This window comes from Podarcis muralis, chromosome 9 (assembly GCF_964188315.1).
Source record: "Podarcis muralis chromosome 9, rPodMur119.hap1.1, whole genome shotgun sequence".
NCBI lineage: Eukaryota > Metazoa > Chordata > Lepidosauria > Squamata > Lacertidae > Podarcis > Podarcis muralis.
The window spans coordinates 66,767,442-66,911,620 of NC_135663.1; positions in this window are offsets into that span (position 1 = coordinate 66,767,442).

Sequence of the window (144,179 nt, forward strand, 5' to 3'; positions counted from 1 at the left end):
AGAATTTCAGCAAAAATCTGACTTTTGGCAATTCACTCAAAAATGATGCCAGAAGCTTGCAAATGCTCCCCTGAAAGGTTTGGCAGTCGAAACAGAACGCTTTTTATCGCAGGACAAGAAATCAGCCCTCAACAACTTAACCGGCGGAAAATATATTTTTTTGAAAAAAATCCCTAAGCCCCGGGGTCAGAATTTCAGCAAAAATCTGACTTTTGGCAATTCACTCAGAAATGATGCCAGAAGCTAGGAATTACTCCCCGGAAAGGTTTGGCAGTCGAAACAGAAGGCTTTATATCACAGGACAAGAAATCAGCCCTCAACAACTTAACCGGCGGAAAATATTTTTTTGAAAAAATCCTTAAGCCCCGGGGTCAGAATTTCAGCAAAAATCTGACTTTTGGCAATTCACTCAGAAATGATGCCAGAAGCTCGGAATTGCTCCCCGGAAAGGTTTTGCAGTCGAAACAGAAGGCTTTTTATCGCAGGACAAGAAATCAGCCCGCAACAACTTAACCGGCGGAAAATATTTTTTTGAAAAAATCCTTAAGCCCCGGGGTCAGAATTTCAGCAAAAATCTGACTTTTGGCAATTCACTCAGAAATGATGCCAGAAGCTAGGAATTGCTCCCCGGAAAGGTTTGGCAGTCGAAACAGAAGGCTTTTTATCACAGGACAAGAAATCAGCCCTCAACAACTTAACCGGCGGAAAATATTTTTTTGAAAAAATCCCTAAGCCCCGGGGTCAGAATTTCAGCAAAAATCTGACTTTTGGCCATTCACTCAAAAATGGTGTCAACCGGTTGCAAATGCTCCCCTGAAAGCGTTGTCAATGGAAACAGAAGGCTTTTTATCACAGGACAAGAAATCAGCCCTCAACAACTTAACCGGCGGAAAATATTTTTTTGAAAAAATCCCTAAGCCCCGGGGTCAGAATTTCAGCAAAAATCTGACTTTTGGCCATTCACTCAAAAATGGTGTCAACCGGTTGCAAATGCTCCCCTGAAAGCGTTGTCAATGGAAACAGAAGGCTTTTTATCACAGGACAAGAAATCAGCCCTCAACAACTTAACCGGCGGGGTCAGAATTTCAGCAAAAATCTGACTTCTGGCACTTCACTCAAAAATGGTGCCAACTGGTTGCAAATGCCCCCCTGAAAGTTTTGGCAGTCGAAACTGAAGGCTTTTTATCACAGGACAAGAAATCAGCCCTCAACAACTTAAACGGCGGAAAATATTTTTATGAAAAAATCCTTAAGCCCCGGGGTCACAATTTCAGCAAAAATGTGACTTTTGGCAATTCACTCAAAAATGATGCCAGAAGCTTGCAAATGCTCCCCTGAAAGGTTTAGCAGTCGAAACAGAAGGCTTTTTATCACAGGACAAGAAATCAGCCCTCAACAACTTAACCGGCAGAGAATATATTTTTGAAAAAATCCCTAAGCCCCGGGGTCACAATTTCAGCAAAAATCTGACTTTTGGCAATTCACTCAGAAATGATGCCAGAAGCTAGGAATTGCTCCCCGGAAAGGTTTGGCAGTCGAAACAGAAGGCTTTTTATCACAGGACAAGAAATCAGCCCTTAACAACTTAACCGGCAGAAAATATATTTTTGAAAAAATCCCTAAGCCCCGGGGTCAGAATTTCAGCAAAAATCTGTCTTTTGGCAATTCACTCAAAAATGATGCCAGAAGCTTGCAAATGCTCCCCTGAAAGGTTTGGCAGTCGAAACAGAACGCTTTTTATCGCAGGACAAGAAATCAGCCCTCAACAACTTAACCGGCGGAAAATATATTTTTTTGAAAAAAATCCCTAAGCCCCGGGGTCAGAATTTCAGCAAAAATCTGACTTTTGGCAATTCACTCAGAAATGATGCCAGAAGCTAGGAATTACTCCCCGGAAAGGTTTGGCAGTCGAAACAGAAGGCTTTATATCACAGGACAAGAAATCAGCCCTCAACAACTTAACCGGCGGAAAATATTTTTTTGAAAAAATCCTTAAGCCCCGGGGTCAGAATTTCAGCAAAAATCTGACTTTTGGCAATTCACTCAGAAATGATGCCAGAAGCTAGGAATTGCTCCCCGGAAAGGTTTGGCAGTCGAAACAGAAGGCTTTTTATCACAGGACAAGAAATCAGCCCTCAACAACTTAACCGGCGGAAAATATTTTTTTGAAAAAATCCTTAAGCCCCGGGGTCAGAATTTCAGCAAAAATCTGACTTTTGGCAATTCACTCAGAAATGATGCCAGGAGCTAGGAATTGCTCCGCGGAAAGGTTTGGCAGTCGAAACAGAAGGCTTTTTATCACAGGACAAGAAATCAGCCCTCAACAACTTAACCGGCGGAAAATATTTTTTTGGAAAAAATCCTTAAGCCCCGGGGTCAGAATTTCAGCAAAAATCTGACTTTTGGCAATTCACTCAAAAATGGTGTAAACCGGTTGCAAATGCTCCCCTGAAAGCGTTGTCAATGGAAACAGAAGGCTTTTTATCACAGGACAAGAAATCAGCCCTCAACAACTTAACCGGCAGAAAATATTTTTTTGAAAAAATCCCTAAGCCCCGGGGTCAGAATTTCAGCAAAAATCTGACTTTTGGCCATTCACTCAAAAATGGTGTCAACCGGTTGCAAATGCTCCCCTGAAAGCGTTGTCAATGGAAACAGAAGGCTTTTTATCACAGGACAAGAAATCAGCCCTCAGCAACTTAACCGGCGGGGTCAGAATTTCAGCAAAAATCTGACTTCTGGCAATTCACTCAAAAATGGTGCCAACCGGTTGCAAATGCTCCCCTGAAAGGTTTGGCAGTCGAAATAGACGGCTTTTTATCACAGGACAATAAATCAGCCCTCAACAACTTAAACGGCGGAAAATATATTTTTTTGAAAAAAATCCCTAAGCCCCGGGGTCAGAATTTCAGCAAAAATCTGACTTTTGGCAATTCACTCAGAAATGATGCCAGAAGCTAGGAATTACTCCCCGGAAAGGTTTGGCAGTCGAAACAGAAGGCTTTATATCACAGGACAAGAAATCAGCCCTCAACAACTGAACCGGCGGAAAATATTTTTTTGAAAAAATCCTTAAGCCCCGGGGTCAGAATTTCAGCAAAAATCTGACTTTTGGCAATTCACTCAGAAATGATGCCAGAAGCTAGGAATTGCTCCCCGGAAAGGTTTGGCAGTCGAAACAGAAGGCTTTATATCACAGGACAAGAAATCAGCCCTCAACAACTTAACCGGCGGAAAATATTTTTTTGAAAAAATCCCTAAGCCCCGGGGTCACAATTTCAGCAAAAATCTGACTTTTGGCAATTCACTCAGAAATTATGCCAGAAGCTTGCAAATGCTCCCCTGAAAGGTTTGGCAGTCGAAACAGAAGGCTTTTTATCGCAGGACAAGAAATCAGCCCTCAACAACTTAACGGGCAGAAAATATATTTTTGAAAAAATCCCTAAGCCCCGGGGTCAGAATTTCAGCAAAAATCTGACTTTTGGCAATTCACTCAAAAATGATGCCAGAAGCTTGCAAATGCTCCCCTGAAAGGTTTGGCAGCCGAAACAGAAGGCTTTATATCACAGGACAAGAAATCAGCCCTCAACAACTTAACCGGCGGAAAATATATTTTTGAAAAAATCCCTAAGCCCCGGGGTCAGAATTTCAGCAAAAATCTGACTTTTGGCAATTCACTCAGAAATGATGCCAGAAGCTAGGAATTGCTCCCCGGAAAGGTTTGGCAGTCGAAACAGAAGGCTTTTTATCACAGGACAAGAAATCAGCCCTCAACAACTTAACGGGCAGAAAATATTTTTTTGAAAAATTCCTTAAGCCCCGGGGTCAGAATTTCAGCAAAAATCTGACTTTTGGCAATTCACTCAGAAATGATGCCAGAAGCTAGGAATTGCTCCCCGGAAAGGTTTGGCAGTCGAAACAGAAGGCTTTATATCACAGGACAAGAAATCAGCCCTCAACAACTTAACCGGCGGAAAATATATTTTTGAAAAAATCCCTAAGCCCCGGGGTCACAATTTCAGCAAAAATCTGACTTTTGGCAATTCACTCAGAAATGATGCCAGAAGCTAGGAATTGCTCCCCGGAAAGGTTTGGCAGTCAAAACAGAAGGCTTTTTATCACAGGACAAGAAATCAGCCCTCAACAACTTAACGGGCAGAAAATATATTTTTGAAAAAATCCCTAAGCCCCGGGGTCAGAATTTCAGCAAAAATCTGACTTTTGGCAATTCACTCAAAAATGATGCCAGAAGCTTGCAAATGCTCCCCTGAAAGGTTTGGCAGCCGAAACAGAAGGCTTTATATCACAGGACAAGAAATCAGCCCTCAACAACTTAACCGGCGGAAAATATTTTTTTGAAAAAATCCCTAAGCCCCGGGGTCACAATTTCAGCAAAAATCTGACTTTTGGCAATTCACTCAGAAATGATGCCAGAAGCTAGGAATTGCTCCCCGGAAAGGTTTGGCAGTCGAAACAGAAGGCTTTTTATCACAGGACAAGAAATCAGCCCTCAACAACTTAACGGGCAGAAAATATATTTTTGAAAAAATCCCTAAGCCCCGGGGTCAGAATTTCAGCAAAAATCTGACTTTTGGCAATTCACTCAAAAATGATGCCAGAAGCTTGCAAATGCTCCCCTGAAAGGTTTGGCAGTCGAAACAGAAGGCTTTATATCACAGGACAAGAAATCAGCCCTCAACAACTTAACCGGCGGAAAATATATTTTTTTGAAAAAATCCCTAAGGCCCGGGGTCAGAATTTCAGCAAAAATCTGACTTTTGGCAATTCACTCAGAAATTATGCCAGAAGCTCGGAATTGCTCCCCGGAAAGGTTTGGCAGTCGAAACAGAACGCTTTTTATCGCAGGACAAGAAATCAGCCCTCAACAACTTAACCGGCGGAAAATATATTTTTTTGAAAAAAATCCCTAAGCCCCGGGGTCAGAATTTCAGCAAAAATCTGACTTTTGGCAATTCACTCAGAAATGATGCCAGAAGCTAGGAATTACTCCCCGGAAAGGTTTGGCAGTCGAAACAGAAGGCTTTATATCACAGGACAAGAAATCAGCCCTCAACAACTTAACCGGCGGAAAATATTTTTTTGAAAAAATCCTTAAGCCCCGGGGTCAGAATTTCAGCAAAAATCTGACTTTTGGCAATTCACTCAGAAATGATGCCAGGAGCTCGGAATTGCTCCCCGGAAAGGTTTGGCAGTCGAAACAGAAGGCTTTTTATCGCAGGAGAAGAAATCAGCCCTCAACAACTTAACCGGCGGAAAATATTTTTTTGAAAAAATCCTTAAGCCCCGGGGTCAGAATTTCAGCAAAAATCTGACTTTTGGCAATTCACTCAGAAATGATGCCAGAAGCTAGGAATTGCTCCCCGGAAAGGTTTGGCAGTCGAAACAGAAGGCTTTTTATCACAGGACAAGAAATCAGCCCTCAACAACTTAACCGGCGGAAAATATTTTTTTGAAAAAATCCTTAAGCCCCGGGGTCAGAATTTCAGCAAAAATCTGACTTTTGGCAATTCACTCAGAAATGATGCCAGAAGCTAGGAATTGCTCCCCGGAAAGGTTTGGCAGTCGAAATAGAAGGCTTTTTATCACAGGACAAGAAATCAGCCCTCAACAACTTAACCGGGGGAAAATATATTTTTGAAAAAATCCCTAAGCCCCGGGGTCAGAATTTTAGCAAAAATCTGACTTTTGGCAATTCACTCAAAAATGATGCCAGAAGCTTGCAAATGCTCCCCTGAAAGGTTTGGCAGTCGAAACAGAAGGCTTTTTATCACAGGACAAGAAATCAGCCCTCAACAACTTAACCGGCGGAAAATATTTTTTTGAAAAAATCCCTAAGCCCCGGGGTCAGAATTTCAGCAAAAATCTGACTTTTGGCCATTCACTCAAAAATGGTGTCAACCAGTTGCAAATGCTCCCCTGAAAGCGTTGTCAATGGAAACAGAAGGCTTTTTATCACAGGACAAGAAATCAGCCCTCAACAACTTAACCGGCGGAAAATATTTTTTTGAAAAAATCCCTAAGCCCCGGGTTCAGAATTTCAGCAAAAATCTGACTTTTGGCCATTCACTCAAAAATGGTGTCAACCGGTTGCAAATGCTCCCCTGAAAGCGTTGTCAATGGAAACAGAAGGCTTTTTATCACAGGACAAGAAATCAGCACTCAACAACTTAACCGGCGGGGTCAGAATTTCAGCAAAAATCTGACTTCTGGCACTTCACTCAAAAATGGTGCCAACCGGTTGCAAATGCCCCCCTGAAAGTTTTGGCAGTCGAAACTGAAGGCTTTTTATCACAGGACAAGAAATCAGCCCTCAACAACTTAAACGGCGGAAAATATTTTTATGAAAAAATCCTTAAGCCCCGGGGTCACAATTTCAGCAAAAATGTGACTTTTGGCAATTCACTCAAAAATGATGCCAGAAGCTTGCAAATGCTCCCCTGAAAGGTTTAGCAGTCGAAACAGAAGGCTTTTTATCACAGGACAAGAAATCAGCCCTCAACAACTTAACCGGCAGAAAATATATTTTTGAAAAAATCCCTAAGCCCCGGGGTCACAATTTCAGCAAAAATCTGACTTTTGGCAATTCACTCAGAAATGATGCCAGAAGCTAGGAATTGCTCCCCGGAAAGGTTTGGCAGTCGAAACAGAAGGCTTTATATCACAGGACAAGAAATCAGCCCTCAACAACTTAACCGGCGGAAAATATTTTTTTGAAAAAATCCTTAAGCCCCGGGGTCAGAATTTCAGCAAAAATCTGACTTTTGGCAATTCACTCAGAAATGATGCCAGAAGCTAGGAATTGCTCCCCGGAAAGGTTTGGCAGTCGAAACAGAAGGCTTTTTATCACAGGACAAGAAATCAGCCCTCAACAACTTAACCGGCGGAAAATATTTTTTTGAAAAAATCCTTAAACCCCGGGGTCAGAATTTCAGCAAAAATCTGACTTTTGGCAATTCACTCAGAAATGATGCCAGAAGCTAGGAATTGCTCCCCGGAAAGGTTTGGCAGTCGAAACAGAAGGCTTTTTATCACAGGACAAGAAATCAGCCCTCAACAACTTAACCGGCGGAAAATATTTTTTTGGAAAAAATCCTTAAGCCCCGGGGTCAGAATTTCAGCAAAAATCTGACTTTTGGCAATTCACTCAGAAATGATGCCAGAAGCTTGCAAATGCTCCCCTGAAAGGGTTGGCAGTCGAAATAGAAGGCTTTTTATCACAGGACAAGAAATCAGCCCTCAACAACTTAACCGGCAGAAAATATATTTTTGAAAAAATCCCTAAGCCCCGGGGTCACAATTTCAGCAAAAATCTGACTTTTGGCAATTCACTCAGAAATGATTCCAGAAGCTAGTAATTGCTCCCCGGAAAGGTTTGGCAGTCGAAACAGAAGGCTTTTTATCACAGGACAAGAAATCAGCCCTTAACAACTTAACCGGCAGAAAATATATTTTTGAAAAAATCCCTAAGCCCCGGGGTCAGAATTTCAGCAAAAATCTGACTTTTGGCAATTCACTCAAAAATGATGCCAGAAGCTTGCAAATGCTCCCCTGAAAGGTTTGGCAGTCGAAACAGAAGGCTTTATATCACAGGACAAGAAATCAGCCCTCAACAACTTAACCGGCGGAAAATATTTTTTTGAAAAAATCCTTAAGCCCCGGGGTCAGAATTTCAGCAAAAATCTGACTTTTGGCAATTCACTCAGAAATGATGCCAGAAGCTAGGAATTGCTCCCCGGAAAGGTTTGGCAGTCGAAACAGAAGGCTTTTTATCGCAGGACAAGAAATCAGCCCTCAACAACTTAACCGGCGGAAAATATATTTTTTTGAAAAAATCCCTAAGCCCCGGGGTCAGAATTTCAGCAAAAATCTGACTTTTGGCAATTCACTCAGAAATGATGCCAGAAGCTAGGAATTGCTCCCCGGAAAGGTTTGGCAGTCGAAACAGAAGGCTTTTTATCACAGGACAAGAAATCAGCCCTCAACAACTTAACCGGCGGAAAATATTTTTTTGAAAAAATCCTTAAGCCCCGGGGTCAGAATTTCAGCAAAAATCTGACTTTTGGCAATTCACTCAGAAATGATGCCAGAAGCTTGCAAATTCTCCCCTGAAAGGTTTGGCAGTCGAAACAGAAGGCTTTTTATCACAGGACAAGAAATCAGCCCTCAACAACTTAACCGGCGGAAAATATTTTTTTGAAAAAATCCTTAAGCCCCGGGGTCAGAATTTCAGCAAAAATCTGACTTTTGGCAATTCACTCAGAAATGATGCCAGAAGCTTGCAAATGCTCCCCTGAAAGGTTTGGCAGTCGAAACAGAAGGCTTTTTATCACAGGACAAGAAATCAGCCCTCAACAACTTAACCGGCAGAAAATATATTTTTGAAAAAATCCCTAAGCCCCGGGGTCACAATTTCAGCAAAAATCTGACTTTTGGCAATTCACTCAGAAATGATGCCAGAAGCTAGGAATTGCTCCCCGGAAAGGTTTGGCAGTCGAAACAGAAGGCTTTTTATCACAGGACAAGAAATCAGCCCTTAACAACTTAACCGGCAGAAAATATATTTTTGAAAAAATCCCTAAGCCCCGGGGTCAGAATTTCAGCAAAAATCTGACTTTTGGCAATTCACTCAAAAATGATGCCAGAAGCTTGCAAATGCTCCCCTGAAAGGTTTGGCAGTCGAAACAGAACGCTTTTTATCACAGGACAAGAAATCAGCCCTCAACAACTTAACCGGCGGAAAATATTTTTTTGAAAAAATCCCTAAGCCCCGGGGTCAGAATTTCAGCAAAAATCTGACTTTTGGCAATTCACTCAAAAATGGTGTAAACCGGTTGCAAATGCTCCCCTGAAAGCGTTGTCAATGGAAACAGAAGGCTTTTTATCACAGGACAAGAAATCAGCCCTCAACAACTTAACCGGCAGAAAATATTTTTTTGAAAAAATCCCTAAGCCCCGGGGTCAGAATTTCAGCAAAAATCTGACTTTTGGCCATTCACTCAAAAAAGGTGTCAACCGGTTGCAAATGCTCCCCTGAAAGCGTTGTCAATGGAAACAGAAGGCTTTTTATCACAGGACAAGAAATCAGCCCTCAACAACTTAACCGGCGGGGTCAGAATTTCAGCAAAAATCTGACTTCTGGCACTTCACTCAAAAATGGTGCCAACCGGTTGCAAATGCCCCCCTGAAAGTTTTGGCAGTCGAAACTGAAGGCTTTTTATCACAGGACAAGAAATCAGCCCTCAACAACTTAAACGGCGGAAAATATTTTTATGAAAAAATCCTTAAGCCCCGGGGTCACAATTTCAGCAAAAATGTGACTTTTGGCAATTCACTCAAAAATGATGCCAGAAGCTTGCAAATGCTCCCCTGAAAGGTTTAGCAGTCGAAACAGAAGGCTTTTTATCACAGGACAAGAAATCAGCCCTCAACAACTTAACCGGCAGAAAATATATTTTTGAAAAAATCCCTAAGCCCCGGGGTCACAATTTCAGCAAAAATCTGACTTTTGGCAATTCACTCAGAAATGATGCCAGAAGCTAGGAATTGCTCCCCGGAAAGGTTTGGCAGTCGAAACAGAAGGCTTTATATCACAGGACAAGAAATCAGCCCTCAACAACTTAACCGGCGGAAAATATTTTTTTGAAAAAATCCTTAAGCCCCGGGGTCAGAATTTCAGCAAAAATCTGACTTTTGGCAATTCACTCAGAAATGATGCCAGAAGCTAGGAATTGCTCCCCGGAAAGGTTTGGCAGTCGAAACAGAAGGCTTTTTATCACAGGACAAGAAATCAGCCCTCAACAACTTAACCGGCGGAAAATATTTTTTTGAAAAAATCCTTAAGCCCCGGGGTCAGAATTTCAGCAAAAATCTGACTTTTGGCAATTCACTCAGAAATGATGCCAGAAGCTAGGAATTGCTCCCCGGAAAGGTTTGGCAGTCGAAACAGAAGGCTTTTTATCACAGGACAAGAAATCAGCCCTCAACAACTTAACCGGCGGAAAATATTTTTTTGGAAAAAATCCTTAAGCCCCGGGGTCAGAATTTCAGCAAAAATCTGACTTTTGGCAATTCACTCAGAAATGATGCCAGAAGCTTGCAAATGCTCCCCTGAAAGGGTTGGCAGTCGAAATAGAAGGCTTTTTATCACAGGACAAGAAATCAGCCCTCAACAACTTAACCGGCAGAAAATATATTTTTGAAAAAATCCCTAAGCCCCGGGGTCACAATTTCAGCAAAAATCTGACTTTTGGCAATTCACTCAGAAATGATGCCAGAAGCTAGTAATTGCTCCCCGGAAAGGTTTGGCAGTCGAAACAGAAGGCTTTTTATCACAGGACAAGAAATCAGCCCTTAACAATTTAACCGGCAGAAAATATATTTTTGAAAAAATCCCTAAGCCCCGGGGTCAGAATTTCAGCAAAAATCTGACTTTTGGCAATTCACTCAAAAATGATGCCAGAAGCTTGCAAATGCTCCCCTGAAAGGTTTGGCAGTCGAAACAGAAGGCTTTATATCACAGGACAAGAAATCAGCCCTCAACAACTTAACCGGCGGAAAATATTTTTTTGAAAAAATCCTTAAGCCCCGGGGTCAGAATTTCAGCAAAAATCTGACTTTTGGCAATTCACTCAGAAATGATGCCAGAAGCTAGGAATTGCTCCCCGGAAAGGTTTGGCAGTCGAAACAGAAGGCTTTTTATCGCAGGACAAGAAATCAGCCCTCAACAACTTAACCGGCGGAAAATATATTTTTTTGAAAAAATCCCTAAGCCCCGGGGTCAGAATTTCAGCAAAAATCTGACTTTTGGCAATTCACTCAGAAATGATGCCAGAAGCTTGCAAATTCTCCCCTGAAAGGTTTGGCAGTCGAAACAGAAGGCTTTTTATCACAGGACAAGAAATCAGCCCTCAACAACTTAACCGGCGGAAAATATTTTTTTGAAAAAATCCTTAAGCCCCGGGGTCAGAATTTCAGCAAAAATCTGACTTTTGGCAATTCACTCAGAAATGATGCCAGAAGCTTGCAAATGCTCCCCTGAAAGGTTTGGCAGTCGAAACAGAAGGCTTTTTATCACAGGACAAGAAATCAGCCCTCAACAACTTAACCGGCAGAAAATATATTTTTGAAAAAATCCCTAAGCCCCGGGGTCACAATTTCAGCAAAAATCTGACTTTTGGCAATTCACTCAGAAATGATGCCAGAAGCTAGGAATTGCTCCCCGGAAAGGTTTGGCAGTCGAAACAGAAGGCTTTTTATCACAGGACAAGAAATCAGCCCTTAACAACTTAACCGGCAGAAAATATATTTTTGAAAAAATCCCTAAGCCCCGGGGTCAGAATTTCAGCAAAAATCTGACTTTTGGCAATTCACTCAAAAATGATGCCAGAAGCTTGCAAATGCTCCCCTGAAAGGTTTGGCAGTCGAAACAGAACGCTTTTTATCACAGGACAAGAAATCAGCCCTCAACAACTTAACCGGCGGAAAATATTTTTTTGAAAAAATCCCTAAGCCCCGGGGTCAGAATTTCAGCAAAAATCTGACTTTTGGCAATTCACTCAAAAATGGTGTAAACCGGTTGCAAATGCTCCCCTGAAAGCGTTGTCAATGGAAACAGAAGGCTTTTTATCACAGGACAAGAAATCAGCCCTCAACAACTTAACCGGCAGAAAATATTTTTTTGAAAAAATCCCTAAGCCCCGGGGTCAGAATTTCAGCAAAAATCTGACTTTTGGCCATTCACTCAAAAATGGTGTCAACCGGTTGCAAATGCTCCCCTGAAAGCGTTGTCAATGGAAACAGAAGGCTTTTTATCACAGGACAAGAAATCAGCCCTCAGCAACTTAACCGGCGGGATCAGAATTTCAGCAAAAATCTGACTTCTGGCAATTCACTCAAAAATGGTGCCAACCGGTTGCAAATGCTCCCCTGAAAGGTTTGGCAGTCGAAATAGACGGCTTTTTATCACAGGACAATAAATCAGCCCTCAACAACTTAAACGGCGGAAAATATTTTTATGAAAAAATCCTTAAGCCCCGGGGTCACAATTTCAGCAAAAATGTGACTTTTGGCAATTCACTCAAAAATGATGCCAGAAGCTTGCAAATGCTCCCCTGAAAGGTTTAGCAGTCGAAACAGAAGGCTTTTTATCACAGGACAAGAAATCAGCCCTCAACAACTTAACCGGCAGAAAATATATTTTTGAAAAAATCCCTAAGCCGCGGGGTCACAATTTCAGCAAAAATCTGACTTTTGGCAATTCACTCAGACATGATGCCAGAAGCTTGCAATTGCTCCCCTGAAAGGTTTGGCAGTCGAAACAGAACGCTTTTTATCGCAGGACAAGAAATCAGCCCTCAACAACTTAACCGGCGGAAAATATATTTTTTTGAAAAAAATCCCTAAGCCCCGGGGTCAGAATTTCAGCAAAAATCTGACTTTTGGCAATTCACTCAGACATGATGCCAGAAGCTAGGAATTACTCCCCGGAAAGGTTTGGCAGTCGAAACAGAAGGCTTTATATCACAGGACAAGAAATCAGCCCTCAACAACTGAACCGGCGGAAAATATTTTTTTGAAAAAATCCTTAAGCCCCGGGGTCAGAATTTCAGCAAAAATCTGACTTTTGGCAATTCACTCAGAAATGATGCCAGAAGCTAGGAATTGCTCCCCGGAAAGGTTTGGCAGTCGAAACAGAAGGCTTTATATCACAGGACAAGAAATCAGCCCTCAACAACTTAACCGGCGGAAAATATTTTTTTGAAAAAATCCCTAAGCCCCGGGGTCACAATTTCAGCAAAAATCTGACTTTTGGCAATTCACTCAGAAATTATGCCAGAAGCTTGCAAATGCTCCCCTGAAAGGTTTGGCAGTCGAAACAGAAGGCTTTTTATCGCAGGACAAGAAATCAGCCCTCAACAACTTAACCGGCGGAAAATATTTTTTTGAAAACTTCCTTAAGCCCCGGGGTCAGAATTTCAGCAAAAATCTGACTTTTGGCAATTCACTCAGAAATGATGCCAGAAGCTAGGAATTGCTCCCCGGAAAGGTTTCGCAGTCGAAACGGAAGTCTTTATATCACAGGACAAGAAATCAGCCCTCAACAACTTAACCGGCGGAAAATATATTTTTGAAAAAATCCCTAAGCCCCGGGGTCACAATTTCAGCAAAAATCTGACTTTTGGCAATTCACTCAGAAATGATGCCAGAAGCTAGGAATTGCTCCCCGGAAAGGTTTGGCAGTCAAAACAGAAGGCTTTTTATCACAGGACAAGAAATCAGCCCTCAACAACTTAACGGGCAGAAAATATATTTTTTTGAAAAAACCCCTAAGCCCCGGGGTCAGAATTTCAGCAAAAATCTGACTTTTGGCAATTCACTCAGAAATGATGCCAGAAGCTCGGAATTGCTCCCCGGAAAGGTTTGGCAGTCGAAACAGAAGGCTTTATATCACAGGACAAGAAATCAGCCCTCAACAACTTAACCGGCGGAAAATATTTTTTTGAAAAAATCCTTAAGCCCCGGGGTCAGAATTTCAGCAAAAATCTGACTTTTGGCAATTCACTCAGACATGATGCCAGAAGCTAGGAATTGCTCCCCGGAAAGGTTTGGCAGTCGAAAAAGAAGGCTTTATATCACAGGACAAGAAATCAGCCCTCAACAACTTAACCGGCGGAAAATATATTTTTGAAAAAATCCCTAAGCCCCGGGGTCAGAATTTCAGTAAAAATCTGACTTTTGGCAATTCACTCAGAAATGATGCCAGAAGCTTGCAAATGCTCCCCTGAAAGGTTTGGTAGTCGAAACAGAAGGCTTTTTATCGCAGGACAAGAAATGAGCCCTCAACAACTTAACCGGCGGAAAATATATTTTTGAAAAAATCCCTAAGCCCTGGGGTCACAATTTCAGCAAAAATCTGACTTTTGGAAATTCACTCAAAAATGATGCCAGAAGCTTGCAAATGCTCCCCTGAAAGGTTTGGCAGTCGAAACAGAAGGCTTTTTATCGCAGGACAAGAAATCAGCCCTCAACAACTTAACCGGAGGAAAATATTTTTTTGAAAAAATCCTTAAGCCCCGGGGTCAGAATTTCAGCAAAAATCTGACTTTTGGCAATTCACTCAGAAATGATGCCAGAAGCTAGGAATTGCTCCCCGGAAAGGTTTGGCAGTCGAAACAGAAGGCTTTTCATCACAGGACAAGAAATCAGCCCTCAACAACTTAAACGGGGGAAAATATATTTTTGAAAAAATCCCTAAGCCCCGGGGTCAGAATTTTAGCAAAAATCTGACTTTTGGCAATTCACTCAAAAATGATGCCAGAAGCTTGCAAATGCTCCCATGAAAGGTTTGGCAGTCGAAACAGAAGGCTTTTTATCACAGGACAAGAAATCAGCCCTCAACAACTTAACCGGCGGAAAATATATTTTTGAAAAAATCCCTAAGCCCCGGGGTCACAATTTCAGCAAAAATCTGACTTTTGGCAATTCACTCAGAAATGATGCCAGAAGCTAGGAATTGCTCCCCGGAAAGGTTTGGCAGTCGAAACAGAAGGCTTTATATCACAGGACAAGAAATCAGCCCTCAACAACTTAACCGGCGGGGTCATAATTTCAGCAAAAATCTGACTTCTGGCAATTCACTCAAACATGGTGCGAACCGGTTGCAAATGCTCCCCTGAAAGCGTTGTCAATGGAAACAGAAGGCTTTATATCACAGGACAAGAAATCAGCCCTCAACAACTTAACCGGCGGAAAATATATTTTTTTGAAAAAACCCCTAAGCCCCGGGGTCAGAATTTCAGCAAAAATCTGACTTTTGGCAATTCACTCAGAAATGATGCCAGAAGCTCGGAATTGCTCCCCGGAAAGGTTTGGCAGTCGAAACAGAAGGCTTTATATCACAGGACAAGAAATCAGCCCTCAACAACTTAACCGGCGGAAAATATATTTTTGAAAAAATCCTTAAGCCCCGGGGTCAGAATTTCAGCAAAAATCTGACTTTTGGCAATTCACTCAGAAATGATGCCAGAAGCTAGGAATTGCTCCCCGGAAAGGTTTGGCAGTCGAAACAGAAGGCTTTTTATCACAGGACAAGAAATCAGCCCTCAACAACTTAAACGGGGGAAAATATATTTTTGAAAAAATCCCTAAGCCCCGGGGTCAGAATTTTAGCAAAAATCTGACTTTTGGCAATTCACTCAAAAATGATGCCAGAAGCTTGCAAATGCTCCCATGAAAGGTTTGGCAGTCGAAACAGAAGGCTTTTTATCACAGGACAAGAAATCAGCCCTCAACAACTTAACCGGCGGAAAATATATTTTTGAAAAAATCCCTAAGCCCCGGGGTCACAATTTCAGCAAAAATCTGACTTTTGGCAATTCACTCAGAAATGATGCCAGAAGCTAGGAATTGCTCCCCGGAAAGGTTTGGCAGTCGAAACAGAAGGCTTTATATCACAGGACAAGAAATCAGCCCTCAACAACTTAACCGGCGGGGTCATAATTTCAGCAAAAATCTGACTTCTGGCAATTCACTCAAACATGGTGCGAACCGGTTGCAAATGCTCCCCTGAAAGCGTTGTCAATGGAAACAGAAGGCTTTATATCACAGGACAAGAAATCAGCCCTCAACAACTTAACCGGCGGAAAATATATTTTTTTGAAAAAACCCCTAAGCCCCGGGGTCAGAATTTCAGCAAAAATCTGACTTTTGGCAATTCACTCAGAAATGATGCCAGAAGCTCGGAATTGCTCCCCGGAAAGGTTTGGCAGTCGAAACAGAAGGCTTTATATCACAGGACAAGAAATCAGCCCTCAACAACTTAACCGGCGGAAAATATATTTTTGAAAAAATCCTTAAGCCCCGGGGTCAGAATTTCAGCAAAAATCTGACTTTTGGCAATTCACTCAGACATGATGCCAGAAGCTAGGAATTGCTCCCCGGAAAGGTTTGGCAGTCGAAAAAGAAGGCTTTATATCACAGGACAAGAAATCAGCCCTCAACAACTTAACCGGCGGAAAATATATTTTTGAAAAAATCCCTAAGCCCCGGGGTCAGAATTTCAGTAAAAATCTGACTTTTGGCAATTCACTCAAAAATGATGCCAGAAGCTTGCAAATGCTCCCCTGAAAGGTTTGGCAGCCGAAACAGAAGGCTTTATATCACAGGACAAGAAATCAGCCCTCTACAACTTAACCGGCGGAAAATATATTTTTGAAAAAATCCCTAAGCCCCGGGGTCAGAATTTCAGCAAAAATCTGACTTTTGGCAATTCACTCAGAAATGATGCCAGAAGCTAGGAATTGCTCCCCGGAAAGGTTTGGCAGTCGAAACAGAAGGCTTTATATCACAGGACAAGAAATCAGCCCTCAACAACTTAACCGGCGGAAAATATATTTTTTTGAAAAAATCCCTAAGCCCCGGGGTCAGAATTTCAGCAAAAATCTGACTTTTGGCAATTCACTCAGAAATGATGCCAGAAGCTCGGAATTGCTCCCCGAAAAGGTTTGGCAGTCGAAACAGAAGGCTTTATATCACAGGACAAGAAATCAGCCCTCAACAACTTAACCGGCGGAAAATATTTTTTTGAAAAAATCCTTAAGCCCCGGGGTCAGAATTTCAGCAAAAATCTGACTTTTGGCAATTCACTCAGACATGATGCCAGAAGCTAGGAATTGCTCCCCGGAAAGGTTTGGCAGTCGAAAAAGAAGGCTTTATATCACAGGACAAGAAATCAGCCCTCAACAACTTAACCGGCGGAAAATATATTTTTGAAAAAATCCCTAAGCCCCGGGGTCAGAATTTCAGTAAAAATCTGACTTTTGGCAATTCACTCAGAAATGATGCCAGAAGCTTGCAAATGCTCCCCTGAAAGGTTTGGTAGTCGAAACAGAAGGCTTTTTATCGCAGGACAAGAAATGAGCCCTCAACAACTTAACCGGCGGAAAATACATTTTTGAAAAAATCCTTAAGCCCCGGGGTCAGAATTTCAGCAAAAATCTGACTTTTGGCAATTCACTCAGAAATGATGCCAGAAGCTAGGAATTGCTCCCCGGAAAGGTTTGGCAGTCGAAACAGAAGGCTTTATATCACAGGACAAGAAATCAGCCCTCAACCACTTCACCGGCGGAAAATATATTTTTGAAAAAATCCCTAAGCCCTGGGGTCACAATTTCAGCAAAAATCTGACTTTTGGCAATTCACTCAAAAATGATGCCAGAAGCTTGCAAATGCTCCCCTGAAAGGTTTGGCAGTCGAAACAGAAGGCTTTTTATCGCAGGACAAGAAATCAGCCCTCTACAACTTAACCGGCGGAAAATATATTTTTGAAAAAATCCCTAAGCCCCGGGGTCAGAATTTCAGCAAAAATCTGACTTTTGGCAATTCACTCAGAAATGATGCCAGAAGCTAGGAATTGCTCCCCGGAAAGGTTTGGCAGTCGAAACAGAAGGCTTTATATCACAGGACAAGAAATCAGCCCTCAACAACTTAACCGGCGGAAAATATATTTTTTTGAAAAAATCCCTAAGCCCCGGGGTCAGAATTTCAGCAAAAATCTGACTTTTGGCAATTCACTCAGAAATGATGCCAGAAGCTCGGAATTGCTCCCCGAAAAGGTTTGGCAGTCGAAACAGAAGGCTTTATATCACAGGACAAGAAATCAGCCCTCAACAACTTAACCGGCGGAAAATATTTTTTTGAAAAAATCCTTAAGCCCCGGGGTCAGAATTTCAGCAAAAATCTGACTTTTGGCAATTCACTCAGACATGATGCCAGAAGCTAGGAATTGCTCCCCGGAAAGGTTTGGCAGTCGAAAAAGAAGGCTTTATATCACAGGACAAGAAATCAGCCCTCAACAACTTAACCGGCGGAAAATATATTTTTGAAAAAATCCCTAAGCCCCGGGGTCAGAATTTCAGTAAAAATCTGACTTTTGGCAATTCACTCAGAAATGATGCCAGAAGCTTGCAAATGCTCCCCTGAAAGGTTTGGTAGTCGAAACAGAAGGCTTTTTATCGCAGGACAAGAAATGAGCCCTCAACAACTTAACCGGCGGAAAATACATTTTTGAAAAAATCCTTAAGCCCCGGGGTCAGAATTTCAGCAAAAATCTGACTTTTGGCAATTCACTCAGAAATGATGCCAGAAGCTAGGAATTGCTCCCCGGAAAGGTTTGGCAGTCGAAACAGAAGGCTTTATATCACAGGACAAGAAATCAGCCCTCAACCACTTCACCGGCGGAAAATATATTTTTGAAAAAATCCCTAAGCCCTGGGGTCACAATTTCAGCAAAAATCTGACTTTTGGCAATTCACTCAAAAATGATGCCAGAAGCTTGCAAATGCTCCCCTGAAAGGTTTGGCAGTCGAAACAGAAGGCTTTTTATCGCAGGACAAGAAATCAGCCCTCAACAACTTAACCGGAGGAAAATATTTTTTTGAAAAAATCCTTAAGCCCCGGGGTCAGAATTTCAGCAAAAATCTGACTTTTGGCAATTCACTCAGAAATGATGCCAGAAGCTAGGAATTGCTCCCCGGAAAGGTTTGGCAGTCGAAACAGAAGGCTTTTTATCACAGGACAAGAAATCAGCCCTCAACAACTTAAACGGGGGAAAATATATTTTTGAAAAAATCCCTAAGCCCCGGGGTCAGAATTTTAGCAAAAATCTGACTTTTGGCAATTCACTCAAAAATGATGCCAGAAGATTGCAAATGCTCCCATGAAAGGTTTGGCAGTCGAATCAGAAGGCTTTTTATCACAGGACAAGAAATCAGCCCTCAACAACTTAACCGGCGGAAAATATATTTTTGAAAAAATCCCTAAGCCCCGGGGTCACAATTTCAGCAAAAATCTGACTTTTGGCAATTCACTCAGAAATGATGCCAGAAGCTAGGAATTGCTCCCCGGAAAGGTTTGGCAGTCGAAACAGAAGGCTTTATATCACAGGACAAGAAATCAGCCCTCAACAACTTAACCGGCGGGGTCATAATTTCAGCAAAAATCTGACTTCTGGCAATTCACTCAAACATGGTGCGAACCGGTTGCAAATGCTCCCCTGAAAGCGTTGTCAATGGAAACAGAAGGCTTTTTATCACAGGACAAGAAATCAGCCCTCAACAACTTAACCGGCGGAAAATATTTTTTTTTTGAAAAAATCCCTAAGCCCCGGGGTCAGAATTTCAGCAAAAATCTGACTTTTGGCAATTCACTCAGAAATGATGCCAGAAGCTAGGAATTGCTCCCCGGAAAGGTTTGGCAGTCGAAACAGAAGGCTTTATATCACAGGACAAGAAATCAGCCCTCAACAACTTAACCGGCGGAAAATATTTTTTTGAAAAAATCCCTAAGCCCCGGGGTCACAATTTCAGCAAAAATCTGACTTTTGGCAATTCACTCAGAAATGATGCCAGAAGCTTGCAAGTGCTCCCCTGAAAGGTTTGGTAGTCGAAACAGAAGGCTTTTTATCGCAGGACAAGAAATCAGCCCTCAACAACTTAACTGGCGGAAAATATATTTTTGAAAAAATCCTTAAGCCCCGGGGTCAGAATTTCAGCAAAAATCTGACTTTTTGCAATTCACTCAGAAATGATGCCAGAAGCTAGGAATTGATCCCCGGAAAGGTTTGGCAGTCGAAACAGAAGGCTTTATATCACAGGACAAGAAATCAGCCCTCAACCACTTCACCGGCGGAAAATATATTTTTGAAAAAATCCCTAAGCCCCGGGGTCACAATTTCAGCAAAAATCTGACTTTTGGCAATTCACTCAAAAATGATGCCAGAAGCTTGCAAATGCTCCCCTGAAAGGTTTGGCAGTCGAAACAGAAGGCTTTTTATCGCAGGACAAGAAATCAGCCCTCAACAACTTAACCGGCGGAAAATATTTTTTTGAAAAATTCCTTAAGCCCCGGGGTCAGAATTTCAGCAAAAATCTGACTTTTGGCAATTCACTCAGAAATGATGCCAGAAGCTAGGAATTGTTCCCCGGAAAGGTTTGGCAGTCGAAACAGAAGGCTTTATATCACAGGACAAGAAATCAGCCCTCAACAACTTAACCGGCGGAAAATATATTTTTGAAAAAATCCCTAAGCCCCGGGGTCACAATTTCAGCAAAAATCTGACTTTTGGCAATTCACTCAGAAATGATGCCAGAAGCTAGGAATTGCTCCCCGGAAAGGTTTGGCAGTCGAAACAGAAGGCTTTTTATCACAGGACAAGAAATCAGCCCTCAACAACTTAACGGGCAGAAAATATATGTTTGAAAAAATCCCTAAGCCCCGGGGTCAGAATTTCAGCAAAAATCTTACTTTTAGCAATTCACTCAAAAATGATGCCAGAACCTTGCAAATGCTCCCCTGAAAGGTTTGGCAGTCGAAACAGAAGGCTTTATATCACAGGACAAGAAATCAGCCCTCAACAACTTAACCGGCGGAAAATATATTTTTTTGAAAAAATGCCTAAGCTCCGGGGTCAGAATTTCAGCAAAAATCTGACTTTTGGCAATTCACTCAGACATGATGCCAGAAGCTAGGAATTGCTCCCCGGAAAGGTTTGAGAGTCGAAAAAGAAGGCTTTATATCACAGGACAAGAAATCAGCCCTCAACAACTTAACCGGCGGAAAATATATTTTTGAAAAAATCCCTAAGCCCCGGGGTCAGAATTTTAGCAAAAATCTGACTTTTGGCAATTCACTCAAAAATGATGCCAGAAGCTTGCAAATGCTCCCATGAAAGGTTTGGCAGTCGAAACAGAAGGCTTTTTATCACAGGACAAGAAATCAGCCCTCAACAACTTAACCGGCGGAAAATATATTTTTGAAAAAATCCCTAAGCCCCGGGGTCACAATTTCAGCAAAAATCTGACTTTTGGCAATTCACTCAGAAATGATGCCAGAAGCTAGGAATTGCTCCCCGGAAAGGTTTGGCAGTCGAAACAGAAGGCTTTATATCACAGGACAAGAAATCAGCCCTCAACAACTTAACCGGCGGGGTCATAATTTCAGCAAAAATCTGACTTCTGGCAATTCACTCAAACATGGTGCGAACCGGTTGCAAATGCTCCCCTGAAAGCGTTGTCAATGGAAACAGAAGGCTTTTTATCACAGGACAAGAAATCAGTCCTCAACAACTTAACCGGCGGAAAATATTTTTTTGAAAAAATCCTTAAGCCCCGGGGTCAGAATTTCAGCAAAAATCTGACTTTTGGCAATTCACTCAGACATGATGCCAGAAGCTAGGAATTGCTCCCCGGAAAGGTTTGGCAGTCGAAAAAGAAGGCTTTATATCACAGGACAAGAAATCAGCCCTCAACAACTTAACCGGCGGAAAATATATTTTTGAAAAAATCCCTAAGCCCCGGGGTCAGAATTTCAGTAAAAATCTGACTTTTGGCAATTCACTCAGAAATGATGCCAGAAGCTTGCAAATGCTCCCCTGAAAGGTTTGGTAGTCGAAACAGAAGGCTTTTTATCGCAGGACAAGAAATGAGCCCTCAACAACTTAACCGGCGGAAAATACATTTTTGAAAAAATCCTTAAGCCCCGGGGTCAGAATTTCAGCAAAAATCTGACTTTTGGCAATTCACTCAGAAATGATGCCAGAAGCTAGGAATTGCTCCCCGGAAAGGTTTGGCAGTCGAAACAGAAGGCTTTATATCACAGGACAAGAAATCAGCCCTCAACCACTTCACCGGCGGAAAATATATTTTTGAAAAAATCCCTAAGCCCTGGGGTCACAATTTCAGCAAAAATCTGACTTTTGGCAATTCACTCAAAAATGATGCCAGAAGCTTGCAAATGCTCCCCTGAAAGGTTTGGCAGTCGAAACAGAAGGCTTTTTATCGCAGGACAAGAAATCAGCCCTCAACAACTTAACCGGAGGAAAATATTTTTTTGAAAAAATCCTTAAGCCCCGGGGTCAGAATTTCAGCAAAAATCTGACTTTTGGCAATTCACTCAGAAATGATGCCAGAAGCTAGGAATTGCTCCCCGGAAAGGTTTGGCAGTCGAAACAGAAGGCTTTTTATCACAGGACAAGAAATCAGCCCTCAACAACTTAAACGGGGGAAAATATATTTTTGAAAAAATCCCTAAGCCCCGGGGTCAGAATTTTAGCAAAAATCTGACTTTTGGCAATTCACTCAAAAATGATGCCAGAAGCTTGCAAATGCTCCCATGAAAGGTTTGGCAGTCGAATCAGAAGGCTTTTTATCACAGGACAAGAAATCAGCCCTCAACAACTTAACCGGCGGAAAATATATTTTTGAAAAAATCCCTAAGCCCCGGGGTCACAATTTCAGCAAAAATCTGACTTTTGGCAATTCACTCAGAAATGATGCCAGAAGCTAGGAATTGCTCCCCGGAAAGGTTTGGCAGTCGAAACAGAAGGCTTTATATCACAGGACAAGAAATCAGCCCTCAACAACTTAACCGGCGGGGTCATAATTTCAGCAAAAATCTGACTTCTGGCAATTCACTCAAACATGTTGCGAACCGGTTGCAAATGCTCCCCTGAAAGCGTTGTCAATGGAAACAGAAGGCTTTTTATCACAGGACAAGAAATCAGCCCTCAACAACTTAACCGGCGGAAAATATTTTTTTTTGAAAAAATCCCTAAGCCCCGGGGTCAGAATTTCAGCAAAAATCTGACTTTTGGCAATTCACTCAGAAATGATGCCAGAAGCTAGGAATTGCTCCCCGGAAAGGTTTGGCAGTCGAAACAGAAGGCTTTATATCACAGGACAAGAAATCAGCCCTCAACAACTTAACCGGCGGAAAATATTTTTTTGAAAAAATCCCTAAGCCCCGGGGTCACAATTTCAGCAAAAATCTGACTTTTGGCAATTCACTCAGAAATGATGCCAGAAGCTTGCAAGTGCTCCCCTGAAAGGTTTGGTAGTCGAAACAGAAGGCTTTTTATCGCAGGACAAGAAATCAGCCCTCAACAACTTAACTGGCGTAAAATATATTTTTGAAAAAATCCTTAAGCCCCGGGGTCAGAATTTCAGCAAAAATCTGACTTTTTGCAATTCACTCAGAAATGATGCCAGAAGCTAGGAATTGATCCCCGGAAAGGTTTGGCAGTCGAAACAGAAGGCTTTATATCACAGGACAAGAAATCAGCCCTCAACCACTTCACCGGCGGAAAATATATTTTTGAAAAAATCCCTAAGCCCCGGGGTCACAATTTCAGCAAAAATCTGACTTTTGGCAATTCACTCAAAAATGATGCCAGAAGCTTGCAAATGCTCCCCTGAAAGGTTTGGCAGTCGAAACAGAAGGCTTTTTATCGCAGGACAAGAAATCAGCCCTCAACAACTTAACCGGCGGAAAATATTTTTTTGAAAAATTCCTTAAGCCCCGGGGTCAGAATTTCAGCAAAAATCTGACTTTTGGCAATTCACTCAGAAATGATGCCAGAAGCTAGGAATTGTTCCCCGGAAAGGTTTGGCAGTCGAAACAGAAGGCTTTATATCACAGGACAAGAAATCAGCCCTCAACAACTTAACCGGCGGAAAATATATTTTTGAAAAAATCCCTAAGCCCCGGGGTCACAATTTCAGCAAAAATCTGACTTTTGGCAATTCACTCAGAAATGATGCCAGAAGCTAGGAATTGCTCCCCGGAAAGGTTTGGCAGTCGAAACAGAAGGCTTTTTATCACAGGACAAGAAATCAGCCCTCAACAACTTAACGGGCAGAAAATATATTTTTGAAAAAATCCCTAAGCCCCGGGGTCAGAATTTCAGCAAAAATCTGACTTTTGGCAATTCACTCAAAAATGATGCCAGAACCTTGCAAATGCTCCCCTGAAAGGTTTGGCAGTCGAAACAGAAGGCTTTATATCACAGGACAAGAAATCAGCCCTCAACAACTTAACCGGCGGAAAATATATTTTTTTGAAAAAATCCCTAAGCTCCGGGGTCAGAATTTCAGCAAAAATCTGACTTTTGGCAATTCACTCAGAAATGATGCCAGAAGCTCGGAATTGCTCCCCGGAAAGGTTTGGCAGTCGAAACAGAAGGCTTTTTATCACAGGACAAGAAATCAGCCCTCAACAACTTAACCGGCGGAAAATATTTTTTTGAAAATATCCCTAAGCCCGGGGGACAGAATTTCAGCAAAAATCTGACTTTTGGCAATTCACTCAAAAATGATGCCAGAAGCTTGCAAGTGCTCCCCTGAAAGGTTTGGTAGTCGAAACAGAAGGCTTTTTATCACAGGACAAGAAATCAGCCCTCAACAACTTAACCGGCGGAAAATATTTTTTTGAAAAAATCCTTAAGCCCCGGGGTCAGAATTTCAGCAAAAATCTGACTTTTGGCAATTCACTCAGACATGATGCCAGAAGCTAGGAATTGCTCCCCGGAAAGGTTTGAGAGTCGAAAAAGAAGGCTTTATATCACAGGACAAGAAATCAGCCCTCAACAACTTAACCGGCGGAAAATATATTTTTGAAAAAATCCCTAAGCCCCGGGGTCAGAATTTTAGCAAAAATCTGACTTTTGGCAATTCACTCAAAAATGATGCCAGAAGCTTGCAAATGCTCCCATGAAAGGTTTGGCAGTCGAAACAGAAGGCTTTTTATCACAGGACAAGAAATCAGCCCTCAACAACTTAACCGGCGGAAAATATATTTTTGAAAAAATCCCTAAGCCCCGGGGTCACAATTTCAGCAAAAATCTGACTTTTGGCAATTCACTCAGAAATGATGCCAGAAGCTAGGAATTGCTCCCCGGAAAGGTTTGGCAGTCGAAACAGAAGGCTTTATATCACAGGACAAGAAATCAGCCCTCAACAACTTAACCGGCGGGGTAATAATTTCAGCAAAAATCTGACTTCTGGCAATTCACTCAAACATGGTGCGAACCGGTTGCAAATGCTCCCCTGAAAGCGTTGTCAATGGAAACAGAAGGCTTTTTATCACAGGACAAGAAATCAGCCCTCAACAACTTAACCGGCGGAAAATATTTTTTTTTAAAAAAATCCCTAAGCCCCGGGGTCAGAATTTCAGCAAAAATCTGACTTTTGGCAATTCACTCAGAAATGATGCCAGAAGCTAGGAATTGCTCCCCGGAAAGGTTTGGCAGTCGAAATAGAAGGCTTTATATCACAGGACAAGAAATCAGCCCTCAACAACTTAACCGGCGGAAAATATTTTTTTGAAAAAATCCCTAAGCCCCGGGGTCACAATTTCAGCAAAAATCTGACTTTTGGCAATTCACTCAGAAATGATGCCAGAAGCTTGCAAGTGCTCCCCTGAAAGGTTTGGTAGTCGAAACAGAAGGCTTTTTATCGCAGGACAAGAAATCAGCCCTCAACAACTTAACTGGCGGAAAATATATTTTTGAAAAAATCCTTAAGCCCCGGGGTCAGAATTTCAGCAAAAATCTGACTTTTTGCAATTCACTCAGAAATGATGCCAGAAGCTAGGAATTGCTCCCCGGAAAGGTTTGGCAGTCGAAACAGAAGGCTTTATATCACAGGACAAGAAATCAGCCCTCAACCACTTCACCGGCTGTGGTGGGATGATGAGCTGCTTGTGCGTAAAATGCAAGTCCCTCAGAGTTTGATCAGGTTTTCAAACCTCTGCCTGTGACGGAGCCCCTCCGGCATGGCTGCGTCAATCGCTAGTAGAATCCGAAAGTGGTTGCTTTCGGAAACGTTTCCAACATAAAAGCTCTTTCACGGAAACACGTCTTCTGGACTCTCTGCGTGACAGTTTCCGGCGAGGCGTGGGTGTCCCTATAGGAGGTCCTGAGACCTCTCCACTGTTTTCGCTGGAAACGTCTCTGAGCCACCCCTCCGACTCACTTTCCCTGGAAGTTCCTGCTCGCCCCCTACTGGTTCCCTCTTCAGCTGCTCCGTCTCTTTCAACCTGAGGGAGCCTTTGCACCTCCTGTCCTTCCGATGGCAGTTCCCTGACATCCACCTCCCCTCCAGGGCCCCCTTCACCCCCTCCCGTCTCCTCCCCTCCGGGCTGGGAGGAAGTAAAACCCCTGAAAGAACCTTCCTCATCGTCCGAAGTTTCGAACACTTCCCTCCACCTACTACTGTCCCTCGTCTCTCGATACTCCTCGTCTTCGGAGTCTATTCCCTCTTCCAACTCCGACTCCGTGAATCCTTCCATTTCCTGTTCCTCGTCGGTGGTGCCGAAGTACTCCCTCCTAAACCTTTCTACCGGCTGTGGTTTCCTAGGGAATCTTTGGTGGAACGTTTCTGTTAAAACCTCGTCATTGACCTCCCCTGCAGTCACCCAGGTGTTTTCTGACTCCGGTTCCCCTTCCCACGCCACCAAATACTCTACCTGATTTCCCTTCCACCTGGAATCGAGGATTTCCGCTACATGGTTGCTGCGTTCCCTCTCTTCCAAGGCTGGTCCCCTGACGTGCTCCCCTTCACGTCCCCCCCTGTATGGTGACAGTAACGACCTGTGGAACACTGGGTGCAATTTCATGTGGTTGGGTAACCGGAGTTTGAAAGCCACCGGGTTGACCTGCTGAATGACCTCAAAGGGTCCCAATCTTCTGGGCCTCAATTTCTTACAACCCCCTTTGAACGGCAACCCTTGGGTTGACAGCCACACTTGATCCCCCACCCTTATGGTTTCACCTTCCCTTCTGTTCTTGTCTGCCTGCTTCTTATATTGTGCCTTGGCCCTTTCTAAGTTGAGCTGGAGCTGATGATGGATCGCTTCCATCTCTTCTACAAAATGTTCAGCCGCTGGAACGCTCCATCTCTCCCCTCCCTCCCCTGGAAATGCCCTGGGGTGACACCCGTAATTAGCCAAAAAGGGGCTCATCCCTGTGGACACATTCTCCGCATTATTGTAGGCAAATTCTGCCAGCGCCAACTTTTCGACCCAATCGTTCTCTCTGTCATTGACATAACACCTCAGATATTGTTGAAGAATGCCATTTGCTCTTTCCGCCTGCCCGTTGGTTTCAGGGTGCCGGGCCGTTGAAAAATTGACTTCCACGTGCAGCAAGCTCATGAGCTTCCTCCAGAACCTGGAAGTAAATTGTTTGCCGCGGTCCGAGATCACCCTCAAGGGAGCCCCGTGCAACCTAAAGATGTGTTCTACAAACAACTTCGCTGTTTCTTCCGCTGTGACTGCATGTGAGCATGCTACAAAGTGGCACATCTTTGTTAACAGGTCTACTACTACCATGATGGCTGTTTTCCCCTTGGACTTCGGCAGATCCGTCATAAAATCTATTGATACCGCTTCCCAAGGCCGTTCTGGTGTGGGTAATGGTTCTAATAACCCTGCCGGCGCCCGTCTTTCCCCTTTGGCTCGCTGACATTGGTCACACCCTCTTACATACTCCCTTACATCTTCCCTCACCTTGGGCCACCAGAATTCCCTGGTAACCAACCACATGGTCTTGTGTTGCCCAAAATGTCCCGCCGTGGGGCTATCGTGCAACTGCTTGAGTACTCTCCCCCTCAATTCACCTTCGGGTATATACAGTGCCCCTTTGTAATACAATGCCCCATTTCTTTCCTCAAAACCTTCGGGGCTCTCGCCCTCCCCCCTGAGTCCTCTGAGCTTATCCTGGGCATATTCATCATTTTCCGTTTCCTCTACCAGTTCTCGTTGCCCCACCAGCGCCGCCCCACACACCCAGCGGTCCTCAGGGATGACATGTCTCTCTTCAATCGCCCCCTCCCCCTCCCAATACTCTGGTTTGCGTGAGAGAGCGTCCGCCCTGACGTTTTCTGGACCTGGCACATAACAAATTTCAAAGTTGAATTTAGAGAATTCCTGTGCCCATCTCACTTGTCGTTGGTTGAGCACTCGAGCTGTTCTCCAATACTCTAAATTCTTGTGGTCGGTGCACACTTGCACCTTTTGTTGTGCCCCAATTAATAAATGTCTCCACCTCCGGAACGCTTCGTGAATGGCAAGTAGTTCCCTGTCATACACCGTGTAGTTCCTCTCGGATTTATTCAGCTTCCGCGAGAAGAAGGCACACGGTCTCCACTCTGACATACTCCTCCCCGGTTGAAGAAGTACCGCCCCTACCGCCCGGTCGGACGCATCGGTTTCCACTCTCATGGGTTTTCGTAAATCCACATGCAGAAGTTGTTCTTCCGAGGCGAAAGCCCTTTTCAGTTCTTCAAATGCTCGCTCCGCCTCCGCCGTCCAAACAAATTTCTTCTTGCTGCTGAGGCAGTCGGTGATGGGCGCCGTCAAGTGGGCAAAGTTCTTGATGAACTTCCGATAAAAGTTCCCAAACCCCAAGAATCTTTGCACATCCTTCTTGGTCTTCGGTGTCTTCCATTCCAGTACCGCTTGGACCTTGCCTGGATCCATGGCCAATCCCTTGTCTGACAAGCGGTACCCCAGGAATTCCACCTCCTTGGTATGAAACTGGCACTTCTCCAGTTTCACCCACAGCTGGTTGGCTTGCAGCCTGCCCAACACTTCTCGAACGTCCCTCACATGCTGCTCCTCATCCTCCGAATACACCAACACGTCGTCTAAAAAGGCCACACAGTTCTTGTAGAGCAAAGGCCCCAGAACGTGGTTAATAAACGCTTGAAAGCACGCGGAGCCTCCTTGTAGACCGAAGGGCATAACGAGGTATTCAAAGGCTCCCAAAGGGGTGAACATGGTGGTCTTCCATTCATCTCCCCTCCTTATGCGTATCAGATTGTACGCCCCCCGCAGGTCCAGCTTTGTAAAAATCTTTCCCTTCCTTACCCTGGTCAAAATGTCATCAATTCGGGGCATAGGGAAAGCCAGGGGTTCCGACACTGCATTCAAGGCCCTGAAGTCACACACAAGTCTCGGCTTATCTGTGTTTTTTTTGTCCACAAAAAACACTGGGCTGCCCCCCACCGCTCGGGACTCTCTGATGAAACCTCGCTTCAGGTTTTTGTCAATGAACTCCCTCAGCTCCTGCATCTCCCTGTCGGACATGGCGTACAGCTTGCCCACTGGGAGTTGGGCCCCAGGGAGTAGGTTGATTTGACAGTCAAAGGGTCTATGCGGCGGCAGTTTGTCTGCTTCCCTTTCGCTGAATACGTTGCTCAGATCTGCGTATTGCGGGGGCACCTTCCCTCTGCCCATTACTTCCATCCCGGCTAGGGTGACTTTGTCTCCGCCCTGAACCTTCCCCTGCTTGCAGTGTTCTAGGCAATGCGCTGACCCAAAGGAGACCACCCTCTGATGCCAGCCCACTAGCGGATCGTGTAGCGCCAGCCAGCTCATCCCCAAGATGATGGGAGCTCCTCCCAAGGTGGCCACATTAAACGCTATCCGTTCGGTGTGCCTTGCCACCCTCATTATCATCGGGACAGTCTGTTGGCTAACTTCTCCTCCCAACAGCTCTCTGCCATCAATCGTGGTCACCTGCAAGGGATTACTTAAAGGGATGGTCTGTATCTGGTGCTCAGCTGCAAACTCCTTACTCATAAAATTACAGGAGCTGCCTGAATCCAAAAGCGCCTTGACCTGTAGGGGGTGTCCATTTGGCAGCTCTAGTGACACTTCTATCACTAAAGCAGGTCTGGGTGGTTCTGGCGTGGGCACTTTCACTGCTCTTTGGCCTGGCTGCTGTGCCCCGACGGTGGCAGCCAGGCGTTGGCTTTTACTTGCTCCTTGTTTTCCTCCTCCCTTTCCCCCACAGCTCCTGCCATCCCTTGCCATTCCTTTCTTTGTGGGCAGACTCTGGCAAAGTGCCCTGGCTGTTGGCAGAGATAACATTTCTTGGCGCTCTTTCCCTCCTTCTTCCGCCCTTCACTGGGATTTGAAACTGCGCGCGCCCGCGCTGTTCCAACTTCCATCGGCTCTGCCGGCGGGAAAGGTGGCTCTGGAATGTCCGGAATGCGCAGTTCCCTCCAACGTTCTCCTTTCCCTTCCCGCCTTTCCAAAGCTCTCGCTTCCTGGCGCGCTCCTATGGCCAGCGCGGATTTGGTCAGCTGGTCCATAGACTCCGCCCTTGGCCCCCGGGAAAGTTCATCTTTAACGGCCGAAGAAAGCCCCTCTTCAAAAAGCATTTGGATGGGTTCCGCCGATAGGTCCCACCCCAATTTATGAATCAGCATAGTAAACTCAGTCCAGTACTCACGAACAGATCGGCTCCCCTGTTTGCAAGCCATTAACTGCCTTCGTACCACCCCCTGCTCAATGTCACTGGAAAACATCAGGTCCATGGCACGAAAAAACTTCCTCGTGTCCTTTAGTATCTCATTATTCACTGCCATCAGGGGTCGAACCCAATCCTTCGCCCCCCCTTCGAGATGGCCAATTACAAAAGCCACTCGCGATTCCTCGTCGGGGAAGTCATCATACTGCAGGTTGAGAGCGTATTGCATCTCAGTTCTAAAGGCATGATAGTTTCTGGGATCTCCCCCGAATTTCTGCACCAATCCTGGCACCTTTCTGGCTATCGAGGTGGTTTTCTCCTTTCCCTTTTCTGCATCCTGAGCCCTCCTCTCCTCAAGCCTCGCCGTTTGCATGGCCAGCTGGATCTCCAACGCCCTGTACCTTTCTTCCAGGCTTGGACCTCCTCCAGCTGCTCCTGCTCCTCCGGTTCCGGCTGGGTCGCTCATGATGCCGCTGCTTGCACAAGCTGGCTTTCAGTGACTTTCGGATTGCTGTGGTGGGATGATGAGCTGCTTGTGCGTAAAATGCAAGTCCCTCAGAGTTTGATCAGGTTTTCAAACCTCTGCCTGTGACGGAGCCCCTCCGGCATGGCTGCGTCAATCGCTAGTAGAATCCGAAAGTGGTTGCTTTCGGAAACGTTTCCAACATAAAAGCTCTTTCACGGAAACACGTCTTCTGGACTCTCTGCGTGACAGTTTCCGGCGAGGCGTGGGTGTCCCTATAGGAGGTCCTGAGACCTCTCCACTGTTTTCGCTGGAAACGTCTCTGAGCCACCCCTCCGACTCACTTTCCCTGGAAGTTCCTGCTCGCCCCCTACTGGTTCCCTCTTCAGCTGCTCCGTCTCTTTCAACCTGAGGGAGCCTTTGCACCTCCTGTCCTTCCGATGGCAGTTCCCTGACACCGGCGGAAAATATATTTTTGAAAAAATCCCTAAGCCCCGGGGTCACAATTTCAGCAAAAATCTGACTTTTGGCAATTCACTCAAAAATGATGCCAGAAGCTTGCAAATGCTCCCATGAAAGGTTTGGCAGTCGAAACAGAAGGCTTTTTATCGCAGGACAAGAAATCAGCCCTCAACAACTTAACCGGCGGAAAATATTTTTTTGAAAAATTCCTTAAGCCCCGGGGTCAGAATTTCAGCAAAAATCTGACTTTTGGCAATTCACTCAGAAATGATGCCAGAAGCTAGGAATTGTTCCCCGGAAAGGTTTGGCAGTCGAAACAGAAGGCTTTATATCACAGGACAAGAAATCAGCCCTCAACAACTTAACCGGCGGAAAATATATTTTTGAAAAAATCCCTAAGCCCCGGGGTCAGAATTTTAGCAAAAATCTGACTTTTGGCAATTCACTCAAAAATGATGCCAGAAGCTTGCAAATGCTCCCATGAAAGGTTTGGCAGTCGAAACAGAAGGCTTTTTATCACAGGACAAGAAATCAGCCCTCAACAACTTAACCGGCGGAAAATATATTTTTGAAAAAATCCCTAAGCCCCGGGGTCACAATTTCAGCAAAAATCTGACTTTTGGCAATTCACTCAGAAATGATGCCAGAAGCTAGGAATTGCTCCCCGGAAAGGTTTGGCAGTCGAAACAGAAGGCTTTATATCACAGGACAAGAAATCAGCCCTCAACAACTTAACCGGCGGGGTCATAATTTCAGCAAAAATCTGACTTCTGGCAATTCACTCAAACATGGTGCGAACCGGTTGCAAATGCTCCCCTGAAAGCGTTGTCAATGGAAACAGAAGGCTTTTTATCACAGGACAAGAAATCAGCCCTCAACAACTTAACCGGCGGAAAATATTTTTTTGAAAAAATCCCTAAGCCCCGGGGTCACAATTTCAGCAAAAATCTGACTTTTGGCAATTCACTCAGAAATGATGCCAGAAGCTTGCAAGTGCTCCCCTGAAAGGTTTGGTAGTCGAAACAGAAGGCTTTTTATCGCAGGACAAGAAATCAGCCCTCAACAACTTAACTGGCGGAAAATATATTTTTGAAAAAATCCTTAAGCCCCGGGGTCAGAATTTCAGCAAAAATCTGACTTTTTGCAATTCACTCAGAAATGATGCCAGAAGCTAGGAATTGCTCCCCGGAAAGGTTTGGCAGTCGAAACAGAAGGCTTTATATCACAGGACAAGAAATCAGCCCTCAACCACTTCACCGGCGGAAAATATATTTTTGAAAAAATCCCTAAGCCCCGGGGTCACAATTTCAGCAAAAATCTGACTTTTGGCAATTCACTCAAAAATGATGCCAGAAGCTTGCAAATGCTCCCCTGAAAGGTTTGGCAGTCGAAACAGAAGGCTTTTTATCGCAGGACAAGAAATCAGCCCTCAACAACTTAACCGGCGGAAAATATTTTTTTGAAAAATTCCTTAAGCCCCGGGGTCAGAATTTCAGCAAAAATCTGACTTTTGGCAATTCACTCAGAAATGATGCCAGAAGCTAGGAATTGTTCCCCGGAAAGGTTTGGCAGTCGAAACAGAAGGCTTTATATCACAGGACAAGAAATCAGCCCTCAACAACTTAACCGGCGGAAAATATATTTTTGAAAAAATCCCTAAGCCCCGGGGTCACAATTTCAGCAAAAATCTGACTTTTGGCAATTCACTCAGAAATGATGCCAAAAGCTAGGAATTGCTCCCCGGAAAGGTTTGGCAGTCGAAACAGAAGGCTTTTTATCACAGGACAAGAAATCAGCCCTCAACAACTTAACGGGCAGAAAATATATTTTTGAAAAAATCCCTAAGCCCCGGGGTCAGAATTTCAGCAAAAATCTGACTTTTGGCAATTCACTCAAAAATGATGCCAGAACCTTGCAAATGCTCCCCTGAAAGGTTTGGCAGTCGAAACAGAAGGCTTTATATCACAGGACAAGAAATCAGCCCTCAACAACTTAACCGGCGGAAAATATATTTTTTTGAAAAAATCCCTAAGCTCCGGGGTCAGAATTTCAGTAAAAATCTGACTTTTGGCAATTCACTCAGAAATGATGCCAGAAGCTAGGAATTGCTCCCCGGAAAGGTTTGAGAGTCGAAAAAGAAGGCTTTATATCACAGGACAAGAAATCAGCCCTCAACAACTTAACCGGCGGAAAATATATTTTTGAAAAAATCTCTAAGCCCCGGGGTCAGAATTTCAGCAAAAATCTGACTTTTGGCAATTCACTCAGAAATGATGCCAGAAGCTTGCAAGTGCTCCCCTGAAAGGTTTGGTAGTCGAAACAGAAGGCTTTTTATCGCAGGACAAGAAATCAGCCCTCAACAACTTAACTGGCGGAAAATATATTTTTGAAAAAATCCTTAAGCCCCGGGGTCAGAATTTCAGCAAAAATCTGACTTTTTGCAATTCACTCAGAAATGATGCCAGAAGCTAGGAATTGCTCCCCGGAAAGGTTTGGCAGTCGAAACAGAAGGCTTTATATCACAGGACAAGAAATCAGCCCTCAACAACTTAACCGGCGGGGTCATAATTTCAGGAAAAATCTGACTTCTGGCAATTCACTCAAACATGGTGCGAACCGGTTGCAAATGCTCCCCTGAAAGCGTTGTCAATGGAAACAGAAGGCTTTTTATCACAGGACAAGAAATCAGCCCTCAACAAGTTAACCGGCGGAAAATATATTTTTTTGAAAAAATCCCTAAGCTCCGGGGTCAGAATTTCAGCAAAAATCTGACTTTTGGCAATTCACTCAGAAATGATGCCAGAAGCTCGGAATTGCTCCCCGGAAAGGTTTGGCAGTCGAAACAGAAGGCTTTATATCACAGGACAAGAAATCAGCCCTCAACAACTTAACCGGCGGAAAATATTTTTTTGAAAAAATCCTTAAGCCCCGGGGTCAGAATTTCAGCAAAAATCTGACTTTTGGCAATTCACTCAGACATGATGCCAGAAGCTAGGAATTGCTTCCCGGAAAGGTTCGAGAGTCGAAAAAGAAGGCTTTATATCACAGGACAAGAAATCAGCCCTCAACAACTTAACCGGCGGAAAATATATTTTTGAAAAAATCTCTAAGCCCCGGGGTCAGAATTTCAGCAAAAATCTGACTTTTGGCAATTCACTCAGAAATGATGCCAGAAGCTTGCAAGTGCTCCCCTGAAAGGTTTGGTAGTCGAAACAGAAGGCTTTTTATCGCAGGACAAGAAATCAGCCCTCAACAACTTAACTGGCGGAAAATATATTTTTGAAAAAATCCTTAAGCCCCGGGCTCAGAATTTCAGCAAAAATCTGACTTTTTGCAATTCACTCAGAAATGATGCCAGAAGCTAGGAATTGCTCCCCGGAAAGGTTTGGCAGTCGAAACAGAAGGCTTTTTATCGCAGGACAAGAAATCAGCCCTCAACAACTTAACTGGCGGAAAATATATTTTTGAAAAAATCCTTAAGCCCCGGGGTCAGAATTTCAGCAAAAATCTGACTTTTTGCAATTCACTCAGAAATGATGCCAGAAGCTAGGAATTGCTCCCCGGAAAGGTTTGGCAGTCGAAACAGAAGGCTTTATATCACAGGACAAGAAATCAGCCCTCAACCACTTCACCGGCGGAAAATATATTTTTGAAAAAATCCCTAAGCCCCGGGGTCACAATTTCAGCAAAAATCTGACTTTTGGCAATTCACTCAAAAATGATGCCAGAAGCTTGCAAATGCTCCCCTGAAAGGTTTGGCAGTCGAAACAGAAGGCTTTTTATCGCAGGACAAGAAATCAGCCCTCAACAACTTAACCGGCGGAAAATATTTTTTTGAAAAATTCCTTAAGCCCCGGGGTCAGAATTTCAGCAAAAATCTGACTTTTGGCAATTCACTCAGAAATGATGCCAGAAGCTAGGAATTGTTCCCCGGAAAGGTTTGGCAGTCGAAACAGAAGGCTTTATATCACAGGACAAGAAATCAGCCCTCAACAACTTAACTGGCGGAAAATATATTTTTGAAAAAATCCTTAAGCCCCGGGGTCAGAATTTCAGCAAAAATCTGACTTTTTGCAATTCACTCAGAAATGATGCCAGAAGCTAGGAATTGCTCCCCGGAAAGGTTTGGCAGTCGAAACAGAAGGCTTTATATCACAGGACAAGAAATCAGCCCTCAACAACTTAACCGGCGGGGTCATAATTTCAGGAAAAATCTGACTTCTGGCAATTCACTCAAACATGGTGCGAACCGGTTGCAAATGCTCCCCTGAAAGCGTTGTCAATGGAAACAGAAGGCTTTTTATCACAGGACAAGAAATCAGCCCTCAACAAGTTAACCGGCGGAAAATATATTTTTTTGAAAAAATCCCTAAGCTCCGGGGTCAGAATTTCAGCAAAAATCTGACTTTTGGCAATTCACTCAGAAATGATGCCAGAAGCTCGGAATTGCTCCCCGGAAAGGTTTGGCAGTCGAAACAGAAGGCTTTATATCACAGGACAAGAAATCAGCCCTCAACAACTTAACCGGCGGAAAATATTTTTTTGAAAAAATCCTTAAGCCCCGGGGTCAGAATTTCAGCAAAAATCTGACTTTTGGCAATTCACTCAGACATGATGCCAGAAGCTAGGAATTGCTTCCCGGAAAGGTTCGAGAGTCGAAAAAGAAGGCTTTATATCACAGGACAAGAAATCAGCCCTCAACAACTTAACCGGCGGAAAATATATTTTTGAAAAAATCTCTAAGCCCCGGGGTCAGAATTTCAGCAAAAATCTGACTTTTGGCAATTCACTCAGAAATGATGCCAGAAGCTTGCAAGTGCTCCCCTGAAAGGTTTGGTAGTCGAAACAGAAGGCTTTTTATCGCAGGACAAGAAATCAGCCCTCAACAACTTAACTGGCGGAAAATATATTTTTGAAAAAATCCTTAAGCCCCGGGCTCAGAATTTCAGCAAAAATCTGACTTTTTGCAATTCACTCAGAAATGATGCCAGAAGCTAGGAATTGCTCCCCGGAAAGGTTTGGCAGTCGAAACAGAAGGCTTTTTATCGCAGGACAAGAAATCAGCCCTCAACAACTTAACTGGCGGAAAATATATTTTTGAAAAAATCCTTAAGCCCCGGGGTCAGAATTTCAGCAAAAATCTGACTTTTTGCAATTCACTCAGAAATGATGCCAGAAGCTAGGAATTGCTCCCCGGAAAGGTTTGGCAGTCGAAACAGAAGGCTTTATATCACAGGACAAGAAATCAGCCCTCAACCACTTCACCGGCGGAAAATATATTTTTGAAAAAATCCCTAAGCCCCGGGGTCACAATTTCAGCAAAAATCTGACTTTTGGCAATTCACTCAAAAATGATGCCAGAAGCTTGCAAATGCTCCCCTGAAAGGTTTGGCAGTCGAAACAGAAGGCTTTTTATCGCAGGACAAGAAATCAGCCCTCAACAACTTAACCGGCGGAAAATATTTTTTTGAAAAATTCCTTAAGCCCCGGGGTCAGAATTTCAGCAAAAATCTGACTTTTGGCAATTCACTCAGAAATGATGCCAGAAGCTAGGAATTGTTCCCCGGAAAGGTTTGGCAGTCGAAACAGAAGGCTTTATATCACAGGACAAGAAATCAGCCCTCAACAACTTAACCGGCGGAAAATATATTTTTGAAAAAATCCCTAAGCCCCGGGGTCACAATTTCAGCAAAAATCTGACTTTTGGCAATTCACTCAGAAATGATGCCAGAAGCTAGGAATGGCTCCCCGGAAAGGTTTGGCAGTCGAAACAGAAGGCTTTTTATCACAGGACAAGAAATCAGCCCTCAACAACTTAACGGGCAGAAAATATATTTTTGAAAAAATCCCTAAGCCCCGGGGTCAGAATTTCAGCAAAAATCTGACTTTTGGCAATTCACTCAAAAATGATGCCAGAACCTTGCAAATGCTCCCCTGAAAGGTTTGGCAGTCGAAACAGAAGGCTTTATATCACAGGACAAGAAATCAGCCCTCAACAACTTAACCGGCGGAAAATATATTTTTTTGAAAAAATCCCTAAGCTCCGGGGTCAGAATTTCAGCAAAAATCTGACTTTTGGCAATTCACTCAGAAATGATGCCAGAAGCTCGGAATTGCTCCCCGGAAAGGTTTGGCAGTCGAAACAGAAGGCTTTTTATCACAGGACAAGAAATCAGCCCTCAACAACTTAACCGGCGGAAAATATTTTTTTGAAAATATCCCTAAGCCCGGGGGTCAGAATTTCAGCAAAAATCTGACTTTTGGCAATTCACTCAAAAATGATGCCAGAAGCTTGCAAGTGCTCCCCTGAAAGGTTTGGTAGTCGAAACAGAAGGCTTTTTATCACAGGACAAGAAATCAGCCCTCAACAACTTAACCGGCGGAAAATATTTTTTTGAAAAAATCCTTCAGCCCCGGGGTCAGAATTTCAGCAAAAATCTGACTTTTGGCAATTCACTCAGACATGATGTCAGAAGCTAGGAATTGCTCCCCGGAAAGGTTTGAGAGTCGAAAAAGAAGGCTTTATATCACAGGACAAGAAATCAGCCCTCAACAACTTAACCGGCGGAAAATATATTTTTGAAAAAATCTCTAAGCCCCGGGGTCAGAATTTCAGCAAAAATCTGACTTTTGGCAATTCACTCAGAAATGATGCCAGAAGCTTGCAAGTGCTCCCCTGAAAGGTTTGGTAGTCGAAACAGAAGGCTTTTTATCGCAGGACAAGAAATCAGCCCTCAACAACTTAACTGGCGGAAAATATATTTTTGAAAAAATCCTTAAGCCCCGGGGTCAGAATTTCAGCAAAAATCTGACTTTTTGCAATTCACTCAGAAATGATGCCAGAAGCTAGGAATTGCTCCCCGGAAAGGTTTGGCAGTCGAAACAGAAGGCTTTATATCACAGGACAAGAAATCAGCCCTCAACCACTTCACCGGCGGAAAATATATTTTTGAAAAAATCCCTAAGCCCCGGGGTCACAATTTCAGCAAAAATCTGACTTTTGGCAATTCACTCAAAAATGATGCCAGAAGCTTGCAAATGCTCCCCTGAAAGGTTTGGCAGTCGAAACAGAAGGCTTTTTATCGCAGGACAAGAAATCAGCCCTCAACAACTTAACCGGCGGAAAATATTTTTTTGAAAAATTCCTTAAGCCCCGGGGTCAGAATTTCAGCAAAAATCTGACTTTTGGCAATTCACTCAGAAATGATGCCAGAAGCTAGAAATTGTTCCCCGGAAAGGTTTGGCAGTCGAAACAGAAGGCTTTATATCACAGGACAAGAAATCAGCCCTCAACAACTTAACCGGCGGAAAATATATTTTTGAAAAAATCCCTAAGCCCCGGGGTCACAATTTCAGCAAAAATCTGACTTTTGGCAATTCACTCAGAAATGATGCCAGAAGCTAGGAATTGCTCCCCGGAAAGGTTTGGCAGTCGAAACAGAAGGCTTTTTATCACAGGACAAGAAATCAGCCCTCAACAACTTAACGGGCAGAAAATATATTTTTGAAAAAATCCCTAAGCCCCGGGGTCAGAATTTCAGCAAAAATCTGACTTTTGGCAATTCACTCAAAAATGATGCCAGAACCTTGCAAATGCTCCCCTGAAAGGTTTGGCAGTCGAAACAGAATGCTTTTTATCGCAGGACAAGAAATCAGCCCTCAACAACTTAACTGGCGGAAAATATATTTTTGAAAAAATCCTTAAGCCCCGGGGTCAGAATTTCAGCAAAAATCTGACTTTTTGCAATTCACTCAGAAATGATGCCAGAAGCTAGGAATTGCTCCCCGGAAAGGTTTGGCAGTCGAAACAGAAGGCTTTATATCACAGGACAAGAAATCAGCCCTCAACCACTTCACCGGCGGAAAATATATTTTTGAAAAAATCCCTAAGCCCCGGGGTCACAATTTCAGCAAAAATCTGACTTTTGGCAATTCACTCAAAAATGATGCCAGAAGCTTGCAAATGCTCCCCTGAAAGGTTTGGCAGTCGAAACAGAAGGCTTTTTATCACAGGACAAGAAATCAGCCCTCAACAACTTAACCGGCGGAAAATATTTTTTTGAAAAAATCCTTAAGCCCCGGGGTCAGAATTTCAGCAAAAATCTGACTTTTGGCAATTCACTCAGAAATGATGCCAGAAGCTTGCAAATGCTCCCCTGAAAGGTTTGGCAGTCGAAACAGAAGGCTTTTTATCACAGGACAAGAAATCAGCCCTCAACAACTTAACCGGCGGAAAATATATTTTTGAAAAAATCCCTAAGCCCCGGGGTCACAATTTCAGTAAAAATCTGACTTTTGGCAATTCACTCAAAAATGATGCCAGAAGTTTGCAAATGCTCCCCTGAAAGGTTTGGCAGTCGAAACAGAAGGCTTTTAATCGCAGGACAAGAAATCAGCCCTCAACAACTTAACCGGTGGAAAATATTTTTTTGAAAAAATCCTTAAGCCCCGGGGTCAGAATTTCAGCAAAAATCTGACTTTTGGCAATTCACTCAAAAATGATGCCAAAGCTTGCAAATGCTCCACTGAAAGGTTTGACCGTCGACATTGAAAGCTTTTTATCACAGGGAGCATTTCCAAGCTTCTGGAATCATTTCTGAGGAATTGCCAAAAGTCAGATTTTCCCTGAAATTCTGATCCCGGGGCTTAAGGATTTTTTTCAAGAAAATATTTTCCGCCGGATAAGTTGTTGAGGGCTGATTTCTTCTCCTGTGATATAAAGCCTTCTTTTTCGACTGCCAAACCTTTCAGGGGAGCATTTGCAAGCTTCTGGCATCATTTTTGAGTGAATTGCCAAAAGTAAGATTTTTGCTGAAATTCTGACCCCGGGGCTTAGGGATTTTTTCAAAAATGTATTTTCCGCCGGTTAAGTTGTTGAGGGCTGATTTCTTGTCCTGTGATAAAAAGCCTTCTGTTTCGACTGTCAAACCTTTCCGGGGAGCAATTCCTAGCTTCTGGCATCATTTTTGAGTGAATTGCCAAAAGTCAGATTTTTGCTGAAATTCTGACCCCGGGGCTTATTCACTCAGAAATGATTCCAGAAGCTCGGAAATGCACCCCTGAAAGGTTTGGCAGTCGAAACTGAAGGCTTTTTATCACAGGACAAGAAATCAGCCCTCAACAACTTAACCGGCGGAAAATATTTTTTTGAAAAAATCCTTAAGCCCCGGGGTCACAATTTCAGCAAAAATCTGACTTTTGGCAATTCACTCAGAAATGATGCCAGAAGCTAGGAATTGCTCCCCGGAAAGGTTTGGCAGTCGAAACAGAAGGCTTTTTATCACAGGACAAGAAATCAGCCCTCAACAACTTAAACGGGGGAAAATATATTTTTGAAAAAATCCCTAAGCCCCGGGGTCAGAATTTTAGCAAAAATCTAACTTTTGGCAATTCACTCAAAAATGATGCCAGAAGCTTGCAAATGCTCCCCTGAATGGTTTGGCAGTAGAAACAGAAGGCTTTTTATCACAGGACAAGAAATCAGCCCTCAACAACTTAACCGGCGGAAAATATATTTTTGAAAAAATCCCTAAGCCCCGTGGTCACAATTTCAGCAAAAATCTGACTTTTGGCAATTCACTCAGAAATGATGCCAGAAGCTAGGAATTGCTCCCCGGAAAGGTTTGGCAGTCGAAACAGAAGGCTTTTTATCACAGGACAAGAAATCAGCCCTCAACAACTTAACCGGCGGAAAATATTTTTTTGAAAAAATCCTTAAGCCCCGGGGTCAGAATTTCAGCAAAAATCTGAATTTTGGCAATTCACTCAGACATGATGCCAGAAGCTAGGAATTGCTCCCCGGAAAGGTTTGGCAGTCGAAAAAGAAGGCTTTATATCACAGGAGAAGAAATCAGTCCTCAACCACTTCACCGGCGAAAAATATATTTTTGAAAAAATCCCTAAGCCACAATTTAGGTCACAATTTCAGCAAAAATCTGACTTTTGGCAATTCACTCAAAAATGATGCCAGAAGCTTGCAAATGCTCCCCTGAAAGGTTTGGCAGTCGAAACAGAAGGCTTTATATCACAGGACAAGAAATCAGCCCTCAACAACTTAACCGGCGGAAAATATTTTTTTGAAAAAATCATTAAGCCCCGGGGTCACAATTTCAGCAAAAATCTGACTTTTGGCAATTCACTCAGAAATGATGCCAGAAGCTTGCAAATGCTCCCCTGAAAGGTTTGGCAGTCGAAACAGAAGGCTTTTTATCGCAGGACAAGAAATCAGCCCTCAACAACTTAACCGGCGGAAAATATATTTTTTTGAAAAAATCCCTAAGCCCCGGGGTCAGAATTTCAGCAAAAATCTGACTTTTGGCAATTCACTCAGAAATGATGCCAGAAGCTAGGAATTGCTCCCCTGAAAGGTTTGGCAGTCGAAACAGAAGGCTTTTTATCGCAGGACAAGAAATCAGCCCTCAACAACTTAACCGGCGGAAAATATATTTTTTTGAAAAAATCCCTAAGCCCCGGGGTCAGAATTTCAGCAAAAATCTGACTTTTGGCAATTCACTCAGAAATGATGCCAGAAGCTAGGAATTGCTCCCCGGAAAGGTTTGGCAGTCGAAACAGAAGGCTTTTTATCACAGGACAAGAAATCAGCCCTCAACAACTTAACGGGCAGAAAATATATTTTTGAAAAAATCCCTAAGCCCCGGGGTCAGAATTTCAGCAAAAATCTGACTTTTGGCAATTCACTCAAAAATGATGCCAGAAGCTTGCAAATGCTCCCCTGAAAGGTTTGGCAGTCGAAACAGAAGGCTTTATATCACAGGACAAGAAATCAGCCCTCAACAACTTAACCGGCGGAAAATATATTTTTTTGAAAAAATCCCTAAGCTCCGGGGTCAGAATTTCAGCAAAAATCTGACTTTTGGCAATTCACTCAGAAATGATGCCAGAAGCTCGCAATTGCTCCCCGGAAAGGTTTGGCAGTCGAAACAGAAGGCTTTATATCACAGGACAAGAAATCAGCCCTCAACAACTTAACCGGCGGAAAATATTTTTTTGAAAAAATCCTTAAGCCCCGGGGTCAGAATTTCAGCAAAAATCTGACTTTTGGCAATTCACTCAGACATGATGCCAGAAGCTAGGAATTGCTCCCCGGAAAGGTTTGGCAGTCGAAAAAGAAGGCTTTATATCACAGGAGAAGAAATCAGCCCTCAACAACTTAACCGGCGGAAAATATATTTTGGAAAAAAACCCTAAGCCCCGGGGTCAGAATTTCAGCAAAAATCTGACTTTTGGCAATTCACTCAAAGATGATGCCAGAAGCTTGCAAATGCTCCCCTGAAAGGTTTGGTAGTCGAAACAGAAGGCTTTTTATCGCAGGACAAGAAATCAGCCCTCAACAACTTAACCGGCGGAAAATATATTTTTGAAAAAATCCTTAAGCCCCGGGGTCAGAATTTCAGCAAAAATCTGACTTTTGGCAATTCACTCAGAAATGATGCCAGAAGCTAGGAATTGCTCCCCGGAAAGGTTTGGCAGTCGAAACAGAAGGCTTTATATCACAGGACAAGAAATCAGCCCTCAACCACTTCACCGGCGGAAAATATATTTTTGAAAAAATCCCTAAGCCCCGGGGTCACAATTTCAGCAAAAATCTGACTTTTGGCAATTCACTCAAAAATGATGCCAGAAGCTTGCAAATGCTCCCCTGAAAGGTTTGGCAGTCGAAACAGAAGGCTTTTTATCGCAGGTCAAGAAATCAGCCCTCAACAACTTAACCGGAGGAAAATATTTTTTTGAAAAAATCCTTAAGCCCCGGGGTCAGAATTTCAGCAAAAATCTGACTTTTGGCAATTCACTCAGAAATGATGCCAGAAGCTTGCAAATGCTCCCCTGAATGGTTTGGCAGTCGAAACAGAAGGCTTTTTATCACAGGACAAGAAATCAGCCCTCAACAACTTAACCGGCGGAAAATATTTTTTTGAAAATATCCCTAAGCCCGGGGGTCAGAATTTCAGCAAAAATCTGACTTTTGGCAATTCACTCAGAAATGATGCCAGAAGCTAGGAATTGCTCCCCGGAAAGGTTTGGCAGTCGAAACAGAAGGCTTTATATCACAGGACAAGAAATCAGCCCTCAACAACTGAACCGGCGGGGTCATAATTTCAGCAAAAATCTGACTTCTGGCAATTCACTCAAACATGGTGCGATCCGGTTGCAAATGCTCCCCTGAAAGCGTTGTCAATGGAAACAGAAGGCTTTTTATCACAGGACAAGAAATCAGCCCTCAACAACTTAACCGGCGGAAAATATATTTTTTTTAAAAAATCCCTAAGCCCCGGGGTCAGAATTTCAGCAAAAATCTGACTTTTGGCAATTCACTCAGAAATGATGCCAGAAGCTAGGAATTGCTCCCCGGAAAGGTTTGGCAGTCGAAACAGAAGGCTTTATATCACAGGACAAGAAATCAGCCCTCAACAACTTAACCGGTGGAAAATATTTTTTTGAAAAAATCTTTAAGCCCCGGGGTCACAATTTCAGCAAAAATCTGACTTTTGGCAATCCACTCAGAAATGATGCCAGAAGCTTGCAAATGCTCCCCTGAAAGGTTTGGCAGTCGAAACAGAAGGCTTTTTATCGCAGGACAAGAAATCAGCCCTCAACAACTTAACCGGCGGAAAATATATTTTTTTGAAAAAATCCCTAAGCCCCGGGGTCAGAATTTCAGCAAAAATCTGACTTTTGGCAATTCACTCAGAAATGATGCCAGAAGCTAGGAATTGCTCCCCGGAAAGGTTTGGCAGTCGAAACAGAAGGCTTTATATCACAGGACAAGAAATCAGCCCTCAACAACTTAACCGGCGGAAAATATATTTTTTTGAAAAAATCCCTAAGCTCCGGGGTCAGAATTTCAGCAAAAATCTGACTTTTGGCAATTCACTCAGAAATGATGCCAGAAGCTCGGAATTGCTCCCCGGAAAGGTTTGGCAGTCGAAACAGAAGGCTTTATATCACAGGACAAGAAATCAGCCCTCAACAACTTAACCGGCGGAAAATATTTTTTTGAAAAAATCCCTAAGCCCCGGGGTCACAATTTCAGCAAAAATCTGACTTTTGGCAATTCACTCAAAAATGATGCCAGAAGCTTGCAAATGCTCCCCTGAAAGGTTTGGCAGTCGAAACAGAAGGCTTTTTATCGCAGGACAAGAAATCAGCCCTCAACAACTTAACCGGAGGAAAATATTTTTTTGAAAAAATCCTTAAGCCCCGGGGTCAGAATTTCAGCAAAAATCTGACTTTTGGCAATTCACTCAGAAATGATGCCAGAAGCTAGGAATTGCTCCCCGGAAAGGTTTGGCAGTCGAAACAGAAGGCTTTTTATCACAGGACAAGAAATCAGCCCTCAACAACTTAACCGGCGGAAAATATTTTTTTGAAAAAATCCTTAAGCCCCGGGGTCACAATTTCGGCAAAAATCTGAATTTTGGCAATTCACTCAGACATGATGCCAGAAGCTAGGAATTGCTCCCCGGAAAGGTTTGGTAGTCGAAAAAGAAGGCTTTATATCACAGGAGAAGAAATCAGCCCTCAACCACTTCACCGGCGGAAAATATATTTTTGAAAAAATCCCTAAGCCCCGGGGTCACAATTTCAGCAAAAATCTGACTTTTGGCAATTCACTCAAAAATGATGCCAGAAGCTTGCAAATGCTCCCCTGAAAGGTTTGGCAGTCGAAACAGAAGTCTTTTTATCGCAGGACAAGAAATCAGCCCTCAACAACTTAACCGGAGGAAAATATTTTTTTGAAAAAATCCTTAAGCCCCGGGGTCAGAATTTCGGCAAAAATCTGACTTTTGGCAATTCACTCAGAAATGATGCCAGAAGCTAGGAATTGCTCCCCGGAAAGGTTTGGCAGTCGAAACAGAAGGCTTTATATCACAGGACAAGAAATCAGCCCTCAACCACTTCACCGGCGGAAAATATATTTTTGAAAAAATCCCTAAGCCCCGGGGTCACAATTTCAGCAAAAATCTGACTTTTGGCAATTCACTCAAAAATGATGCCAGAAGCTTGCAAATGCTCCCCTGAAAGGTTTGGCAGTCGAAACAGAAGGCTTTTTATCGCAGGTCAAGAAATCAGCCCTCAACAACTTAACCGGAGGAAAATATTTTTTTGAAAAAATCCTTAAGCCCCGGGGTCAGAATTTCAGCAAAAATCTGACTTTTGGCAATTCACTCAGAAATGATGCCAGAAGCTTGCAAATGCTCCCCTGAATGGTTTGGCAGTCGAAACAGAAGGCTTTTTATCACAGGACAAGAAATCAGCCCTCAACAACTTAACCGGCGGAAAATATTTTTTTGAAAATATCCCTAAGCCCGGGGGTCAGAATTTCAGCAAAAATCTGACTTTTGGCAATTCACTCAGAAATGATGCCAGAAGCTAGGAATTGCTCCCCGGAAAGGTTTGGCAGTCGAAACAGAAGGCTTTATATCACAGGACAAGAAATCAGCCCTCAACAACTGAACCGGCGGGGTCATAATTTCAGCAAAAATCTGACTTCTGGCAATTCACTCAAACATGGTGCGATCCGGTTGCAAATGCTCCCCTGAAAGCGTTGTCAATGGAAACAGAAGGCTTTTTATCACAGGACAAGAAATCAGCCCTCAACAACTTAACCGGCGGAAAATATATTTTTTTTAAAAAATCCCTAAGCCCCGGGGTCAGAATTTCAGCAAAAATCTGACTTTTGGCAATTCACTCAGAAATGATGCCAGAAGCTAGGAATTGCTCCCCGGAAAGGTTTGGCAGTCGAAACAGAAGGCTTTATATCACAGGACAAGAAATCAGCCCTCAACAACTTAACCGGTGGAAAATATTTTTTTGAAAAAATCTTTAAGCCCCGGGGTCACAATTTCAGCAAAAATCTGACTTTTGGCAATCCACTCAGAAATGATGCCAGAAGCTTGCAAATGCTCCCCTGAAAGGTTTGGCAGTCGAAACAGAAGGCTTTTTATCGCAGGACAAGAAATCAGCCCTCAACAACTTAACCGGCGGAAAATATATTTTTTTGAAAAAATCCCTAAGCCCCGGGGTCAGAATTTCAGCAAAAATCTGACTTTTGGCAATTCACTCAGAAATGATGCCAGAAGCTAGGAATTGCTCCCCGGAAAGGTTTGGCAGTCGAAACAGAAGGCTTTATATCACAGGACAAGAAATCAGCCCTCAACAACTTAACCGGCGGAAAATATATTTTTTTGAAAAAATCCCTAAGCTCCGGGGTCAGAATTTCAGCAAAAATCTGACTTTTGGCAATTCACTCAGAAATGATGCCAGAAGCTCGGAATTGCTCCCCGGAAAGGTTTGGCAGTCGAAACAGAAGGCTTTATATCACAGGACAAGAAATCAGCCCTCAACAACTTAACCGGCGGAAAATATTTTTTTGAAAAAATCCCTAAGCCCCGGGGTCACAATTTCAGCAAAAATCTGACTTTTGGCAATTCACTCAAAAATGATGCCAGAAGCTTGCAAATGCTCCCCTGAAAGGTTTGGCAGTCGAAACAGAAGGCTTTTTATCGCAGGACAAGAAATCAGCCCTCAACAACTTAACCGGAGGAAAATATTTTTTTGAAAAAATCCTTAAGCCCCGGGGTCAGAATTTCAGCAAAAATCTGACTTTTGGCAATTCACTCAGAAATGATGCCAGAAGCTAGGAATTGCTCCCCGGAAAGGTTTGGCAGTCGAAACAGAAGGCTTTTTATCACAGGACAAGAAATCAGCCCTCAACAACTTAACCGGCGGAAAATATTTTTTTGAAAAAATCCTTAAGCCCCGGGGTCACAATTTCGGCAAAAATCTGAATTTTGGCAATTCACTCAGACATGATGCCAGAAGCTAGGAATTGCTCCCCGGAAAGGTTTGGTAGTCGAAAAAGAAGGCTTTATATCACAGGAGAAGAAATCAGCCCTCAACCACTTCACCGGCGGAAAATATATTTTTGAAAAAATCCCTAAGCCCCGGGGTCACAATTTCAGCAAAAATCTGACTTTTGGCAATTCACTCAAAAATGATGCCAGAAGCTTGCAAATGCTCCCCTGAAAGGTTTGGCAGTCGAAACAGAAGTCTTTTTATCGCAGGACAAGAAATCAGCCCTCAACAACTTAACCGGAGGAAAATATTTTTTTGAAAAAATCCTTAAGCCCCGGGGTCAGAATTTCGGCAAAAATCTGACTTTTGGCAATTCACTCAGAAATGATGCCAGAAGCTAGGAATTGCTCCCCGGAAAGGTTTGGCAGTCGAAACAGAAGGCTTTTTATCACAGGACAAGAAATCAGCCCTCAACAACTTAAACGGGGGAAAATATATTTTTGAAAAAATCCCTAAGCCCCGGGGTCAGAATTTTAGCAAAAATCTGACTTTTGGCAATTCACTCAAAAATGATGCCAGAAGCTTGCAAATGCTCCCCTGAATGGTTTGGCAGTCGAAACAGAAGGCTTTTTATCACAGGACAAGAAATCAGCCCTCAACAACTTAACCGGCGGAAAATATATTTTTGAAAAAATCCCTAAGCCCCGGGGTCACAATTTCAGCAAAAATCTGACTTTTGGCAATTCACTCAGAAATGATGCCAGAAGCTAGAAATTGCTCCCCGGAAAGGTTTGGCAGTCGAAACAGAAGGCTTTATATCACAGGACAAGAAATCAGCCCTCAACAACTGAACCGGCGGGGTCATAATTTCAGCAAAAATCTGACTTCTGGCAATTCACTCAAACATGGTGCGAACCGGTTGCAAATGCTCCCCTGAAAGCGTTGTCAATGGAAACAGAAGGCTTTTTATCACAGGACAAGAAATCAGCCCTCAACAATTTAACCGGCAGAAAATATATTTTTTTGAAAAAATCCCAAAGCCCCGGGGTCAGAATTTCAGCAAAAATCTGACTTTTGGCAATTCACTCAGAAATGATGCCAGAAGCTAGGAATTGCTCCCCGGAAAGGTTTGGCAGTCGAAACAGAAGGCTTTATATCACAGGACAAGAAATCAGCCCTCAACAACTTAACCGGCGGAAAATATTTTTTTGAAAAAATCTTTAAGCCCCGGGGTCACAATTTCAGCAAAAATCTGACTTTTGGCAATTCACTCAGAAATGATGCCAGAAGCTTGCAAATGCTCCCCTGAAAGGTTTGGCAGTCGAAACAGAAGGCTTTTTATCGCAGGACAAGAAATCAGCCCTCAACAACTTAACCGGCGGAAAATATATTTTTTTGAAAAAATCCCTAAGCCCCGGGGTCAGAATTTCAGCAAAAATCTGACTTTTGGCAATTCACTCAAAAATGATGCCAGAAGCTTGCAAATGCTCCCCTGAAAGGTTTGGCAGTCGAAACAGAAGACTTTATATCACAGGACAAGAAATCAGCCCTCAACAACTTAACCGGCGGAAAATATATTTTTTTGAAAAAATCCCTAAGCTCCGGGGTCAGAATTTCAGCAAAAATCTGACTTTTGGCAATTCACTCAGAAATGATGCCAGAAGCTCGGAATTGCTCCCCGGAAAGGTTTGGCAGTCGAAACAGAAGGCTTTATATCACAGGACAAGAAATCAGCCCTCAACAACTTAACCGGCGGAAAATATTTTTTTGAAAAAATCTTTAAGCCCCGGGGTCACAATTTCAGCAAAAATCTGACTTTTGGCAATTCACTCAGAAATGATGCCAGAAGCTTGCAAATGCTCCCCTGAAAGGTTTGGCAGTCGAAACAGAAGGCTTTTTATCGCAGGACAAGAAATCAGCCCTCAACAACTTAACCGGCGGAAAATATATTTTTTTGAAAAAATCCCTAAGCCCCGGGGTCAGAATTTCAGCAAAAATCTGACTTTTGGCAATTCACTCAGAAATGATGCCAGAAGCTAGGAATTGCTCCCCGGAAAGGTTTGGCAGTCGAAACAGAAGGCTTTTTATCACAGGACAAGAAATCAGCCCTCAACAACTTAACGGGCAGAAAATATATTTTTGAAAAAATCCCTAAGCCCCGGGGTCAGAATTTCAGCAAAAATCTGACTTTTGGCAATTCACTCAAAAATGATGCCAGAAGCTTGCAAATGCTCCCCTGAAAGGTTTGGCAGTCGAAACAGAAGACTTTATATCACAGGACAAGAAATCAGCCCTCAACAACTTAACCGGCGGAAAATATATTTTTTTGAAAAAATCCCTAAGCTCCGGGGTCAGAATTTCAGCAAAAATCTGACTTTTGGCAATTCACTCAGAAATGATGCCAGAAGCTCGGAATTGCTCCCCGGAAAGGTTTGGCAGTCGAAACAGAAGGCTTTATATCACAGGACAAGAAATCAGCCCTCAACAACTTAACCGGCGGAAAATATTTTTTTGAAAAAATCCTTAAGCCCCGGGGTCAGAATTTCAGCAAAAATCTGACTTTTGGCAATTCACTCAGAAATGATGCCAGAAGCTAGGAATTGCTCCCCGGAAAGGTTTGGCAGTCGAAACAGAAGGCTTTATATCACAGGACAAGAAATCAGCCCTCAACCACTTCACCGGCGGAAAATATATTTTTGAAAAAATCCCTAAGCCCCGGGGTCACAATTTCAGCAAAAATCTGACTTTTGGCAATTCACTCAAAAATGATGCCAGAAGCTTGCAAATGCTCCCCTGAAAGGTTTGGCAGTCGAAACAGAAGGCTTTTTATCGCAGGACAAGAAATCAGCCCTCAACAACTTAACCGGAGGAAAATATTTTTTTGAAAAAATCCTTAAGCCCCGGGGTCAGAATTTCAGCAAAAATCTGACTTTTGGCAATTCACTCAGAAATGATGCCAGAAGCTAGGAATTGCTCCCCGGAAAGGTTTGGCAGTCGAAACAGAAGGCTTTTTATCACAGGACAAGAAATCAGCCCTCAACAACTTAAACGGGGGAAAATATATTTTTGAAAAAATCCCTAAGCCCCGGGGTCAGAATTTTAGCAAAAATCTGACTTTTGGCAATTCACTCAAAAATGATGCCAGAAGCTTGCAAATGCTCCCCTGAATGGTTTGGCAGTCGAAACAGAAGGCTTTTTATCACAGGACAAGAAATCAGCCCTCAACAACTTAACCGGCGGAAAATATATTTTTGAAAAAATCCCTAAGCCCCGGGGTCACAATTTCAGCAAAAATCTGACTTTTGGCAATTCACTCAGAAATGATGCCAGAAGCTAGGAATTGCTCCCCGGAAAGGTTTGGCAGTTGAAACAGAAGGCTTTTTATCACAGGACAAGAAATCAGCCCTCAACAACTTAACCGGCGGAAAATATTTTTTTGAAAAAATCCTTAAGCCCCGGGGTCAGAATTTCAGCAAAAATCTGAATTTTGGCAATTCACTCAGACATGATGCCAGAAGCTAGGAATTGCTCCCCGGAAAGGTTTGGCAGTCGAAACAGAAGGCTTTATATCACAGGACAAGAAATCAGCCCTCAACAACTTAACCGGCGGAAAATATATTTTTTTGAAAAAATCCCTAAGCTCCGGGGTCAGAATTTCAGCAAAAATCTGACTTTTGGCAATTCACTCAGAAATGATGCCAGAAGCTCGCAATTGCTCCCCGGAAAGGTTTGGCAGTCGAAACAGAAGGCTTTATATCACAGGACAAGAAATCAGCCCTCAACAACTTAACCGGCGGAAAATATTTTTTTGAAAAAATCCTTAAGCCCCGGGGTCAGAATTTCAGCAAAAATCTGACTTTTGGCAATTCACTCAGACATGATGCCAGAAGCTAGGAATTGCTCCCCGGAAAGGTTTGGCAGTCGAAAAAGAAGGCTTTATATCACAGGAGAAGAAATCAGCCCTCAACAACTTAACCGGCGGAAAATATATTTTTGAAAAAATCCCTAAGCCCCGGGGTCAGAATTTCAGCAAAAATCTGACTTTTGGCAATTCACTCAAAGATGATGCCAGAAGCTTGCAAATGCTCCCCTGAAAGGTTTGGTAGTCGAAACAGAAGGCTTTTTATCGCAGGACAAGAAATCAGCCCTCAACAACTTAACCGGCGGAAAATATATTTTTGAAAAAATCCTTAAGCCCCGGGGTCAGAATTTCAGCAAAAATCTGACTTTTGGCAATTCACTCAGAAATGATGCCAGAAGCTAGGAATTGCTCCCCGGAAAGGTTTGGCAGTCGAAACAGAAGGCTTTATATCACAGGACAAGAAATCAGCCCTCAACCACTTCACCGGCGGAAAATATATTTTTGAAAAAATCCCTAAGCCCCGGGGTCACAATTTCAGCAAAAATCTGACTTTTGGCAATTCACTCAAAAATGATGCCAGAAGCTTGCAAATGCTCCCCTGAAAGGTTTGGCAGTCGAAACAGAAGGCTTTTTATCGCAGGTCAAGAAATCAGCCCTCAACAACTTAACCGGAGGAAAATATTTTTTTGAAAAAATCCTTAAGCCCCGGGGTCAGAATTTCAGCAAAAATCTGACTTTTGGCAATTCACTCAGAAATGATGCCAGAAGCTTGCAAATGCTCCCCTGAATGGTTTGGCAGTCGAAACAGAAGGCTTTTTATCACAGGACAAGAAATCAGCCCTCAACAACTTAACCGGCGGAAAATATTTTTTTGAAAATATCCCTAAGCCCGGGGGTCAGAATTTCAGCAAAAATCTGACTTTTGGCAATTCACTCAGAAATGATGCCAGAAGCTAGGAATTGCTCCCCGGAAAGGTTTGGCAGTCGAAACAGAAGGCTTTATATCACAGGACAAGAAATCAGCCCTCAACAACTGAACCGGCGGGGTCATAATTTCAGCAAAAATCTGACTTCTGGCAATTCACTCAAACATGGTGCGAACCGGTTGCAAATGCTCCCCTGAAAGCGTTGTCAATGGAAACAGAAGGCTTTTTATCACAGGACAAGAAATCAACCCTCAACAACTTAACCGGCGGAAAATATATTTTTTTAAAAAAATCCCTAAGCCCCGGGGTCAGAATTTCAGCAAAAATCTGACTTTTGGCAATTCACTCAGAAATGATGCCAGAAGCTAGGAATTGCTCCCCGGAAAGGTTTGGCAGTCGAAACAGAAGGCTTTATATCACAGGACAAGAAATCAGCCCTCAACAACTTAACCGGTGGAAAATATTTTTTTGAAAAAATCTTTAAGCCCCGGGGTCACAATTTCAGCAAAAATCTGACTTTTGGCAATCCACTCAGAAATGATGCCAGAAGCTTGCAAATGCTCCCCTGAAAGGTTTGGCAGTCGAAACAGAAGGCTTTTTATCGCAGGACAAGAAATCAGCCCTCAACAACTTAACCGGCGGAAAATATTTTTTTGAAAAAATCCTTAAGCCCCGGGGTCAGAATTTCAGCAAAAATCTGACTTTTGGCAATTCACTCAGAAATGATGCCAGAAGCTAGGAATTGCTCCCCGGAAAGGTTTGGCAGTCGAAACAGAAGGCTTTATATCACAGGACAAGAAATCAGCCCTCAACCACTTCACCGGCGGAAAATATATTTTTGAAAAAATCCCTAAGCCCCGGGGTCACAATTTCAGCAAAAATCTGACTTTTGGCAATTCACTCAAAAATGATGCCAGAAGCTTGCAAATGCTCCCCTGAAAGGTTTGGCAGTCGAAACAGAAGGCTTTTTATCGCAGGACAAGAAATCAGCCCTCAACAACTTAACCGGAGGAAAATATTTTTTTGAAAAAATCCTTAAGCCCCGGGGTCAGAATTTCAGCAAAAATCTGACTTTTGGCAATTCACTCAGAAATGATGCCAGAAGCTAGGAATTGCTCTCCGGAAAGGTTTGGCAGTCGAAACAGAAGGCTTTTTATCACAGGACAAGAAATCAGCCCTCAACAACTTAAACGGGGGAAAATATATTTTTGAAAAAATCCCTAAGCCCCGGGGTCAGAATTTTAGCAAAAATCTGACTTTTGGCAATTCACTCAAAAATGATGCCAGAAGCTTGCAAATGCTCCCCTGAATGGTTTGGCAGTCGAAACAGAAGGCTTTTTATCACAGGACAAGAAATCAGCCCTCAACAACTTAACCGGCGGAAAATATATTTTTGAAAAAATCCCTAAGCCCCGGGGTCACAATTTCAGCAAAAATCTGACTTTTGGCAATTCACTCAGAAATGATGCCAGAAGCTAGGAATTGCTCCCCGGAAAGGTTTGGCAGTCGAAACAGAAGGCTTTTTATCACAGGACAAGAAATCAGCCCTCAACAACTTAACCGGCGGAAAATATTTTTTTGAAAAAATCCTTAAGCCCCGGGGTCAGAATTTCAGCAAAAATCTGAATTTTGGCAATTCACTCAGACATGATGCCAGAAGCTAGGAATTGCTCCCCGGAAAGGTTTGGCAGTCGAAACAGAAGGCTTTATATCACAGGACAAGAAATCAGCCCTCAACAACTTAACCGGCGGAAAATATATTTTTTTGAAAAAATCCCTAAGCTCCGGGGTCAGAATTTCAGCAAAAATCTGACTTTTGGCAATTCACTCAGAAATGATGCCAGAAGCTCGCAATTGCTCCCCGGAAAGGTTTGGCAGTCGAAACAGAAGGCTTTATATCACAGGACAAGAAATCAGCCCTCAACAACTTAACCGGCGGAAAATATTTTTTTGAAAAAATCCTTAAGCCCCGGGGTCAGAATTTCAGCAAAAATCTGACTTTTGGCAATTCACTCAGACATGATGCCAGAAGCTAGGAATTGCTCCCCGGAAAGGTTTGGCAGTCGAAAAAGAAGGCTTTATATCACAGGAGAAGAAATCAGCCCTCAACAACTTAACCGGCGGAAAATATATTTTTGAAAAAATCCCTAAGCCCCGGGGTCAGAATTTCAGCAAAAATCTGACTTTTGGCAATTCACTCAAAGATGATGCCAGAAGCTTGCAAATGCTCCCCTGAAAGGTTTGGTAGTCGAAACAGAAGGCTTTTTATCGCAGGACAAGAAATCAGCCCTCAACAACTTAACCGGCGGAAAATATATTTTTGAAAAAATCCTTAAGCCCCGGGGTCAGAATTTCAGCAAAAATCTGACTTTTGGCAATTCACTCAGAAATGATGCCAGAAGCTAGGAATTGCTCCCCGGAAAGGTTTGGCAGTCGAAACAGAAGGCTTTATATCACAGGACAAGAAATCAGCCCTCAACCACTTCACCGGCGGAAAATATATTTTTGAAAAAATCCCTAAGCCCCGGGGTCACAATTTCAGCAAAAATCTGACTTTTGGCAATTCACTCAAAAATGATGCCAGAAGCTTGCAAATGCTCCCCTGAAAGGTTTGGCAGTCGAAACAGAAGGCTTTTTATCGCAGGTCAAGAAATCAGCCCTCAACAACTTAACCGGAGGAAAATATTTTTTTGAAAAAATCCTTAAGCCCCGGGGTCAGAATTTCAGCAAAAATCTGACTTTTGGCAATTCACTCAGAAATGATGCCAGAAGCTGGCAAATGCTCCCCTGAATGGTTTGGCAGTCGAAACAGAAGGCTTTTTATCACAGGACAAGAAATCAGCCCTCAACAACTTAACCGGCGGAAAATATTTTTTTGAAAATATCCCTAAGCCCGGGGGTCAGAATTTCAGCAAAAATCTGACTTTTGGCAATTCACTCAGAAATGATGCCAGAAGCTAGGAATTGCTCCCCGGAAAGGTTTGGCAGTCGAAACAGAAGGCTTTATATCACAGGACAAGAAATCAGCCCTCAACAACTGAACCGGCGGGGTCATAATTTCAGCAAAAATCTGACTTCTGGCAATTCACTCAAACATGGTGCGAACCGGTTGCAAATGCTCCCCTGAAAGCGTTGTCAATGGAAACAGAAGGCTTTTTATCACAGGACAAGAAATCAACCCTCAACAACTTAACCGGCGGAAAATATATTTTTTTTAAAAAATCCCTAAGCCCCGGGGTCAGAATTTCAGCAAAAATCTGACTTTTGGCAATTCACTCAGAAATGATGCCAGAAGCTAGGAATTGCTCCCCGGAAAGGTTTGGCAGTCGAAACAGAAGGCTTTATATCACAGGACAAGAAATCAGCCCTCAACAACTTAACCGGTGGAAAATATTTTTTTGAAAAAATCTTTAAGCCCCGGGGTCACAATTTCAGCAAAAATCTGACTTTTGGCAATCCACTCAGAAATGATGCCAGAAGCTTGCAAATGCTCCCCTGAAAGGTTTGGCAGTCGAAACAGAAGGCTTTTTATCGCAGGACAAGAAATCAGCCCTCAACAACTTAACCGGAGGAAAATATTTTTTTGAAAAAATCCTTAAGCCCCGGGGTCAGAATTTCAGCAAAAATCTGACTTTTGGCAATTCACTCAGAAATGATGCCAGAAGCTAGGAATTGCTCCCCGGAAAGGTTTGGCAGTCGAAACAGAAGGCTTTTTATCACAGGACAAGAAATCAGCCCTCAACAACTTAAACGGGGGAAAATATATTTTTGAAAAAATCCCTAAGCCCCGGGGTCAGAATTTTAGCAAAAATCTGACTTTTGGCAATTCACTCAAAAATGATGCCAGAAGCTTGCAAATGCTCCCCTGAATGGTTTGGCAGTCGAAACAGAAGGCTTTTTATCACAGGACAAGAAATCAGCCCTCAACAACTTAACCGGCGGAAAATATATTTTTGAAAAAATCCCTAAGCCCCGGGGTCACAATTTCAGCAAAAATCTGACTTTTGGCAATTCACTCAGAAATGATGCCAGAAGCTAGGAATTGCTCCCCGGAAAGGTTTGGCAGTCGAAACAGAAGGCTTTTTATCACAGGACAAGAAATCAGCCCTCAACAACTTAACCGGCGGAAAATATTTTTTTGAAAAAATCCTTAAGCCCCGGGGTCAGAATTTCAGCAAAAATCTGAATTTTGGCAATTCACTCAGACATGATGCCAGAAGCTAGGAATTGCTCCCCGGAAAGGTTTGGCAGTCGAAACAGAAGGCTTTATATCACAGGACAAGAAATCAGCCCTCAACAACTTAACCGGCGGAAAATATTTTTTTGAAAAAATCCTTAAGCCCCGGGGTCAGAATTTCAGCAAAAATCTGAATTTTGATAATTCACTCAGACATGATGCCAGAAGCTAGGAATTGCTCCCCGGAAAGGTTTGGTAGTCGAAAAAGAAGGCTTTATATCACAGGAGAAGAAATCAGCCCTCAACCACTTCACCGGCGGAAAATATATTTTTGAAAAAATCCCTAAGCCCCGGGGTCACAATTTCAGCAAAAATCTGACTTTTGGCAATTCACTCAAAAATGATGCCAGAAGCTTGCAAATGCTCCCCTGAAAGGTTTGGCAGTCGAAACAGAAGGCTTTTTATCGCAGGACAAGAAATCAGCCCTCAACAACTTAACCGGAGGAAAATATTTTTTTGAAAAAATCCTTAAGCCCCGGGGTCAGAATTTCAGCAAAAATCTGACTTTTGGCAATTCACTCAGAAATGATGCCAGAAGCTAGGAATTGCTCCCCGGAAAGGTTTGGCAGTCGAAACAGAAGGCTTTTTATCACAGGACAAGAAATCAGCCCTCAACAACTTAAATGGGGGAAAACATATTTTTGAAAAAATCCCTAAGCCCCGGGGTCAGAATTTTAGCAAAAATCTGACTTTTGGCAATTCACTCAAAAATGATGCCAGAAGCTTGCAAATGCTCCCCTGAATGGTTTGGCAGTCGAAACAGAAGGCTTTTTATCACAGGACAAGAAATCAGCCCTCAACAACTTAACCGGCGGAAAATATATTTTTGAAAAAATCCCTAAGCCCCGGGGTCACAATTTCAGCAAAAATCTGACTTTTGGCAATTCACTCAGAAATGATGCCAGAAGCTAGGAATTGCTCCCCGGAAAGGTTTGGCAGTCGAAAAAGAAGGCTTTATATCACAGGACAAGAAATCAGCCCTCAACAACTGAACCGGCGGGGTCATAATTTCAGCAAAAATCTGACTTCTGGCAATTCACTCAAACATGGTGCGAACCGGTTGCAAATGCTCCCCTGAAAGCGTTGTCAATGGAAACAGAAGGCTTTTTATCACAGGACAAGAAATCAGCCCTCAACAACTTAACCGGCGGAAAATATATTTTTTTGAAAAAATCCCTAAGCCCCGGGGTCAGAATTTCAGCAAAAATCTGACTTTTGGCAATTCACTCAGAAATGATGCCAGAAGCTAGGAATTGCTCCCCGGAAAGGTTTGGCAGTCGAAACAGAAGGCTTTATATCACAGGACAAGAAATCAGCCCTCAACAACTTAACCGGCGGAAAATATTTTTTTGAAAAAATCATTAAGCCCCGGGGTCACAATTTCAGCAAAAATCTGACTTTTGGCAATTCACTCAGAAATGATGCCAGAAGCTTGCAAATGCTCCCCTGAAAGGTTTGGCAGTCGAAACAGAAGGCTTTTTATCGCAGGACAAGAAATCAGCCCTCAACCACTTCACCGGCGAAAAATATATTTTTGAAAAAATCCCTAAGCCCCGGGGTCACAATTTCAGCAAAAATCTGACTTTTGGCAATTCACTCAGACATGATGCCAGAAGCTAGGAATTGCTCCCCGGAAAGGTTTGGCAGTCGAAAAAGAAGGCTTTTTATCGCAGGACAAGAAATCAGCCCTCAACAACTTAACCGGCGGAAAATATTTTTTTGAAAAAATCCTTAAGCCCCGGGGTCAGAATTTCAGCAAAAATCTGACTTTTGGCAATTCACTCAGACATGATGCCAGAAGCTAGGAATTGCTCCCCGGAAAGGTTTGGCAGTCGAAAAAGAAGGCTTTATATCACAGGAGAAGAAATCAGCCCTCAACAACTTAACCGGCGGAAAATATATTTTTGAAAAAATCCCTAAGCCCCGGGGTCAGAATTTCAGCAAAAATCTGACTTTTGGCAATTCACTCAGAAATGATGCCAGAAGCTTGCAAATGCTCCCCTGAACGGTTTGGTAGTCGAAACAGAAGGCTTTTTATCGCAGGACAAGAAATCAGCCCTCAACAACTTAACCGGCGGAAAATATATTTTTGAAAAAATCCTTAAGCCCCGGGGTCAGAATTTCAGCAAAAATCTGACTTTTGGCAATTCACTCAGAAATGATGCCAGAAGCTAGGAATTGCTCCCCGGAAAGGTTTGGCAGTCGAAACAGAAGGCTTTATATCACAGGACAAGAAATCAGCCCTCAACCACTTCACCGGCGATAAATATATTTTTGAAAAAATCCCTAAGCCCCGGGGTCACAATTTCAGCAAAAATCTGACTTTTGGCAATTCACTCAGAAATGATGCCAGAAGCTAGGAATTGCTCCCCGGAAAGGTTTGGCAGTCGAAACAGAAGGCTTTTTATCACAGGACAAGAAATCAGCCCTCAACAACTTAAACGGGGGAAAATATATTTTTGAAAAAATCCCTAAGCCCCGGGGTCAGAATTTTAGCAAAAATCTGACTTTTGGCAATTCACTCAAAAATGATGCCAGAAGCTTGCAAATGCTCCCCTGAATGGTTTGGCAGTCGAAACAGAAGGCTTTTTATCACAGGACAAGAAATCAGCCCTCAACAACTTAACCGGCGGAAAATATATTTTTGAAAAAATCCCTAAGCCCCGGGGTCACAATTTCAGCAAAAATCTGACTTTTGGCAATTCACTCAGAAATGATGCCAGAAGCTCGGAATTGCTCCCCGGAAAGGTTTGGTAGTCGAAAAAGAAGGCTTTATATCACAGGACAAGAAATCAGCCCTCAACAACTGAACCGGCGGGGTCATAATTTCAGCAAAAATCTGACTTCTGGCAATTCACTCAAACATGGTGCGAACCGGTTGCAAATGCTCCCCTGAAAGCGTTGTCAATGGAAACAGAAGGCTTTTTATCACAGGACAAGAAATCAGCACTCAACAACTTAACCGGCGGAAAATATTTTTTTTTGAAAAAATCCCTAAGCCCCGGGGTCAGAATTTCAGCAAAAATCTGACTTTTGGCAATTCACTCAGAAATGATGCCAGAAGCTAGGAATTGCTCCCCGGAAAGGTTTGGCAGTCGAAACAGAAGGCTTTATATCACAGGACAAGAAATCAGCCCTCAACAACTTAACCGGCGGAAAATATTTTTTTGAAAAAATCATTAAGCCCCGGGGTCACAATTTCAGCAAAAATCTGACTTTTGGCAATTCACTCAGAAATGATGCCAGAAGCTTGCAAATGCTCCCCTGAAAGGTTTGGCAGTCGAAACAGAAGGCTTTTTATCGCAGGACAAGAAATCAGCCCTCAACAACTTAACCGGCGGAAAATATATTTTTTTGAAAAAATCCCTAAGCCCCGGGGTCAGAATTTCAGCAAAAATCTGACTTTTGGCAATTCACTCAGAAATGATGCCAGAAGCTAGGAATTGCTCCCCGGAAAGGTTTGGCAGTCGAAACAGAAGGCTTTATATCACAGGACAAGAAATCAGCCCTCAACCACTTCACCGGCGGAAAATATATTTTTGAAAAAATCCCTAAGCCCCGGGGTCACAATTTCAGCAAAAATCTGACTTTTGGCAATTCACTCAGACATGATGCCAGAAGCTAGGAATTGCTCCCCGGAAAGGTTTGGCAGTCGAAAAAGAAGGCTTTTTATCGCAGGACAAGAAATCAGCCCTCAACAACTTAACCGGCGGAAAATATTTTTTTGAAAAAATCCTTAAGCCCCGGGGTCAGAATTTCAGCAAAAATCTGACTTTTGGCAATTCACTCAGACATGATGCCAGAAGCTAGGAATTGCTCCCCGGAAAGTTTTGGCAGTCGAAAAAGAAGGCTTTATATCACAGGAGAAGAAATCAGCCCTCAACAACTTAACCGGCGGAAAATATATTTTTGAAAAAATCCCTAAGCCCCGGGGTCAGAATTTCAGCAAAAATCTGACTTTTGGCAATTCACTCAGAAATGATGCCAGAAGCTTGCAAATGCTCCCCTGAAAGGTTTGGTAGTCGAAACAGAAGGCTTTTTTTCGCCGGACAAGAAATCAGCCCTCAACAACTTAACCGGCGGAAAATATATTTTTGAAAAAATCCTTAAGCCCCGGGGTCAGAATTTCAGCAAAAATCTGACTTTTGGCAATTCACTCAGAAATGATGCCAGAAGCTAGGAATTGCTCCCCGGAAAGGTTTGGCAGTCGAAACAGAAGGCTTTATATCACAGGACAAGAAATCAGCCCTCAACCACTTCACCGGCGGAAAATATATTTTTGAAAAAATCCCTAAGCCCCGGGGTCACAATTTCAGCAAAAATCTGACTTTTGGCAATTCACTCAGAAATGATGCCAGAAGCTAGGAATTGCTCCCCGGAAAGGTTTGGCAGTCGAAACAGAAGGCTTTTTATCACAGGACAAGAAATCAGCCCTCAACAACTTAAACGGGGGAAAATATATTTTTGAAAAAATCCCTAAGCCCCGGGGTCAGAATTTTAGCAAAAATCTGACTTTTGGCAATTCACTCAAAAATGATGCCAGAAGCTTGCAAATGCTCCCCTGAATGGTTTGGCAGTCGAAACAGAAGGCTTTTTATCACAGGACAAGAAATCAGCCCTCAACAACTTAACCGGCGGAAAATATATTTTTGAAAAAATCCCTAAGCCCCGGGGTCACAATTTCAGCAAAAATCTGACTTTTGGCAATTCACTCAGAAATGATGCCAGAAGCTAGGAATGGCTCCCCGGAAAGGTTTGGCAGTCGAAAAAGAAGGCTTTATATCACAGGACAAGAAATCAGCCCTCAACAACTGAACCGGCGGGGTCATAATTTCAGCAAAAATCTGACTTCTGGCAATTCACTCAAACATGGTGCGAACCGGTTGCAAATGCTCCCCTGAAAGCGTTGTCAATGGAAACAGAAGGCTTTTTATCACAGGACAAGAAATCAGCCCTCAACAACTTAACCGGCGGAAAATATATTTTTTTGAAAAAATCCCTAAGCCCCGGGGTCACAATTTCAGCAAAAATCTGACTTTTGGCAATTCACTCAGAAATGATGCCAGAAGCTAGGAATTGCTCCCCGGAAAGGTTTGGCAGTCGAAACAGAAGGCTTTATATCACAGGACAAGAAATCAGCCCTCAACAACTTAACCGGCGGAAAATATTTTTTTGAAAAAATCATTAAGCCCCGGGGTCACAATTTCAGCAAAAATCTGACTTTTGGCAATTCACTCAGAAATGATGCCAGAAGCTTGCAAATGCTCCCCTGAAAGGTTTGGCAGTCGAAACAGAAGGCTTTTTATCGCAGGACAAGAAATCAGCCCTCAACAACTTAACCGGCGGAAAATATATTTTTTTGAAAAAATCCCTAAGCCCCGGGGTCAGAATTTCAGCAAAAATCTGACTTTTGGCAATTCACTCAGAAATGATGCCAGAAGCTAGGAATTGCTCCCCGGAAAGGTTTGGCAGTCGAAACAGAAGGCTTTATATCACAGGACAAGAAATCAGCCCTCAACCACTTCACCGGCGGAAAATATATTTTTGAAAAAATCCCTAAGCCCCGGGGTCACAATTTCAGCAAAAATCTGACTTTTGGCAATTCACTCAGACATGATGCCAGAAGCTAGGAATTGCTCCCCGGAAAGGTTTGGCAGTCGAAAAAGAAGGCTTTTTATCGCAGGACAAGAAATCAGCCCTCAACAACTTAACCGGCGGAAAATATTTTTTTGAAAAAATCCTTAAGCCCCGGGGTCAGAATTTCAGCAAAAATCTGACTTTTGGCAATTCACTCAGACATGATGCCAGAAGCTAGGAGTTGCTCCCCGGAAAGGTTTGGCAGTCGAAAAAGAAGGCTTTATATCACAGGAGAAGAAATCAGCCCTCAACAACTTAACCGGCGGAAAATATATTTTTGAAAAAATCCCTAAGCCCCGGGGTCACAATTTCAGCAAAAATCTGACTTTTGGCGATTCACTCAAAAATGATGCCAGAAGCTTGCAAATGCTCCCCGGAAAGGTTTGGCAGTCGAAACAGAAGGCTTTATATCACAGGACAAGAAATCAGCCCTCAACCACTTCACCGGCGAAAAATATATTTTTGAAAAAATCCCTAAGCCCCGGGGTCACAATTTCAGCAAAAATCTGACTTTTGGCAATTCACTCAGACATGATGCCAGAAGCTAGGAATTGCTCCCCGGAAAGGTTTGGCAGTCGAAAAAGAAGGCTTTTTATCGCAGGACAAGAAATCAGCCCTCAACAACTTAACCGGCGGAAAATATTTTTTTGAAAAAATCCTTAAGCCCCGGGGTCAGAATTTCAGCAAAAATCTGACTTTTGGCAATTCACTCAGACATGATGCCAGAAGCTAGGAATTGCTCCCCGGAAAGGTTTGGCAGTCGAAAAAGAAGGCTTTATATCACAGGAGAAGAAATCAGCCCTCAACAACTTAACCGGCGGAAAATATATTTTTGAAAAAATCCCTAAGCCCCGGGGTCAGAATTTCAGCAAAAATCTGACTTTTGGCAATTCACTCAGAAATGATGCCAGAAGCTTGCAAATGCTCCCCTGAACGGTTTGGTAGTCGAAACAGAAGGCTTTTTATCGCAGGACAAGAAATCAGCCCTCAACAACTTAACCGGCGGAAAATATATTTTTGAAAAAATCCTTAAGCCCCGGGGTCAGAATTTCAGCAAAAATCTGACTTTTGGCAATTCACTCAGAAATGATGCCAGAAGCTAGGAATTGCTCCCCGGAAAGGTTTGGCAGTCGAAACAGAAGGCTTTATATCACAGGACAAGAAATCAGCCCTCAACCACTTCACCGGCGGAAAATATATTTTTGAAAAAATCCCTAAGCCCCGGGGTCACAATTTCAGCAAAAATCTGACTTTTGGCAATTCACTCAGAAATGATGCCAGAAGCTAGGAATTGCTCCCCGGAAAGGTTTGGCAGTCGAAACAGAAGGCTTTTTATCACAGGACAAGAAATCAGCCCTCAACAACTTAAACGGGGGAAAATATATTTTTGAAAAAATCCCTAAGCCCCGGGGTCAGAATTTTAGCAAAAATCTGACTTTTGGCAATTCACTCAAAAATGATGCCAGAAGCTTGCAAATGCTCCCCTGAATGGTTTGGCAGTCGAAACAGAAGGCTTTTTATCACAGGACAAGAAATCAGCCCTCAACAACTTAACCGGCGGAAAATATATTTTTGAAAAAATCCCTAAGCCCCGGGGTCACAATTTCAGCAAAAATCTGACTTTTGGCGATTCACTCAAAAATGATACCAGAAGCTTGCAAATGCTCCCCGGAAAGGTTTGGCAGTCGAAACAGAAGGCTTTATATCACAGGACAAGAAATCAGCCCTCAACAACTGAACCGGCGGGGTCATAATTTCAGCAAAAATCTGACTTCTGGCAATTCACTCAAACATGGTGCGAACCGGTTGCAAATGCTCCCCTGAAAGCGTTGTCAATGGAAACAGAAGGCTTTTTATCACAGGACAAGAAATCAGCCCTCAACAACTTAACCGGCGGAAAATATATTTTTTTGAAAAAATCCCTAAGCCCCGGGGTCAGAATTTCAGCAAAAATCTGACTTTTGGCAATTCACTCAGAAATGATGCCAGAAGCTTGCAAATGCTCCCCTGAAAGGTTTGGTAGTCGAAACAGAAGGCTTTTTATCGCATGACAAGAAATCAGCCCTCAACAACTTAACCGGCGGAAAATATATGTTTGAAAAAATCCTTAAGCCCCGAGGTCACAATTTCAGCAAAAATCTGACTTTTGGCAATTCACTCAGAAATGATGCCAGAAGCTAGGAATTGCTCCCCGGAAAGGTTTGGCAGTCGAAACAGAAGGCTTTATATCACAGGACAAGAAATCAGCCCTCAACCACTTCACCGGCGGAAAATATATTTTTGAAAAAATCCCTAAGCCCCGGGGTCACAATTTCAGCAAAAATCTGACTTTTGGCAATTCACTCAAAAATGATGCCAGAAGCTTGCAAATGCTCCCCTGAACGGTTTGGTAGTCGAAACAGAAGGCTTTTTATCGCAGGACAAGAAATCAGCCCTCAACAACTTAACCGGCGGAAAATATATTTTTGAAAAAATCCTTAAGCCCCGGGGTCAGAATTTCAGCAAAAATCTGACTTTTGGCAATTCACTCAGAAATGATGCCAGAAGCTAGGAATTGCTCCCCGGAAAGGTTTGGCAGTCGAAACAGAAGGCTTTATATCACAGGACAAGAAATCAGCCCTCAACCACTTCACCGGCGGAAAATATATTTTTGAAAAAATCCCTAAGCCCCGGGGTCACAATTTCAGCAAAAATCTGACTTTTGGCAATTCACTCAGAAATGATGCCAGAAGCTAGGAATTGCTGCCCGGAAAGGTTTGGCAGTCGAAACAGAAGGCTTTATATCACAGGACAAGAAATCAGCCCTCAACAACTGAACCGGCGGGGTCATAATTTCAGCAAAAATCTGACTTCTGGCAATACACTCAAACATGGTGCGAACCGGTGGCAAATGCTCCCCTGAAAGCGTTGTCAATGGAAACAGAAGGCTTTTTATCACAGGACAAGAAATCAGCCCTCAACAACTTAACCGGCGGAAAATATATTTTTTTGAAAAAATCCCTAAGCCCCGGGGTCAGAATTTCAGCAAAAATCTGACTTTTGGCAATTCACTCAGAAATGATGCCAGAAACTAGGAATTGCTCCCCGGAAAGGTTTGGCAGTCGAAACAGAAGGCTTTATATCACAGGACAAGAAATCAGCCCTCAACAACTTAACCGGCGGAAAATATTTTTTTGAAAAAATCTTTAAGCCCCGGGGTCACAATTTCAGCAAAAATCTGACTTTTGGCAATTCACTCAGAAATGATGCCAGAAGCTTGCAAATGCTCCCCTGAAAGGTTTGGCAGTCGAAACAGAAGGCTTTTTATCGCAGGACAAGAAATCAGCCGTCAACAACTTAACCGGCGGAAAATATATTTTTTTGAAAAAATCCCTAAGCCCCGGGGTCAGAATTTCAGCAAAAATCTGACTTTTGGCAATTCACTCAGAAATGATGCCAGAAGCTAGGAATTGCTCCCCGGAAAGGTTTGGCAGTCGAAACAGAAGGCTTTTTATCACAGGACAAGAAATCAGCCCTCAACAACTTAACGGGCAGAAAATATATTTTTGAAAAAATCCCTAAGCCCCGGGGTCAGAATTTCAGCAAAAATCTGACTTTTGGCAATTCACTCAAAAATGATGCCAGAAGCTTGCAAATGCTCCCCTGAAAGGTTTGGCAGTCGAAACAGAAGGCTTTATATCACAGGACAAGAAATCAGCCCTCAACAACTTAACCGGCGGAAAATATATTTTTTTGAAAAAATCCCTAAGCTCCGGGGTCAGAATTTCAGCAAAAATCTGACTTTTGGCAATTCACTCAGAAATGATGCCAGAAGCTCGGAATTGCTCCCCGGAAAGGTTTGGCAGTCGAAACAGAAGGCTTTATATCACAGGACAAGAAATCAGCCCTCAACAACTTAACCGGCGGAAAATATTTTTTTGAAAAAATCCTTAAGCCCCGGGGTCAGAATTTCAGCAAAAATCTGACTTTTGGCAATTCACTCAGAAATGATGCCAGAAGCTAGGAATTGCTCCCCGGAAAGGTTTGGCAGTCGAAACAGAGGGCTTTATATCACAGGACAAGAAATCAGCCCTCAACCACTTCACCGGCGGAAAATATATTTTTGAAAAAATCCCTAAGCCCCGGGGTCACAATTTCAGCAAAAATCTGACTTTTGGCAATTCACTCAAAAATGATGCCAGAAGCTTGCAAATGCTCCCCTGAAAGGTTTGGCAGTCGAAACAGAAGGCTTTTTATCGCAGGACAAGAAATCAGCCCTCAACAACTTAACCGGCGGAAAATATTTTTTTGAAAAAATCCTTAAGCCCCGGGGTCAGAATTTCAGCAAAAATCTGACTTTTGGCAATTCACTCAGAAATGATGCCAGAAGCTAGGAATTGCTCCCCGGAAAGGTTTGGCAGTCGAAACAGAAGGCTTTTTATCACAGGACAAGAAATCAGCCCTCAACAACTTAAACGGGGGAAAATATATTTTTGAAAAAATCCCTAAGCCCCGGGGTCAGAATTTTAGCAAAAATCTGACTTTTGGCAATTCACTCAAAAATGATGCCAGAAGCTTGCAAATGCTCCCCTGAAAGGTTTGGCAGTCGAAACAGAAGGCTTTTTATCACAGGACAAGAAATCAGCCCTCAACAACTTAACCGGCGGAAAAATATTTTTTTGAAAAAATCCCTAAGCCCCGGGGTCAGAATTTCAGCAAAAATCTGACTTTTGGCAATTCACTCAAAAATGATGCCAAAAGCTTGCAAATGCTCCACTGAAAGGTTTGGCAGTCGAAACAGAAGGCTTTTTATCACAGGACAAGAAATCAGCCCTCAACAACTTAACCGGCGGAAAATATTTTTTTGAAAAAATCCTTAAGCCCCGGGGTCAGAATTTCAGCAAAAATCTGACTTTTGGCAATTCACTCAAAAATGATGCCAGAAGCTTGCAAATGCTTTCCTGAAAGGTTTGGCAGTCGAAACAGAAGGCTTTTTATCACAGGACAAGAAATCAGCCCTCTAAAACTTAATAGGTGCAAAATATTTTTTTGAAAAAATCCCTAAGCCCCGGGGTCAGAATTTCAGCAAAAATCTGACTTTTGGCAATTCACTCAAAAATGATACCAGAAGCTTGCAAATGCTCCCCGGAAAGGTTTGGCAGTCGAAACAGAAGGCTTTATATCACAGGACAAGAAATCAGCCCTCAACCACTTCACCGGCGAAAAATATATTTTTGAAAAAATCCCTAAGCCCCGGGGTCACAATTTCAGCAAAAATCTGACTTTTGGCAATTCACTCAGACATGATGCCAGAAGCTAGGAATTGCTCCCCGGAAAGGTTTGGCAGTCGAAAAAGAAGGCTTTTTATCGCAGGACAAGAAATCAGCCCTCAACAACTTAACCGGCGGAAAATATTTTTTTGAAAAAATCCTTAAGCCCCGGGGTCAGAATTTCAGCAAAAATCTGACTTTTGGCAATTCACTCAGACATGATGCCAGAAGCTAGGAATTGCTCCCCGGAAAGGTTTGGCAGTCGAAAAAGAAGGCTTTATATCACAGGAGAAGAAATCAGCCCTCAACAACTTAACCGGCGGAAAATATATTTTTGAAAAAATCCCTAAGCCCCGGGGTCAGAATTTCAGCAAAAATCTGACTTTTGGCAATTCACTCAGAAATGATGCCAGAAGCTTGCAAATGCTCCCCTGAACGGTTTGGTAGTCGAAACAGAAGGCTTTTTATCGCAGGACAAGAAATCAGCCCTCAACAACTTAACCGGCGGAAAATATATTTTTGAAAAAATCCTTAAGCCCCGGGGTCAGAATTTCAGCAAAAATCTGACTTTTGGCAATTCACTCAGAAATGATGCCAGAAGCTAGGAATTGCTCCCCGGAAAGGTTTGGCAGTCGAAAAAGAAGGCTTTATATCACAGGACAAGAAATCAGCCCTCAACCACTTCACCGGCGGAAAATATATTTTTGAAAAAATCCCTAAGCCCCGGGGTCACAATTTCAGCAAAAATCTGACTTTTGGCAATTCACTCAGAAATGATGCCAGAAGCTAGGAATTGCTCCCCGGAAAGGTTTGGCAGTCGAAACAGAAGGCTTTTTATCACAGGACAAGAAATCAGCCCTCAACAACTTAAACGGGGGAAAATATATTTTTGAAAAAATCCCTAAGCCCCGGGGTCAGAATTTTAGCAAAAATCTGACTTTTGGCAATTCACTCAAAAATGATGCCAGAAGCTTGCAAATGCTCCCCTGAATGGTTTGGCAGTCGAAACAGAAGGCTTTTTATCACAGGACAAGAAATCAGCCCTCAACAACTTAACCGGCGGAAAATATATTTTTGAAAAAATCCCTAAGCCCCGGGGTCACAATTTCAGCAAAAATCTGACTTTTGGCAATTCACTCAGAAATGATGCCAGAAGCTAGGAATTGCTCCCCGGAAAGGTTTGGCAGTCGAAAAAGAAGGCTTTATATCACAGGACAAGAAATCAGCCCTCAACAACTGAACCGGCGGGGTCATAATTTCAGCAAAAATCTGACTTCTGGCAATTCACTCAAACATGGTGCGAACCGGTTGCAAATGCTCCCCTGAAAGCGTTGTCAATGGAAACAGAAGGCTTTTTATCACAGGACAAGAAATCAGCCCTCAACAACTTAACCGGCGGAAAATATATTTTTTTGAAAAAATCCCTAAGCCCCGGGGTCAGAATTTCAGCAAAAATCTGACTTTTGGCAATTCACTCAGAAATGATGCCAGAAGCTTGCAAATGCTCCCCTGAAAGGTTTGGTAGTCCAAACAGAAGGCTTTTTATCGCATGACAAGAAATCAGCCCTCAACAACTTAACCGGCGGAAAATATATGTTTGAAAAAATCCTTAAGCCCCGAGGTCACAATTTCAGCAAAAATCTGACTTTTGGCAATTCACTCAGAAATGATGCCAGAAGCTAGGAATTGCTCCCCGGAAAGGTTTGGCAGTCGAAACAGAAGGCTTTATATCACAGGACAAGAAATCAGCCCTCAACCACTTCACCGGCGGAAAATATATTTTTGAAAAAATCCCTAAGCCCCGGGGTCACAATTTCAGCAAAAATCTGACTTTTGGCAATTCACTCAAAAATGATGCCAGAAGCTTGCAAATGCTCCCCTGAACGGTTTGGTAGTCGAAACAGAAGGCTTTTTATCGCAGGACAAGAAATCAGCCCTCAACAACTTAACCGGCGGAAAATATATTTTTGAAAAAATCCTTAAGCCCCGGGGTCAGAATTTCAGCAAAAATCTGACTTTTGGCAATTCACTCAGAAATGATGCCAGAAGCTAGGAATTGCTCCCCGGAAAGGTTTGGCAGTCGAAACAGAAGGCTTTATATCACAGGACAAGAAATCAGCCCTCAACCACTTCACCGGCGGAAAATATATTTTTGAAAAAATCCCTAAGCCCCGGGGTCACAATTTCAGCAAAAATCTGACTTTTGGCAATTCACTCAGAAATGATGCCAGAAGCTAGGAATTGCTGCCCGGAAAGGTTTGGCAGTCGAAACAGAAGGCTTTATATCACAGGACAAGAAATCAGCCCTCAACAACTGAACCGGCGGGGTCATAATTTCAGCAAAAATCTGACTTCTGGCAATACACTCAAACATGGTGCGAACCGGTTGCAAATGCTCCCCTGAAAGCGTTGTCAATGGAAACAGAAGGCTTTTTATCACAGGACAAGAAATCAGCCCTCAACAACTTAACCGGCGGAAAATATATTTTTTTGAAAAAATCCCTAAGCCCCGGGGTCAGAATTTCAGCAAAAATCTGACTTTTGGCAATTCACTCAGAAATGATGCCAGAAACTAGGAATTGCTCCCCGGAAAGGTTTGGCAGTCGAAACAGAAGGCTTTATATCACAGGACAAGAAATCAGCCCTCAACAACTTAACCGGCGGAAAATATTTTTTTGAAAAAATCTTTAAGCCCCGGGGTCACAATTTCAGCAAAAATCTGACTTTTGGCAATTCACTCAGAAATGATGCCAGAAGCTTGCAAATGCTCCCCTGAAAGGTTTGGCAGTCGAAACAGAAGGCTTTTTATCGCAGGACAAGAAATCAGCCGTCAACAACTTAACCGGCGGAAAATATATTTTTTTGAAAAAATCCCTAAGCCCCGGGGTCAGAATTTCAGCAAAAATCTGACTTTTGGCAATTCACTCAGAAATGATGCCAGAAGCTAGGAATTGCTCCCCGGAAAGGTTTGGCAGTCGAAACAGAAGGCTTTTTATCACAGGACAAGAAATCAGCCCTCAACAACTTAACGGGCAGAAAATATATTTTTGAAAAAATCCCTAAGCCCCGGGGTCAGAATTTCAGCAAAAATCTGACTTTTGGCAATTCACTCAAAAATGATGCCAGAAGCTTGCAAATGCTCCCCTGAAAGGTTTGGCAGTCGAAACAGAAGGCTTTATATCACAGGACAAGAAATCAGCCCTCAACAACTTAACCGGCGGAAAATATATTTTTTTGAAAAAATCCCTAAGCTCCGGGGTCAGAATTTCAGCAAAAATCTGACTTTTGGCAATTCACTCAGAAATGATGCCAGAAGCTCGGAATTGCTCCCCGGAAAGGTTTGGCAGTCGAAACAGAAGGCTTTATATCACAGGACAAGAAATCAGCCCTCAACAACTTAACCGGCGGAAAATATTTTTTTGAAAAAATCCTTAAGCCCCGGGGTCAGAATTTCAGCAAAAATCTGACTTTTGGCAATTCACTCAGAAATGATGCCAGAAGCTAGGAATTGCTCCCCGGAAAGGTTTGGCAGTCGAAACAGAGGGCTTTATATCACAGGACAAGAAATCAGCCCTCAACCACTTCACCGGCGGAAAATATATTTTTGAAAAAATCCCTAAGCCCCGGGGTCACAATTTCAGCAAAAATCTGACTTTTGGCAATTCACTCAAAAATGATGCCAGAAGCTTGCAAATGCTCCCCTGAAAGGTTTGGCAGTCGAAACAGAAGGCTTTTTATCGCAGGACAAGAAATCAGCCCTCAACAACTTAACCGGCGGAAAATATTTTTTTGAAAAAATCCTTAAGCCCCGGGGTCAGAATTTCAGCAAAAATCTGACTTTTGGCAATTCACTCAGAAATGATGCCAGAAGCTAGGAATTGCTCCCCGGAAAGGTTTGGCAGTCGAAACAGAAGGCTTTTTATCACAGGACAAGAAATCAGCCCTCAACAACTTAAACGGGGGAAAATATATTTTTGAAAAAATCCCTAAGCCCCGGGGTCAGAATTTTAGCAAAAATCTGACTTTTGGCAATTCACTCAAAAATGATGCCAGAAGCTTGCAAATGCTCCCCTGAAAGGTTTGGCAGTCGAAACAGAAGGCTTTTTATCACAGGACAAGAAATCAGCCCTCAACAACTTAACCGGCGGAAAAATATTTTTTTGAAAAAATCCCTAAGCCCCGGGGTCAGAATTTCAGCAAAAATCTGACTTTTGGCAATTCACTCAAAAATGATGCCAAAAGCTTGCAAATGCTCCACTGAAAGGTTTGGCAGTCGAAACAGAAGGCTTTTTATCACAGGACAAGAAATCAGCCCTCAACAACTTAACCGGCGGAAAATATTTTTTTGAAAAAATCCTTAAGCCCCGGGGTCAGAATTTCAGCAAAAATCTGACTTTTGGCAATTCACTCAAAAATGATGCCAGAAGCTTGCAAATGCTTTCCTGAAAGGTTTGGCAGTCGAAACAGAAGGCTTTTTATCACAGGACAAGAAATCAGCCCTCTAAAACTTAATAGGTGCAAAATATTTTTTTGAAAAAATCCCTAAGCCCCGGGGTCAGAATTTCAGCAAAAATCTGACTTTTGGCAATTCACTCAAAAATGATACCAGAAGCTTGCAAATGCTCCCCTGAAAGGTTTGGCAGTCGAAACAGAAGGCTTTTTATCACAGGACAAGAAATCAGCCCTCAACAACTTAACAGGCGGAAAATATTTTTTTGAAAAAATCCCTAAGCCCCGGGGTCACAATTTCAGGAAAAATCTGACTTTTGGCAATTCACTCAGAAATGATGCCGGAAGCTTGCAAATGCTCCCCTGAAAGGTTTGGCAGTCGAAACAGAACGCTTTTTATCGCAGGACAAGAAATCAGCCCTCAACAACTTAACAGGCGAAAAATATTTTTTTGAAAAAATCCCTAAGCCCTGGGGTCAGAATTTCAGCAAAAATCTGACTTCTGGCAATTGACTTAAAAATTGTGCCAACCGGTTGCAAATGCTCCCCTGAAAGCGTTGTCAATGGAAACAGAAGGCTTTTTATCACAGGACAAGAAATCAGCCCTCAACAACTTAACCGGCGGAAAATATTTTTTTTTGAAAAAATCCCTAAGCCCCGGGGTCACAATTTCAGCAAAAATCTGACTTCTGGCAATTCACTCAAAAATGATGCCAGAAGCTTGCAAATGCTCCCCTGAAAGGTTTGGCAGTCAAAACAGAAGGCTTTTTATCACAGGACAAGAAATCAGCCCTCAACTACTTAACCGGGGGAAAATATATTTTTGAAAATATCCCTAAGCCCCGGGGTCAGAATTTCAGCAAAAATCTGACTTTTGGCAATTCACTCAAAAATGATGCCAGAAGCTTGCAAATGCTCCCCTGAAAGGTTTGGCAGTCGAAACAGAAGGCTTTTTATCACAGGACAAGAAATCAGCCCTCAACAATTTAACCGGCGGAAAATATATTTTTGAAAAAATCCCTAAGCCCCGGGGTCACAATTTCAGTATAAATCTGACTTTTGGCAATTCACTCAAAAATGATGCCAGAAGCTTGCAAATGCTCCCCTGAAAGGTTTGGCAGTCGAAACAGAAGGCTTTTAATCGCAGGACAAGAAATCAGCCCTCAACAACTTAACCGGCGGAAAATATTTTTTTGAAAAAATCCTTAAGCCCCGGGGTCAGAATTTCAGCAAAAATCTGACTTTGGGCAATTCACTCAAAAATGATGCCAGAAGCTTGCAAATGCTTTCCTGAAAGGTTTGGCAGTCGAAACAGAAGGCTTTTTATCACAGGACAAGAAATCAGCCCTCAACAACTTAACCGGCGGGGTCAGAATTTCAGCAAAAATCTGACTTCTGGCAATTCACTTAAAAATGGTGCCAACCGGTTGCAAATGCTCCCCTGAAAGCGTTGTCAATGGAAACAGAAGGCTTTTTATCACAGGACAAGAAATCAGCCCTCAACTTAACCGGCGGAAAATATTTTTTTTTGAAAAAATCCCTAAGCCCCGGGGTCACAATTTCAGCAAAAATCTGACTTTTGGCAATTCGCTCAAAAATGATGCCAGAAGCTTGCAAATGCTCCCCTGAAAGGTTTGACGATGGAAACAGAAGGCTTTTTATCACAGGACAAGAAATCAGCCCTCAACAACTTAACCGGCGGGGTCATAATTTCAGCAAAAATCTGACTTCTGGCAATTCACTCAAACATGGTGCGAACCGGTTGCAAATGCTCCCCTGAAAGCGTTGTCGATGGAAACAGAAGGCTTTTTATCACAGGACAAGAAATCAGCCCTCAACAACTTAACCGGCGGAAAATATATTTTTTTGAAAAAATCCCTAAGCCCCGGGGTCAGAATTTCAGCAAAAATCTGACTTTTGGCAATTCACTCAGAAATGATGCCAGAAGCTAGGAATTGCTCCCCGGAAAGGTTTGGCAGTCGAAACAGAAGGCTTTATATCACAGGACAAGAAATCAGCCCTCAACAACTTAACCGGCGGAAAATATTTTTTTGAAAAAATCATTAAGCCCCGGGGTCACAATTTCAGCAAAAATCTGACTTTTGGTAATTCACTCAGAAATGATGCCAGAAGCTAGGAATTGCTCCCCGGAAAGGTTTGGCAGTCGAAAAAGAAGGCTTTTTATCGCAGGACAAGAAATCAGCCCTCAACAACTTAACTGGCGGAAAATATTTTTTTGAAAAAATCCTTAAGCCCCGGGGTCAGAATTTCAGCAAAAATCTGACTTTTGGCAATTCACTCAGACATGATGCCAGAAGCTAGGAATTGCTCCCCGGAAAGGTTTGGCAGTCGAAAAAGAAGGCTTTATATCACAGGAGAAGAAATCAGCCCTCAACAACTTAACCGGCGGAAAATATATTTTTGAAAAAATCCCTAAGCCCCGGGGTCAGAATTTCAGCAAAAATCTGACTTTTGGCAATTCACTCAGAAATGATGCCAGAAGCTTGCAAATGCTCCCCTGAAAGGTTTGGTAGTCGAAACAGAAGGCTTTTTATCGCAGGACAAGAAATCAGCCCTCAACAACTTAACCGGCGGAAAATATATTTTTGAAAAAATCCTTAAGCCCCGGGGTCAGAATTTCAGCAAAAATCTGACTTTTGGCAATTCACTCAGAAATGATGCCAGAAGCTAGGAATTGCTCCCCGGAAAGGTTTGGCAGTCGAAACAGAAGGCTTTATATCACAGGACAAGAAATCAGCCCTCAACCACTTCACCGGCGGAAAATATATTTTTGAAAAAATCCCTAAGCCCCGGGGTCACAATTTCAGCAAAAATCTGACTTTTGGCAATTCACTCAGAAATGATGCCAGAAGCTAGGAATTGCTCCCCGGAAAGGTTTGGCAGTCGAAACAGAAGGCTTTTTATCACAGGACAAGAAATCAGCCCTCAACAACTTAAACGGGGGAAAATATATTTTTGAAAAAATCCCTAAGCCCCGGGGTCAGAATTTTAGCAAAAATCTGACTTTTGGCAATTCACTCAAAAATGATGCCAGAAGCTTGCAAATGCTCCCCTGAATGGTTTGGCAGTCGAAACAGAAGGCTTTTTATCACAGGACAAGAAATCAGCCCTCAACAACTTAACCGGCGGAAAATATATTTTTGAAAAAATCCCTAAGCCCCGGGGTCACAATTTCAGCAAAAATCTGACTTTTGGCAATTCACTCAGAAATGATGCCAGAAGCTAGGAATTGCTCCCCGGAAAGGTTTGGCAGTCGAAAAAGAAGGCTTTATATCACAGGACAAGAAATCAGCCCTCAACAACTGAACCGGCGGGGTCATAATTTCAGCAAAAATCTGACTTCTGGCAATTCACTCAAACATGGTGCGAACCGGTTGCAAATGATCCCCTGAAAGCGTTGTCAATGGAAACAGAAGGCTTTTTATCACAGGACAAGAAATCAGCCCTCAACAACTTAACCGGCGGAAAATATATTTTTTTGAAAAAATCCCTAAGCCCCGGGGTCAGAATTTCAGCAAAAATCTGACTTTTGGCAATTCACTCAGAAATGATGCCAGAAGCTTGCAAATGCTCCCCTGAAAGGTTTGGTAGTCGAAACAGAAGGCTTTTTATCGCAGGACAAGAAATCAGCCCTCAACAACTTAACCGGCGGAAAATATATGTTTGAAAAAATCCTTAAGCCCCGAGGTCACAATTTCAGCAAAAATCTGACTTTTGGCAATTCACTCAGAAATGATGCCAGAAGCTAGGAATTGCTCCCCGGAAAGGTTTGGCAGTCGAAACAGAAGGCTTTATATCACAGGACAAGAAATCAGCCCTCAACCACTTCACCGGCGGAAAATATATTTTTGAAAAAATCCCTAAGCCCCGGGGTCACAATTTCAGCAAAAATCTGACTTTTGGCAATTCACTCAAAAATGATGCCAGAAGCTTGCAAATGCTCCCCTGAACGGTTTGGTAGTCGAAACAGAAGGCTTTTTATCGCAGGACAAGAAATCAGCCCTCAACAACTTAACCGGCGGAAAATATATTTTTGAAAAAATCCTTAAGCCCCGGGGTCAGAATTTCAGCAAAAATCTGACTTTTGGCAATTCACTCAGAAATGATGCCAGAAGCTAGGAATTGCTCCCCGGAAAGGTTTGGCAGTCGAAACAGAAGGCATTATATCACAGGACAAGAAATCAGCCCTCAACCACTTCACCGGCGGAAAATATATTTTTGAAAAAATCCCTAAGCCCCGGGGTCACAATTTCAGCAAAAATCTGACTTTTGGCAATTCACTCAGAAATGATGCCAGAAGCTAGGAATTGCTCCCCGGAAAGGTTTGGCAGTCGAAACAGAAGGCTTTTTATCACAGGACAAGAAATCAGCCCTCAACAACTTAAACGGGGGAAAATATATTTTTGAAAAAATCCCTAAGCCCCGGGGTCAGAATTTTAGCAAAAATCTGACTTTTGGCAATTCACTCAAAAATGATGCCAGAAGCTTGCAAATGCTCCCCTGAATGGTTTGGCAGTCGAAACAGAAGGCTTTTTATCACAGGACAAGAAATCAGCCCTCAACAACTTAACCGGCGGAAAATATATTTTTGAAAAAATCCCTAAGCCCCGGGGTCACAATTTCAGCAAAAATCTGACTTTTGGCAATTCACTCAGAAATGATGCCAGAAGCTAGGAATTGCTCCCCGGAAAGGTTTGGCAGTCGAAAAAGAAGGCTTTATATCACAGGACAAGAAATCAGCCCTCAACCACTTCACCGGCGGAAAATATATTTTTGAAAAAATCCCTAAGCCCCGGGGTCACAATTTCAGCAAAAATCTGACTTTTGGCAATTCACTCAGAAATGATGCCAGAAGCTAGGAATTGCTCCCCGGAAAGGTTTGGCAGTCGAAACAGAAGGCTTTTTATCACAGGACAAGAAATCAGCCCTCAACAACTTAAACGGGGGAAAATATATTTTTGAAAAAATCCCTAAGCCCCGGGGTCAGAATTTTAGCAAAAATCTGACTTTTGGCAATTCACTCAAAAATGATGCCAGAAGCTTGCAAATGCTCCCCTGAATGGTTTGGCAGTCGAAACAGAAGGCTTTTTATCACAGGACAAGAAATCAGCCCTCAACAACTTAACCGGCGGAAAATATATTTTTGAAAAAATCCCTAAGCCCCGGGGTCACAATTTCAGCAAAAATCTGACTTTTGGCAATTCACTCAGAAATGATGCCAGAAGCTAGGAATTGCTCCCCGGAAAGGTTTGGCAGTCGAAAAAGAAGGCTTTATATCACAGGACAAGAAATCAGCCCTCAACAACTGAACCGGCGGGGTCATAATTTCAGCAAAAATCTGACTTCTGGCAATTCACTCAAACATGGTGCGAACCGGTTGCAAATGCTCCCCTGAAAGCGTTGTCAATGGAAACAGAAGGCTTTTTATCACAGGACAAGAAATCAGCCCTCAACAACTTAACCGGCGGAAAATATATTTTTTTGAAAAAATCCCTAAGCCCCGGGGTCAGAATTTCAGCAAAAATCTGACTTCTGGCAATTCACTCAAACATGGTGCGAACCGGTTGCAAATGCTCCCCTGAAAGCGTTGTCAATGGAAACAGAAGGCTTTTTATCACAGGACAAGAAATCAGCCCTCAACAACTTAACCGGCGGAAAATATTTTTTTGAAAAAATCCTTAAGCCCCGGGGTCAGAATTTCAGCAAAAATCTGACTTTTGGCAATTCACTCAGACATGATGCCAGAAGCTAGGAATTGCTCCCCGGAAAGGTTTGGCAGTCGAAAAAGAAGGCTTTATATCACAGGAGAAGAAATCAGCCCTCAACAACTTAACCGGCGGAAAATATATTTTTGAAAAAATCCCTAAGCCCCGGGGTCAGAATTTCAGCAAAAATCTGACTTTTGGCAATTCACTCAGAAATGATGCCAGAAGCTTGCAAATGCTCCCCTGAAAGGTTTGGTAGTCGAAACAGAAGGCTTTTTATCGCAGGACAAGAAATCAGCCCTCAACAACTTAACCGGCGGAAAATATATTTTTGAAAAAATCCTTAAGCCCCGGGGTCAGAATTTCAGCAAAAATCTGACTTTTGGCAATTCACTCAGAAATGATGCCAGAAGCTAGGAATTGCTCCCCGGAAAGGTTTGGCAGTCGAAAAAGAAGGCTTTATATCACAGGACAAGAAATCAGCCCTCAACAACTGAACCGGCGGGGTCATAATTTCAGCAAAAATCTGACTTCTGGCAATTCACTCAAACATGGTGCGAACCGGTTGCAAATGCTCCCCTGAAAGCGTTGTCAATGGAAACAGAAGGCTTTTTATCACAGGACAAGAAATCAGCCCTCAACAACTTAACCGGCGGAAAATATATTTTTTTGAAAAAATCCCTAAGCCCCGGGGTCAGAATTTCAGCAAAAATCTGACTTTTGGCAATTCACTCAGAAATGATGCCAGAAGCTAGGAATTGCTCCCCGGAAAGGTTTGGCAGTCGAAACAGAAGGCTTTATATCACAGGACAAGAAATCAGCCCTCAACAACTTAACCGGCGGAAAATATTTTTTTGAAAAAATCATTAAGCCCCGGGGTCACAATTTCAGCAAAAATCTGACTTTTGGCAATTCACTCAGAAATGATGCCAGAAGCTAGGAATTGCTCCCCGGAAAGGTTTGGCAGTCGAAAAAGAAGGCTTTTTATCGCAGGACAAGAAATCAGCCCTCAACAACTTAACCGGCGGAAAATATTTTTTTGAAAAAATCCTTAAGCCCCGGGGTCAGAATTTCAGCAAAAATCTGACTTTTGGCAATTCACTCAGACATGATGCCAGAAGCTAGGAATTGCTCCCCGGAAAGGTTTGGCAGTCGAAAAAGAAGGCTTTATATCACAGGAGAAGAAATCAGCCCTCAACAACTTAACCGGCGGAAAATATATTTTTGAAAAAATCCCTAAGCCCCGGGGTCAGAATTTCAGCAAAAATCTGACTTTTGGCAATTCACTCAGAAATGATGCCAGAAGCTTGCAAATGCTCCCCTGAAAGGTTTGGTAGTCGAAACAGAAGGCTTTTTATCACAGGAAAAGAAATCAGCCCTCAACAACTTAAACGGGGGAAAATATATTTTTGAAAAAATCCCTAAGCCCCGGGGTCAGAATTTTAGCAAAAATCTGACTTTTGGCAATTCACTCAAAAATGATGCCAGAAGCTTGCAAATGCTCCCCTGAATGGTTTGGCAGTCGAAACAGAAGGCTTTTTATCACAGGACAAGAAATCAGCCCTCAACAACTTAACCGGCGGAAAATATATTTTTGAAAAAATCCCTAAGCCCCGGGGTCACAATTTCAGCAAAAATCTGACTTTTGGCAATTCACTCAGAAATGATGCCAGAAGCTAGGAATTGCTCCCCGGAAAGGTTTGGCAGTCGAAAAAGAAGGCTTTATATCACAGGACAAGAAATCAGCCCTCAACAACTGAACCGGCGGGGTCATAATTTCAGCAAAAATCTGACTTCTGGCAATTCACTCAAACATGGTGCGAACCGGTTGCAAATGCTCCCCTGAAAGCGTTGTCAATGGAAACAGAAGGCTTTTTATCACAGGACAAGAAATCAGCCCTCAACAACTTAACCGGCGGAAAATATTTTTTTTTGAAAAAATCCCTAAGCCCCGGGGTCAGAATTTCAGCAAAAATCTGACTTTTGGCAATTCACTCAGAAATGATGCCAGAAGCTGGGAATTGCTCCCCGGAAAGGTTTGGCAGTCGAAACAGAAGGCTTTATATCACAGGACAAGAAATCAGCCCTCAACAACTTAACCGGCGGAAAATATTTTTTTGAAAAAATCATTAAGCCCCGGGGTCACAATTTCAGCAAAAATCTGACTTTTGGCAATTCACTCAGAAATGATGCCAGAAGCTAGGAATTGCTCCCCGGAAAGGTTTGGCAGTCGAAAAAGAAGGCTTTTTATCGCAGGACAAGAAATCAGCCCTCAACAACTTAACCGGCGGAAAATATTTTTTTGAAAAAATCCTTAAGCCCCGGGGTCAGAATTTCAGCAAAAATCTGACTTTTGGCAATTCACTCAGACATGATGCCAGAAGCTAGGAATTGCTCCCCGGAAAGGTTTGGCAGTCGAAAAAGAAGGCTTTATATCACAGGAGAAGAAATCAGCCCTCAACAACTTAACTGGCGGAAAATATATTTTTGAAAAAATCCCTAAGCCCCGGGGTCAGAATTTCAGCAAAAATCTGACTTTTGGCAATTCACTCAGAAATGATGCCAGAAGCTTGCAAATGCTCCCCTGAAAGGTTTGGTAGTCGAAACAGAAGGCTTTTTATCGCAGGACAAGAAATCAGCCCTCAACAACTTAACCGGCGGAAAATATATTTTTGAAAAAATCCTTAAGCCCCGGGGTCAGAATTTCAGCAAAAATCTGACTTTTGGCAATTCACTCAGAAATGATGCCAGAAGCTAGGAATTGCTCCCCGGAAAGGTTTGGCAGTCGAAACAGAAGGCTTTATATCATAGGACAAGAAATCAGCCCTCAACCACTTCACCGGCGGAAAATATATTTTTGAAAAAATCCCTAAGCCCCGGGGTCACAATTTCAGCAAAAATCTGACTTTTGGCAATTCACTCAGAAATGATGCCAGAAGCTAGGAATTGCTCCCCGGAAAGGTTTGGCAGTCGAAAAAGAAGGCTTTATATCACAGGACAAGAAATCAGCCCTCAACAACTGAACCGGCGGGGTCATAATTTCAGCAAAAATCTGACTTCTGGCAATTCACTCAAACATGGTGCGAACCGGTTGCAAATGCTCCCCTGAAAGCGTTGTCAATGGAAACAGAAGGCTTTTTATCACAGGACAAGAAATCAGCCCTCAACAACTTAACCGGCGGAAAATATATTTTTTTGAAAAAATCCCTAAGTCCCGGGGTCAGAATTTCAGCAAAAATCTGACTTTTGGCAATTCACTCAGAAATGATGCCAGAAGCTTGCAAATGCTCCCCTGAAAGGTTTGGTAGTCGAAACAGAAGGCTTTTTATCGCAGGACAAGAAATCAGCCCTGAACAACTTAACCGGCGGAAAATATATGTTTGAAAAAATCCTTAAGCCCCGAGGTCACAATTTCAGCAAAAATCTGACTTTTGGCAATTCACTCAGAAATGATGCCAGAAGCTAGGAATTGCTCCCCGGAAAGGTTTGGCAGTCGAAACAGAAGGCTTTATATCACAGGACAAGAAATCAGCCCTCAACCACTTCACCGGCGGAAAATATATTTTTGAAAAAATCCCTAAGCCCCGGGGTCACAATTTCAGCAAAAATCTGACTTTTGGCAATTCACTCAAAAATGATGCCAGAAGCTTGCAAATGCTCCCCTGAAAGGTTTGGCAGTCGAAACAGAAGGCTTTTTATCGCAGGACAAGAAATCAGCCCTCAACAACTTAACCGGCGGAAAATATATTTTTGAAAAAATCCCTAAGCCCCGGGGTCACAATTTCAGCAAAAATCTGACTTTTGGCAATTCACTCAGAAATGATGCCAGAAGCTAGGAATTGCTGCCCGGAAAGGTTTGGCAGTCGAAACAGAAGGCTTTATATCACAGGACAAGAAATCAGCCCTGAACAACTGAACCGGCGGGGTCATAATTTCAGCAAAAATCTGACTTCTGGCAATACACTCAAACATGGTGCGAACCGGTTGCAAATGCTCCCCTGAAAGCGTTGTCAATGGAAACAGAAGGCTTTTTATCACAGGACAAGAAATCAGCCCTCAACAACTTAACCGGCGGAAAATATATTTTTTTGAAAAAATCCCTAAGCCCCGGGGTCACAATTTCAGCAAAAATCTGACTTTTGGCAATTCGCTCAAAAATGATGCCAGAAGCTTGCAAATGCTCCCCTGAAAGGTTTGACGATGGAAACAGAAGGCTTTTTATCACAGGACAAGAAATCAGCCCTCAACAACTTAACCGGCGGGGTCATAATTTCAGCAAAAATCTGACTTCTGGCAATTCACTCAAACATGGTGCGAACCGGTTGCAAATGCTCCCCTGAAAGCGTTGTCAATGGAAACAGAAGGCTTTTTATCACAGGACAAGAAATCAGCCCTCAACAACTTAACCGGCGGAAAATATATTTTTTTGAAAAAATCCCTAAGCCCCGGGGTCAGAATTTCAGCAAAAATCTGACTTTTGGCAATTCACTCAGAAATGATGCCAGAAGCTAGGAATTGCTCCCCGGAAAGGTTTGGCAGTCGAAACAGAAGGCTTTATATCACAGGAGAAGAAATCAGCCCTCAACAACTTAACCGGCGGAAAATATATTTTTGAAAAAATCCCTAAGCCCCGGGGTCACAATTTCAGCAAAAATCTGACTTTTGGCAATTCACTCAAAAATGATGAAAGAAGCTTGCAAATGCTCCCCTGAACGGTTTGGTAGTCGAAACAGAAGGCTTTTTATCGCAGGACAAGAAATCAGCCCTCAACAACTTAACCGGCGGAAAATATATTTTTGAAAAAATCCTTAAGCCCCGGGGTCAGAATTTCAGCAAAAATCTGACTTTTGGCAATTCACTCAGAAATGATGCCAGAAGCTAGGAATTGCTCCCCGGAAAGGTTTGGCAGTCGAAACAGAAGGCTTTATATCACAGGACAAGAAATCAGCCCTCAACCACTTCACCGGCGGAAAATATATTTTTGAAAAAATCCCTAAGCCCCGGGGTCAGAATTTCAGCAAAAATCTGACTTTTGGCAATTCACTCAGAAATGATGCCAGAAGCTTGCAAATGCTCCCCTGAAAGGTTTGGTAGTCGAAACAGAAGGCTTTTTATCGCAGGACAAGAAATCAGCCCTCAACAACTTAACCGGCGGAAAATATATGTTTGAAAAAATCCTTAAGCCCCGAGGTCACAATCTCAGCAAAAATCTGACTTTTGGCAATTCACTCAGAAATGATGCCAGAAGCTAGGAATTGCTCCCCGGAAAGGTTTGGCAGTCGAAACAGAAGGCTTTATATCACAGGACAAGAAATCAGCCCTCAACCACTTCACCGGCGGAAAATATATTTTTGAAAAAATCCCTAAGCCCCGGGGTCACAATTTCAGCAAAAATCTGACTTTTGGCAATTCACTCAAAAATGATGCCAGAAGCTTGCAAATGCTCCCCTGAACGGTTTGGTAGTCGAAACAGAAGGCTTTTTATCGCAGGACAAGAAATCAGCCCTCAACAACTTAACCGGCGGAAAATATATTTTTGAAAAAATCCTTAAGCCCCGGGGTCAGAATTTCAGCAAAAATCTGACTTTTGGCAATTCACTCAGAAATGATGCCAGAAGCTAGGAATTGCTCCCCGGAAAGGTTTGGCAGTCGAAACAGAAGGCTTTATATCACAGGACAAGAAATCAGCCCTCAACCACTTCACCGGCGGAAAATATATTTTTGAAAAAATCCCTAAGCCCCGGGGTCACAATTTCAGCAAAAATCTGACTTTTGGCAATTCACTCAGAAATGATGCCAGAAGCTAGGAATTGCTCCCCGGAAAGGTTTGGCAGTCGAAACAGAAGGCTTTTTATCACAGGACAAGAAATCAGCCCTCAACAACTTAAACGGGGGAAAATATATTTTTGAAAAAATGCCTAAGCCCCGGGGTCAGAATTTTAGCAAAAATCTGACTTTTGGCAATTCACTCAAAAATGATGCCAGAAGCTTGCAAATGCTCCCCTGAATGGTTTGGCAGTCGAAACAGAAGGCTTTTTATCACAGGACAAGAAATCAGCCCTCAACAACTTAACCGGCGGAAAATATATTTTTGAAAAAATCCCTAAGCCCCGGGGTCACAATTTCAGCAAAAATCTGACTTTTGGCAATTCACTCAGAAATGATGCCAGAAGCTAGGAATTGCTCCCCGGAAAGGTTTGGCAGTCGAAAAAGAAGGCTTTATATCACAGGACAAGAAATCAGCCCTCAACAACTGAACCGGCGGGGTCATAATTTCAGCAAAAATCTGACTTCTGGCAATTCACTCAAACATGGTGCGAACCGGTTGCAAATGCTCCCCTGAAAGCGTTGTCAATGGAAACAGAAGGCTTTTTATCACAGGACAAGAAATCAGCCCTCAACAACTTAACCGGCAGAAAATATATTTTTTTGAAAAAATCCCTAAGCCCCGGGGTCAGAATTTCAGCAAAAATCTGACTTTTGGCAATTCACTCAGAAATGATGCCAGAAGCTAGGAATTGCTCCCCGGAAAGGTTTGGCAGTCGAAACAGAAGGCTTTATATCACAGGACAAGAAATCAGCCCTCAACAACTTAACCGGCGGAAAATATTTTTTTGAAAAAATCCCTAAGCCCCGGGGTCAGAATTTCAGCAAAAATCTGACTTTTGGCAATTCACTCAGAAATGATGCCAGAAGCTTGCAAATGCTCCCCTGAAAGGTTTGGTAGTCGAAACAGAAGGCTTTTTATCGCAGGACAAGAAATCAGCCCTCAACAACTTAACCGGCGGAAAATATATTTTTGAAAAAATCCTTAAGCCCCGGGGTCAGAATTTCAGCAAAAATCTGACTTTTGGCAATTCACTCAGAAATGATGCCAGAAGCTAGGAATTGCTCCCCGGAAAGGTTTGGCAGTCGAAACAGAAGGCTTTATATCACAGGACAAGAAATCAGCCCTCAACCACTTCACCGGCGGAAAATATATTTTTGAAAAAATCCCTAAGCCCCGGGGTCACAATTTCAGCAAAAATCTGACTTTTGGCAATTCACTCAGAAATGATGCCAGAAGCTAGGAATTGCTCCCCGGAAAGGTTTGGCAGTCGAAAAAGAAGGCTTTATATCACAGGACAAGAAATCAGCCCTCAACAACTGAACCGGCGGGGTCATAATTTCAGCAAAAATCTGACTTCTGGCAATTCACTCAAACATGGTGCGAACCGGTTGCAAATGCTCCCCTGAAAGCGTTGTCAATGGAAACAGAAGGCTTTTTATCACAGGACAAGAAATCAGCCCTCAACAACTTAACCGGCGGAAAATATATTTTTTTGAAAAAATCCCTAAGCCCCGGGGTCAGAATTTCAGCAAAAATCTGACTTTTGGCAATTCACTCAGAAATGATGCCAGAAGCTTGCAAATGCTCCCCTGAAAGGTTTGGTAGTCGAAACAGAAGGCTTTTTATCGCAGGACAAGAAATCAGCCCTCAACAACTTAACCGGCGGAAAATATATGTTTGAAAAAATCCTTAAGCCCCGAGGTCACAATTTCAGCAAAAATCTGACTTTTGGCAATTCACTCAGAAATGATGCCAGAAGCTAGGAATTGCTCACCGGAAAGGTTTGGCAGTCGAAACAGAAGGCTTTATATCACAGGACAAGAAATCAGCCCTCAACCACTTCACCGGCGGAAAATATATTTTTGAAAAAATCCCTAAGCCCCGGGGTCACAATTTCAGCAAAAATCTGACTTTTGGCAATTCACTCAAAAATGATGCCAGAAGCTTGCAAATGCTCCCCTGAAAGGTTTGGCAGTCGAAACAGAAGGCTTTTTATCGCAGGACAAGAAATCAGCCCTCAACAACTTAACCGGAGGAAAATATTTTTTTGAAAAAATCCTTAAGCCCCGGGGTCAGAATTTCAGCAAAAATCTGACTTTTAGCAATTCACTCAGAAATGATGCCAGAAGCTTGCAAATGCTCCCCTGAATGGTTTGGCAGTCGAAACAGAAGGCTTTTTATCACAGGACAAGAAATCAGCCCTCAACAACTTAACCGGCGGAAAATATATTTTTGAAAAAATCCCTAAGCCCCGGGGTCACAATTTCAGCAAAAATCTGACTTTTGGCAATTCACTCAGAAATGATGCCAGAAGCTAGGAATTGCTGCCCGGAAAGGTTTGGCAGTCGAAACAGAAGGCTTTATATCACAGGACAAAAAATCAGCCCTCAACAACTGAACCGGCGGGGTCATAATTTCAGCAAAAATCTGACTTCTGGCAATACACTCAAACATGGTGCGAACCGGTTGCAAATGCTCCCCTGAAAGCGTTGTCAATGGAAACAGAAGGCTTTTTATCACAGGACAAGAAATCAGCCCTCAACAACTTAACCGGCGGAAAATATATTTTTTTGAAAAAATCCCTAAGCCCCGGGGTCAGAATTTCAGCAAAAATCTGACTTTTGGCAATTCACTCAGAAATGATGCCAGAAGCTAGGAATTGCTCCCCGGAAAGGTTTGGCAGTCGAAACAGAAGGCTTTATATCACAGGACAAGAAATCAGCCCTCAACAACTTAACCGGCGGAAAATATTTTTTTGAAAAAATCTTTAAGCCCCGGGGTCACAATTTCAGCAAAAATCTGACTTTTGGCAATTCACTCAGAAATGATGCCAGAAGCTTGCAAATGCTCCCCTGAAAGGTTTGGCAGTCGAAACAGAAGGCTTTTTATCGCAGGACAAGAAATCAGCCCTCAACAACTTAACCGGCGGAAAATATATTTTTTTGAAAAAATCCCTAAGCCCCGGGGTCAGAATTTCAGCAAAAATCTGACTTTTGGCAATTCACTCAGAAATGATGCCAGAAGCTAGGAATTGCTCCCCGGAAAGGTTTGGCAGTCGAAACAGAAGGCTTTTTATCACAGGACAAGAAATCAGCCCTCAACAACTTAACGGGCAGAAAATATATTTTTGAAAAAATCCCTAAGCTCCGGGGTCAGAATTTCAGCAAAAATCTGACTTTTGGCAATTCACTCAGAAATGATGCCAGAAGCTCGGAATTGCTCCCCGGAAAGGTTTGGCAGTCGAAACAGAAGGCTTTATATCACAGGACAAGAAATCAGCCCTCAACAACTTAACCGGCGGAAAATATTTTTTTGAAAAAATCCTTAAGCCCCGGGGTCAGAATTTCAGCAAAAATCTGACTTTTGGCAATTCACTCAGAAATGATGCCAGAAGCTAGGAATTGCTCCCCGGAAAGGTTTGGCAGTCGAAACAGAGGGCTTTATATCACAGGACAAGAAATCAGCCCTCAACCACTTCACCGGCGGAAAATATATTTTTGAAAAAATCCTTAAGCCCCGGGGTCAGAATTTCAGCAAAAATCTGACTTTTGGCAATTCACTCAGAAATGATGCCAGAAGCTAGGAATTGCTCCCCGGAAAGGTTTGGCTGTCGAAACAGAAGGCTTTTTATCACAGGACAAGAAATCAGCCCTCAACAACTTAAACGGGGGAAAATATATTTTTGAAAAAATCCCTAAGCCCCGGGGTCAGAATTTTAGCAAAAATCTGACTTTTGGCAATTCACTCAAAAATGATGCCAGAAGCTTGCAAATGCTCCCCTGAAAGGTTTGGCAGTCGAAACAGAAGGCTTTTTATCACAGGACAAGAAATCAGCCCTCAACAACTTAACCGGCGGAAAAATATTTTTTTGAAAAAATCCCTAAGCCCCGGGGTCAGAATTTCAGCAAAAATCTGACTTTTGGCAATTCACTCAAAAATGATGCCAAAAGCTTGCAAATGCTCCACTGAGAGGTTTGGCAGTCGAAACAGAAGGCTTTTTATCACAGGACAAGAAATCAGCCCTCAACAACTTAACCGGCGGAAAATATTTTTTTGAAAAAATCCTTAAGCCCCGGGGTCAGAATTTCAGCAAAAATCTGACTTTTGGCAATTCACTCAAAAATGATGCCAGAAGCTTGCAAATGCTTTCCTGAAAGGTTTGGCAGTCGAAACAGAAGGCTTTTTATCACAGGACAAGAAATCAGCCCTCTAAAACTTAATAGGTGCAAAATATTTTTTTGAAAAAATCCCTAAGCCCCGGGGTCAGAATTTCAGCAAAAATCTGACTTTTGGCAATTCACTCAAAAATGATACCAGAAGCTTGCAAATGCTCCCCTGAAAGGTTTGGCAGTCGAAACAGAAGGCTTTTTATCACAGGACAAGAAATCAGCCCTCAACAACTTAACCGGCGGAAAATATATTTTTTTGAAAAAATCCCTAAGCTCCGGGGTCAGAATTTCAGCAAAAATCTGACTTTTGGCAATTCACTCAGAAATGATGCCAGAAGCTCGGAATTGCTCCCCGGAAAGGTTTGGCAGTCGAAACAGAAGGCTTTATATCACAGGACAAGAAATCAGCCCTCAACAACTTAACCGGCGGAAAATATTTTTTTGAAAAAATCCTTAAGCCCCGGGGTCAGAATTTCAGCAAAAATCTGACTTTTGGCAATTCACTCAGAAATGATGCCAGAAGCTAGGAATTGCTCCCCGGAAAGGTTTGGCAGTCGAAACAGAGGGCTTTATATCACAGGACAAGAAATCAGCCCTCAACCACTTCACTGGCGGAAAATATATTTTTGAAAAAATCCCTAAGCCCCGGGGTCACAATTTCAGCAAAAATCTGACTTTTGGCAATTCACTCAAAAATGATGCCAGAAGCTTGCAAATGCTCCCCTGAAAGGTTTGGCAGTCGAAACAGAAGGCTTTTTATCGCAGGACAAGAAATCAGCCCTCAACAACTTAACCGGCGGAAAATATTTTTTTGAAAAAATCCTTAAGCCCCGGGGTCAGAATTTCAGCAAAAATCTGACTTTTGGCAATTCACTCAGAAATGATGCCAGAAGCTAGGAATTGCTCCCCGGAAAGGTTTGGCAGTCGAAACAGAAGGCTTTTTATCACAGGACAAGAAATCAGCCCTCAACAACTTAAACGGGGGAAAATATATTTTTGAAAAAATCCCTAAGCCCCGGGGTCAGAATTTTAGCAAAAATCTGACTTTTGGCAATTCCCTCAAAAATGATGCCAGAAGCTTGCAAATGCTCCCCTGAAAGGTTTGGCAGTCGAAACAGAAGGCTTTTTATCACAGGACAAGAAATCAGCCCTCAACAACTTAACCGGCGGAAAAATATTTTTTTGAAAAAATCCCTAAGCCCCGGGGTCAGAATTTCAGCAAAAATCTGACTTTTGGCAATTCACTCAAAAATGATGCCAAAAGCTTGCAAATGCTCCACTGAGAGGTTTGGCAGTCGAAACAGAAGGCTTTTTATCACAGGACAAGAAATCAGCCCTCAACAACTTAACCGGCGGAAAATATTTTTTTGAAAAAATCCTTAAGCCCCGGGGTCAGAATTTCAGCAAAAATCTGACTTTTGGCAATTCACTCAAAAATGATGCCAGAAGCTTGCAAATGCTTTCCTGAAAGGTTTGGCAGTCGAAACAGAAGGCTTTTTATCACAGGACAAGAAATCAGCCCTCTAAAACTTAATAGGTGCAAAATATTTTTTTGAAAAAATCCCTAAGCCCCGGGGTCAGAATTTCAGCAAAAATCTGACTTTTGGCAATTCACTCAAAAATGATACCAGAAGCTTGCAAATGCTCCCCTGAAAGGTTTGGCAGTCGAAACAGAAGGCTTTTTATCACAGGACAAGAAATCAGCCCTCAACAACTTAACAGGCGGAAAATATTTTTTTGAAAAAATCCCTAAGCCCCGGGGTCACAATTTCAGGAAAAATCTGACTTTTGGCAATTCACTCAGAAATGATGCCGGAAGCTTGCAAATGCTCCCCTGAAAGGTTTGGCAGTCGAAACAGAACGCTTTTTATCGCAGGACAAGAAATCAGCCCTCAACAACTTAACTGGCGAAAAATATTTTTTTGAAAAAATCCCTAAGCCCTGGGGTCAGAATTTCAGCAAAAATCTGACTTCTGGCAATTGACTTAAAAATTGTGCCAACCGGTTGCAAATGCTCCCCTGAAAGCGTTGTCAATGGAAACAGAAGGCTTTTTATCACAGGACAAGAAATCAGCCCTCAACAACTTAACCGGCGGAAAATATTTTTTTTTGAAAAAATCCCTAAGCCCCGGGGTCACAATTTCAGCAAAAATCTGACTTCTGGCAATTCACTCAAAAATGATGCCAGAAGCTTGCAAATGCTCCCCTGAAAGGTTTGGCAGTCAAAACAGAAGGCTTTTTATCACAGGACAAGAAATCAGCCCTCAACAACTTAACCGGGGGAAAATATATTTTTGAAAAAATCCCTAAGCCCCGGGGTCAGAATTTCAGCAAAAATCTGACTTTTGGCTATTCACTCAAAAATGATGCCAGAAGCTTGAAAAATGCTCCCCTGAAAGGTTTGGCATTCGAACCAGAAGGCTTTTTATCACAGGACAAGAAATCAGCCCTCAACAACTTAACCGGTGGAAAATATTTTTTTGAAAAAATCCCTAAGCCCCGGGGTCAGAATTTCAGCAAAAATCTGACTTTTGGCAATTCACTCAAAAATGATGCCAGAAGCTTGCAAATGCTCCCCTGAAAGGTTTGGCAGTCGAAACAGAAGGCTTTTTATCACAGGACAAGAAATCAGCCCTCAACAACTTAACCGGCGGGGTCAGAATTTCAGCAAAAATCTGACTTCTGGCAATTCACTTAAAAATGGTGCCAACCGGTTGCAAATGCTCCCCTGAAAGCGTTGTCAATGGAAACAGAAGGCTTTTTATCACAGGACAAGAAATCAGCCCTCAACTTAACCGGCGGAAAATATTTTTTTTTGAAAAAATCCCTAAGCCCCGGGGTCACAATTTCAGCAAAAATCTGACTTTTGGCAATTCGCTCAAAAATGATGCCAGAAGCTTGCAAATGCTCCCCTGAAAGGTTTGACGATGGAAACAGAAGGCTTTTTATCACAGGAGAAGAAATCAGCCCTCAACAACTTAACCGGCGGAAAATATTTTTTAAAAAATATCCCTAAGCCCCGGGGTCAGAATTTCAGCAAAAATCTGACTTTTGGCAATTCATTCAAAAATGATGCCAGAAGCTTGCAAATGCTCCCCTGAAAGGTTTGGCAGTCGAAACAGAAGGCTTTTTATCACAGGACAAGAAATCAGCCCTCAACAACTTAACCGGCGGGGTCAGAATTTCCGCAAAAATCTGACTTCTGGCAATTCACTCAAAAATGTTGCCAACCGGTTGCAAATGCTCCCCTGACAGCGTTGTCAATGGAAACAGAAGGCTTTTTATCACAGGACAAGAAATCAGCCTTCAAACCGGCGGAAAATATTTTTTTGAAAAAATCCCTAAGCCCCGGGGTCAGAATTTCAGCAAAAATCTGAATTTTGGCAATTCACTCAAAAATGATGCCAGAAGCTTTGAAATGCTCCCCTGAAAGGTTTGGCAGTCGAAACAGAAGGCTTTTTATCACAGGTCAAGAAATCAGCCCTCAACAACTTAACCGGCGGAAAATATTTTTTTGAAAAAATCCCTAAGCCCGGGGTCACAATTTCAACAAAAATCTGACTTTTGACAATTCACTCAAAAATGATGCCAGAAACATGCAAATGCTCCCCTGAAAGGTTTGGCAGTCTAAACAGAAGGCTTTTTATCACAGGACAAGAAATCAGCCCTCAACAACTTAACCGGCGGAAAATATTTTTTTTGAAAACATTCCTAAGCCCCGGGGTAACAATTTCAGCAAAAATCTGAATTTTGGCAATTCACTCAAAAATGGTACCAACCGGTTGCAAATTCTCCCCTGAAAGGTTTGGCAGTCGAAACAGAAGGCTTTTTATCACAGGACAAGAAATCAGCCCTCAACAACTTAACCGGCGGAAAATATTTTTTTGAAAAAATCCCTAAGCCCCGGGGTCACAATTTCAACAAAAATCTGACTTTTGACAATTCACTCAAAAATGATGCCAGAAACATGCAAATGCTCCCCTGAAAGTTTTGGCAGTCGAAACAGAAGGCTTTTTATCACAGGACAAGAAATCAGCCCTCAACAACTTAACCGGCGGAATATATTTTTTTGAAAAAATCCCTAAGGACCGGGGTCAGAATTTCAGCAAAAATCTGACTTTTGGCAATTCACTCAAAAATGATGCGAGAAGCTTGCAAATGCTCCCCTGAAAGGTTTGGCAGTCGAAACAGAAGGCTTTTTATCACAGGACAAGAAATCAGAACTCAACAACTTAACCGGCGGGGTCAGAATTTCAGCAAAAATCTGACTTCTGGCAATTCACTTAAAAATGGTGCCAACCGGTTGCAAATGCTCCCCTGAAAGCGTTCTCAATGGAAACAGAAGGCTTTTTAACACAGGACAAGAAATCAGCCCTCAACTTAACCGGCGGAAAATATTTTTTTGAAAAAATCCCTAAGCCCCGGGGTCACAATTTCAACAAAAATCTGACTTTTGACAATTCACTCAAAAATGATGCCAGAAACATGCAAATGCTCCCCTGAAAGTTTTGGCAGTCGAAACAGAAGGCTTTTTATCACAGGACAAGAAATCAGCCCTCAACAACTTAACCGGCGGAATATATTTTTTTGAAAAAATCCCTAAGGACCGGGGTCAGAATTTCAGCAAAAATCTGACTTTTGGCAATTCACTCAAAAATGATGCGAGAAGCTTGCAAATGCTCCCCTGAAAGGTTTGGCAGTCGAAACAGAAGGCTTTTTATCACAGGACAAGAAATCAGCCCTCAACAACTTAACCGGCGGAAAATATTTTTTTGAAAAAATCCCTAAGCCCCGGGGTCAGAATTTCAGCAAAAATCTGACTTTTGGCAATTCACTCAAAAATGATGCCAGAAGCTAGGAATTGCTCCCCGGAAAGGTTTGGCAGTCGAAACAGAGGGCTTTATATCACAGGACAAGAAATCAGCCCTCAACCACTTCACCGGCGGAAAATATATTTTTGAAAAAATCCCTAAGCCCCGGGGTCACAATTTCAGCAAAAATCTGACTTTTGGCAATTCACTCAGAAATGATGCCAGAAGCTTGCAAATGCTCCCCTGAAAGGTTTGGCAGTCGAAACAGAAGGCTTTTTATCGCAGGACAAGAAATCAGCCCTAAACAACTTAACCAGCGGAAAATATTTTTTTGAAAAAATCCTTAAGCCCCGGGGTCAGAATTTCAGCAAAAATCTGACTTTTGGCAATTCACTCAGAAATGATGCCAGAAGCTAGGAATTGCTCCCCGGAAAGGTTTGGCAGTCGAAACAGAAGGCTTTTTATCACAGGACAAGAAATCAGCCCTCAACAACTTAAACGGTGGAAAATATATTTTTGAAAAAATCCCTAAGCCCCGGGGTCAGAATTTTAGCAAAAATCTGACTTTTGGCAATTCACTCAAAAATGATGCCAGAAGCTTGCAAATGCTCCCCTGAAAGGTTTGGCAGTCGAAACAGAAGGCTTTTTATCACAGGACAAGAAATCAGCCCTCAACAACTTAACCGGCGGAAAAATATTTTTTTGAAAAAATCCCTAAGCCCCGGGGTCAGAATTTCAGCAAAAATCTGACTTTTGGCAATTCACTCAAAAATGATGCCAAAAGCTTGCAAATGCTCCACTGAAAGGTTTGGCAGTCGAAACAGAAGGCTTTTTATCACAGGACAAGAAATCAGCCCTCAACAACTTAACCGGCGGAAAATATTTTTTTGAAAAAATCCTTAAGCCCCGGGGTCAGAATTTCAGCAAAAATCTGACTTTTGGCAATTCACTCAAAAATGATGCCAGAAGCTTGCAAATGCTTTCCTGAAAGGTTTGGCAGTCGAAACAGAAGGCTTTTTATCACAGGACAAGAAATCAGCCCTCTAAAACTTAATAGGTGCAAAATATTTTTTTGAAAAAATCCCTAAGCCCCGGGGTCAGAATTTCAGCAAAAATCTGACTTTTGGCAATTCACTCAAAAATGATACCAGAAGCTTGCAAATGCTCCCCTGAAAGGTTTGGCAGTCGAAACAGAAGGCTTTTTATCACAGGACAAGAAATCAGCCCTCAACAACTTAACAGGCGGAAAATATTTTTTTGAAAAAATCCCTAAGCCCCGGGGTCACAATTTCAGGAAAAATCTGACTTTTGGCAATTCACTCAGAAATGATGCCGGAAGCTTGCAAATGCTCCCCTGAAAGGTTTGGCAGTCGAAACAGAACGCTTTTTATCGCAGGACAAGAAATCAGCCCTCAACAACTTAACTGGCGAAAAATATTTTTTTGAAAAAATCCCTAAGCCCTGGGGTCAGAATTTCAGCAAAAATCTGACTTCTGGCAATTGACTTAAAAATTGTGCCAACCGGTTGCAAATGCTCCCCTGAAAGCGTTGTCAATGGAAACAGAAGGCTTTTTATCACAGGACAAGAAATCAGCCCTCAACAACTTAACCGGCGGAAAATATTTTTTTTTGAAAAAATCCCTAAGCCCCGGGGTCACAATTTCAGCAAAAATCTGACTTCTGGAAATTCACTCAAAAATGATGCCAGAAGCTTGCAAATGCTCCCCTGAAAGGTTTGGCAGTCAAAACAGAAGGCTTTTTATCACAGGACAAGAAATCAGCCCTCAACAACTTAACCGGGGGAAAATATATTTTTGAAAAAATCCCTAAGCCCCGGGGTCAGAATTTCAGCAAAAATCTGACTTTTGGCAATTCAATCAAAAATGATGCCAGAAGCTTGCAAATGCTCCCCTGAAAGGTTTGGCAGTCGAAACAGAAGGCTTTTTATCACAGGACAAGAAATCAGCCCTCAACAATTTAACCGGCGGAAAATATATTTTTGAAAAAATCCCTAAGCCCCGGGGTCACAATTTCAGTATAAATCTGACTTTTGGCAATTCACTCAAAAATGATGCCAGAAGCTTGCAAATGCTCCCCTGAAAGGTTTGGCAGTCGAAACAGAAGGCTTTTAATCGCAGGACAAGAAATCAGCCCTCAACAACTTAACCGGCGGAAAATATTTTTTTGAAAAAATCCTTAAGCCCCGGGGTCAGAATTTCAGCAAAAATCTGACTTTGGGCAATTCACTCAAAAATGATGCCAGAAGCTTGCAAATGCTTTCCTGAAAGGTTTGGCAGTCGAAACAGAAGGCTTTTTATCACAGGACAAGAAATCAGCCCTCAACAACTTAACCGGCGGGGTCAGAATTTCAGCAAAAATCTGACTTCTGGCAATTCACTTAAAAATGGTGCCAACCGGTTGCAAATGCTCCCCTGAAAGCGTTGTCAATGGAAACAGAAGGCTTTTTATCACAGGACAAGAAATCAGCCCTCAACTTAACCGGCGGAAAATATTTTTTTTTGAAAAAATCCCTAAGCCCCGGGGTCACAATTTCAGCAAAAATCTGACTTTTGGCAATTCGCTCAAAAATGATGCCAGAAGCTTGCAAATGCTCCCCTGAAAGGTTTGACGATGGAAACAGAAGGCTTTTTATCACAGGACAAGAAATCAGCCCTCAACAACTTAACCGGCGGAAAATATTTTTTAAAAAATATCCCTAAGCCCCGGGGGCAGAATTTCAGCAAAAATCTGACTTTTGGCAATTCATTCAAAAATGATGCCAGAAGCTTGCAAATGCTCCCCTGAAAGGTTTGGCAGTCGAAACAGAAGGCTTTTTATCACAGGACAAGAAATCAGCCCTCAACAACTTAACCGGCGGGGTCAGAATTTCCGCAAAAATCTGACTTCTGGCAATTCACTCAAAAATGTTGCCAACCGGTTGCAAATGCTCCCCTGACAGCGTTGTCAATGGAAACAGAAGGCTTTTTATCACAGGACAAGAAATCAGCCTTCAAACCGGCGGAAAATATTTTTTTGAAAAAATCCCTAAGCCCTGGGGTCAGAATTTCAGCAAAAATCTGACTTTTGGCAATTCACTAAAAAATGATGCCAGAAGCTTGCAAATGCTCCCCTGAAAGGTTTGGCAGTCGAAACAGAAGGCTTTTTATCACAGGACAAGAAATCAGCCCTCAACAATTTAACTGGCGGAAAATATATTTTTGAAAAAATTCCTAAGCCCCGGTGTCACAATTTCAGTAAAAATCTGACTTTTGGCAATTCACTCAAAAATGATGCCAGAAGCTTGCAAATGCTCCCCTGAAAGGTTTGGCAGTCGAAACAGAAGGCTTTTTATCACAGGACAAGAAATCAGCCCTCAACAACTTAACCGGCGGAAAATATTTTTTTGAAAAAATCCCTAAGCCCCGGGGTCAGAATTTCAGCAAAAATCTGACTTTTGGCAATTCACTCAGAAATGATGCCAGAAGCTTAGAAATGCTCCCCTGAAAGGTTTGGCAGTCGAAACAGAAGGCTTTTTATCACAGGACAAGAAATCAGCCCTCAACAACTTAACCGGCGGAAAATATTTTTTTGAAAAAAACCCTAAGCCCCGGGGTCACAATTTCAGCAAAAATCTGACTTCTGTCAATTCACTTAAAAATGGTGCCAACCGGTTGCAAATGCTCCCCTGAAAGCGTTGTCAATGGAAACAGAAGGCTTTTTATCACAGGACAAGAAATCAGCCCTCAACTTAACCGGCGGAAAATATTTTTTTTTGAAAAAATCCCTAAGCCCCGGGGTCACAATTTCAGCAAAAATCTGACTTTTGGCAATTCGCTCAAAAATGATGCCAGAAGCTTGCAAATGCTCCCCTGAAAGGTTTGACGATGGAAACAGAAGGCTTTTTATCACAGGAGAAGAAATCAGCCCTCAACAACTTAACCGGCGGAAAATATTTTTTAAAAAATATCCCTAAGCCCCGGGGTCAGAATTTCAGCAAAAATCTGACTTTTGGCAATTCATTCAAAAATGATGCCAGAAGCTTGCAAATGCTCCCCTGAAAGGTTTGGCAGTCGAAACAGAAGGCTTTTTATCACAGGACAAGAAATCAGCCCTCAACAACTTAACCGACGGAAAATATTTTTTTGAAAAAATCCCTAAGCCCCGGGGTCACAATTTCAGCAAAAATCTGACTTTTGGCTATTCACTCAAAAATGATGCCAGAAGCTTGCAAATGCTCCCCTGAAAGGTTTGGCAATCGAACCAGAAGGCTTTTTATCACAGGACAAGAAATCAGCCCTCAACAACTTAACCGGTGGAAAATATTTTTTTGAAAAAATCCCTAAGCCCCAGGGTCAGAATTTCAGCAAAAATCTGACTTTTGGCAATTCACTCAAAAATGATGCCAGAAGCTTGCAAATGCTCCCCTGAAAGGTTTGGCAGTCGAAACAGAAGGCTTTTTATCACAGGACAAGAAATCAGCCCTCAACAACTTAACCGGCGGGGTCAGAATTTCAGCAAAAATCTGACTTCTGGCAATTCACTTAAAAATGGTGCCAACCGGTTGCAAATGCTCCCCTGAAAGCGTTGTCAATGGAAACAGAAGGCTTTTTATCACAGGACAAGAAATCAGCCGTCAACTTAACCGGCGGAAAATATTTTTTTTTGAAAAAATCCCTAAGCCCCGGGGTCACAATTTCAGCAAAAATCTGACTTTTGGCAATTCGCTCAAAAATGATGCCAGAAGCTTGCAAATGCTCCCCTGAAAGGTTTGACGATGGAAACAGAAGGCTTTTTATCACAGGACAAGAAATCAGCCCTCAACAACTTAACCGGCGGAAAATATTTTATAAAAAATATCCCTAAGCCCCGGGGTCAGAATTTCAGCAAAAATCTGACTTTTGGCAATTCATTCAAAAATGATGCCAGAAGCTTGCAAATGCTCCCCTGAAAGGTTTGGCAGTCGAAACAGAAGGCTTTTTATCACAGGACAAGAAATCAGCCCTCAACAACTTAACCGGCGGGGTCAGAATTTCCGCAAAAATCTGACTTCTGGCAATTCACTCAAAAATGTTGCCGACCGGTTGCAAATGCTCCCCTGACAGCGTTGTCAATGGAAACAGAAGGCTTTTTATCACAGGACAAGAAATCAGCCTTCAAACCGGCGGAAAATATTTTTTTGAAAAAATCCCTAAGCCCCGGGGTCAGAATTTCAGCAAAAATCTGACTTTTGGCAATTCACTCAAAAATGATGCCAGAAGCTTGCAAATGCTCCCCTGAAAGGTTTGACCGTCGAAATTGAAAGCTTTTTATCACAGGACAAGAAATCAGCCCTCAAAAACTTAACAGGTGCAATATTTTTTTTTGAAAAAATCCCTCAGCCCCGGGGTCAGAATTTCAGCAAAAATCTGACTTTTGGCAATTCACTCAAAAATGATGCCAGAAGCTTGCAAATGCTCCCCTGAAAGGTTTGGCAGTCGAAACAGAAGGCTTTTTATCACAGGACAAGAAATCAGCCCTCAACAACTTAACCGGCGGGGTCAGAATTTCAGCAAAAATCTGACTTCTGGCAATTCACTTAAAAATGGTGCCAACCGGTTGCAAATGCTCCCCTGAAAGCGTTGTCAATGGAAACAGAAGGCTTTTTATCACAGGACAAGAAATCAGCCCTCAACTTAACCGGCGGAAAATATATTTTTTTGCAAAAATCCCTAAGCCCCGGGGTCACAATTTCAGGAAAAATCTGACTTTTGGCAATTCACTCAAAAATGATGCCAGAAGCTTGCAAATGCTCCCCTGAAAGGTTTGACCGTCGAAATTGAAAGCTTTTTATCACAGGACAAGAAATCAGGGGAGCATTTCCAAGCTTCTGGAATCATTTCTGAGTGAATTGCCAAAAGTCAGATTTTTCCTGAAATTCTGACCCCGGGGCTTAAGGATTTTTTCAAGAAAATATTTTCCGCCGGATAAGTTGTTGAGGGCTGATTTCTTGTCCTGCGATAAAAAGCCTTCAGTTTCGACTGCCAAACCTTTCAGAGGAGCATTTCCGAGCTTCTGCAATCATTTCTGAGTGAATAAGCCCCGGGGCCAGAATTTCAGCAAAAATCTGACTTTTGGCAATTCACTCAAAAATGATGCCAGAAGCTTGCAAATGCTCCCCTGAAAGGTTTGGCAGTCGAAACAGAAGGCTTTTTATCACAGGACAAGAAATCAGCCCTCAACAACTTAACCGGCGGAAAATATTTTTTTGAAAAAATCCCTAAGCCCCGGGGTCACAATTTCAGCAAAAATCTGACTTTTGACAATTCACTCAAAAATGATGCCAGAAACATGCAAATGCTCCCCTGAACGGTTTGGCAGTCGAAACAGAAGGCTTTTTATCACAGGACAAGAAATCAGCCCTCAACCACTTAACCGGCGGAAAATATTTTTTTGAAAAAATTCCTAAGCCCCGGGGTCACAATTTCAGCAAAAATCTGAATTTTGGCAATTCAGTCGAAAATGGTACCAACCGGTTGCAAATGCTCCCCTGAAAGGTTTGGCAGTCGAAACAGAAGGCTTTTTATCACAGGAGAAGAAATCAGCCCTCAACAACTTAACCGGCGGAAAATATTTTTTTGAAAAAATCCCTAAGCCCCGGGGTCAGAATTTCAGCAAAAATCTGAATTTTGGCAATTCACTCAAAAATGATGCCAGAAGCTTTGAAATGCTCCCCTGAAAGGTTTGGCAGTCGAAACAGAAGGCTTTTTATCACAGGTCAAGAAATCAGCCCTCAACAACTTAACCGGCGGAAAATATTTTTTTGAAAAAATCCCTAAGCCCGGGGTCACAATTTCAACAAAAATCTGTCTTTTGACAGTTCACTCAAAAATGATGCCAGAAACATGCAAATGCTCCCCTGAAAGGTTTGGCAGTCGAAACAGAAGGCTTTTTATCACAGGACAAGAAATCAGCCCTCAACAACTTAACCGGCGGAAAATATTTTTTTTGAAAACATTCCTAAGCCCCGGGGTCACAATTTCAGCAAAAATCTGAATTTTGGCAATTCACTCAAAAATGGTACCAACCGGTTGCAAATGCTCCCCTGAAAGGTTTGGCAGTCGAAACAGAAGGCTTTTTATCACAGGACAAGAAATCAGCCCTCAACAACTTAACCGGCGGAAAATATTTTTTTGAAAAAATCCCTAAGCCCCGGGGTCACAATTTCAACAAAAATCTGACTTTTGACAATTCACTCAAAAATGATGCCAGAAACATGCGAATGCTCCCCTGAAAGTTTTGGCAGTCAAAACAGAAGGCTTTTTATCACAGGACAAGAAATCAGCCCTCAACAACTTAACCGGCGGAATATATTTTTTTGAAAAAATCCCTAAGGACCGGGGTCAGAATTTCAGCAAAAATCTGACTTTTGGCAATTCACTCAAAAATGATGCGAGAAGCTTGCAAATGCTCCCCTGAAAGGTTTGGCAGTCGAAACAGAAGGCTTTTTATCACAGGACAAGAAATCAGCCCTCAACAACTTAACCGGCGGAAAATATTTTTTTGAAAAAATCCCTAAGCCCCGGGGTCAGAATTTCAGCAAAAATCTGACTTTTGGCAATTCACTCAAAAATGATGCCAGAAGCTTGGAAATGCTCCCCTGAAAGGTTTGGCAGTCGAAACAGAAGGCTTTTTATCACAGGACAAGAAATCAGCCCTCAACAACTTAACCGACGGAAAATATTTTTTTGAAAAAATCCCTAAGCCCCGGGGTCACAATTTCAGCAAAAATCTGACTTTTGGCTATTCACTCAAAAATGATGCCAGAAGCTTGCAAATGCTCCCCTGAAAAGTTTGGCAATCGAACCAGAAGGCTTTTTATCACAGGACAAGAAATCAGCCCTCAACAACTTAACCGGCGGGGTCAGAATTTCCGCAAAAATCTGACTTCTGGCAATTCACTCAAAAATGTTGCCAACCGGTTGCAAATGCTCCCCTGACAGCGTTGTCAATGGAAACAGAAGGCTTTTTATCACAGGACAAGAAATCAGCCTTCAAACCGGCGGAAAATATTTTTTTGAAAAAATCCCTAAGCCCCGGGGTCAGAATTTCAGCAAAAATCTGACTTTTGGCAATTCACTAAAAAATGATGCCAGAAGCTTGCAAATGCTCCCCTGAAAGGTTTGGCAGTCGAAACAGAAGGCTTTTTATCACAGGACAAGAAATCAGCCCTCAACAACTTAACCGGCGGAAAATATTTTTTTGAAAAAATCCCTAAGCCCCGGGGTCAGAATTTCAGCAAAAATCTGACTTTTGGCAATTCACTCAAAAATGATGCCAGAAGCTTGGAAATGCTCCCCTGAAAGGTTTGGCAGTCGAAACAGAAGGCTTTTTATCACAGGACAAGAAATCAGCCCTCAACAACTTAACCGACGGAAAATATTTTTTTGAAAAAATCCCTAAGCCCCGGGGTCACAATTTCAGCAAAAATCTGACTTTTGGCAATTCACTCAAAAATGATGCCAGAAGCTTGCAAATGCTCCCCTGAAAGGTTTGGCAATCGAACCAGAAGGCTTTTTATCACAGGACAAGAAATCAGCCCTCAACAACTTAACCGGTGGAAAATATTTTTTTGAAAAAATCCCTAAGCACCGGGGTCAGAATTTCAGCAAAAATCTGACTTTTGGCAATTCACTCAAAAATGATGCCAGAAGCTTGCAAATGCTCCCCTGAAAGGTTTGGCAGTCGAACCAGAAGGCTTTTTATCACAGGACAAGAAATCAGCCCTCAACAACTTAACCGGCGGAAAATATTTTTTTGAAAAAATCCCTAAGCCCCGGGGTCAGAATTTCAGCAAAAATCTGACTTTTGGCGATTCACTCAAAAATGATGCCAGAAGCTTGCAATTGCTCCCCTGAAAGTTTTGGCAGTCGAAACAGAAGGCTTTTTATCACAGGACAAGAAATCAGCCCTCAACAACTTAACCGGCGGAAAATATTTTTTTGAAAAAATCCCTAAGCCCCGGGGTCAGAATTTCAGCAAAAATCTGAATTTTGGCAATTCACTCAAAAATGATGCCAGAAGCTTGCAATTGCTCCCCTGAAAGTTTTGGCAGTCGAAACAGAAGGCTTTTTATCACAGGACAAGAAATCCACCCTCGACAACTTGAGCAGCGGAAAATATTTTTTTGAAAAAATTCCCTAAGCCCTGGGGTCAGAATTTCAGAAAAAATCTGACTTTTGGCAATTCACTCAAAAATGATGCCAGAAGCTTGCAAATGCTCCCCTGAAAGGTTTGGCAGTCGAAATAGAAGGCTTTTTATCACAGGACAAGAAATCAGCCCTCAACAACTTAACCGGCGGAAAATATTTTTTTGAAAAATCCCTAAGCCCCGGGGTCAGAATTTCAGCAAAAATCTAACTTTTGGCAATTCACTCAAAAATGATGGCAGAAGCTCGGAAATGCTCCCCTGAAAGGTTTGGCAGTCGAAACAGAAGGCTTTTTATCACAGGACAAGAAATCAGCCCTCAACAACTTAACCGACGGAAAATATTTTTTTGAAAAAATCCCTAAGCCCCGGGGTCACAATTTCAGCAAAAATCTGACTTTTGGCAATTCACTCAAAAATGATGCCAGAAGCTTGCAAATGCTCCCCTGAAAGGTTTGGCAATCGAACCAGAAGGCTTTTTATCACAGGAGAAGAAATCAGCCCTCAACAACTTAACCGGCGGAAAATATTTTTTTGAAAAAATCCCTAAGGCCCGGGGTCAGAATTTCAGCAAAAATCTGACTTTTGGCAATTCACTCAAAAATGATGCCAGAAGCTTGGAAATGCTCCCCTGAAAGGTTTGGCAGTCGAAACAGAAGGCTTTTTATCATAGGACAAGAAATCGGCCCTCAACAACTTAACCAGCGGAAAATATTTTTTTGAAAAAATCCCTAAGCCCCGGGGTCAGAAATTCAGCAAAAATCTGACTTTTGGCGATTCACTCAAAAATGATGCCAGAAGCTTGCAAATGCTCCCCTGAAAGGTTTGGCAGTCGAAACAGAAGGCTTTTTATCACAGAACAAGAAATCAGCCCTCAACAACTTAACCGGCGGAAAATATTTTTTTGAAAAAATCCCTAAGCCCCGGGGTCAGAATTTCAGCAAAAATCTGACTTTTGGCAATTCACTCAAAAATGATGCCAGAAGCTTGCAAATGCTCCCCTGAAAGGTTTGGCAGTCGAAACAGAAGGCTTTTTATCACAGGACAAGAAATCAGCCCTCAACAACTTAACCGGCGGAAAATATTTTTTTGAAAAAATCCCTAAGCCCCGGGGTCAGAAATTCAGCAAAAATCTGACTTTTGGCGATTCACTCAAAAATGATGCCAGAAGCTTGCAAATGCTCCCCTGAAAGGTTTGGCAGTCGAAACAGAAGGCTTTTTATCACAGAACAAGAAATCAGCCCTCAACAACTTAACCGGCGGAAAATATTTTTTTGAAAAAATCCCTAAGGCCCGGGGTCAGAATTTCAACAGAAATCTGACTTTTGGCAATTCACTCAAAAATGATGCCAGAAGCTTGCAAATGCTCCCCTGAAAGGTTTGGCAGTCGAAACAGAAGGCTTTTTATCACAGGACAAGAAATCAGCCCTCAACAACTTAACCGGCGGAAAATATTTTTTTGAAAAAATCCCTAAGCCCCGGGGTCAGAATTTCAGCAAAAATCTGACTTTTGGCAATTCACTCAAAAATGATGCCAGAAGTTTGCAAATGCTCCCCTGAAAGGTTTGGCAGTCGAACCAGAAGGCTTTTTATCACAGGACAAGAAATCAGCCCTCAACAACTTAACCGGCGGAAAATATTTTTTTGAAAAAATCCCTAAGCCCCGGGGTCAGAATTTCAGCAAAAATCTGACTTTTGGCAATTCACTCAAAAATGATGCCAGAAGCTTGCAAATGCTCCCCTGAAAGGTTTGGCAATCGAACCAGAAGGCTTTTTATCACAGGACAAGAAATCAGCCCTCAACAACTTAACCGGCGGAAATTTTTTTTTTGAAAAAATCCCTAAGCCCCGGGGTCAGAATTTCAGCAAAAATCTGACTTTTGGCAATTCACTCAAAAATGATGCCAGAAGCTTGCAAATGCTCCCCTGAAAGGTTTGGCAGTCGAAACAGAAGGCTTTTTATCACAGGACAAGAAATCAGCCCTCAACAACTTAACCGGCGGAAAATATTTTTTTGAAAAAATCCCTAAGCCCCGGGGTCAGAATTTCAGCAAAAATCTGACTTTTGGCAATTCACTCAAAAATGATGCCAGAAGTTTGCAAATGCTCCCCTGAAAGGTTTGGCAGTCGAACCAGAAGGCTTTTTATCACAGGACAAGAAATCAGCCCTCAACAACTTAACCGGCGGAAAATATTTTTTTGAAAAAATCCCTAAGCCCCGGGGTCAGAATTTCAGCAAAAATCTGACTTTTGGCAATTCACTCAAAAATGATGCCAGAAGCTTGCAAATGCTCCCCTGAAAGGTTTGGCAATCGAACCAGAAGGCTTTTTATCACAGGACAAGAAATCAGCCCTCAACAACTTAACCGGCGGAAAATATTTTTTTGATAAAAATCCCTAAGCCCCGGGGTCAGAATTTCAGCAAAAATCTGACTTTTGGCTATTCACTCAAAAATGATGTCAGAAGCTTGCAATTGCTCTCCTGAAAGTTTTGGCAGTCGAAACAGAAGGCTTTTTATCACAGGACAAGAAATCCACCCTCGACAACTTGAGCAGCGGAAAATATTTTTTTGAAAAAAATCCCTAAGCCCCGGGGTCAGAATTTCAGCAAAAATCTGACTTTTGGCAATTCACTCAAAAATGATGCCAGAAGCTTGCAAATGCTCCCCTGAAAGGTTTGGCAGTCGAAACAGAAGGCTTTTTATCACAGAACAAGAAATCAGCCCTCAACAACTTAACCGGCGGAAAATATTTTTTTGAAAAAATCCCTAAGCCCCAGGGTCAGAATTTCAGCAAAAATCTGACTTTTGGCAATTCACTCAAAAATGGTATCAACCGGTTGCAAATGCTCCCCTGAAAGGTTTGGCAGTTGAAACAGAAGGCTTTTTATCACAGGACAAGAAATCAGCCCTCAACAACTTAACCGGCGGAAAATATTTTTTTGAAAAAATCCCTAAGCCCCGGGGTCAGAATTTCAGCAAAAATCTGACTTTTGGCAATTCACTCTAAAATGATGCCAGAAGCTTGGAAATGCTCCCCTGAAAGGTTTGGCAGTCGAAACAGAAGGCTTTTTATCACAGGACAAGAAATCCACCCTCGACAACTTGAGCAGCGGAAAATATTTTTTTGAAAAAAATCCCTAAGCCCCGGGGTCAGAATTTCAGCAAAAATCTGACTTTTGGCAATTCACTCAAAAATGATGCCAGAAGCTTGCAAATGCTCCCCTGAAAGGTTTGGCAATCGAACCAGAAGGCTTTTTATCACAGGACAAGAAATCAGCCCTCAACAACTTAACCGGCGGAAAATATTTTTTTGAAAAAATCCCTAAGCCCCGGGGTCAGAATTTCAACAGAAATCTGACTTTTGGCAATTCACTCAAAAATGATGCCAGAAGCTTGCAAATGCTCCCCTGAAAGGTTTGGCAGTCGAAACAGAAGGCTTTTTATCACAGGACACGAAATCAGCCCTCAACAACTTAACCGGCGGAAAATATTTTTTTGAAAAAATCCCTAAGCCCCGGGGTCAGAATTTCAGCAAAAATCTGACTTTTGGCAATTCACTCAAAAATGATGCCAGAAGTTTGCAAATGCTCCCCTGAAAGGTTTGGCAGTCGAACCAGAAGGCTTTTTATCACAGGACAAGAAATCAGCCCTCAACAACTTAACCGGCGGAAAATATTTTTTTGAAAAAATCCCTAAGCCCCGGGGTCAGAATTTCAGCAAAAATCTGACTTTTGGCAATTCACTCAAAAATGATGCCAGAAGCTTGGAAATGCTCCCCTGAAAGGTTTGGCAATCGAACCAGAAGGCTTTTTATCACAGGACAAGAAATCAGCCCTCAACAACTTAACCGGCGGAAAATATTTTTTTGAAAAAATCCCTAAGCCCCGGGGACAGAATTTCAGCAAAAATCTGACTTTTGGCGATTCACTCAAAAATGATGCCAGAAGCTTGCAAATGCTCCCCTGAAAGGTTTGGCAGTCGAAACAGAAGGTTTTTTTCACAGGACAAGAAATCAGCCCTCAACAACTTAACCGGCGGAAAATATATTTTTGAAAAAATCCCTAAGCCCCGGGGTCACAATTTCAGCAAAAATCTGACTTTTGACAATTCACTCAAAAATCATGCCAGAAGCTTGCAAATGCTGCCCTGAAAGGTTTGGCAGTCGAAACAGAAGGCTTTTTATCACAGAACAAGAAATCAGCCCTCAACAACTTAACCGGCGGAAAATATTTTTTTGAAAAAATCCCTAAGCCCCGGGGTCAGAATTTCAGCAAAAATCTGACTTTTGGCAATTCACTCAAAAATGATGCCAGAAGCTTGCAATTGCTCCCCTGAAAGTTTTGGCAGTCAAAACAGAAGGCTTTTTATCACAGGACAAGAAATCAGCCCTCAACAACTTAACCGGCGGAAAATATTTTTTTGATAAAAATCCCTAAGCCCCGGGGTCAGAATTTCAGCAAAAATCTGACTTTTGGCAATTCACTCAAAAATGATGTCAGAAGCTTGCAATTGCTCCCCTGAAAGTTTTGGCAGTCGAAACAGAAGGCTTTTTATTACAGGACAAGAAATCCACCCTCGACAACTTGAGCAGCGGAAAATATTTTTTTGAAAAAAATCCCTAAGCCCCGGGGTCAGAATTTCAGCAAAAATCTGACTTTTGGCAATTCACTCAAAAATGATGCCAGAAGCTTGCAAATGCTCCCCTGAAAGGTTTGGCAATCGAACCAGAAGGCTTTTTATCACAGGACAAGAAATCAGCCCTCAACAACTTAACCGGCGGAAAATATTTTTTTGAAAAAATCCCTAAGCCCCGGGGTCAGAATTTCAACAGAAATCTGACTTTTGGCAATTCACTCAAAAATGATGCCAGAAGCTTGCAAATGCTCCCCTGAAAGGTTTGGCAGTCGAAACAGAAGGCTTTTTATCACAGGACAAGAAATCAGCCCTCAACAACTTAACCGGCGGAAAATATTTTTTTGAAAAAATCCCTAAGCCCCGGGGTCAGAATTTCAGCAAAAATCTGACTTTTGGCAATTCACTCAAAAATGATGCCAGAAGTTTGCAAATGCTCCCCTGAAAGGTTTGGCAGTCGAACCAGAAGGCTTTTTATCACAGGACAAGAAATCAGCCCTCAACAACTTAACCGGCGGAAAATATTTTTTTGAAAAAATCCCTAAGCCCCGGGGTCAGAATTTCAGCAAAAATCTGACTTTTGGCAATTCACTCAAAAATGATGCCAGAAGCTTGCAAATGCTCCCCTGAAAGGTTTGGCAATCGAACCAGAAGGCTTTTTATCACAGGACAAGAAATCAGCCCTCAACAACTTAACCGGCGGAAATTTTTTTTTTGAAAAAATCCCTAAGCCCCGGGGTCAGAATTTCAGCAAAAATCTGACTTTTGGCGATTCACTCAAAAATGATGCCAGAAGCTTGCAAATGCTCCCCTGAAAGGTTTGGCAGTCGAAACAGAAGGTTTTTTTCACAGGACAAGAAATCAGCCCTCAACAACTTAACCGGCGGAAAATATTTTTTTGAAAAAATCCCTAAGCCCCGGGGTCAGAATTTCAGCAAAAATCTGACTTTTGGCAATTCACTCAAAAATCATGCCAGAAGCTTGCAAATGCTCCCCTGAAAGGTTTGGCAGTCGAAACAGAAGGCTTTTTATCACAGAACAAGAAATCAGCCCTCAACAACTTAACCGCCGGAAAATATTTTTTTGAAAAAATCCCTAAGCACCGGGGTCAGAATTTCAGCAAAAATCTGACTTTTGGCAATTCACTCAAAAATGATGCCAGAAGCTTGCAATTGCTCCCCTGAAAGTTTTGGCAGTCAAAACAGAAGGCTTTTTATCACAGGACAAGAAATCAGCCCTCAACAACTTAACCGGCGGAAAATATTTTTTTGATAAAAATCCCTAAGCCCCGGGGTCAGAATTTCAGCAAAAATCTGACTTTTGGCAATTCACTCAAAAATGATGTCAGAAGCTTGCAATTGCTCCCCTGAAAGTTTTGGCAGTCGAAACAGAAGGCTTTTTATCACAGGACAAGAAATCCACCCTCGACAACTTGAGCAGCGGAAAATATTTTTTTGAAAAAAATCCCTAAGCCCCGGGGTCAGAATTTCAGCAAAAATCTGACTTTTGGCAATTCACTCAAAAATGATGCCAGAAGCTTGCAAATGCTCCCCTGAAAGGTTTGGCAGTCGAAACAGAAGGCTTTTTATCACAGAACAAGAAATCAGCCCTCAACAACTTAACCGGCGGAAAATATTTTTTTGAAAAAATCCCTAAGCCCCAGGGTCAGAATTTCAGCAAAAATCTGACTTTTGGCAATTCACTCAAAAATGGTATCAACCGGTTGCAAATGCTCCCCTGAAAGGTTTGGCAGTTGAAACAGAAGGCTTTTTATCACAGGACAAGAAATCAGCCCTCAACAACTTAACCGGCGGAAAATATTTTTTTGAAAAAATCCCTAAGCCCCGGGGTCAGAATTTCAGCAAAAATCTGACTTTTGGCAATTCACTCTAAAATGATGCCAGAAGCTTGGAAATGCTCCCCTGAAAGGTTTGGCAGTCGAAACAGAAGGCTTTTTATCACAGGACAAGAAATCAGCCCTCAACAACTTAACCGGCGGAAAATATTTTTTTGAAAAAATCCCGAAGCCCCAGGGTCAGAATTTCAGCAAAAATCTGACTTTTGGCAATTCACTCAAAAATGATGCCAGAAGCTTGCAAATGCTCCCCTGAAAGGTTTGGCAGTCGAAACAGAAGGCTTTTTATCACAGGACAAGAAATCAGCCCTCAACAACTTAACCGGCGGAAAATATTTTTTTGAAAAAATCCCTAAGCCCCGGGGTCAGAATTTCAGCAAAAATCTGAATTTTGGCAAGTCACTCAAAAATGGTGCCAGAAGCTTGCAAATGCTCCCCTGAAAGGTTTGGCAGTCGAACCAGAAGGCTTTTTATCACAGGAAAAGAAATCAGCCCTCAACAACTTAACCGGCGGAAAATATTTTTTTGATAAAAATCCCTAAGCCCCGGGGTCAGAATTTCAGCAAAAATCTGACTTTTGGCAATTCACTCAAAAATGATGCCAGAAGCTTGCAAATGCTCCCCTGAAAGGTTTGGCAGTCGAAACAGAAGGCTTTTTATCACAGAACAAGAAATCAGCCCTCAACAACTTAACCGGCGGAAAATATTTTTTTGAAAAAATCCCTAAACCCCAGGGTCAGAATTTCAGCAAAAATCTGACTTTTGGCAATTCACTCAAAAATGGTATCAACCGGTTGCAAATGCTCCCCTGAAAGGTTTGGCAGTTGAAACAGAAGGCTTTTTATCACAGGACAAGAAATTAGCCCTCAACAACTTAACCGGCGGAAAATATTTTTTTGAAAAAATCCCTATGCCCCAGGGTCAGAATTTCAGCAAAAATCTGACTTTTGGCGATTCACTCAAAAATGATGCCAGAAGCTTGCAAATGCTCCCCTGAAAGGGTTGGGAGTCGAAACAGAAGGCTTTTTATCACAGGACAAGAAATCAGCCCTCAACAACTTAACTGGCGGAAAATATTTTTTTGAAAAAATCCCTAAGCCCCGGGGTCAGAATTTCAGCAAAAATCTGACTTTTGGCAATTCACTCAAAAATGATGCCAGAAGCTTGCAAACGCTGCCCTGTGAGGTTTGGCAGTTGAAACAGAAGGCTTTTTATCACAGGACAAGAAATCAGCCCTCAACAACTTAACGGGCGGAAAATATTTTTTTGAAAAAATCCCTAAGCCCCAGGGTCAGAATTTCAGCAAAAATCTGACTTTTGGCGATTCACTCAAAAATGATGCCAGAAGCTTCCAAATGCTCCCCTGAAAGGATTGGGAGTCGAAACAGAAGGCTTTTTATCACAGGACAAGAAATCAGCCCTCAACAACTTAACGGGGGAAAATATTTTTTTGAAAAAATCCCTAAGCCCCGGGGTCAGAATTTCAGCAAAAATCTGACTTTTGGCAATTCACTCAAAAATGATGCCAGAAGCTTGCAAATGCTCCCCTGAAAGGTTTGGCAGTCGTAACAGAAGGCTTTTTATCACAGGACAAGAAATCAGCCCTCAACAACTTAACCGGCGGAAAATATTTTTTTGAAAAAATCCCTAAGCCCCGGGGTCCGAATTTCAGAAAAAATCTGACTTTTGACAATTCACTCAAAAATGATGCCAGAAACATGCAAATGCTCCCCTGAAAGGTTTGGCAGTCGAAACAGAAGGCTTTTTATCACAGGACAAGAAATCAGCCCTCAACAACTTAACCGGCGGAAAATATTTTTTTGAAAAAAATCCCTAAGCCCCGGGGTCAGAATTTCAGCAAAAATCTGACTTTTGGCAATTCACTCAAAAATGATGCCAGAAGCTTGGAAATGCTCCCCTGAAAGGTTTGGCAGTCGAAACAGAAGGCTTTTTATCACAGGACAAGAAATCATCCCTCAACAACTTAACCAGCGGAAAATATTTTTTTGAAAACATTCCTAAGCCCCGGGGTCACAATTTCAGCAAAAATCTGAATTTTGGCAATTCACTCAAAAATGGTACCAACCGGTTGCAAATGCTCCCCTGAAAGGTTTGGCAGTCGAAACAGAAGGCTTTTTATCACAGGACAAGAAATCAGCCCTCAACAACTTAACCGGCGGAAAATATTTTTTTGAAAAAATCCCTAAGCCCCGGGGTCAGAATTTCAGCAAAAATCTGACTTTTGGCAATTCACTCAAAAATGATGCCAGAAGCTTGCAAATGCTCCCCTGAAAGTTTTGGCAGTCGAAACAGAAGGCTTTTTATCACAGGACAAGAAATCATCCCTCAACAACTTAACCGGCGCAAAATATTTTTTTGAAAAAATCCCTAAGCCCGGGGGTCCGAATTTCAGAAAAAATGTGACTTTTGACAATTCACTCAAAAATGATGCCAGAAACATGCAAATGCTCCCCTGAAAGGTTTGGCAGTCGAAACAGAAGGCTTTTTATCACAGGACAAGAAATCAGCCCTCAACAACTTAACCGGCGGAAAATATTTTTTTGAAAAAAATCCCTAAGCCCCGGGGTCAGAATTTCAGCAAATATCTGACTTTTGGCAATTCACTCAAAAATGATGCCAGAAGCTTGGAAATGCTCCCCTGAAAGGTTTGGCAGTCGAAACAGAAGGCTTTTTATCACAGGACAAGAAATCATCCCTCAACAACTTAACCGGCGGAAAATATTTTTTTGAAAACATTCCTAAGCCCCGGGGTCACAATTTCAGCAAAAATCTGAATTTTGGCAATTCACTCAAAAATGGTACCAACCGGTTGCAAATGCTCCCCTGAAAGGTTTGGCAGTCGAAACAGAAGGCTTTTTATCACAGGACAAGAAATCAGCCCTCAACAACTTAACCGGCGGAAAATATTTTTTTGAAAAAATCCCTAAGCCCCAGGGTCAGAATTTCAGCAAAAATCTGACTTTTGGCAATTCACTCAAAAATGGTATCAACCGGTTGCAAATGCTCCCCTGAAAGGTTTGGCAGTTGAAACAGAAGGCTTTTTATCACAGGACAAGAAATCAGCCCTCAACAACTTAACCGGCGGAAAATATTTTTTTGAAAAAATCCCTAAGCCCCGGGGTCAGAATTTCAGCAAAAATCTGACTTTTGGCAATTCACTCAAAAATGATGCCAGAAGCTTGCAAATGCTCCCCTGAAAGGTTTGGCAGTCGAAACAGAAGGCTTTTTATCACAGGACAAGAAATCATCCCTCAACAACTTAACCGGCGCAAAATATTTTTTTGAAAAAATCCCTAAGCCCCGGGGTCCGAATTTCAGAAAAAATCCGACTTTTGACAATTCACTCAAAAATGATGCCAGAAACATGCAAATACTCCCCTGAAAGGTTTGGCAGTCGAAACAGAAGGCTTTTTATCACAGGACAAGAAATCAGCCCTCAACAAATTAACCGGCGGAAAATATTTTTTTGAAAACATTCCTAAGCCCCGGGGTCACAATTTCAGCAAAAATCTGAATTTTGGCAATTCACTCAAAAATGGTACCAACCGGTTGCAAATGCTCCCCTGAAAGGTTTGGCAGTCGAAACAGAAGGCTTTTTATCACAGGACAAGAAATCAGCCCTCAACAACTTAACCGGCGGAAAATATTTTTTTGAAAAAATCCCTAAGCCCCGGGGTCACAATTTCAACAAAAATCTGATTTTTGACAATTCACTCAAAAATGATGCCAGAAACATGCAAATGCTCCCCTGAAAGGTTTGGCAGTCGAAACAGAAGGCTTTTTATCACAGGACAAGAAATCAGCCCTCAACAACTTAACGGGCGGAAAATATTTTTTTGAAAAAATCCCTAAGCCCCGGGGTCAGAATTTCAGCAAAAATCTGACTTTTGGCAATTCACTCAAAAATGATGCCAGAAGCTTGCAAATGCTCCCCTGAAAGGTTTGGCAATCGAACCAGAAGGCTTTTTATCACAGGACAAGAAATCAGCCCTCAACAACTAAACCGGCGGAAAATATTTTTTTGAAAAAATCCCTAAGCCCCGGGGTCAGAATTTCAGCAAAAATCTGACTTTTGGCAATTCACTCAAAAATGATGCCAGAAGTTTGCAAATGCTCCCCTGAAAGGTTTGGCAGTCGAACCCGAAGGCTTTTTATCACAGGACAAGAAATCATCCCTCAACGACTTAACGGGCGGAAAATATTTTTTTGAAAAAATCCCTAAGCCCCGGGGTCAGAATTTCAGCAAAAATCTGACTTTTGGCAATTCACTCAAAAATGATGCCAGAAGCTTGCAAATGCTCCTCTGAAAGGTTTGGCAGTCGAAACAGAAGGCTTTTTATCACAGGACAAGAAATCAGCCCTCAACAACTTAACCGGCGGAAAATATTTTTTTGAAAAAATCCCTAAGCCCCGGGGTCAGAATTTCAGCAAAAATCTGACTTTTGGCAATTCACTCAAAAATGATGCCAGATGTTTGCAAATGCTCCCCTGAAAGGTTTGGCAGTCGAACCAGAAGGCTTTTTATCACAGGACAAGAAATCAGCCCTCAACAACTTAACCGGCGGAAAATATTTTTTTGAAAAAATCCCTAAGCCCCGGGGTCAGAATTTCAGCAAAAATCTGACTTTTGGCAATTCACTCAAAAATGATGCCAGAAGCTTGCAATTGCTCCCCTGAAAGTTTTGGCAGTCGAAACAGAAGGCTTTTTATCACAGGACAAGAAATCAGCCCTCAGCAACTTAACCGGCGGAAAATATTTTTTTGAAAAAATCCCTAAGCCCCGGGGTCAGAATTTCAGCAAAAATCTGAATTTTGGCAATTCACTCAAAAATGATGCCAGAAGCTTGCAAATGCTCCCCTGAAAGGTTTGGCAGTCGAACCAGAAGGCTTTTTATCACAGGACAAGAAATCAGCCCTCAACAACTTAACCGGCGGAAAATATTTTTTTTGAAAAAATCCCTAAGCCCCGGGGTCAGAATTTCAGCAAAAATCTGAATTTTGGCAATTCACTCAAAAATGATGCCAGAAGCTTGCAAATGCTGCCCTGAAAGTTTTGGCAGTCGAAACAGAAGGCTTTTTATCACAGGACAAGAAATCCACCCTCGACAACTTGAGCAGCGGAAAATATTTTTTTGAAAAAAATCCCTAAGCCCCGGGGTCACAATTTCAACAAAAATCTGATTTTTGACAATTCACTCAAAAATGATGCCAGAAACATGCAAATGCTCCCCTGAAAGGTTTGGCAGTCGAAACAGAAGACTTTTTATCACAGGACAAGAAATCAGCCCTCAACAACTTAACCGGCGGAAAATATTTTTTTGAAAAAATCCCTAAGCCCCGGGGTCAGAATTTCAGCAAAAATCTGACTTTTGGCAATTCACTCAAAAATGATGCCAGAAGCTTGCAATTGCTCCGCTGAAAGTTTTGGCAGTCGAAACAGAAGGCTTTTTATCACAGGACAAGAAATCAGCCCTCAACAACTTAACCGGCGGAAAATATTTTTTTGAAAACATTCCTAAGCCCCGGGGTCAAAATTTCAGCAAAAATCTGAATTTTGGCAATTCACTCAAAAATGGTACCAACCGGTTGCAAATGCTCCCCTGAAAGGTTTGGCAGTCGAAACAGAAGGCTTTTTATCACAGGACAAGAAATCAGCCCTCAACAACTTAACCGGCGGAAAATATTTTTTTGAAAAAATCCCTAAGCCCCGGGGTCACAATTTCAACAAAAATCTGATTTTTGACAATTCACTCAAAAATGATGGCAGAAACATGAAAATGCTCCCCTGAAAGGTTTGGCAGTCGAAACAGAAGGCTTTTTATCACAGGACAAGAAATCAGCCCTCAACAACTTAACCGGCGGAAAATATTTTTTTGAAAAAATCCCTAAGGACCGGGGTCAGAATTTCAGCAAAAATCTGACTTTTGGCAATTCACTCAAAAATGATGCCAGAAGCTTGCAATTGCTCCGCTGAAAGTTTTGGCAGTCGAAACAGAAGGCTTTTTATCACAGGACAAGAAATCAGCCCTCAACAACTTAACCGGCGGAAAATATTTTTTTGAAAACATTCCTAACCCCCGGGGTCACAATTTCAGCAAAAATCTGAATTTTGGCAATTCACTCAAAAATGGTACCAACCGGTTGCAAATGCTCCCCTGAAAGGTTTGGCAGTCGAAACAGAAGGCTTTTTATCACAGGACAAGAAATCAGCCCTCAACAACTTAACCGGCGGAAAATATTTTTTTGAAAAAATCCCTAAGCCCCGGGGTCACAATTTCAACAAAAATCTGATTTTTGACAATTCACTCAAAAATGATGGCAGAAACATGCAAATGCTCCCCTGAAAGGTTTGGCAGTCGAAACAGAAGGCTTTTTATCACAGGACAAGAAATCAGCCCTCAACAACTTAACCGGCGGAAAATATTTTTTTGAAAAAATCCCTAAGGACCGGGGTCAGAATTTCAGCAAAAATCTGACTTTTGGCAATTCACTCAAAAATGATGCCAGAAGCTTGCAAATGCTCCCCTGAAAGGTTTTGCAGTCGAAACAGAAGGCTTTTTATCACAGGACAAGAAATCAGCCCTCAACAACTTAACCGGCGGAAAATATTTTTTTGAAAAAATCCCTAAGCCCCGGGGTCAGAATTTCAGCAAAAATCTGACTTTTGGCAATTCACTCAAAAATGATGCCAGAAGCTTGCAAATGCTCCCCTGAAAGTTTTGGCAGTCGAAACAGAAGGCTTTTCATCACAGGACAAGAAATCAGCCCTCAACAACTTAACCGGCGGAAAATATTTTTTTGAAAAAATCCCTAAGCCCCGGGGTCAGAATTTCAGCAAAAATCTGACTTTTGGCAATTCACTCAAAAATGATGCCAGATGTTTGCAAATGCTCCCCTGAAAGGTTTGGCAGTCGAAACAGAAGGCTTTTTATCACAGGACAAGAAATCAGCCCTCAACAACTTAACCGGCGGAAAATATTTTTTTGAAAAAATCCCTAAGCCCCGGGGTCAGAATTTCAGCAAAAATCTGACTTTTGGCAATTCACTCAAAAATGATGCCAGAAGCTTGCAAATGCTCCCCTGAAAGGATTGGGAGTCGAAACAGAAGGCTTTTTATCACAGGACAAGAAATCAGCCCTCAACAACTTAACCGGCGGAAAATATTTTTTTGAAAAAATCCCTAAGCCCCGGGGTCAGAATTTCAGGAAAAATCTGACTTTTGGCGATTCACTCAAAAATGATGCCAGAAGCTTCCAAATGCTCACCTGAAAGGATTGGGAGTCGAAACAGAAGGCTTTTTATCACAGGACAAGAAATCATCCCTCAACAACTTAACGGGCGGAAAATATTTTTTTGAAAAAATCCCTAAGCCCCGGGGTCAGAATTTCAGCAAAAATCTGACTTTTGGCAATTCACTCAAAAATGATTCCAGAAGCTTGCAATTGCTCCGCTGAAAGTTTTGGCAGTCGAAACAGAAGGCTTTTTATCACAGGACAAGAAATCAGCCCTCAACAACTTAACCGGCGGAAAATATTTTTTTGAAAACATTCCTAAGCCCCGGGGTCACAATTTCAGCAAAAATCTGAATTTTGGCAATTCACTCAAAAATGGTACCAACCGGTTGCAAATGCTCCCCTGAAAGGTTTGGCAGTCGAAACAGAAGGCTTTTTATCACAGGACAAGAAATCCACCCTCGACAACTTGAGCAGCGGAAAATATTTTTTTGAAAAAAATCCCTAAGCCCCGGGGTCAGAATTTCAGCAAAAATCTGACTTTTGGCGATTAACTCAAAAATGATGCCAGAAGCTTGCAAATGCTCCCCTGAAAGGATTGGGAGTCGAAACAGAAGGCTTTTTATCACAGGACAAGAAATCAGCCCTCAACAACTTAACCGGCGGAAAATATTTTTTTGAAAAAATCCCTAAGGACCGGGGTCAGAATTTCAGCAAAAATCTGACTTTTGGCAATTCACTCAAAAATGATGCCGGAAGCTTGCAAATGCTCCCCTGAAAGGTTTGGCAGTCGAAACAGAAGGCTTTTTATCACAGGACAAGAAATCAGCCCTCAACAACTTAACCGGCGGAAAATATTTTTTTGAAAAAATCCCTAAGCCCCGGGGTCAGAATTTCAGCAAAAATCTGACTTTTGGCAATTCACTCAAAAATGATGCCAGATGTTTGCAAATGCTCCCCTGAAAGGTTTGGCAGTCGAACCAGAAGGCTTTTTATCACAGGACAAGAAATCAGCCCTCAACAACTTAACCGGCGGAAAATATTTTTTTGAAAAAATCCCTAAGCCCCGGGGTCAGAATTTCAGCAAAAATCTGACTTTTGGCAATTCACTCAAAAATGATGCCAGAAGCTTGCAATTGCTCCCCTGAAAGTTTTGGCAGTCGAAACAGAAGGCTTTTTATCACAGGACAAGAAATCAGCCCTCAGCAACTTAACCGGCGGAAAATATTTTTTTGAAAAAATCCCTAAGCCCCGGGGTCAGAATTTCAGCAAAAATCTGAATTTTGGCAATTCACTCAAAAATGATGCCAGAAGCTTGCAAATGCTCCCCTGAAAGGTTTGGCAGTCGAACCAGAAGGCTTTTTATCACAGGACAAGAAATCAGCCCTCAACAACTTAACCGGCGGAAAATATTTTTTTTGAAAAAATCCCTAAGCCCCGGGGTCAGAATTTCAGCAAAAATCTGAATTTTGGCAATTCACTCAAAAATGATGCCAGAAGCTTGCAAATGCTGCCCTGAAAGTTTTGGCAGTCGAAACAGAAGGCTTTTTATCACAGGACAAGAAATCCACCCTCGACAACTTGAGCAGCGGAAAATATTTTTTTGAAAAAAATCCCTAAGCCCCGGGGTCACAATTTCAACAAAAATCTGATTTTTGACAATTCACTCAAAAATGATGCCAGAAACATGCAAATGCTCCCCTGAAAGGTTTGGCAGTCGAAACAGAAGGCTTTTTATCACAGGACAAGAAATCAGCCCTCAACAACTTAACCGGCGGAAAATATTTTTTTGAAAAAATCCCTAAGCCCCGGGGTCAGAATTTCAGCAAAAATCTGACTTTTGGCAATTCACTCAAAAATGATGCCAGAAGCTTGCAATTGCTCCGCTGAAAGTTTTGGCAGTCGAAACAGAAGGCTTTTTATCACAGGACAAGAAATCAGCCCTCAACAACTTAACCGGCGGAAAATATTTTTTTGAAAACATTCCTAAGCCCCGGGGTCAAAATTTCAGCAAAAATCTGAATTTTGGCAATTCACTCAAAAATGGTACCAACCGGTTGCAAATGCTCCCCTGAAAGGTTTGGCAGTCGAAACAGAAGGCTTTTTATCACAGGACAAGAAATCAGCCCTCAACAACTTAACCGGCGGAAAATATTTTTTTGAAAAAATCCCTAAGCCCCGGGGTCACAATTTCAACAAAAATCTGATTTTTGACAATTCACTCAAAAATGATGGCAGAAACATGAAAATGCTCCCCTGAAAGGTTTGGCAGTCGAAACAGAAGGCTTTTTATCACAGGACAAGAAATCAGCCCTCAACAACTTAACCGGCGGAAAATATTTTTTTGAAAAAATCCCTAAGGACCGGGGTCAGAATTTCAGCAAAAATCTGACTTTTGGCAATTCACTCAAAAATGATGCCAGAAGCTTGCAATTGCTCCGCTGAAAGTTTTGGCAGTCGAAACAGAAGGCTTTTTATCACAGGACAAGAAATCAGCCCTCAACAACTTAACCGGCGGAAAATATTTTTTTGAAAACATTCCTAACCCCCGGGGTCACAATTTCAGCAAAAATCTGAATTTTGGCAATTCACTCAAAAATGGTACCAACCGGTTGCAAATGCTCCCCTGAAAGGTTTGGCAGTCGAAACAGAAGGCTTTTTATCACAGGACAAGAAATCAGCCCTCAACAACTTAACCGGCGGAAAATATTTTTTTGAAAAAATCCCTAAGCCCCGGGGTCACAATTTCAACAAAAATCTGATTTTTGACAATTCACTCAAAAATGATGGCAGAAACATGCAAATGCTCCCCTGAAAGGTTTGGCAGTCGAAACAGAAGGCTTTTTATCACAGGACAAGAAATCAGCCCTCAACAACTTAACCGGCGGAAAATATTTTTTTGAAAAAATCCCTAAGGACCGGGGTCAGAATTTCAGCAAAAATCTGACTTTTGGCAATTCACTCAAAAATGATGCCAGAAGCTTGCAAATGCTCCCCTGAAAGGTTTTGCAGTCGAAACAGAAGGCTTTTTATCACAGGACAAGAAATCAGCCCTCAACAACTTAACCGGCGGAAAATATTTTTTTGAAAAAATCCCTAAGCCCCGGGGTCAGAATTTCAGCAAAAATCTGACTTTTGGCAATTCACTCAAAAATGATGCCAGAAGCTTGCAAATGCTCCCCTGAAAGTTTTGGCAGTCGAAACAGAAGGCTTTTCATCACAGGACAAGAAATCAGCCCTCAACAACTTAACCGGCGGAAAATATTTTTTTGAAAAAATCCCTAAGCCCCGGGGTCAGAATTTCAGCAAAAATCTGACTTTTGGCAATTCACTCAAAAATGATGCCAGATGTTTGCAAATGCTCCCCTGAAAGGTTTGGCAGTCGAAACAGAAGGCTTTTTATCACAGGACAAGAAATCAGCCCTCAACAACTTAACCGGCGGAAAATATTTTTTTGAAAAAATCCCTAAGCCCCGGGGTCAGAATTTCAGCAAAAATCTGACTTTTGGCAATTCACTCAAAAATGATGCCAGAAGCTTGCAAATGCTCCCCTGAAAGGATTGGGAGTCGAAACAGAAGGCTTTTTATCACAGGACAAGAAATCAGCCCTCAACAACTTAACCGGCGGAAAATATTTTTTTGAAAAAATCCCTAAGCCCCGGGGTCAGAATTTCAGGAAAAATCTGACTTTTGGCGATTCACTCAAAAATGATGCCAGAAGCTTCCAAATGCTCACCTGAAAGGATTGGGAGTCGAAACAGAAGGCTTTTTATCACAGGACAAGAAATCATCCCTCAACAACTTAACGGGCGGAAAATATTTTTTTGAAAAAATCCCTAAGCCCCGGGGTCAGAATTTCAGCAAAAATCTGACTTTTGGCAATTCACTCAAAAATGATTCCAGAAGCTTGCAATTGCTCCGCTGAAAGTTTTGGCAGTCGAAACAGAAGGCTTTTTATCACAGGACAAGAAATCAGCCCTCAACAACTTAACCGGCGGAAAATATTTTTTTGAAAACATTCCTAAGCCCCGGGGTCACAATTTCAGCAAAAATCTGAATTTTGGCAATTCACTCAAAAATGGTACCAACCGGTTGCAAATGCTCCCCTGAAAGGTTTGGCAGTCGAAACAGAAGGCTTTTTATCACAGGACAAGAAATCCACCCTCGACAACTTGAGCAGCGGAAAATATTTTTTTGAAAAAAATCCCTAAGCCCCGGGGTCAGAATTTCAGCAAAAATCTGACTTTTGGCGATTCACTCAAAAATGATGCCAGAAGCTTGCAAATGCTCCCCTGAAAGGATTGGGAGTCGAAACAGAAGGCTTTTTATCACAGGACAAGAAATCAGCCCTCAACAACTTAACCGGCGGAAAATATTTTTTTGAAAAAATCCCTAAGGACCGGGGTCAGAATTTCAGCAAAAATCTGACTTTTGGCAATTCACTCAAAAATGATGCCGGAAGCTTGCAAATGCTCCCCTGAAAGGTTTGGCAGTCGAAACAGAAGGCTTTTTATCACAGGACAAGAAATCAGCCCTCAACAACTTAACCGGCGGAAAATATTTTTTTGAAAAAATCCCTAAGCCCCGGGGTCAGAATTTCAGCAAAAATCTGACTTTTGGCAATTCACTCAAAAATGATGCCAGAAGCTTGCAATTGCTCCGCTGAAAGTTTTGGCAGTCGAAACAGAAGGCTTTTTATCACAGGACAAGAAATCAGCCCTCAACAACTTAACCGGCGGAAAATATTTTTTTGAAAACATTCCTAACCCCCGGGGTCACAATTTCAGCAAAAATCTGAATTTTGGCAATTCACTCAAAAATGGTACCAACCGGTTGCAAATGCTCCCCTGAAAGGTTTGGCAGTCGAAACAGAAGGCTTTTTATCACAGGACAAGAAATCAGCCCTCAACAACTTAACCGGCGGAAAATATTTTTTTGAAAAAATCCCTAAGCCCCGGGGTCACAATTTCAACAAAAATCTGATTTTTGACAATTCACTCAAAAATGATGGCAGAAACATGCAAATGCTCCCCTGAAAGGTTTGGCAGTCGAAACAGAAGGCTTTTTATCACAGGACAAGAAATCAGCCCTCAACAACTTAACCGGCGGAAAATATTTTTTTGAAAAAATCCCTAAGGACCGGGGTCAGAATTTCAGCAAAAATCTGACTTTTGGCAATTCACTCAAAAATGATGCCAGAAGCTTGCAAATGCTCCCCTGAAAGGTTTTGCAGTCGAAACAGAAGGCTTTTTATCACAGGACAAGAAATCAGCCCTCAACAACTTAACCGGCGGAAAATATTTTTTTGAAAAAATCCCTAAGCCCCGGGGTCAGAATTTCAGCAAAAATCTGACTTTTGGCAATTCACTCAAAAATGATGCCAGATGTTTGCAAATGCTCCCCTGAAAGGTTTGGCAGTCGAAACAGAAGGCTTTTTATCACAGGACAAGAAATCAGCCCTCAACAACTTAACCGGCGGAAAATATTTTTTTGAAAAAATCCCTAAGCCCCGGGGTCAGAATTTCAGCAAAAATCTGACTTTTGGCAATTCACTCAAAAATGATGCCAGAAGCTTGCAAATGCTCCCCTGAAAGGATTGGGAGTCGAAACAGAAGGCTTTTTATCACAGGACAAGAAATCAGCCCTCAACAACTTAACCGGCAGAAAATATTTTTTTGAAAAAATCCCTAAGCCCCGGGGTCAGAATTTCAGGAAAAATCTGACTTTTGGCGATTCACTCAAAAATGATGCCAGAAGCTTCCAAATGCTCACCTGAAAGGATTGGGAGTCGAAACAGAAGGCTTTTTATCACAGGACAAGAAATCATCCCTCAACAACTTAACGGGCGGAAAATATTTTTTTGAAAAAATCCCTAAGCCCCGGGGTCAGAATTTCAGCAAAAATCTGACTTTTGGCAATTCACTCAAAAATGATTCCAGAAGCTTGCAATTGCTCCGCTGAAAGTTTTGGCAGTCGAAACAGAAGGCTTTTTATCACAGGACAAGAAATCAGCCCTCAACAACTTAACCGGCGGAAAATATTTTTTTGAAAACATTCCTAAGCCCCGGGGTCACAATTTCAGCAAAAATCTGAATTTTGGCAATTCACTCAAAAATGGTACCAACCGGTTGCAAATGCTCCCCTGAAAGGTTTGGCAGTCGAAACAGAAGGCTTTTTATCACAGGACAAGAAATCCACCCTCGACAACTTGAGCAGCGGAAAATATTTTTTTGAAAAAAATCCCTAAGCCCCGGGGTCAGAATTTCAGCAAAAATCTGACTTTTGGCGATTCACTCAAAAATGATGCCAGAAGCTTGCAAATGCTCCCCTGAAAGGATTGGGAGTCGAAACAGAAGGCTTTTTATCACAGGACAAGAAATCAGCCCTCAACAACTTAACCGGCGGAAAATATTTTTTTGAAAAAATCCCTAAGCCCCGGGGTCAGAATTTCAGGAAAAATCTGACTTTTGGCGATTCACTCAAAAATGATGCCAGAAGCTTCCAAATGCTCCCCTGAAAGGTTTGGCAGTCGAAACAGAAGGCTTTTTATCACAGGACAAGAAATCAGCCCTCAACAACTTAACCGGCGGAAAATATTTTTTTGAAAAAATCCCTAAGCCCCGGGGTCAGAATTTCAGCAAAAATCTGACTTTTGGCAATTCACTCAAAAATGATGCCAGAAGCTTGCAAATGCTCCCCTGAAAGGTTTGGCAGTCGAAACAGAAGGCTTTTTATCACAGGACAAGAAATCAGCCCTCAACAACTTAACCGGCGGAAAATATTTTTTTGAAAAAATCCCTAAGCCCCGGGGTCAGAATTTCAGCAAAAATCTGACTTTTGGCAATTCACTCAAAAATGATGCCAGAAGCTTGCAATTGCTCCCCTGAAAGGTTTGGCAGTCGAAACAGAAGGCTTTTTATCACAGGACAAGAAATCAGCCCTCAACAACTTAACCGGCGGAAAATATTTTTTTGAAAACATTCCTAAGCCCCGGGGTCACAATTTCAGCAAAAATCTGAATTTTGGCAATTCACTCAAAAATGGTACCAACCGGTTGCAAATCCTCCCCTGAAAGGTTTGGCAGTCGAAACAGAAGGCTTTTTATCACAGGACAAGAAATCAGCCCTCAACAACTTAACCGGCGGAAAATATTTTTTTGAAAAAATCCCTAAGCCCCGGGGTCACAATTTCAACAAAAATCTGATTTTTGACAATTCACTCAAAAATGATGCCAGAAACATGCAAATGCTCCCCTGAAAGGTTTGGCAGTCGAACCAGAAGGCTTTTTATCACAGGACAAGAAATCAGCCCTCAACAACTTAACCGGCCGAAAATATTTTTTTGAAAAAATCCCTAATCCCCGGGGTCAGAATTTCAGGAAAAATCTGACTTTTGGCAATTCACTCAAAAATGATTCCAGAAGCTTGCAATTGCTCCGCTGAAAGTTTTGGCAGTCGAAACAGAAGGCTTTTTATCACAGGACAAGAAATCAGCCCTCAACAACTTAACCGGCGGAAAATATTTTTTTGAAAAAATCCCTAAGCCCCGGGGTCAGAATTTCAGCAAAAATCTGACTTTTGGCAATTCGCTCAAAAATGATGCCAGAAGCTTGCAAATGCTCCCCTGAAAGGTTTGGCAGTCGAAACAGAAGGCTTTTTATCACAGGACAAGAAATCCACCCTCGACAACTTGAGCAGCGGAAAATATTTTTTTGAAAAAAATCCCTAAGCCCCGGGGTCAGAATTTCAGCAAAAATCTGACTTTTGGCGATTCACTCAAAAATGATGCCAGAAGCTTGCAAATGCTCCCCTGAAAGGATTGGGAGTCGAAACAGAAGGCTTTTTATCACAGGACAAGAAATCAGCCCTCAACAACTTAACCGGCGGAAAATATTTTTTTGAAAAAATCCCTAAGCCCCGGGGTCAGAATTTCAGGAAAAATCTGACTTTTGGCGATTCACTCAAAAATGATGCCAGAAGCTTCCAAATGCTCCCCTGAAAGGTTTGGCAGTCGAAACAGAAGGCTTTTTATCACAGGACAAGAAATCAGCCCTCAACAACTTAACCGGCGGAAAATATTTTTTTGAAAAAATCCCTAAGCCCCGGGGTCAGAATTTCAGCAAAAATCTGACTTTTGGCAATTCACTCAAAAATGATGCCAGAAGCTTGCAAATGCTCCCCTGAAAGGTTTGGCAGTCGAAACAGAAGGCTTTTTATCACAGGACAAGAAATCAGCCCTCAACAACTTAACCGGCGGAAAATATTTTTTTGAAAAAATCCCTAAGCCCCGGGGTCAGAATTTCAGCAAAAATCTGACTTTTGGCAATTCACTCAAAAATGATGCCAGAAGCTTGCCATTGCTCCCCTGAAAGGTTTGGCAGTCGAAACAGAAGGCTTTTTATCACAGGACAAGAAATCAGCCCTCAACAACTTAACCGGCGGAAAATATTTTTTTGAAAACATTCCTAAGCCCCGGGGTCACAATTTCAGCAAAAATCTGAATTTTGGCAATTCACTCAAAAATGGTACCAACCGGTTGCAAATCCTCCCCTGAAAGGTTTGGCAGTCGAAACAGAAGGCTTTTTATCACAGGACAAGAAATCAGCCCTCAACAACTTAACCGGCGGAAAATATTTTTTTGAAAAAATCCCTAAGCCCCGGGGTCACAATTTCAACAAAAATCTGATTTTTGACAATTCACTCAAAAATGATGCCAGAAACATGCAAATGCTCCCCTGAAAGGTTTGGCAGTCGAACCAGAAGGCTTTTTATCACAGGACAAGAAATCAGCCCTCAACAACTTAACCGGCGGAAAATATTTTTTTGAAAAAATCCCTAAGCCCCGGGGTCAGAATTTCAGCAAAAATCTGACTTTTGGCAATTCACTCAAAAATGATGCCAGAAGCTTGCAAATGCTCCCCTGAAAGGTTTGGCAGTCGAAACAGAAGGCTTTTTATCACAGGACAAGAAATCAGCCCTCAACAACTTAACCGGCGGAAAATATTTTTTTGAAAAAATCCCTAAGCCCCGGGGTCAGAATTTCAGCAAAAATCTGACTTTTGGCAATTCACTCAAAAATGATGCCAGAAGCTTGCAATTGCTCGCCTGAAAGGTTTGGCAGTCGAAACAGAAGGCTTTTTATCACAGGACAAGAAATCAGCCCTCAACAACTTAACCGGCGGAAAATATTTTTTTGAAAACATTCCTAAGCCCCGGGGTCACAATTTCAGCAAAAATCTGAATTTTGGCAATTCACTCAAAAATGGTACCAACCGGTTGCAAATGCTCCCCTGAAAGGTTTGGCAGTCGAAACAGAAGGCTTTTTATCACAGGACAAGAAATCAGCCCTCAACAACTTAACCGGCGGAAAATATTTTTTCGAAAAAATCCCTAAGCCCCGGGGTCACAATTTCAACAAAAATCTGATTTTTGACAATTCACTCAAAAATGATGCCAGAAACATGCAAATGCTCCCCTGAAAGGTTTGGCAGTCGAACCAGAAGGCTTTTTATCACAGGACAAGAAATCAGCCCTCAACAACTTAACCGGCCGAAAATATTTTTTTGAAAAAATCCCTAAGCCCCGGGGTCAGAATTTCAGCAAAAATCTGACTTTTGGCAATTCACTCAAAAATGATGCCAGAAGTTTGCAAATGCTCCCCTGAAAGGTTTGGCAGTCGAAACAGAAGGCTTTTTATCACAGGACAAGAAATCAGCCCTCAACAACTTAACCGGCGGAAAATATTTTTTTGAAAAAATCCCTAATCCCCGGGGTCAGAATTTCAGCAAAAATCTGACTTTTGGCAATTCACTCAAAAATGATGCCAGAAGCTTGCAATTGCTCCCCTGAAAGTTTTGGTAGTCGAAACAGAAGGCTTTTTATCACAGGACAAGAAATCAGCCCTCAACAACTTAACCGGCGGAAATTATTTTTTTGAAAAATTCCCTAAGCCCCGGGGTCAGAATTTCAGCAAAAATCTGACTTTTGGCAATTCACTCAAAAATGATGCCAGAAGCTTGCAAATGCTCCCCTGAAAGGTTTGGCAGTCGAAACAGAAGGCTTTTTATCACAGGACAAGAAATCAGCCCTCAACAACTTAACCGGCCGAAAATATTTTTTTGAAAAAATCCCTAAGCCCCGGGGTCAGAATTTCAGCAAAAATCTGACTTTTGGCAATTCACTCAAAAATGATGCCAGAAGTTTGCAAATGCTCCCCTGAAAGGTTTGGCAGTTGAAACAGAAGGCTTTTTATCACAGGACAAGAAATCAGCCCTCAACAACTTAACCGGCGGAAAATATTTTTTTGAAAAAATCCCTAAGCCCCGGGGTCAGAATTTCAGCAAAAATCTGACTTTTGGCAATTCACTCAAAAATGATGCCAGAAGCTTGCAAATGCTCCCCTGAAAGGTTTGGCAGTCGAAACAGAAGGCTTTTTATCACAGGACAAGAAATCAGCCCTCAACAACTTCACCGGCGGAAATTTTTTTTTTGAAAAAATCCCTAAACCCCGGGGTCAGAATTTCAGCAAAAATCTGACTTTTGGCAATTCACTCAAAAATGATGCCAGAAGTTTGCAAATGCTCCCCTGAAAGGTTTGGCAGTCGAACCAGAAGGCTTTTTATCACAGGACAAGAAATCAGCCCTCAACAACTTAACCGGCGGAAAATATTTTTTTGAAAAAATCCCTAAGCCCCGGGGTCAGAATTTCAGCAAAAATCTGACTTTTGGCAATTCACTCAAAAATGATGCCAGAAGCTTGCAATTGCTCCCCTGAAAGTTTTGGCAGTCGAAACAGAAGGCTTTTTATCACAGGACAAGAAATCAGCCCTCAACAACTTAACCGGCGGAAAATATTTTTTTGAAAAAATCCCTAAGCCCCGGGGTCAGAATTTCAGCAAAAATCTGAATTTTGGCAATTCACTCAAAAATGATGCCAGAAGCTTGCAAATGCTCCCCTGAAAGGTTTGGCAGTCGAACCAGAAGGCTTTTTATCACAGGACAAGAAATCAGCCCTCAACAACTTAACCGGCGGAAAATATTTTTTTTGAAAAAATCCCTAAGCCCCGGGGTCAGAATGTCAGCAAAAATCTGAATTTTGGCAATTCACTCAAAAATGATGCCAGAAACATGCAAATGCTCCCCTGAAAGGTTTGGCAGTCGAAACAGAAGGCTTTTTATCACAGGACAAGAAATCCACCCTCGACAACTTGAGCAGCGGAAAATATTTTTTTGAAAAAAATCCCTAAGCCCCAGGGTCAGAATTTCAGCAAAAATCTGACTTTTGGCAATTCACTCAAAAATGATGCCAGAAGCTTGCAAATGCTCCCCTGAAAGGTTTGGCAGTCGAAACAGAAGGCTTTTTATCACAGGACAAGAAATCAGCCCTCAACAACTTAACCGGCCGAAAATATTTTTTTGAAAAAATCCCTAAGCCCCGGGGTCAGAATTTCAGCAAAAATCTGACTTTTGGCAATTCACTCAAAAATGATGCCAGAAGTTTGCAAATGCTCTCCTGAAAGGTTTGGCAGTCGAAACAGAAGGCTTTTTATCACAGGACAAGAAATCAGCCCTCAACAACTTAACCGGCGGAAAATATTTTTTTGAAAAAATCCCTAAGCCCCGGGGTCAGAATTTCAGCAAAAATCTGACTTTTGGCAATTCACTCAAAAATGATGCCAGAAGCTTGCAAATGCTCCCCTGAAAGGTTTGGCAGTCGAAACAGAAGGCTTTTTATCACAGGACAAGAAATCAGCCCTCAACAACTTCACCGGCGGAAAATTTTTTTTTGAAAAAATCCCTAAACCCCGGGGTCAGAATTTCAGCAAAAATCTGACTTTTGGCAATTCACTCAAAAATGATGCCAGAAGTTTGCAAATGCTCCCCTGAAAGGTTTGGCAGTCGAACCAGAAGGCTTTTTATCACAGGACAAGAAATCAGCCCTCAACAACTTAACCGGCGGAAAATATTTTTTTGAAAAAATCCCTAAGCCCCGGGGTCAGAATTTCAGCAAAAATCTGACTTTTGGCAATTCACTCAAAAATGATGCCAGAAGCTTGCAATTGCTCCCCTGAAAGTTTTGGCAGTCGAAACAGAAGGCTTTTTATCACAGGACAAGAAATCAGCCCTCAACAACTTAACCGGCGGAAAATATTTTTTTGAAAAAATCCCTAAGCCCCGGGGTCAGAATTTCAGCAAAAATCTGAATTTTGGCAATTCACTCAAAAATGATGCCAGAAGCTTGCAAATGCTCCCCTGAAAGGTTTGGCAGTCGAACCAGAAGGCTTTTTATCACAGGACAAGAAATCAGCCCTCAACAACTTAACCGGCGGAAAATATTTTTTTTGAAAAAATCCCTAAGCCCCGGGGTCAGAATGTCAGCAAAAATCTGAATTTTGGCAATTCACTCAAAAATGATGCCAGAAACATGCAAATGCTCCCCTGAAAGGTTTGGCAGTCGAAACAGAAGGCTTTTTATCACAGGACAAGAAATCCACCCTCGACAACTTGAGCAGCGGAAAATATTTTTTTGAAAAAAATCCCTAAGCCCCAGGGTCAGAATTTCAGCAAAAATCTGACTTTTGGCAATTCACTCAAAAATGATGCCAGAAGCTTGCAAATGCTCCCCTGAAAGGTTTGGCAGTCGAAACAGAAGGCTTTTTATCACAGGACAAGAAATCAGCCCTCAACAACTTAACCGGCCGAAAATATTTTTTTGAAAAAATCCCTAAGCCCCGGGGTCAGAATTTCAGCAAAAATCTGACTTTTGGCAATTCACTCAAAAATGATGCCAGAAGTTTGCAAATGCTCCCCTGAAAGGTTTGGCAGTCGAAACAGAAGGCTTTTTATCACAGGACAAGAAATCAGCCCTCAACAACTTAACCGGCGGAAAATATTTTTTTGAAAAAATCCCTAAGCCCCGGGGTCAGAATTTCAGCAAAAATCTGACTTTTGGCAATTCACTCAAAAATGATGCCAGAAGCTTGCAAATGCTCCCCTGAAAGGTTTGGCAGTCGAAACAGAAGGCTTTTTATCACAGGACAAGAAATCAGCCCTCAACAACTTCACCGGCGGAAAATTTTTTTTTGAAAAAATCCCTAAACCCCGGGGTCAGAATTTCAGCAAAAATCTGACTTTTGGCAATTCACTCAAAAATGATGCCAGAAGTTTGCAAATGCTCCCCTGAAAGGTTTGGCAGTCGAACCAGAAGGCTTTTTATCACAGGACAAGAAATCAGCCCTCAACAACTTAACCGGCGGAAAATATTTTTTTGAAAAAATCCCTAAGCCCCGGGGTCAGAATTTCAGCAAAAATCTGACTTTTGGCAATTCACTCAAAAATGATGCCAGAAGCTTGCAATTGCTCCTCTGAAAGTTTTGGCAGTCGAAACAGAAGGCTTTTTATCACAGGACAAGAAATCAGCCCTCAACAACTTAACCGGCGGAAAATATTTTTTTGAAAAAATCCCTAAGCCCCGGGGTCAGAATTTCAGCAAAAATCTGAATTTTGGCAATTCACTCAAAAATGATGCCAGAAGCTTGCAAATGCTCCCCTGAAAGGTTTGGCAGTCGAACCAGAAGGCTTTTTATCACAGGACAAGAAATCAGCCCTCAACAACTTAACCGGCGGAAAATATTTTTTTTGAAAAAATCCCTAAGCCCCGGGGTCAGAATGTCAGCAAAAATCTGAATTTTGGCAATTCACTCAAAAATGATGCCAGAAACATGCAAATGCTCCCCTGAAAGGTTTGGCAGTCGAAACAGAAGGCTTTTTATCACAGGACAAGAAATCCACCCTCGACAACTTGAGCAGCGGAAAATATTTTTTTGAAAAAAATCCCTAAGCCCCAGGGTCAGAATTTCAGCAAAAATCTGACTTTTGGCAATTCACTCAAAAATGATGCCAGAAGCTTGCAAATGCTCCCCTGAAAGGTTTGGCAGTCGAAATAGAAGGCTTTTTATCACAGGACAAGAAATCCACCCTCGACAACTTGAGCAGCGGAAAATATTTTTTTGAAAAAAATCCCTAAGCCCCAGGGTCAGAATTTCAGCAAAAATCTGACTTTTGGCAATTCACTCAAAAATGATGCCAGAAGCTTGCAAATGCTCCCCTGAAAGGTTTGGCAGTCGAAATAGAAGGCTTTTTATCACAGGACAAGAAATCAGCCCTCAACAACTTAACCGGCGGAAAATATTTTTTTGAAAAAATCCCTAAGCCCCGGGGTCACAATTTCAACAAAAATCTGACTTTTGGCAATTCACTCAAAAATGATGCCAGAAGTTTGCAAATGCTCCCCTGAAAGGTTTGGCAGTCGAACCAGAAGGCTTTTTATCACAGGACAAGAAATCAGCCCTCAACAACTTAACCGGCGGAAAATATTTTTTTGAAAAAATCCCTAAGCCCCGGGGTCAGAATTTCAGCAAAAATCTGACTTTTGGCAATTCACTCAAAAATGATGCCAGAAGCTTGCAATTGCTCCCCTGAAAGTTTTGGCAGTCGAAACAGAAGGCTTTTTATCACAGGACAAGAAATCAGCCCTCAACAACTTAACCGGCGGAAAATATTTTTTTGAAAAAATCCCTAAGCCCCGGGGTCAGAATTTCAGCAAAAATCTGACTTTTGGCAATTCACTCAAAAATGATGCCAGAAGCTTGCAAATGCTCCCCTGAAAGGTTTGGCAGTCGAACCAGAAGGCTTTTTATCACAGGACAAGAAATCAGCCCTCAACAACTTAACCGGCGGAAAATATTTTTTTTGAAAAAATCCCTAAGCCCCGGGGTCAGAATTTCAGCAAAAATCTGACTTTTGGCAATTCACTCAAAAATGGTATCAACCGGTTGCAAATGCTCCCCTGATAGGTTTGGGAGTCGAAACAGAAGGCTTTTTATCACAGGACAAGAAATCATCCCTCAACAACTTAACCGGCGGAAAATATTTTTTTGAAAAAATCCCTAAGCCCCGGGGTCAGAATTTCAGCAAAAATCTGACTTTTGACAATTCACTCAAAAATGATGCCAGAAACATGCAAATGCTCCCCTGAAAGGTTTGGCAGTCGAAACAGAAGGCTTTTTATCACAGGACAAGAAATCAGCTCTCAACAACTTAACGGGCGGAAAATATTTTTTTGAAAAAATTCCTAAGCCCCGGGGTCACAATTTCAGCAAAAATCTGACTTTTGGCGATTCACTCAAAAATGATGCCAGAAGCTTGCAAATGCTCCCCTGAAAGGTTTGGCAGTCGAAACAGAAGGCTTTTTATCACAGGAAAAGAAATCAGCCCTCAACAACTTAACCTCGGAAAATATTTTTTTGAAAAAAATCCCTAAGCCCCGGGGTCAGAATTTCAGCAAAAATCTGAATTTTGGCAATTCACTCAAAAATGATGCCAGAAGCTTGCAAATGCTCCCCTGAAAGGTTTGGCAGTCGAACCAGAAGGCTTTTTATCACAGGACAAGAAATCAGCCCTCAACAACTTAACCGGCGGAAAATATTTTTTTTGAAAAAATCCCTAAGCCCCGGGGTCAGAATTTCAGCAAAAATCTGAATTTTGGCAATTCACTCAAAAATGATGCCAGAAGCTTGCAATTGCTCCCCTGAAAGTTTTGGCAGTCGAAACGGAAGGCTTTTTATCACAGGACAAGAAATCCACCCTCGACAACTTGAGCAGCGGAAAATATTTTTTTGAAAAAATCCCTAAGCCCCGGGGTCAGAATTTCAGCAAAAATCTGACTTTTGGCGATTCACTCAAAAATGATGCCAGAAGCTTGCAAATGCTCCCCTGAAAGGTTTGGGTGTCGAAACAGAAGGCTTTTTATCACAGGACAAGAAATCAGCCCTCAACAACTTAACCGGCGGAAAATATTTTTTTGAAAAAATCCCTAAGCCCCGGGGTCACAATTTCAACAAAAATCTGACTTTTGGCAATTCACTCAAAAATGATGCCAGAAGTTTGCAAATGCTCCCCTGAAAGGTTTGGCAGTCGAACCAGAAGGCTTTTTATCACAGGACAAGAAATCAGCCCTCAACAACTTAACCGGCGGAAAATATTTTTTTGAAAAAATCCCTAAGCCCCGGGGTCAGAATTTCAGCAAAAATCTGAATTTTGGCAATTCACTCAAAAATGATGCCAGAAGCTTGCAATTGCTCCCCTGAAAGTTTTGGCAGTGGAAACAGAAGGCTTTTTATCACAGGACAAGAAATCAGCCCTCAACAACTTAACCGGCGGAAAATATTTTTTTGAAAAAATCCCTAAGGACCGGGGTCAGAATTTCAGCAAAAATCTGACTTTTGGCAATTCACTCAAAAATGATGCCAGAAGCTTGCAAATGCTCCCCTGAAAGGTTTGGCAGTCGAAACAGAAGGCTTTTTATCACAGGACAAGAAATCCACCCTCGACAACTTGAGCAGCGGAAAATATTTTTTTGAAAAAAATCCCTAAGCCCCGGGGTCAGAATTTCAGCAAAAATCTGACTTTTGGCAATTCACTCAAAAATGATGCCAGAAGCTTGCAAATGCTCCCCTGAAAGGTTTGGCAGTCGAAACATAAGGCTTTTTATCACAGAACAAGAAATCAGCCCTCAACAACTTAACCGGCGGAAAATATTTTTTTGAAAAAATCCCTAATCCCCAGGGTCAGAATTTCAGCAAAAATCTGACTTTTGGCAATTCACTCAAAAATGATGCCAGAAACATGCAAATGCTCCCCTGAAAGGTTTGGCAGTTGAAACAGAAGGCTTTTTATCACAGGACAAGAAATCAGCCCTCAACAACTTAACCGGCGGAAAATATTATTTTGAAAAAATCCCTTAGCCCCGGGGTCAGAATTTCAGCAAAAATCTGACTTTTGGCAATTCACTTAAAAATGGTATCAACCGGTTGCAAATGCTCCCCTGATAGGTTTGGGAGTCGAAACAGAAGGCTTTTTATCACAGGACAAGAAATCATCCCTCAACAACTTAACGGGCGAAAAATATTTTTTTGAAAAAATCCCTAAGCCCCGGGGTCAGAATTTCAGCAAAAATCTGACTTTTGACAATTCACTCAAAAATGATGCCAGAAACATGCAAATGCTCCCCTGAAAGGTTTGGCAGTCGAAACAGAAGGCTTTTTATCACAGGACAAGAAATCAGCCCTCAACAACTTAACCGGCGGAAAATATTTTTTTGAAAAAATTCCTAAGCCCCGGGGTCACAATTTCAGCAAAAATCTGACTTTTGGCGATTCACTCAAAAATGATGCCAGAAGCTTGCAAATGCTCCCCTGAAAGGTTTGGCAGTCGAAACAGAAGGCTTTTTATCACAGGAAAAGAAATCAGCCCTCAACAACTTAACCGCGGAAAATATTTTTTTGAAAAAAATCCCTAAGCCCCGGGGTCAGAATTTCAGCAAAAATCTGAATTTTGGCAATTCACTCAAAAATGATGCCAGAAGCTTGCAAATGCTCCCCTGAAAGGTTTGGCAGTCGAACCAGAAGGCTTTTTATCACAGGACAAGAAATCAGCCCTCAACAACTTAACCGGCGGAAAATATTTTTTTTGAAAAAAATCCCTAAGCTCCGGGGTCAGAATTTCAGCAAAAATCTGAATTTTGGCAATTCACTCAAAAATGATGCCAGAAACATGCAAATGCTCCCCTGAAAGGTTTGGCAGTCGAAACAGAAGGCTTTTTATCACAGGACAAGAAATCCACCCTCGACAACTTGAGCAGCGGAAAATATTTTTTTGAAAAAAATCCCTAAGCCCCGGGGTCAGAATTTCAGCAAAAATCTGACTTTTGGCAATTCACTCAAAAATGATGCCAGAAGCTTGCAAATGCTCCCCTGAAAGGTTTGGCAGTCGATATAGAAGGCTTTTTATCACAGGACAAGAAATCAGCCCTCAACAACTTAACCGGCGGAAAATATTTTTTTGAAAAAATCCCTAAGCCCCGGGGTCAGACTTTCAGTAAAAATCTGACTTTTGGCAATTAACTCAAAAATGATTCCAGAAGCTTGCAAATGCTCCCCTGAAAGGTTTGTCAGTCGAAACATAAAGCTTTTTATCACAGAACAAGAAATCAGCCCTCAACAACTTAACCGGCGGAAAATATTTTTTTGAAAAAATCCCTAATCCCAGGGTCAGAATTTCAGCAAAAATCTGACTTTTGGCAATTCACTCAAAAATGGTATCAACCGGTTGCAAATGCTCCCCTGAAAGGTTTGGCAGTTGAAATAGAAGGCTTTTTATCACAGGACAAGAAATCAGCCCTCAACAACTTAACCGGCGGAAAATATTATTTTGAAAAAATCCCTAAGCCCCGGGGTCAGAATTTCAGCAAAAATCTGACTTTTGGCAATTCACTCAAAAATGGTATCAACCGGTTGCAAATGCTCCCCTGAAAGGATTGGGAGTCGAAACAGAAGGCTTTTTATCACAGGACAAGAAATCAGCCCTCAACAACTTAACCGGCGGAAAATATTATTTTGAAAAAATTCCTAAGCCCCGGGGTCAGAATTTCAGCAAAAATCTGACTTTTGGCGATTCACTCTAAAATGATGCCAGAAGCTTGCAAACGCTCCCCTGATAGGTTTGGGAGTCGAAACAGAAGGCTTTTTATCACAGGACAAGAAATCATCCCTCAACAACTTAACGGGCGGAAAATATTTTTTTGAAAAAATCCCTAAGCCCCGGGGTCAGAATTTCAGCAAAAATCTGACTTTTGACAATTCACTCAAAAATGATGCCAGAAACATGCAAATGCTCCCCTGAAAGGTTTGGCAGTCGAAACAGAAGGCTTTTTATCACAGGACAAGAAATCAGCCCTCAACAACTTAACCGGCGGAAAATATTTTTTTGAAAAAATTCCTAAGCCCCGGGGTCACAATTTCAGCAAAAATCTGACTTTTGGCGATTCACTCAAAAATGATGCCAGAAGCTTGCAAATGCTCCCCTGAAAGGTTTGGCAGTCGAAACAGAAGGCTTTTTATCACAGGACAAGAAATCAGCCCTCAACAACTTAACCGGCCGAAAATATTTTTTTGAAAAAAATCCCTAAGCCCCGGGGTCAGAATTTCAGCAAAAATCTGACTTTTGGCAATTCACTCAAAAATGATGCCAGAAACTTGGAAATGCTCACCTGAAAGGTTTGGCAGTCGAAACAGAAGGCTTTTTATCACAGGACAAGAAATCATCCCTCAACAACTTAACCGGCGCAAAATATTTTTTTGAAAAAATCCCTAAGCCCCGGGGTCAGAATTTCAGCAAAAATCTGACTTTTGGCAATTCACTCAAAAATGATGACAGAAGCTTGGAAATGCTCCCCTGAAAGGTTTGGCAGTCGAAACAGAAGGCTTTTTATCACAGCACAAGAAATCAGCCCTCAACAACTTAACCGGCGGAAAATATTTTTTTGAAAAAATCCCTAAGCAAAAATCTGACTTTTGGCAATTCACTCAAAAATGATGCCAGAAGCTTGCAAATGCTCCCCTGAAAGGTTTGGCAATCGAACCAGAAGGCTTTTTATCACAGGACAAGAAATCAGCCCTCAACAACTTAACCGGCGGAAAATATTTTTTTGAAAAAATCCCTAAGCCCCGGGGTCAGAATTTCAGGAAAAATCTGACTTTTGGCGATTCACTCAAAAATGATGCCAGAAGCTTGCAAATGCTCCCCTGAAAGGTTTGGCAGTCGAAACAGAAGGCTTTTTATCACAGGACAAGAAATCAGCCCTCAACAACTTAACCGGCGGAAAATATTTTTTTGAAAAAAATCCCTAAGCCCCGGGGTCAGAATTTCAGCAAAAATCTGACTTTTGGCAATTCACTCAAAAATGATGCCAGAAACTTGGAAATGCTCCCCTGAAAGGTTTGGCAGTCGAAACAGAAGGCTTTTTATCACAGGACAAGAAATCATCCCTCAACAACTTAACCGGCGCAAAATATTTTTTTGAAAAAATCCCTAAGCCCCGGGGTCAGAATTTCAGCAAAAATCTGACTTTTAGCAATTCACTCAAAAATGATGACAGAAGCTTGGAAATGCTCCCCTGAAAGGTTTGTTAGTCGAAACAGAAGGCTTTTTATCACAGGACAAGAAATCAGCCCTCAACAACTTAACCGGCGGAAAATATTTTTTTGAAAAAATCCCTAAGCCCCGGGGTCAGAATTTCAGCAAAAATCTGACTTTTGGCAATTCACTCAAAAATGATGCCAGAAGCTTGCAAAGGCTCCCCTGAAAGGTTTGGCAGTCGAAACAGAAGGCTTTTTATCACAGGACAAGAAATCAGCCCTCAACAACTTAACCGGCGGAAAATATTTTTTTGAAAAAATCCCTAAGCCCCGGGGTCAGAATTTCAGCAAAAATCTGACTTTTGGCGATTCACTCAAAAATTAAGCCAGAAGCTTGCAAATGCTCCCCTGAAAGGTTTGGCTGTCGAAACAGAAGGCTTTTTATCACAGGACAAGAAATCAGCCCTCAACAACTTAACCGGCGGAAAATATTTTTTTGAAAAAATCCCTAAGCCCCGGGGTCACAATTTCAACAAAAATCTGACTTTTGACAATTCACTCAAAAATGATGCCAGAAACATGCAAATGCTCCCCTGAAAGGTTTGGCAGTCGAAACAGAAGGGTTTTTATCAAAGGACAAGAAATCAGCCCTCAACAACTTAACCGGCGGAAAATATTTTTTTGAAAAAATCCCTAAGCCCCGGGGTCAGAATTTCAGCAAAAATCTGACTTTTGGCAATTCACTCAAAAATGATGCCAGAAGCTTGCAAATGCTCCCCTGAAAGGTTTGGCAGTCGAAACAGAAGGCTTTTTATCACGGAACAAGAAATCAGCCCTCAACAACTTAACCGGCGGAAAATATTTTTTTGAAAAAATCCCTAAGCCCCGGGGTCAGAATTTCAGCAAAAATCTGACTTTTGGCAATTCACTCAAAAATGATGCCAGAAGCTTGCAAATGCTCCCCTGAAAGGTTTGGCAGTCGAACCAGAAGGCTTTTTATCACAGGACAAGAAATCAGCCCTCAACAACTTAACCGGCGGAAAATATTTTTTTGAAAAAATCCCTAAGCCCCGGGGTCAGAATTTCAGCAAAAATCTGACTTTTGGCAATTCACTCAAAAATGGTATCAACCGGTTGCAAATGCTCCCCTGAAAGGTTTGGCAGTTGAAACAGAAGGCTTTTTATCACAGGACAAGAAATCAGCCCTCAACAACTTAACCGGCGGAAAATATTTTTTTGAAAAAATCCCTAAGCCCCGGGGTCAGAATTTCAGCAAAAATCTGACTTTTGGCAATTCACTCAAAAATGATGCCAGAAGCTTGCAAATGCTCCCCTGAAAGGTTTGGCAGTCGAAACAGAAGGGTTTTTATCAAAGGACAAGAAATCAGCCCTCAACAACTTAACCGGCGGAAAATATTTTTTTGAAAAAATCCCTAAGCCCCGGGGTCAGAATTTCAGCAAAAATCTGACTTTTGGCAATTCACTCAAAAATGATGCCAGAAGCTTGCAAATGCTCCCCTGAAAGGTTTGGCAGTCGAAACAGAAGGCTTTTTATCACGGAACAAGAAATCAGCCCTCAACAACTTAACCGGCGGAAAATATTTTTTTGAAAAAATCCCTAAGCCCCGGGGTCAGAATTTCAGCAAAAATCTGACTTTTGGCAATTCACTCAAAAATGATGCCAGAAGCTTGCAAATGCTCCCCTGAAAGGTTTGGCAGTCGAACCAGAAGGCTTTTTATCACAGGACAAGAAATCAGCCCTCAACAACTTAACCGGCGGAAAATATTTTTTTGAAAAAATCCCTAAGCCCCGGGGTCAGAATTTCAGCAAAAATCTGACTTTTGGCAATTCACTCAAAAATGGTATCAACCGGTTGCAAATGCTCCCCTGAAAGGTTTGGCAGTTGAAACAGAAGGCTTTTTATCACAGGACAAGAAATCAGCCCTCAACAACTTAACCGGCAGAAAATATTTTTTTGAAAAAATCCCTAAGCCCCGGGGTCAGAATTTCAGCAAAAATCTGACTTTTGGCAATTCACTCAAAAATGATGCCAGAAGCTTGCAAATGCTCCCCTGAAAGGTTTGGCAGCCGAAACAGAATGCTTTTTATCACAGGACAAGAAATCAGCCCTCAACAACTTAACCGGCGGAAAATATTTTTTTGAAAAAATCCCTAAGCCCCGGGGTCAGATTTTCAGCAAAAATCTGACTTTTGGCGATTCACTCAAAAATGATGCCAGAAGCTTGCAAATGCTCCCCTGAAAGGATTGGGAGTCGAAACAGAAGGCTTTTTATCACAGGACAAGAAATCAGCCCTCAACAACTTAACTGGCGGAAAATATTTTTTTGAAAAAATCCCTAAGCTCCGGGGTCAGAATTTCAGCAAAAATCTGACTTTTGGCGATTCACTCAAAAATGATGCCAGAAGCTTCCAAATGCTCCCCTGAAAGGATTGGGAGTCGAAACAGAAGGCTTTTTATCACAGGACAAGAAATCGGCCCTCAACAACTTAACGGGCGGACAATATTTTTTTGAAAAAATCCCTAAGCCCCGGGGTCAGAATTTCAGCAAAAATCTGACTTTTGGCGATTCACTCAAAAATGATGCCAGAAGCTTCCAAATGCTCCCCTGAAAGGATTGGCAGCCGAAACAGAATCCTTTTTATCACAGGACAAGAAATCAGCCCTCAACAACTTAACTGGCGGAAAATATTTTTTTGAAAAAATCCCTAAGCCCCGGGGTCATATTTTCAGCAAAAATCTGACTTTTGCCGATTCACTCAAAAATGCTGCCAGAAGCTTGCAAACGCTCCCCTGATAGGTTTCGCAGTCGAAACAGAAGGCTTTTTATCACAGGACAAGAAATCAGCCCTCAACAACTTAACCGGCGGAAAATATTTTTTTGAAAAAATCCCTAAGCCCCGGGGTCAGAATTTCAGCAAAAATCTGACTTTTGGCAATTCACTCAAAAATGATGCCAGAAGCTTGCAATTGCTCCCCTGAAAGTTTTGGCAGTCGAAACAGAAGGCTTTTTATCACAGGACAAGAAATCAGCCCTCAACAACTTAACTGGCGGAAAATATTTTTTTGAAAAAATCCCTAAGCCCCGGGGTCATATCTTCAGCAAAAATCTGACTTTTGCCGATTCACTCAAAAATGATGCCAGAAGCTTGCAAACGCTCCCCTGATAGGTTTCACAGTCGAAACAGAAGGCTTTTTATCACAGGACAAGAAATCAGCCCTCAACAACTTAACCGGCGGAAAATATTTTTTTGAAAAAATCCCTAAGCCCCGGGGTCAGAATTTCAGCAAAAATCTGACTTTTGGCAATTCACTCAAAAATGATGCCAGAAGCTTGCAATTGCTCCCCTGAAAGTTTTGGCAGTCGAAACAGAAGGCTTTTTATCACAGGACAAGAAATCAGCCCTCAACAACTTAACGGGCGGAAAATATTTTTTTGAAAAAATCCCTAATCCCCGGGGTCAGAATTTCAGCAAAAATCTGACTTTTGGCAATTCACTCAAAAATGATGCCAGAAGCTTCCAAATGCTCCCCTGAAAGGTTTGGCAGTCGAAACAGAAGGCTTTTTATCACAGGACAAGAAATCAGCCCTCAACAACTTAACTGGCGGAAAATATTTTTTTGAAAAAATCCCTAAGCCCCGGGGTCAGAATTTCAGCAAAAATCTGACTTTTGCCGATTCACTCAAAAATGATGCCAGAAGCTTGCAAACGCTCCCCTGATAGGTTTGGCAGTCGAAACAGAAGGCTTTTTATCACAGGACAAGAAATCAGCCCTCAACAACTTAACCGGCGGAAAATATTTTTTTGAAAAAATCCCTAAGCCCCGGGGTCAGAATTTCAGCAAAAATCTGACTTTTGGCAATTCACTCAAAAATGATGCCAGAAGCTTGCAAAGGCTCCCCTGATAAGTTTGGCAGTCGAAACAGAAGGCTTTTTATCACAGGACAAGAAATCAGCCCTCAACAACTTAACTGGCGGAAAATATTTTTTTGAAAAAATCCCTAAGCCCCGGGGTCAGATTTTCAGCAAAAATCTGACCTTTGGCGATTCACTCAAAAATGATGCCAGAAGCTTGCAAATGCTCCCCTGAAAGGATTGGGAGTCGAAACAGAAGGCTTTTTATCACAGGACAAGAAATCAGCCCTCAACAACTTAACTGGCGGAAAATATTTTTTTGAAAAAATCCCTAAGCCCCGGGGTCAGAATTTCAGCAAAAATCTGACTTTTGGCAATTCACTCAAAAATGATGCCAGAAGCTTGCAATTGCTCCCCTGAAAGTTTTGGCAGTCGAAACAGAAGGCTTTTTATCACAGGACAAGAAATCAGCCCTCAACAACTTAACTGGCGGAAAATATTTTTTTGAAAAAATCCCTAAGCCCCGGGGTCATATTTTCAGCAAAAATCTGACTTTTGCCGATTCACTCAAAAATGATGCCAGAAGCTTGCAAACGCTCCCCTGATAGGTTTCACAGTCGAAACAGAAGGCTTTTTATCACAGGACAAGAAATCAGCCCTCAACAACTTAACGGGCGGAAAATATTTTTTTGAAAAAATCCCTAAGCCCCGGGGTCAGAATTTCAGCAAAAATCTGACTTTTGGCAATTCACTCAAAAATGATGCCAGAAGCTTGCAATTGCTCCCCTGAAAGTTTTGGCAGTCGAAACAGAAGGCTTTTTATCACAGGACAAGAAATCAGCCCTCAACAACTTAACCGGCGGAAAATATTTTTTTGAAAAAATCCCTAAGCCCCGGGGTCAGAATTTCAGCAAAAATCTGACTTTTGGCAATTCACTCAAAAATGATGCCAGAAGCTTGCAAAGGCTCCCCTGATAGGTTTGGCAGTCGAAACAGAAGGCTTTTTATCACAGGACAAGAAATCAGCCCTCAACAACTTAACTGGCGGAAAATATTTTTTTGAAAAAATCCCTAAGCCCCGGGGTCAGAATTTCAGCAAAAATCTGACTTTTGCCGATTCACTCAAAAATGATGCCAGAAGCTTGCAAACGCTCCCCTGATAGGTTTCGCAGTCGAAACAGAAGGCTTTTTATCACAGGACAAGAAATCGGCCCTCAACAACTTAACGGGCGGAAAATATTTTTTTGAAAAAATCCCTAAGCCCCGGGGTCAGATTTTCAGCAAAAATCTGACTTTTGGCGATTCACTCAAAAATGATGCCAGAAGCTTGCAAATGCTCCCCTGAAAGGATTGGGAGTCGAAACAGAAGGCTTTTTATCACAGGACAAGAAATCAGCCCTCAACAACTTAACTGGCGGAAAATATTTTTTTGAAAAAATCCCTAAGCCCCGGGGTCAGAATTTCAGCAAAAATCTGACTTTTGGCAATTCACTCAAAAATGATGCCAGAAGCTTGCAAACGCTCCCCTGATAGGTTTCGCAGTCGAAACAGAAGGCTTTTTATCACAGGACAAGAAATCGGCCCTCAACAACTTAACGGGCGGAAAATATTTTTTTGAAAAAATCCCTAAGCCCCGGGGTCAGAATTTCAGCAAAAATCTGACTTTTGGCGATTCACTCAAAAATGATGCCAGAAGCTTGCAAACGCTCCCCTGATTGGTTTCACAGTCGAAACAGAAGGCTTTTTATCACAGGACAAGAAATCAGCCCTCAACAACTTAACCGGCGGAAAATATTTTTTTGAAAAAATCCCTAAGCCCCGGGGTCAGAATTTCAGCAAAAATCTGACTTTTGGCAATTCACTCAAAAATGATGCCAGAAGCTTGCAATTGCTCCCCTGAAAGTTTTGGCAGTCGAAACAGAAGGCTTTTTATCACAGGACAAGAAATCAGCCCTCAACAACTTAACCGGCGGAAAATATTTTTTTGAAAAAATCCCTAAGCCCCGGGGTCAGAATTTCAGCAAAAATCTGACTTTTGGCAATTCACTCAAAAATGATGCCAGAAGCTTGCAATTGCTCCCCTGAAAGTTTTGGCAGTCGAAACAGAAGGCTTTTTATCACAGGACAAGAAATCAGCCCTCAACAACTTAACCGGCGGAAAATATTTTTTTGAAAAAATCCCTAAGCCCCGGGGTCAGAATTTCAGCAAAAATCTGACTTTTGGCAATTCACTCAAAAATGATGCCAGAAGCTTGCAAAGGCTCCCCTGATAAGTTTGGCAGTCGAAACAGAAGGCTTTTTATCACAGGACAAGAAATCAGCCCTCAACAACTTAACTGGCGGAAAATATTTTTTTGAAAAAATCCCTAAGCCCCGGGGTCAGATTTTCAGCAAAAATCTGACTTTTGGCGATTCACTCAAAAATGATGCCAGAAGCTTGCAAATGCTCCCCTGAAAGGATTGGCAGTCGAAACAGAAGGCTTTTTATCACAGGACAAGAAATCAGCCCTCAACAACTTAACTGGCGGAAAATATTTTTTTGAAAAAATCCCTAAGCCCCGGGGTCATATTTTCAGCAAAAATCTGACTTTTGCCGATTCACTCAAAAATGATGCCAGAAGCTTGCAAACGCTCCCCTGATCGGTTTCACAGTCGAAACAGAAGGCTTTTTATCACAGGACAAGAAATCAGCCCTCAACAACTTAACCGGCGGAAAATATTTTTTTGAAAAAATCCCTAAGCCCCGGGGTCAGAATTTCAGCAAAAATCTGACTTTTGGCGATTCACTCTAAAATGATGCCAGAAGCTTGCAAACGCTCCCCTGATAGGTTTGGGAGTCGAAACAGAAGGCTTTTTATCACAGGACAAGAAATCATCCCTCAACAACTTAACGGGCGGAAAATATTTTTTTGAAAAAATCCCTAAGCCCCGGGGTCAGAATTTCAGCAAAAATCTGACTTTTGACAATTCACTCAAAAATGATGCCAGAAACATGCAAATGCTCCCCTGAAAGGTTTGGCAGTCGAAACAGAAGGCTTTTTATCACAGGACAAGAAATCAGCCCTCAACAACTTAACCGGCGGAAAATATTTTTTTGAAAAAATTCCTAAGCCCCGGGGTCACAATTTCAGCAAAAATCTGACTTTTGGCGATTCACTCAAAAATGATGCCAGAAGCTTGCAAATGCTCCCCTGAAAGGTTTGGCAGTCGAAACAGAAGGCTTTTTATCACAGGAAAAGAAATCAGCCCTCAACAACTTAACGGGCGGAAAATATTTTTTTGAAAAAATCCCTAATCCCCGGGGTCAGAATTTCAGCAAAAATCTGACTTTTGGCAATTCACTCAAAAATGATGCCAGAAGCTTCCAAATGCTCCCCTGAAAGGTTTGGCAGTCGAAACAGAAGGCTTTTTATCACAGGACAAGAAATCAGCCCTCAACAACTTAACTGGCGGAAAATATTTTTTTGAAAAAATCCCTAAGCCCCGGGGTCAGAATTTCAGCAAAAATCTGACTTTTGCCGATTCACTCAAAAATGATGCCAGAAGCTTGCAAACGCTCCCCTGATAGGTTTCGCAGTCGAAACAGAAGGCTTTTTATCACAGGACAAGAAATCAGCCCTCAACAACTTAACCGGCGGAAAATATTTTTTTGAAAAAATCCCTAAGCCCCGGGGTCAGAATTTCAGCAAAAATCTGACTTTTGGCAATTCACTCAAAAATGATGCCAGAAGCTTGCAAAGGCTCCCCTGATAAGTTTGGCAGTCGAAACAGAAGGCTTTTTATCACAGGACAAGAAATCAGCCCTCAACAACTTAACGGGCGGAAAATATTTTTTTGAAAAAATCCCTAAGCCCCGGGGTCAGATTTTCAGCAAAAATCTGACCTTTGGCGATTCACTCAAAAATGATGCCAGAAGCTTGCAAATGCTCCCCTGAAAGGATTGGGAGTCGAAACAGAAGGCTTTTTATCACAGGACAAGAAATCAGCCCTCAACAACTTAACTGGCGGAAAATATTTTTTTGAAAAAATCCCTAAGCCCCGGGGTCAGAATTTCAGCAAAAATCTGACTTTTGGCAATTCACTCAAAAATGATGCCAGAAGCTTGCAATTGCTCCCCTGAAAGTTTTGGCAGTCGAAACAGAAGGCTTTTTATCACAGGACAAGAAATCAGCCCTCAACAACTTAACTGGCGGAAAATATTTTTTTGAAAAAATCCCTAAGCCCCGGGGTCATATTTTCAGCAAAAATCTGACTTTTGCCGATTCACTCAAAAATGATGCCAGAAGCTTGCAAACGCTCCCCTGATAGGTTTCACAGTCGAAACAGAAGGCTTTTTATCACAGGACAAGAAATCAGCCCTCAACAACTTAACGGGCGGAAAATATTTTTTTGAAAAAATCCCTAAGCCCCGGGGTCAGAATTTCAGCAAAAATCTGACTTTTGGCAATTCACTCAAAAATGATGCCAGAAACTTGGAAATGCTCACCTGAAAGGTTTGGCAGTCGAAACAGAAGGCTTTTTATCACAGGACAAGAAATCATCCCTCAACAACTTAACCGGCGCAAAATATTTTTTTGAAAAAATCCCTAAGCCCCGGGGTCAGAATTTCAGCAAAAATCTGACTTTTGGCAATTCACTCAAAAATGATGACAGAAGCTTGGAAATGCTCCCCTGAAAGGTTTGGCAGTCGAAACAGAAGGCTTTTTATCACAGCACAAGAAATCAGCCCTCAACAACTTAACCGGCGGAAAATATTTTTTTGAAAAAATCCCTAAGCAAAAATCTGACTTTTGGCAATTCACTCAAAAATGATGCCAGAAGCTTGCAAATGCTCCCCTGAAAGGTTTGGCAATCGAACCAGAAGGCTTTTTATCACAGGACAAGAAATCAGCCCTCAACAACTTAACCGGCGGAAAATATTTTTTTGAAAAAATCCCTAAGCCCCGGGGTCAGAATTTCAGGAAAAATCTGACTTTTGGCGATTCACTCAAAAATGATGCCAGAAGCTTGCAAATGCTCCCCTGAAAGGTTTGGCAGTCGAAACAGAAGGCTTTTTATCACAGGACAAGAAATCAGCCCTCAACAACTTAACCGGCGGAAAATATTTTTTTGAAAAAAATCCCTAAGCCCCGGGGTCAGAATTTCAGCAAAAATCTGACTTTTGGCAATTCACTCAAAAATGATGCCAGAAACTTGGAAATGCTCCCCTGAAAGGTTTGGCAGTCGAAACAGAAGGCTTTTTATCACAGGACAAGAAATCATCCCTCAACAACTTAACCGGCGCAAAATATTTTTTTGAAAAAATCCCTAAGCCCCGGGGTCAGAATTTCAGCAAAAATCTGACTTTTGGCAATTCACTCAAAAATGATGACAGAAGCTTGGAAATGCTCCCCTGAAAGGTTTGGCAGTCGAAACAGAAGGCTTTTTATCACAGGACAAGAAATCAGCCCTCAACAACTTAACCGGCGGAAAATATTTTTTTGAAAAAATCCCTAAGCCCCGGGGTCAGAATTTCAGCAAAAATCTGACTTTTGGCAATTCACTCAAAAATGATGCCAGAAGCTTGCAAAGGCTCCCCTGAAAGGTTTGGCAGTCGAAACAGAAGGCTTTTTATCACAGGACAAGAAATCAGCCCTCAACAACTTAACCGGCGGA